The sequence below is a fragment of the Vidua macroura genome, chromosome 8, assembly GCF_024509145.1.
Source record: "Vidua macroura isolate BioBank_ID:100142 chromosome 8, ASM2450914v1, whole genome shotgun sequence".
NCBI lineage: Eukaryota > Metazoa > Chordata > Aves > Passeriformes > Viduidae > Vidua > Vidua macroura.
This window is the reverse complement of record NC_071578.1, coordinates 16,199,542-16,330,535: the sequence shown is the minus strand read 5'-3', so window position 1 is coordinate 16,330,535 and position 130,994 is coordinate 16,199,542. Positions and strand designations below refer to the sequence as shown.

The 130,994-nt window shown below is 38.2% G+C and overlaps 7 protein-coding genes across 11 annotated transcripts; 3 read left to right on the top strand and 4 right to left on the bottom strand.

Annotated features, from left to right (window-relative positions):
* Nucleotides 1-2,762: 2,762 nt before the first annotated feature.
* Nucleotides 2,763-14,141, bottom strand: SLC35G1 (solute carrier family 35 member G1). The gene is given in 4 exon segments (XM_053983700.1): nucleotides 2,763-9,369; nucleotides 9,859-10,039; nucleotides 13,864-14,105; nucleotides 14,107-14,141. Coding segments are annotated over 4 exon segments (1,218 nt in total). The 3' UTR covers nucleotides 2,763-8,609.
* Nucleotides 14,142-29,407: 15,266 nt separating this feature from the next.
* Nucleotides 29,408-58,253, bottom strand: LGI1 (leucine rich glioma inactivated 1). Of its 2 annotated transcripts, XM_053983458.1 has the most exons (9): nucleotides 58,214-58,253; nucleotides 41,263-41,711; nucleotides 40,804-40,875; nucleotides 36,969-37,040; nucleotides 36,795-36,866; nucleotides 32,634-32,705; nucleotides 31,234-31,403; nucleotides 30,658-30,822; nucleotides 29,408-30,573 (listed from the first exon to the last, which is right to left on the bottom strand). In XM_053983458.1, exons 2-9 carry the CDS (start codon nucleotides 41,451-41,453, stop codon nucleotides 29,756-29,758), a joined length of 1,632 nt encoding a protein of 543 aa, XP_053839433.1. In that variant the 5' UTR covers nucleotides 41,454-41,711; nucleotides 58,214-58,253; the 3' UTR covers nucleotides 29,408-29,755. The 2 variants fall into 2 exon arrangements, with proteins under 2 accessions (XP_053839433.1, XP_053839434.1); XM_053983459.1 differs by lacking the exon at nucleotides 58,214-58,253 and having other exon boundaries at nucleotides 41,254-41,271.
* Nucleotides 44,389-51,859, top strand: LOC128810861 (uncharacterized). Its single transcript, XM_053984003.1, has 2 exons — nucleotides 44,389-45,039; nucleotides 51,763-51,859. The coding sequence occupies exons 1-2, from the start codon at nucleotides 44,389-44,391 to the stop codon at nucleotides 51,784-51,786; spliced, it is 675 nt and encodes a 224-aa protein (XP_053839978.1). The 3' UTR covers nucleotides 51,787-51,859.
* On the top strand, nucleotides 51,857-78,099 carry LOC128810529 (protein FRA10AC1). 3 transcript variants are annotated; one of them, XM_053983461.1, is made up of 14 exons: nucleotides 51,857-51,895; nucleotides 62,669-62,745; nucleotides 64,732-64,824; nucleotides 64,908-64,953; nucleotides 65,755-65,831; nucleotides 66,510-66,593; nucleotides 67,074-67,158; nucleotides 70,363-70,408; nucleotides 73,100-73,213; nucleotides 74,200-74,242; nucleotides 74,680-74,804; nucleotides 75,408-75,446; nucleotides 76,723-76,807; nucleotides 77,236-78,099. In XM_053983461.1, the coding sequence occupies exons 1-14, from the start codon at nucleotides 51,872-51,874 to the stop codon at nucleotides 77,276-77,278; spliced, it is 981 nt and encodes a 326-aa protein (XP_053839436.1). In that variant the 5' UTR covers nucleotides 51,857-51,871; the 3' UTR covers nucleotides 77,279-78,099. The 3 variants fall into 3 exon arrangements, with proteins under 3 accessions (XP_053839436.1, XP_053839435.1, XP_053839437.1); XM_053983460.1 differs by lacking the exon at nucleotides 51,857-51,895 and adding an exon at nucleotides 58,363-58,553; XM_053983462.1 differs by lacking the exon at nucleotides 51,857-51,895 and adding an exon at nucleotides 58,856-58,905.
* A 1,941-nt stretch (nucleotides 78,100-80,040) lies between these two features.
* Nucleotides 80,041-106,083, bottom strand: PDE6C (phosphodiesterase 6C). 2 transcript variants are annotated; one of them, XM_053983722.1, is made up of 22 exons: nucleotides 105,604-106,083; nucleotides 97,209-97,361; nucleotides 97,011-97,100; nucleotides 96,630-96,770; nucleotides 96,061-96,135; nucleotides 95,908-95,972; nucleotides 95,735-95,801; nucleotides 94,976-95,023; nucleotides 94,626-94,775; nucleotides 93,803-93,946; nucleotides 93,650-93,718; nucleotides 91,350-91,496; nucleotides 90,860-90,967; nucleotides 90,644-90,753; nucleotides 88,551-88,638; nucleotides 87,100-87,200; nucleotides 85,873-85,980; nucleotides 85,264-85,327; nucleotides 84,404-84,478; nucleotides 84,123-84,206; nucleotides 83,108-83,261; nucleotides 80,041-80,386 (listed from the first exon to the last, which is right to left on the bottom strand). In XM_053983722.1, the coding sequence occupies exons 1-22, from the start codon at nucleotides 106,081-106,083 to the stop codon at nucleotides 80,319-80,321; spliced, it is 2,589 nt and encodes an 862-aa protein (XP_053839697.1). In that variant the 3' UTR covers nucleotides 80,041-80,318. The 2 variants fall into 2 exon arrangements, with proteins under 2 accessions (XP_053839697.1, XP_053839698.1); XM_053983723.1 differs by having other exon boundaries at nucleotides 80,041-80,362.
* An 8,299-nt stretch (nucleotides 106,084-114,382) lies between these two features.
* On the top strand, nucleotides 114,383-120,877 carry RBP4 (retinol binding protein 4). Its single transcript, XM_053984251.1, has 6 exons — nucleotides 114,383-114,540; nucleotides 114,653-114,791; nucleotides 115,421-115,557; nucleotides 115,690-115,796; nucleotides 117,158-117,370; nucleotides 120,675-120,877. Exons 1-6 carry the CDS (start codon nucleotides 114,383-114,385, stop codon nucleotides 120,686-120,688), a joined length of 768 nt encoding a protein of 255 aa, XP_053840226.1. The 3' UTR covers nucleotides 120,689-120,877.
* A 91-nt stretch (nucleotides 120,878-120,968) lies between these two features.
* On the bottom strand, nucleotides 120,969-124,691 carry FFAR4 (free fatty acid receptor 4). Its single transcript, XM_053984250.1, has 3 exons — nucleotides 124,158-124,691; nucleotides 123,289-123,417; nucleotides 120,969-122,150 (listed from the first exon to the last, which is right to left on the bottom strand). Exons 1-3 carry the CDS (start codon nucleotides 124,689-124,691, stop codon nucleotides 121,743-121,745), a joined length of 1,071 nt encoding a protein of 356 aa, XP_053840225.1. The 3' UTR covers nucleotides 120,969-121,742.
* Nucleotides 124,692-130,994: the final 6,303 nt, after the last annotated feature.

Below are 130,994 nucleotides of genomic sequence, written 5' to 3'. Positions count from 1 at the left end.
CCAAAAACTGTCTAGTACTTCCTATGAAGTAGAACAACACCTAACAGTGCCAGTTAAGACCAGCAAAAAAATACTCAGCCAATCTTCCAATGGAAAACATGTTGACAATTTTTTCTAGCTCACTGTAGTACTTAGCCATGTCACCTCCTCCCTTTCTAATATTTCTCTGCCTTAATTTAAGTTGGTACAACCTTTCCCAACTCTACCAGGCTTCAAGCACAGTATGGTGCATGCTGTATGCTCTATGCTCAAAAGCTTGCACAACTTCCTTATTTAATCAGCTGCTCTGCCTGAAGAGGCTCTTCCAGCACACCTGCTCCTGTCCATAGCCCTGTGCTGTGGTGACCAGAGCAACAGGGAAACCCTAGCACTGGAAACATTTGGCAGTAGGGCCTGGGGATGAGGTACTGGATGATGTAAAAGGCCTCCCTGCCTCAGCACCTGCACCAAGAACCTGCTCAAGAACTATGCAGGGGTCTCACCCCAGCCCCAAAATAAAAATTAAGAGTGGAACAGAAATATTTTTTAAATTCCCCAGCCAAACAGGAGAAAAACAGAGAGCAACAAGGTCAACTGCTCAGACAGCATATGTGCTCTGTATCTGTGCAACCTTAGTCAGCAGCCTAAATTCATCCTAGCCCACCACAACTTGCCACAAAGAATTTAGCAGTAAGAATGTACTTGTTATCCCTCCCTTTTTTTCAAAAATAATAATGCTTAGGACACATGCTACATATCCATACCCAGTACCATTACTCATAAGATGTCCAATTTCATTACAGGCTCCCTGCCAACTCACTGATGTTCACACAAAGGGAGCAGACCCTGTCTCCTTGCTCCCTAGAATTTTAGACAGAGCCTTGCCAAAGTTGTCCAGCACCATCTAGAATCTTTTGCTCTGGGTGGGGGGGGGGGGGGTGCAGGATACAGTTTAAAACATCAGAGAAAAGAGTTTAAGAGATTATTCAAGGGTCTGCTGAGCAGTATTCTGTGCAGTCAATAAAATGCTTCAAGTAGCATTTTGAATCCCACTTAAATGTAATATTTACACTGAGTATATCATTGTACTGAAACTTTTGTATGTCTAGATCTGTGGATTTGGATTTTTAAGAGGACTTAATCTTACACCCTAAGGAATAAATTAAGAAAGACAGCCCCACCTGCCGACAGAACAGTCACATTACCGAGGGAAAATGAACTTGCTGGCCAGAAAACACAAGTTTTCTTTCCACCTCTTTCAAACAGACCCCAAAACCACTTCATTCCAGCACTGCAAGAACTCAAATCTTTTTCCCATTGATCAACATGTAAAGTCAGCTGACAAATCCGTTTTTTATCCTTTCTAGAATTTACTGCTCCTTGACAGGGTAATGTACAAACTATATTCAGTAGTGTCAGAAAATACAGCTCCATAAAAGCTAATAGAAGAACAATCAACTGAAACCTATTTGAAGAGTTCATCTGCATATTTTATCTCATGTACTACTTCCTGTGCTCAGGACTGTAAGAACACTTTAGCAAATCAATAAAGTGCAGTGCTCATAAGTATTTTGCAACTTCAGTGAAGTTTGTTTTACAATAACGGGAATGCTTTTTAATTTGAAATCCTTTGATCTCTTTTCTTTTTTTTTTGTTTTTTTTTTTTTTTTTTGTTTTTTGTTTTTTTTGTTTGTTTTGTTGGTTTTTGTTGTTTTGTTTGTCTGGTTTTGGTTTTTGTGTGTGTGTGTGTGTGTGAATAGCATAATTGTATAATTTTGTTTCAAGAGTTTTATCATCTAGTAATAGCATTTGTCTCTTATGCTATGTCACTAATCATTTCTAAATAAAGATTTTAATAGTCACCGAAAAAGTTCTTTTCCCCCCAACTTCCCTCGAAGCTTAAATTTCTATTAGATTAGCTGTTCCAAAGAACACACAGAACTGCCAAGAGAAAGTGGCAAAGTTTCTTTCACAAGTAATCTTCCCTTGCCTATGCCTGGCACAGTTAGATCTCTTGGAAGTACCTTGCTTTTCCTTTACTTTAAAGCATGTGGAACTAATAGTGACAAGTTGTCCAACAGTGAGTTAATTTTGAGCATACAAACTGAAGAGGATGCTGGACATACAGGCCAATGCTGCCAGTAACTCCCCACGATGTAACTCATAGTCCCCTCATCTATTTTTCCCACTCTAAGTTACATCCAGAAAAAAACATCTGTCACCTCCTCTCAAAGCTCTCAAGGGCAAGCTTGAGAAGTCCACTTCTGATATCTTCTGCTCTTACAAGAACTGACAACACTGTAGGAAGCAGAACTGCTGTAAGGACAATAAAAATTAGTAATCTTTCTGTAATACTTAGCCAATACAAATTTTTTTCCTCTGGTGAAAATTAATTATTAACACACTAGATAATGGGAAGCACAAGGGTGAATTAAGTGTCACCTTGTGACAAGTGGGACAAGAGTTGAATTCCAATCATGATGTATAGTCATAAAACAGAACAAAGAAATCCACAGAAACAGACTGTCATTTGGACACAGGAAAATTTAACTTTACTGATCTGTCAATGCTACAGTGTTTCCAGTTAAGAAATTAATGTATGGAAGTTGATGAAGCTTCATTTTGTCACTAGCTTGTTGCAAGGCATAAAAAGTGATGCAGCATGATAATATTAGCAGAGTTTGGGGCCTGTGTTCATGTTTACTAGGGACTGTTTGATCAACAGCTCTTTCATTAAGTTTTACAATCAATGCATTAAGTTATAGTCCACTAATCAATGCAAAACCAGAGACTAATTCTTCAGAATCATTTTATTAGCAATGAGGAATATAAATCTCTTATGAAAATATTCTTAACATTTCAATATATAAGAATTGTCTATAAAAATATACTACTACATAACAAAGCCAGTAACTTCTACAAAACATATAATTCAACATATATTTAACAATATATAGGACATAGCAAAAATCCTTTAATTAATGGTGTGGGTATTTTACCCCCTTTTTATCAAACAATAATTCACATAACATAGGAAATTACTCATTCTGATATACAGAAGTTATCACCATAGAACTCTATGTGTGTTCCCCCCTGAAGTCACCTGCATCTGCAGGAACATAAAGCCACAACTTGTCTTTGGATGTACAGGCAGTTATGACCCCAAAAACATTCTGCTGGTAGCTGCAATGTCCTGCTGAAGTCAGTGATCACATCTGCTGTCAGCACTGCCAACACTGAATCCATGCAGGGACAGAGACAATGTTTTTATTACCCTTGTGGGGCTGATGCCACAGATGAGCCTGCCATGGTAATCATGGTTAGAGAACTAAAAAACCAGACTCTTCCTGGGTAACTACTGCTAGTCAGCAAGGAAATAACTTCAAAAGAGGCTGCCTCCCTAGAAATAATCCTCCAACAGACAGCTCTTAAACAAAAGCTCAAGGAAGAGAAAATACCATGGGAGTATAGTTGCTTTTTTAAATTATGATCAAGGGAAGTACGATCCATTTTGTCATTACTAATTCCAGGAAGCACCATCCTGGACCACTTTTTGGAATTGGGAATCTGTTTTCAGAATAAAAATTACAATTTTAACTAGTAATATCACCAATGCTGTTATGTTGAGGTTATTTCATGCCTGGTGTTAGATGCTGGAAATCCATTTTAATTATATAGACCACCCTTGTCCACACAATGAGCTTGTCAAATTCTTGGTGTAGACTTATTTAAAAGCCCTTCTTTAAAGGGCTTTTAAAGCATACTTTAAACAACCAACTGAACCTGAAAGAAAATGGCTGCTGCACAGTGACAGTACAAAGCCATCAGCTTTCTATAGCAGAGTTGGGTACATAAGGCATTAAGGCTACAAAGTCTTACTGAAGACCACCAGCAATAACAGTGTCTTGCATAGTAAAGAACATATGAACCAAATTTATGATGCATCAGTAACAACTAAATATTTTTATCCCTATGTTTCTGTGCAAAATTACCAGTAATTAATTATTACTCCTTCTATTCAGAATCCACTGAAATCAGAACACTGAATGAATATTGCAATGCAATTGCAAATGCAATGTAACAATATTCCATTATATTATATAGGAAGGAGTTGCTATTAGAATAGCATATTTATACAGATCACAGCAGGACACTACAGACAATGAACATCAATGTATTTCTGACTCAAAGCTCAGAAAAATAACTTTTGACCCTGAGAAACTTGCTGTATTAAAAAGCTAAAGATCAAAATCTAAAAGAATCAAAGCTCAGCCAGTTTCATTTCAGATTCTCAAACTGTTAATATTTGAAGATAAGTTTTACCATCCCAACAGAAATTTTAAGAAATATTTTCAATTAAAAAAACCCAGCATTTCATGGTATCCACACTTTTGTAGGTTAAGGCTTGCAAATAATATTTAGGTTTTCAGCCTATATTTGAGAGGAAGAAAAATTTTTAAATTGAGGTGGTTGAAGAACTTAAAGCTTAAATGTCTTTCATTCCCAACATCATCTAGAAAAACCAGTTACAGAAACTACCTTGTCATGCTTTATGGATAGAGAAGCCCTAGTCAAGTCCTTCATTCTCATTCCAGTTAAACAGTTCCCTAAAAGATCGATCAAAATCAAAACAATGTTCCAAAACATACATCCACCAACAGAGGATCTCATTTAGATTATTATTTTAACAACTTAAATATTTAGCAAGGTTTAAGAACAGCAAGAGGAAATAAGCAGATGAAGCCATAAGGAAACCCTGTATGTTTGAACAAAGAAAAAAAACAATCATCTGGGGGTTTTGGCACAAGAAATATATTGAAAGAGTTTCTGCTAGAACTTGAGACAAAAACTACAAGCCACTATACCTAGATGTTGATTTCTGGTCATGTAGCATATTTTCTATATTTACTTATGTGTTAAGGGCAAGAAAACAATCCTTTCTTCAGTAACCTGTTATTATCTACTAAGTGTAAACAAGATTCATTGAAATCACACGGACTAAAGATGTTTTTAATGAAAGCTTCCATATAATTTTTATTCTGTACTGACAAAGCAGCATTCATATGATGTAATTTAAACTACTACCGAATTCTATTTCCTAATGTTTTTATTCTGTCATCAAGTTTAGGCTACTCTGGTTTTGCTCTCTCCAACAACCTTACTAAGAAGATATGTACTGGATCAGCTCCCAGGGGTAGCTCATCACATAACCACATAAGCACTGAGCCAAGAGGAGAGAGCAGGTCTAGCTGACAATCCAAGTTCCCATCAATCTGAACAGCTTTGGAGCCACACCTTTATAAGTGGCAATTCAAACACATGCATATTACACATGAAGTGAAGCAGTAAAAAATGCAGTCTGTTTTCCTTTCCTCCCTTGAAAGCTGCTCTCAACCACAGTGATGGTTAAGCAGCAGAAAAACAATCCCAGTTCACAGTTTCAATGATTAAACAAAAAGGGTGCCAAACTGGAATTTTATTATTATGTGAGGTTTTTAAGAGATAATAAAGCAGTTTTTTACTGCTGACCTTGTCAGCAGTAGCTGAGCTTCAGTGCTCAGGAACAGCAGAGAACAGACAGCTATAAGCAGGAACTGATTCTACCACTCAAGTGGAATCTTCTCATATCCATAAACACATTCAGATTCAGAGTGCAGGTTTTACCTACAGAAACTTGGACAAAGACAGCTCCACATATCCAGATACATGGAAAAGGTTTGTCTGTGAGGTAATGAAAAACACCTGGAGGACAATTCAATCATTGGTCCCAGCCAGCACGGCTTCATGAATGGCAAGTCTTGATTGTCAAACCTGGTTTCTTTCTACTAAAGTGTAGCCCACCCAGTCAATCTAGGAAAGCCAGTACACATAATCTTTTTGGACTTCAGCAGAGCTTTTGATACTGTCACAGCATCCTTTTGGACAAAATGTCCAGCACACAGCTGGATAACTGTGTTACACGATGGGTGAGAACTGGCCCACAGGTCAGGCATAAAGTGTTACAGAGAATGGGGTGGCATCAGGCATCCTGTTTCTAATGGGCTCTAAACTCAGCCCAGTTCTCTTCAGCATCTTCATTAATGACTTGGATGCAGGACTCCAAGGAATATCAAGTTTGCTGATGACACTAAATTGGGAGGAGCTGTTGACTCCCTCAAATGCAGAGAGGCCCTGTAGATACCTCGATAAATCAAGAGGGCTGGGCAACCAAACATATGAAGTTTAGCAAGGTCAAGTGACAGATTCTGCACCTGGGGTGGGGCAACAGAGAGACTGGGGAATGAGAGGCTGGAGAGCAGCACCACAGAAAGGGATCAGGGGGCCCTGGCGGATGGCAAGGTGAGCGAGAGTCAGCAGTGCCCTGGCAGCCAGGAGGGCCAAGCGTGTCCTGGGGCACACTGGGCACAGCATGGCCAGCTGGGCAAGGGAGGGTACTGTCCCACTCTGCTCTGCACTGGGTGTTGCACTGAGTGCTGGGGGCAGTTTTGGGTGCCACAAAGTAAGAAAGACATTAAGGTCTTAGGGAGCTTAATGGAGGGCCACGAAGATGATGAAGGGTCTGCAGGGGAAGACTCACGAGGAGTTGCTAAGGTCACTTGGTCTGTTCACCCTGTTCAGAAGACACTGAGGGGATACCTCACTGAGGTCTTCAACATCCTCATAAGGGGAAGTGGAGGGGCAGGTGCTGATCTCTTTTCCCTGTAGTCAGTGACAGAACTCAAGTAAATGCCCTAAAGCTGAGTCAGAGGAGGTTTTAGCTGGGTATCAGGAAGAGGCTCTTCACCCAGAGAATACTTGGGGACTGGAACAAGTTCCCCAGGGAAGCAGTCACAGCACCAAGCCTGTCTCATTCAAGGAACATTTGGACAATGCTCTCAGGCACATGGTGTGACTCTCGGGGTGTCCTGTGCAAGGCCAGGAGTTGGACTCAATGATTCTGACAGGCCCTTTCTGACTCAGTATATTATGACACTCTGACCCTAAAGTACTATTTGCATCTGTGCCTTTGGGATTGAAGTCCCTGGATCTGCCCTGACAGGATGCAATGCTTACTGGCAAAGGAAGACATGTGACCAGACATCTATAACTCAAAGAAAACGTCCACCACCTTTACTGATTTAGAAAAAATACATCTATCAAGTGTACAGAACACAGCATTCTCTTTTAGAAAAACACTAGACTGAGTAAGTAACTGAAAACCTCCTCAAAAGACCAAATAAAGATTCCAATTAAAATTTTCTTTAAACTTTACTAAGACAAGACCCAAAAGTTTCAACTTGGGAAAATTCCACTTCCTGATACTAAACGTTTAGTTGTCCTCAAATGTGAAGGACACCAAGATTAGTAATAAAAGTATTTTTCTTTAGTATTTGTTGCATTCAAGATAAAGCCTTAATAAACAAAAGTGAGAAGATGTGCAAGAGAAGTGATAAATACAGACTTAAAAGGGCCAGCATGAGAAGTGGGATTGAAGTTGCCCACTAGGACTGATGCAGTGTGGATGCCTGAATGTGGTATGTATGCATAGTGTCACCCTTCCACCAAGCTTTCCTCAAACCTCTTCTCCAGAATTTCTGTATGACCTTGGCCAACCTGCATTTTCTGTGAAACTGCAATTACATTGCACTCTTGTACATTCTTAAAAAACAGGGAAAAGTTTTAATGTAAATCCTTCTAAGTTTATGAAGGCAAATGAGACTCAAACTTGGTCTCATAAAGAACTTCTGTATAGAAGAATCTAAAAAGGATCATAAGCAGCATTAAATATAACCTATATTAAATACCTAAAAAATATAATCTTTTGCATAGAATAAAGAAAAGTGCAGCTACAGCGCAGCAGTCCATACCAGAAGAAAGGGCTCATTTATGTGTGGTAAAGAAAATACTGCTGTCTCTCATCACTGAGACTGCAGCAACTAAAGACATGTTTACAGGGAAAATCACTTCTGAAAAAAAAGGTGATTAGGTTGTTTCACTATGTCTGTGAAGCAAGTGCAAACACTTAGAATAGTTTTTTAAAAAAAGCAAAGCTGATAGGTAATTTTCACAAGTTCATTTTCTCTTGATATTACTTGGAAAAATGAAATCGCTTTTGGGTTTTTTTTTTAGAATCCAAATTAAATCCACATTTGGCATCTGTTTTGTGCAAAATAATAATTAGAAAGCTTACAGAAGTACAAGCTTTACCTGTTCTATAAAGCTGGTTGTTTATGGATTATCAACTCTTCGTTCCCTTCTAACTTTTGTACTGCAATCCCTGTGGTAATCAAGCACAGAATAGTATTAAGTCTGGGAGACTTACTTCCACTGCTCTGAAAAATAGAGTCTAAGTGGAGAGTCAGGAACTTTAGGAAAATAAATATTGTACATTTTTGAAAGGAAGCAACATCTTTGAAGTATCTTTCTACTGCCCGTATCAGCATGCCTAAATATAAGAAAGGAAAGTATATACCTCATCAGTTGCTAAAACATCTTCAATTTTGGTTAAAAAAAAAAGTCAACTTATTTTACTGGATATAATTTGGTACTACAATTTGGTAAATGGGATATTTAAAATAAATAAAAATAAATATTGTATTTATATATCTTTCAAGACTGCTTGTTTCTGTAATGAATTGGTGACTATATAGTTAGATTTCCCTCTGTTTAGCTTTTTTCACACTGTGTCTCCACTTACGAATGGCGGTTCCGGAACTACTGGCTACTACACAAAGGGCACCACCCACAGTCCACCAAGTTGGTAGATGATTGAGAAAAAGAACTTGTAAAATAAAAGCAAAGACCACATCCATTGTTCTCATTATTGATACAGGTCCAGCTTTCTCTATCTGCAATGCTTTTGTGAGAAACACCTGACCCCCCAACCCTAACAAGCCTATTAATATTAGAAAAACCCTATCTCTACCACAATGTGGTAAACGCCATTCATTCAAAACAAACAATGCTATAACACATCCAATTAATCCAATGACTGCATAATACCAAATTGACAAAAAATAATGCACAGATTTTCCCACCTTCCTTAGTATAACAATAGTCGAAGCTGCGGATAACGTGCTTGCAATCGCTGCTATAGTTCCTTTAAGGTGATCTGAGTAACTTCCTTCAATCCCTGTAACATGTGAGCCAAACAGAAATGGTGGTCTGGCAATAAGAATCACTCCAGTGACTGCAAAGAGAGTAAACAGAAGATCCCAAAGGCTGTATTTCTCTTTGAGAAAGATCCATGCCAGCAATGATGTAAAAACAGGACTGGTAAAAGTTATAACAGTGGCATCAGCTAGTGGCATGACTTGGTAAGCGTAGTAGAGAAGAACCATTGCAGTAGAGCCAAGGAATCCTCGGAAGAAAAGAAAAATTCTTTTACCTTTTGGTCCCAAAAACCCTGTTCTGAAAAACAGAAATGTCACATTAATGTCACTGTCTTGCTTATTTCATGACTAACATCCAAATATATTTAAGTATGTTATAAACCTTTCTAGACAAGAGAGTTTAATACCCACATACTCTTAACTGTCTGATCACAGACCAGTTTATTTCCATCATGACCCCCAGAGTCCAGAACCTGCTCTTCTAGTGATTCATTTTTCACTGGCAAAATAACTCAACAGTATCTACAAATTGCCTTCTGTTTTTTTAAGATCACCCCTTTGTGGAGATCAAAGCAGTTGATACAATAATCCTAGTAGAAGCCTCTACCATTCAGGGAGTCAAAGATTTTCAGTTTTCTGAATTGTATTAAGAAACGAACAACTAATCTAAAATGATGCAGTTGTCCAAACTAAAATAACATTGCGTTGCAATCATATTTAAGGGAGTGGTAATTCCAGATACAGTTTTAAGAAATAACTTGAAATTTAAACACTTTTTTACACTTACTTGTAGTATATTAAACCAGGAAGAACAAATGCCATTTGGAAAACACATCGAAACGCACTCACTTCCACTGAATGTACATCTTCTATTTTTTTAAGAAATAAAGAGGCCACTGAGAAAAGGAAGGCAGACAGTATGGTATAAAACAGACCAAGTCCTGGGCATGCAGCTTTCTTCTTTGTCCCTGCAACAGATAAACTAGAGTTAATAAGGATCTCTTAGAAGACTTCTCTGATCAGGCATCTCTGTACACTGCAGTGCTCCACGTATCTCCACAGGGGAACCAAAGAAACAAACGCAAATTAGGTGTATTTACCAAACCTACCATGAAAATACTTTTCACTGACCGTCACGGGTCTTCTTTTTTTCTTAAAATAAGGTGTAAGACATGAACTCTAACACTTGGGATACAAAACATTGCAGTTCTACACGAGTTAGTAGACTTAACTTCTTGTAGGTATCAGACTAGTACGGGTGATTTACTATAGAGACTAGTCACAAATGTGCTCAGGAGTCAATAAATATAACTGACTACATAACAGTCCATGGTCAGATTCCGACACTATTATCTTGGGAATCAGCTGCTTAGTTAACTAAGGTTCCTAAGCAAAAATTTAATTTCCTTTCTCACAAATACACAATATAAAATCTATATATAGAACTTCATTTTTGTTATACCTCATGTTTATTTTGCAGCTAAATCACCCTAAATTTGACCTAGACCAGAAACATTTTATCTTGGTGTGAGAATCCAAATATTTTCTTCAAATAGGCATCAAATACAGATTTTTAAGCAGAATAAATTTAAGTAACTAATGTTAGAACATCAAAGGCCTGGTATCAATCAAAATTCCATGAAGACCTTAGTTTATGCTTATTTATCCGACTTCCCCTTCCTGAAAGTTTCCCAAGTCTAATGTTTCTATTCAAGTTTCCTCATTGCCTCAGGCTCTCTTCAACAACATACTCTTCCTCGTTCCACTCATTTTCTCCACACTGAACCATTAAAATAAATAAATAAATAAAGCAAGGAGAGGGAGAATTGTGAGACAGAGAACTGTGTTGAGGTCAGCAGCAGCAATCTCCAAAGAAATCAGCCTTTTTTGTTATTGCTTTGTTGCATAAAAGGAACAGTATTTCCACTGAACCTAGAAGTGAACGCCAAGGAAAATAGAGCCCATTTAAAAATTTGAGTGGGATGTCACCTCACTATCTCTTTCTTTTTCTTTACCTGCATAAAACATTGGGAGTTACCTTCTCTTCTGTGACTCCCTCTAAAGATAGGAGCAAGAACTCCATGTCCCAGAGGCAGTGTTTTGATAAGAGGGTGCCTCATCTCACATTAGTGTGGCAGCCTGTGAGCCTTATGGCTCCTCTAAAACATAATCAGCTGGGTACAGCTGCGAGTTGCTTAGCAACTAAGTATGGTTTTGAGAGAGGTTTTTTTTTAAATTAACAAAACTTGTCACAAACCATTTTGATCCTCCATGAGATCAGCACTCAAGGCTGGAAACTGCATCTTACTGCCTAGAAGGGGAGACTGCAGGCTGACAGTCGTAAGGACCCAGGCTTTACAACTGCAACCACAACCTGAAGTAGGCAAAAGGTTTGCTTCTCAAGGAATCCTGTCACATTGCAGCTGAGAGTTACAGCTTATACTTGAAATATTTCTGTTTAGCAACAGCCTCTTACATAAAACTGACTATAAAAACTACCACAAACCAACACTGGCCCAAGACATCTACCAACTATGAAACAAAGTGGATTTAAAAAATGTTCATGAACTACGTAATGCCTTAATCCACACAGTCACATAACAGAACTACAAAATTAACAGTCTCTAATACTGAAAGAAGAGGAATCAGACTGGCTTATAACTGAACTGGGAAATCCAAACCCAGGCTGGCTTATGGATAAACACAGCACAAACAGAACTACTAACTTTTATCTCAGGCATGATAGCTTCTCTGATTATTACAGAATTAAGCCAACCTAAATAAAGGAAGCGCTGAAATGGAAAACCAATCAAATTAAAGCAAAATACACTGAAAAGTATCTTATACCCAAAACTAATCTTTGGATTGTAAGGAACAAACAAAAATCAGGAAGAATTAATTTCTGTAAGCTACCCAATAGACCAAGCCCATCAGAAACAGAATCCTCAGAATCTTGTAATACTAGAATTTAAACCATCAACATCTTGAATTGCCAAACCATGTACTTAGTGCAATAAGAAAGTGTTTTATTTCCTTTTCAAAATATACCGGTCTAAGTTCTTCCACCAAAAACAAGAACTGCAGATCTGAAGAGTACTTATTTCAAAGTAAGTTTTAGGGAGAAGTTACGTTAAGATAACATTCCCACCCCACAAAATATTAGGCCTCGAAATACCAGCCTAACACCATTAAAACAGTCAAGCACTCATGCTTGTTTCAAAGAATGTAACAGCCTGAAAAATCAAAAGATTTCAAGCAGTACCCAAATCCTCTTTTGTGAGTGGCTACAGATTTAGTTTTCTAGTTTTATTTCCTGGCCATCTTCACATGTAATGCTTTCAAACAATCTTTCACTTCTGTTTTAAATCATAGGTAAATGCCTCCCAGTGCAACCTGTTTCAGCTGTAAATTCTAATTGAGTTTTTAATGCTGTACTTTGTTCCAAACAGTTTTTATACTTGCAAAATGCATGCAATGAAAAAAATCACACTTCTCACATACAAGCACCTCAAGAATAGTAGCAGAGGCAGAATCGTCCTGGCTATGGGAAAGATGGTCAATGAGAAGATGATTCTCCCAGACCTTCAGGAAAGGCAGAAGATTTTCCATGTTATAAAAACCAGAAGAGCTCACTTTGACTCTGTATAGTGCCAGGAGCACAACAGCCTGCGTTGGAACCAATCATGGTCATGCAGACAAGATCTAGGAGTGATTCATAGTCTTCAGTCATCAACTCAGTCAAAAATTTTGCAAGACAGACAACCCAAAACCGAAGTACTCTTTCTGGTTAAGTAATGAAAGTTTCTCAGAATTTCAAACACTGTTTTTTTTCCCCCAGGCTTTGCTTTAGAAGTGACATGAATGTGAATTTCACTGATGAAGGACTCTGGCCTCTCCACAGCTCACCAGCAAATCTATTTTCTGCTGGAAAGTCAATTACAGTCATTTTAATAACAAACACATTTTCAGTGAAGTTGTTTTAAAAAAAAGTACTCCAGATAACTTCAGAAATTATTTTAAGATGGCATTTATGTTTTAAGACAACTCCACTTTAAACCTACATGTTCCATATTTTCCAGTATGTTTGTGGCTTTATCAATTTGTGCCTTTATCAGGAAGTCACAGTCCCAAGTACACGGACTAAGTAAAGAGCACTTATAGTGCGCTTATAGTCAAACGCATTTATAGTGCCGGAAGCTCACACAGGCAGAAGGCACCTCTATTTACCCAAACCTGTCAAGTCTTTAAAACTTTAAAAACAGGAAGTACTGTTTTCCCGAGGAATAATCGCTCCCGAGGTTCTCACAAAGGCGGCAGAGCCGCCGGGCCCTGCGGTGAGCGGTGCCGGCGTTCTGCCCGCTCCCGGGGCGGGGGGCACCGGGCACCCGGCCCGAGCCGCGCCCGGCGCACAGGCACAGGGAGCAGGGGCACGGAGCAGGTCGTGCCTGCCGGCCCGCTGATTCCCCCACCGGGGCCGGGGAGCGGGAGGAACAGGGCGAGGCCGAACCCGCTCGCAGGTGACCCGCGGGCACCAGGTGCGAGCCGCCGCCGCCGCCGGGGACAGCTCGGAAGCGGCGAGGCGGCTCCTGCCGCCGGCGGGGCGGGCACCGATGCCGGGCGCCCTCTGCAGCCGCCCGAGCCAGCTCCCCGCCCCGCCGCCACGCGCGGACGGCCCGATGCCCTGGGGCTGCTTCTTCATCTCCCGCGGCCCGGCAATGTAACCCCGAGAGCCGGCAGCCCAGCCGGGACGACGCTGCCCCCCTGCCCCGCCTGCCGGACTCCCCCTCCTCACCGGGTGCCTCGCAGCAGAACGGCCAGGACATGCCCGAGCAGCAGCCACAAGCGCGGCGCTCCTCGGCACCCGCCGCCTCGACGCCGGGCGCCGGGCACGGGCACGGCTGCACCGCACTCGGCCCGTCCTCCCGGCCCGGCGGCACCTCCGGCTGCTGCCCGCCTGCTGCCGGAGCAGCGTCGCCCTCTCCACCCTGACACAGCACCATGAGGACGCGGAGCTGCCACGATGCTCCCGGCGGCTCCTCGGCTGCCGGCGACACCTGCCCTCCTGCGCATGCGGTGCGGCCGCCCGGCGCCGCCCGCCGCCTTCCCTCCGCCCGCCCGCGGCGCCGAGCACCCGCGGGGGAGGCTACACGGGGTCCCGGCTCCGCCACCCCCCGCCAGGCCCCGCCTGGAAGCGGCCGGGCGGCCCGTCCCTCCCGCGGCGGGTACCTGCCTGCGAGCCCGCGGCGGCGGAGCGCCCCTGCCGGGACAGGAGGCAGCGCCCCGCCGCTTCCTTCCTGGCGTCCCCCGGAGAGAGACCCGGCGAGGGCGGCGGGAGCGGTGCCGGGGAGCAGCGAGGCCGTGGTGCCTCGGGAGGGGGAGCTCTGACCCCGCCGGAGAGCGGTGGGGGCCGCGCAGGCCGCGGCTGTTTCCGAGCAGAAGCGATAAAACACTGGGAAAAGGTGACGCGAAGTTATTTTAGGGGCGTTGTCGCGTCATTTGCGCGCCCGAAGTCAAAGCACCGCTGTGTGTGCCCGCGGCGCTGACCGCTGTGAGCTCCGCCGGGGCGGCTCATCGGCCCGGGCACTGCCCCGAGGTCCTGCACCCGCCGCAGCCTCGCCTGGCCTGGCTGTCACGGTGGGAGCTCCCGCTGGACCGGGCTCCGCGCCCCTGGGAAGAGCCGGGATGGCCCCGGTGCGCCCGTCGCTGTTGCTGTGGCAGGGAGCAGGGGCAGCGCATCGCTCCCTGCGAGCGCTGCTCCCTGCTCCGGCTGCCTGCTCCGGTCAAAGGGGAGATGGGCAATTCAGTCAGGGTTGTTAGTAAGGTACAGAAATGTAGCCACCTCTTCTTATGTTTTCCCTAAGAAAACAATGCCGCCAATACCTTTGGGCAGGGGAATCGGAAAGGGTAGAGAGAAACAGGAGTAGCCCTTTTTCCTTACCCATGAAAAAGTGCGGAGTAAAAGAAGCAGAGTAAATTTAAAATGCTATTTTCCCCTTTGAGCAAGTTGAACTGTTATCAATAATTAAAATGGGAGGAATTTCTATTAAAAGGAAAGATTTATGCTCACATTAATTTCTTAGCTGCATAAATTAATCTTTGTTTATTTCTTTATTCTTAACAAAGGGAAATGTAATCTACAGCTTTAGCAAAACGAATGCCAAATGGTAGATAAAAGCTATTTCCTACAAACGATTTTAAGTTTTCCCTCAAGCTACCTCATAAAATCTATTTCAAGCTTTTGGTGTCTCTAATTTAGCACATTTTATAGTCCATGCTAACCCATCAGAGGCTGTAAGTATTTCATTATCTTGGAGCCAGCATTTGATTAATATGACCAGAATTGTTTTACAAATTGTTCTTAACTAAAAATTAGATGTGTTATATCAATCATTAAAATAAGATAAATCAATTAATAAGGTTGTGTTGAAATCACAGAATTATTTCTAAATATTTACATTATCTGAACTGCTGTTGCTATAAACGGAGAAAATAATTAAATATATGCTGCAATATTTATAAACTACTTGTGTTACAGTTGCTATCAACATAGCTCTCTACAAAAGTCTATACTTGAAAGCTTTACTAAATCTTTCCTCTGGAGATGCAAAATTTCCCAAATTTCTCTTAATTAAGAAGTTACTTTTTCTTAATGTACTTCTCTATTACTCAGAGTTTTGTTTAATTTAGAGAGAGAGGTGCAAATAAACCTGGCAGGCTGCTGCTTTCTGGAGAAACTTCTCTGCACTCCAAGGCAGCCTTCACAGGCCACTGTTCCATGGATTGCCAACACAAACTTCGAGCTGTCCTTCCCCAGACAAGTTTTGGTGGAAGGGCAGTGGGGATTCTCTCAGCAGCCATCCCAGGCTGGTGATCCCACAGGTGTCTCAGGGGAAGACGTGGCAGATCCCCTGGGCACTGGGGGTGCAGCAGAGCACACCCACCCCAATTTTTGTGGCTGTGTGCACAGTCACTTGGTGAGTTGCCTTTGGAGTCAGTAACAGCAGGAGCAGCTGGCTAACTCAGGGCTTCAGTGAACAAAACCAGAGCTCAAACATGGTCCACAGTACAGATACAGAACAAATTTTATTGAGTTCTTACAATTTCTGGCTATTTGTTAAAATATGCAGATTATATATTTATTTTATAACAGTATATTTTTTTAAGTGCCAAGTGCTGAGCTGTAGAGAGTTTCAAAGAAACTGCAACAACCCCCTCCATACCCCTCCATGTCTGGTTTTGAAAGGGAACATCTGAAGGCAGTGTTTGTTTATGCCAAGGTACATGAAGTATTCAGTTTGCTCCTGGTCAAACTGCCAGGTTTGTCTCAGCTTGAGAGCTTCCAAGTTCTCCTTGTAAAGTACAACCCTCTTCTCTGAACAAGGAAACAGAGCAGTTGTAGCTGCCCAAACTAACCAGCAGGCAAATGTAATTTGCAGTCATGCTGCCCTAGACTGGAAAATTAAGTACCTGCATAAATATGACAGGTCAATGTCTTACACAGCTTTTTCAAGTACAGATTGAGTCTCATCTATGTAATACTGGGCCCAGAATTAGCTGTTCCTTTCTCCAGCACATCACCTGTAATGTCTTTGCTGAGTGCAAACTCCATAAGAAAAGGCTTTAGTAAACATGGGCAATACGATCATTGAAATGAAACTGCAGCCCCAGCTAGAATGGCATTTATTTGGTTTCCATAATATTGTAAGTGCAGAAAGTGAGCCACCTCCTGCATAGTCACTCTCTACACACAGAGCTTTCTTAGGTGGCTCTTTCCAAAGGAAGAATATTATCATCCTCATCCAGAATTCAGGCACAGGTTTTGTCATTATAAATGCCAGGAACAATCCAGTACTTCACTGCAGGTTGAGGTACAGGCCTGACAGATACTTGAAAGTCCTGTAATGGAGTCACTGGTCTCAGTCTGTGTGCCTGCTAAGGGACCCTTTGGTTTCCATCTCCTCCCTGTAAATGCTGTTTCTGACTCCTCAGAGTGGCTTTTTAGAAAGCACTAACAAGTACAAATGACAAAGCAATTAAGTAAGTTGTGTGGAGAACCGTGGGACTTTTCTAAGAGATTATAAGAACTTTATCCACTCTCATATAACTTCTTTTATCAACTGCTGATATATTCTAATAAGCTTTTTGGAACACTGCTGCTCTTGGAGTTTTAGTGAGAACTAAATAATATAAACTGAGGGAGTCCTGGAACTGACCTGGCCCTCACCTCTCCTGAGGGCAGCACTAAGAGCTCTGCAGAGTTCCAGCAGGAAAGACATCTGGATTCCTGGTACATGGAATACCCTGGTGACATCTATCCCAGTTCCATCTGAACATAGCTGTGTCAGCACTGTTACATACTGCTTAAGCTATAAAAGTAGTAGATTTAAATCAAAACAGTAGTCCATATCAATGGCTTTTATTCTGTAAAAATGCCAGTTCTGTAAAACCAATTTTTTTAAGTTGTCGAGCGAAAAGTTCATCCAAAGAAATATAGACTAATGTGAAGTAACAAAATAAATAATAAACTTGGATGGTTTCCTTTCCTTCTGAAAAGGTTTAAGAAAAAATCAGATAAGAATTACTTCCTCAGCTTCTGAAATGGATCCAGCTCTTAAGTGCATTGTAATAACCATTTACCTCTGCACCCGAGTGCCATAAAACAGATGATTATTGCAGCACCAAGGAGTTTCATTGTCCTGGTCATTCATTCAAACTTCTGTCCAACCCAGAGTTGTTTGAGAATCAGAATAGCTGAGGTTGATGGGCACATCTGGTGCCCTGAGAGGTCATCTACTCCACCCTCCCCTGCTCAGAGCAGGGTCAGCTAGAGTTCAAGACTCTCTCTCTTGGGATTTTGAATATCTCCAAGGATGGAGACTGCACCACCTCCCTGGGCAACATACTCCTGTGTTCAACCACACATTAAAAGAAAATTAAAAACAAAAGTTATGTTTAAAATGAAGGAACACTTGTAGATTTGCAGCCCAGTGAAAATGTGGTCCATATGAGCTCTTGCCTCCCCATCAAAATTCCAGTCTGTCTTAGTGGGGTTTATGTCCACCTCAGGTGTTAGAAGAGACCTGTATTTTTCAGCTTCCCTGTTAAGGTGGATGGTGAATGATTCTCGGTTTTGCCATCACCACAAATTGCTTCTGCATGTATATGTAGGACTGTTGTACAAACGTGTTAATCTTGTGTCACATTATGTTCCAAGTATCACAGTTTTCTTCTTCCTGAGTTGGTGGTTGTAACGAATAGTATTATAAAACAGGAGATGGGGTGGAACATAGAAATAATAGGGAATCCTGCAATTATGGTCAATATAAGGGAGTTATCCTGAGGCTCTTTTTAACTGCATTTTCCAGATTGCACTATTAGCAGTTGCTCTTCAGGAAACTGAAAGTATTGAGATAGATAAAATCAGTAGAAGTAAGAAGTAACAAAAGTTCTGTGGTCTCCAGAATGAAAGATTTTATTTCCTTTACTTCTGAAGAATCGAAAAAGAATGGATAAGCAGGCAGGACAATATTAAAATTCTGCTTCTATATGTGTTAGGGTGCTTTCAATCCAGTATTAAAGGTATACTGCTTAGCTGATTTTGGTCACATAAAGGTCATGCTTCTGTCCTCAGATGGCTTAACTGCACTGCTTGCTAAGTAATCAAGTCTCTGTAGCTAGTATTCCTGGAAGGATAAATTAAAAATAATTTTCTACGTACTGCGAAGACCACAGTGTTTTCATTCTTGTATTTCACATAAATGTCTGGAGAGCTTATGTAAATTTAGATGGCGGTCCTTAAATTTAAAAAGTTATGTAATTTTTTTTTTCTCTTTAAGCATGTGAAAAAGGCTGTTATTCCAATACATCTAGGACAAAAGCATATTTTCTTTTCATGTCCTAATGAAAAATCTATCTGATTCTTCCTTTTTCTTTCTCTATCATGTTTTTTCCACCAAAGAACATAAACATCTAAGCAAACCAATAGAGTAACTTTAGTAACTCACTGTTAGAAAACCAAATGAACAGTAGTACTGGTTTTGTGGATCATTTATATTTGCCACAGGCCAAAACACTGCAAGTTTTGTAAAGCACAGTGGTGGTGGGTGGCATTCAGGCCTTGGCCTGGTACTCTGAGGAAGCAGCAGCACTTGCTGTCGTACTGCAGTGAAGTTTTATAGATTGTTAGGTAACAAGTATATCATGCTAATCTCAGTGAAAGGAGCTTTTAACAATAAATGTGTATTTACACAGCCTGTGTGCCTCTCTCTCAGGTGTAGCTCCATGTCAGGTGCATACACATACACAGGTATGTTCTTAGTTTATGCTGTGATACCGTGCAGGTGATGAACAGAATTCCTAATGTTTCAAACTGGCAGTGCTTGATAAAACATGTACAAGGCTATTATTTCTACTTCTTTAGGAGAATCTATATTTTTAATGTAAACTGGGCAAGGCAGCCAGTGTGAAAATCTGAATTTGGAAGAACAATTTCTGGCAGAACAATTGTGGGTGGGGTTTTATTCAGGCATATTGTCTCATTTGGAGGGTGGAAGGTATCTGAGTACTACTCACTATACATAACAAACTTCCAGGAAAGTGTTGGATATTTTTTTTCTTTAATGCTAGAGGAATATGGATTCACTGTTGCACAGGAACTCTTACAATTCCAGTTGTTTGTTGGAGCCATTTATGCAGTGAATGCAATCCTGGCATGTTCCCTTTCCCTCACTGCATTTCCTGATGTCTCAGTACTATTTTTAGTTATGAGTTATCAGATTTGCCATAAAACTGAGTAAAGCTCTGTTCCCTTTGAAAAAGTTGTTACTCATAAAGATTAAGATCAGTCAGTGTATACAGAGATGCACAGTGGGGAAAAAAAGAAGGAAAATACAAAAAACTTTAAAAGGAATCCAGAAAAAAAAATCAAAAATTGATGGCATGTGATTATGAAAAAGAAGAAATGAGCATGCTAGAAAGCACATTTGGTGTTTCAACAATATAAGTTCTGAACATGTTCTTCATTTAAAATTCTTTCCCAAATCTATCCCAATTTCTGGATCTTTCAAAAAAACATGTTTGGGAATTTTGGTAGCTCTTCTTTGGTTGCTCTTCTGTTTTCTACCTATCCCTTGGAGAGGTTCTTGGATATCTTGGAAATAATTTTTCCTGTTATTTAGTTGCCAGTATGTATAACTGAAATTACTATAAAAGCTTGTTCAACACAGCTACTAAAGCCAAAGGGCTTGAAAGAGGGAAGGGCAGATATTCTTTGAAACACAGAAAAAAACCAGGAGTAGGCAGAAGTTATCAGTTACCATTCTGCAACCTGCTTGAATAGAAATGATGTAATCATTAAATACATACTCCTTTTCAGTTATTCAGTTAGAGAATTAGTAGCAGACAAGAGGGAGTATTTCTTTCTTCTTCATACCATGAAGCACCATGGAGAGAAAAAAAAAAAGAGATTTAAAATATTATGTAACCTTAAAGTTTGTGGTGGTGACTTTCCAGAGATTTCTTTTCTGGCAGGTAGTACAGTACCAAAATCAGAAAACAGAAGTACAGCTTGAATGCCATTGAGGGTCAGAGCTCCCTAGGAGGAGTGGAAGTGGAAATTCCTCATAGTTGCCATTTTTGCTTGTCTTACTCTGTTCTGTTCTACAATGGTCCTTGTGACTGTGAAAAGAAGATAATTTGTTCAATTATATTTTGTCACTGTCACTTTAACTGACTTTTTACAGCAGTAGAAATAACTGAATGTATAGTTTCTCTTTGTGGAAAGGGAGAGAACTATTTCAATCAGCTGCATTTCTTGGCACTTACACAGTATGTTTCCTATTCTGTAAGCTATCTGACTGGGGCTGCTCTGCAGGGCAAGAAGGGGGATGCTTCCTTACTTGCAACTCCTATGAATTCTTAAGCAATTGTTTATATGCCTTACTTGAAGGAGATTATTCTTCATTAGCTTCTACTTTTCCCCAGAACAAAAATTACATAAAATGTAAATAACCTTGTCACAGGTGATGGATCAGTATTACTGTACTGGGACTCTAGAATACATTTATATATTTTATATATGTGAATTATTTGTTCTATTGGTACATTATTATATAAAGCATATTTATGTTGGTATTTATTTATAGCTATATGATAAACATATGAAACACTAACATCATTCAGCCTGTGCACCTCTCACCTTATTCCAACAAGCTGGTGCAATGCTCACTCCTGTCAGTTTGCTTGTACCCGTGTGTTCAAAGGGGAGCGATCTGAAATGCAACTCCAGCTTTTGTTAAGGAAAGAGAACCTTGCAACACAGATTTTAAAGCCCTGTCCTTTTGTCAGAATCACAGACATAAGTGGGGTCTTTTTTTTTTTTTTCATTATTTTTTAATTGAGTCAGTGCTCCTTCATTACCTCCAAGAGCCGCAATGCAGAAGAGCGTTCCTCATTAGAGCAAAAAACCCTGCTGCTGCCTTGCATGAGGGATATACCTATTCTGGGCATTTTGCTGTCCACAAGAACACCTCCTTAAGGAAAGAAGCAGGGTTTCTTTTCCTTTCTTGCAGGAGGCTGAGAGGGTATACTGGGAAATCATAGTGCTGTAATTCCATATTGTTGGGTTTTCTAATAAGCATCACTTCTGGCCATGCAGGCAGGATACTGGAGTACACAAGCCCAGGTCTAACTCCAATTGGTTATTTTTATGTCCCTGTAACCTCAGCTAGCTCAGATCCTGTGAACAGTGCCAGAGTGGCAGCCCCCTAGGAATGGGCTGACCAAGCCTTTGCGGCGTGTGCTGACCTCTGCAATCTGTTCCTGGCTCCCCAGCAAGTGGACGCTAAGTGAGCTCGGGTTTGATGACACACACAAGCTGATTACTCCCTCTGAAATACCAGCAAAACTGGGAATGTTCTGACATGCACGAGCTGGTGCCCTCAAGACCTTGCTGAGTTGTCCTTGTCACTGAGAGGAACGCCTCTGGTCTATGCCAGTACTTCATGGAAATTGTTTCTGTTGAGGCATGATTGGAGCTCGTTCTCTTCTTCCAAGGGCAGCTTCTGGGCTGCCTGCTCCGTGTGCAGGAACAAGGAGGGCTATAAGGTATTCTCAGAAAAGGAAGGACCTTTGCAATTTACTGGTTCAAGGGAGCTCTGGCTGTATAGAGTGATATTGCCACGGCATCATTTATTTGTAATAGTCTTGCCAGGTACACTTTGCAGTTCATATAATTCTTTAAGTGATTATTTTGCAATTGTACCTAATTATACAACTTTTGGATGAAGTCACAACCACACCCATAAGATTTTTTGATAAGCAGTAGAAATTAGTTTCATTTTTTCTTACTCTTAGATCCTCTGATAGCATCACTGCTCTCAAAATGATTTTACAGAAATTCTAAAATTAGTTGTAGATTTGGAACAAACATTCGTTTCCAATTCGGCTCAAGCTAATAAAATATGATTATCATAGTGCTGTTGCAGTTTGATATAGTCCAAAACCCTGTATAAAAAAGCAAAGCTTTTCTAGCAGCTGTTGTACCAGATATTTTTTTCTTGATCTCAGCCTTGAAGTAAGTTTAGTTTTAAGGACTCTTTGTTATCTTAAATAATGCTAAGAAAAAGTTAAAGATAAGATTTAAGACTGGACTTTTGTCAGTGCATATGAATTATTTAGAAGCAGTAAATTTTTATCTGTGTTTGCAATCTATAATCCAGTAGAAGGTAGCTAATGCCTTCAAGTATAAACATTAAAAGGATACTCTCTTTTTAGTAGTAATCTAGATAAATTTAGATATTCACATGTGCAATTAAACTTTCTGTTCCAGATTTATAATTTTTCTTGCTTTGTTTCACACTTTGGAGCAACATATGTACAGTGCTTTTCCTGAATGGGTAGCATCTTTATGTTATTGTATATGGGGGACAAAAGGGAGCAGGATAAGGGTTTCAAATTACACAGTTATTTGGAAACTGTGACAATGGGAATTGTTTGTTTGTTTGTTTGTTTTTCCAAAATTGTTGATCTGTTCCTGTGGTTTAGAAATTACTCCCTCACAGGACAATACCATTACCTGCTTAATCATAAGGTACTTTGCTACTAATATTCCTACAGCTCTAATATTCAAAGCTTAATAATAAGCTTATAAAAAGCTGAGTTCTGCTCTTCCCATGGGAATCTACTTCTGTCATGACTTACATAGTCATGGCAGACCAGCCTAAGTTGTGCAATTACATTCTCAAGTGCTTGCAAAGTGTTTGCCAAAATTTTTTAATTGTTGACATAATTTCAAGGGATTACGTTGCTGGTATTTTACAGATTTTTTCAATGTTCACATTCTCAGAATTATAATGCTTCTGAATGGCTGTGTCATATGTACATCTTATATATTTTGTTTTGTGGACTTCAGCAACAAAGTTGAGCTAATTTCTGAGCACTATGTCTCAAGAACTGAAAATAGGGAATGCAATACTGGAGCATATTCATTATCCAGCTGCTTGGCTTTTTATCTAAAATGGTTACAGCCAGATGTTTCTCACAGAAGTGCAAAGACTCTTCTCTTCCCTAATAAAGAGCAATTTTGTTCAGCACTAAAGTTATAGAATTAAAATTTTTATGTAACTTATCCATGTTTGACTTTCTGAATGCTGTATTATTGTCCCCTCTGTCACTGTCTATGAGAGTGAATGCCACAGTTTAATTTGTGGGGGAAGGTATTTTAGTTTATGTCTTGGGATTTGATAGTGTCAAGTGCCATCTTGTTCCACACCTTCAATAAATTTTCCCACATCTGTCTGAGTCCTTAATTACCTTGCAGAGTTTTTTGAGATGGCTGCATTAGAACTGCATGCAGTATCTCAAATAAGACAACAACAGTGATTTGCCATGACATGTAGTGTTGTATTCTCCCCATTATGCTGTACATGTGGTAGCATTATTTGTTCTTTCCTGTTGCTGTATATTGAGATCAGTATCCTTCTGAGTTGTTCACAACAATGTCAAGTTGACTATCTTTACTGCTAATTTTAAACTTTATGAGCATTTCTTTCCTATGTTTAGTATTTCGCATTTCTGGACTCTCAACTTCACTAGTCATCCCGTCCCACTTGTTTAGTTACCTAATTTCTCCTGAAATTTTACACTTCCATTTGCATTTATAATTTCAGATAAATGTGGATCTTACTGGCCTGAAATCCCACTGGTTATTTATCTCATTAACTTTAACTTCTTAGAAAAATAGGTATAATATTTGTTACTTCTAGTTCTTTTGCACATAAATGGTTTTTAATTAAGGACTATGTATTCTTAGCAGATCAGCCTGTTTATTCTGAAGCTCTTTCAGCATTTTTGGATGCTCACCATCTGGGCAGGTTGACAACTTGCTAACATACTGGTGTCACTATCCAGGCCTTCGAACAGGAAGGGAGAATGGGTCAGAAAGTCCTTTTTCAATTGAAATAATTCAGTAGGAAGAATAAAGTAAGGCTGAGTTGAAAACAACTTTTGAGAATTCAGAAATTGATTTGATGAATGGGAGATTGGGAACAGTAACGTAATTATTGCTATCATCCATTTCCGTTTATTTGGAGTATAAATAAACAATTATATGAATATAAATATGCATATTTAGGGGCAAATTGCTTTCTACTGTAACAAATTTGAAGACAGAAGTATTACACTACCATAACTAATTGGAGCGATTCAAAGTCTCAAAGCACAAATACAACACCACTTCTGTATAGCACACTGGAGGTCTTTGTAGTTACAGTTCAATTCAGGAAAATTCCTGAATAGAAATAGGGTTAGGTTTGCCTCTGAGCACTTTGTTTAAGTGAACTATAAACAGAGACATGCCTGTAACACCAGCCATTAGAATTCAGAGTCATCAGTAAGGAAGAAAAGTTGCCATTAGCAGTAAGTCAGGCAGTGTACCGCAGATCGGTCTGGAGGAGTTGAACTCCCCAAGACCTTGACATTTATCGGTGAGTTCCCAGCCACAAAAACACATTCAGCCCTTCTAATCAATAGGAGTCTAAATCACAGTTTTACTACCACACTTAGGTCTCTAGATCAGCAGGAATGAGAGGGGAAGGCTTGCAGGCATATGAAAGGTAGTGGGAACTGTTGGCAATATGTATAACAAATCAGAGAGAAAACCTGCTAGGCAGTGTGGGAGGCATTAACAGCTGAGTGAATTGAGTGTTTGGGTTTGCATTTTCCATCTGCTGAACCTGGCTTAACTTCTGTCTGGCCCTGGCAGGGCCCTGGCCCTTTCAGTGGGTGGTAGCGTGCTCACTGTCACCAGAGGACACAAGGAAAAATGATGCACCACAGCTTTGGTCACGATGAAGAGACTAATTTATTTTCTCTGACTCCAATCATTTATAGTTCTCAAAAGGTGCCAGTGGATTGGAGGGTGAACGTGCCACCTCTCCAACAACACTGGACAAACTACCAGTACATCAAATTTCTTCTCCTCTATGAAGGAATGCAAAACAAGAGGTTGTTTACAGAAAGTTGTGTGAAAGTTTTCTACAAGAATGTAAACTCAGAAGGTTTTAGATAACCTTAAAGAATCAGGGCGACAGCTCACCACTCCCTTTGTGCCACCACGGCTGAGGCTGATGTAGCAGAGAGGTGTCAAAAGCAAAAAAAATCCACATTATAGGATCATGGATGTAGTGCATTAAGTTTGTAAGCCTCTTACTGTATTTTGCAAGAATTGGGTGTTTATCTGGATTTTCAGATAATTTTCAGATTTTCCCCACTGCGGGGAAACACATTTCATGTTTTATGGAAATGAAAATACCTCCTTGAAAGGGAAAACTTCCACTCTCTTGAGACTTGCTGTGGGCTTATATTCTGTTCCTAGTTGTAATATTTTGGGCATGCTGACTTCTCTGCTTTCTCTTGGTGCTATTGTCAGTCTGAGGACTTTTTGTTACTTTTATAGTTTAAATATTCTTTATTTTCCATTGAATACTAACACAATATATTTTACTGCTTATATACATAACTACAGCTGTTACTGAGCTTCCCACTAGAACATATCCAAGAATATCATGTTATTAACTATGCTAATAATTGTTTCCTCAAGCATACTTCAAGTGGCTGTTACAACCCCTTCAAATAAAGTTTAAAAATTAAAATATTTAGGAGAAGTTATAATTAAAATTAAATACAAACCAATAATACATTTCTGTTTGTTCTGTTACCTTACACAATAAGATATTTCCTTACCGAATTTCTTAGTAGGAAGAGTGCATTTTGGAATATTTTTTCAAATAAGTAGAAACAAAAAAAACTGCAAGTCCTAGGCATTGCAATTGACAAAAAAAGCTACACATGGTATAGCATCAGGTATTCTGAATGTATTTTATATATCTCTTCCCAAGTAGAGAGGTGCATATTCTTTTGTATTTGTGCTCTATTAAAAATCTAATGAAGTAGTTGTAGGAATACAATACTATTCCATTAATGTTCTTTTTTTCTGTCTTAGACATTAACATGACTAAGCAGCATCAAGGATCATCAGTATCCATTAATAACCTTCAATACTGCCTTCTGTAATACATTTGGTACCTTACATACTCTGTCAGTCATAAACAAAACAATTAGGGAGTTTATAAAATCCGTTACAACTACAGAAGACAGCCAGTAAGCCACAAAGTAACACAGACTTTGCTGAAAGAAAAATATTTTTAAACAGCCTTTTAAAAAAGTATCAATGTATAAATGATAAAAGGTTCTGTTCTAGTTTTTTTTCTGACTCTATCAGAAGGAATACTGAGCAGAGAACCAGGATGGAATAGCCTTAGCTTTATGCTCAGATGAGCTGTTAAAATGCCCAGTCTCTGAAATCAGGAAGAAACAGCACAGGGAGCCACCTAATGAGCCTTTACGCTCTTCTACGTTAAGGATTAAGTTCTGTTCTAAAAATACCCCAGTTCCTTATGTGGTACAAAGAAATGCTATAGTCACACAAGAAGAAACTGGCTGTTGTCCCTGTGAGTCTCCACCTGACTAGAGAAAGGGATTTTCAAAAGAAAACAGGTTTAGATTCAGCATTTTATAGTAATTAGCTGACCTTCCAAAAATGGCATAGGCATTAAGAATTTCCCAAATCACTTGTACTTGACTACAGGAAAAAATTTTCTGAAGGAACAACCAAACTGATACTACCATTGCGTTCTTCAGCAGATTGATCCCTCCACTGTACCATGGCTAGTTTTATATGTATTGTGAAGGTAAAATTCTAGTGGCTCACACCCTTGCAGGCATTTAAATTCCTCCTTTAAACCCAGGAGTAACAGTGAATTCCTGTAAGTCTGTCACATAATTTCAGAATGAGGTAACTCAGGAGAACAATCATAGCACTATGATAGCATAAGCCTTAGCCAGCATAGCTGGCTGGTTCTGAAATACATTTCCATGAAATGTAACTTTTTCAAGGTACACTGTGAGGCAATATGTTGTTTGTAAATAAGTTTTGGTAGCAGATTAGCAAGTTTCTCCAACTCCACTTAAATTCAGCCAGATGTTTATAATATGTTCATAATGAGAAGGTTGCATAGCCACTATCTTTATAATTTGATAGAGAGTGCACATAGGCAAGTATAATGGGGAAAATCAGATCAAAACCAGTGCACATAATTCAATAGGACCTTAAGTAAAAGATTGAAACAGAAGACAAGAAGAAATAGAAAACACTTAATGGTTTGCTGGTAGATTGGAGATGAGTACATGACTTTGTATTTCATTCCTTTCCCATGAAAAGGGCACTGAAGAAGAAATGGACAAACTGAGTTGGCAATCACAGATGTGCAGCCAACATTGAGAAATAATAAAAAATAGTATTTGGGTTCATCTGGGGTTTGAAATCATGTTCATGTTACAGCTAAAACTATATAAAAAAAATATGGTTTGACATATAAAGGAAACTGCCAAACAAGAGATTATTTAATGATGATTTTTAGAAATGTATTTATTAATTAAAAATTTGGATGTTTCACCTGTGAAACATAGTTTAAAATCTTTCTACTCAAATTGTAAATACTTATGGAATAGGTAGTTATTAAGCCAAATGCTTAGCAGAGCATATGCAGCTGTGGATAAAAAGGCATCAGAAAAATTAACTTACTAGAGTAGTATCATTCGGGTGAGATTTTTTCTTTTTAAATAACATTAAATATAAAAAACTTCCATTCATTATTACAGAAGCATACTGTTTAGGACTGGCTTCCTAAATATACATTAATAAGTCATGTGATTAGCTGACATGCACAGTACGATTAGTTTTATTCACCAGTCAATATCTGTGAATGGTAGAAATGTCTAGAAATGAACACAGTATTCATGCATCTATTTTAAAGATGGCACTGAAGCACAATGCTTGATAACTTATCTGAATGCAAAGGTGTCTAAAATAAACTTGAGCTTTCTTCCTGAGCTGCACCAAACCATCAGTGTAGGTTTCTCTCACGTGGTGCACTAGATGAATGTAAACAAAAGACTATTTTAACTTTGAGCTTGTAATAGATTTTGATGCCACATTCAGATTTGGCACAATTTAAGATATACTTAGCTTCCCTTGAGTTGTATACACTATAGAAACTGACTTTATCCTGCCACATTCAAAGTTCCCGGAATTTGAGAAGTACCTGGTACTAAGATTCATTGCAGGGTAGTGGAAAAAAATTACTTCCCATTCGCCAGCTTCATTCAGAATAAGGAATAAATTCACTGAAGACTAAATAATTGCAATTCCAGTGGAAAGACTTGACAGAATTCATGCAAGTGATGTGTGACAGTTCAGCTATAGAAATAATGCTAGCTGAAAAATAAGCTTTGCTTCTAGCTTTCAGCACAGTAACAGTCTCAGTTCTGTACAAGAGATTTGTTTTGTGCTGCTTCAGCATCAGGTGAAGAAACACAGACCTTTACCTTGTCTTTTATTCTGCCAATCTGTTTGTAGATTTTTAGAAACAGCTATACACAGTGCAAAGGCCTATCCTAAAATGAGATGTGTATAACTGAACCCTTCATCCTACAAGCACATCTAGCTAAGTGAATTCTTTTTTCTGGTTAGAGTTCTATTTAAGTCAGTGAAGCTTTACATGACTGCAAGGATTGTCCAGGTGATAATTTATAGGCTTGTGTTTCAATGCAGTACTTTTATCAAGAACTTCTTGTTATTAGTAAAACCTACATGATCTTTCATGCATCTTCTATGCAGTACAACACTGCACTGGGCAATATGCCTTCTTGGCTTTATTTTATATGTGTATAATATATACACAAATAAAAAGTATCACCTGCAAATAATATTTGGAATGTGAAAGACACAAAATGTAAACATTTTATTTGGCAGTTGTTTCAAACAGGTGAATAAATAAATGGAAAAGTACATCTTAATATTCTTTATAGCAACAGATGCAGTTGCACATGTATTTACATATTGTGGATGCAAAGAACAGTTAATTTAATTTCTTTTTGTTAAAAAATGCAACTTCCAACACCACTAGACTTGACAATTAAAGATGAAGATACTAGTAATACTTTGTTCTAGCAATCTCAACTTTTAAAGGCATTCATTTGGAAGTAAGATAAGAGAGTCATCATGCATTTAGTTCATTTTGTCCGCTTACGGTAGAAAGTCTGATGTAATCTCAGAATTATGAGTGTCATGCGCTTAAGTCAACTATGACATGTTTATAAATCAATGTAGTTCCCTTAAAACTTGAAGCAAAGAGAAAATCTCGTTTATCGATGGAGACATGTATGAAAGATCTTGGTGCCTGCACGTTTAATTCTTGAAACTTCACAAATTTTGCCTTTTCCGCATCCCAATAATAGACTTGAGTGAAAGAATAATCACTTCCAAGAATGGCATATTGATAATTATTTATCTGAAGTGGTTGGAATACCATTGACCCTCGGGATGGCATCCTTTGTAAATCCAGAAATGCTGAACCACCCCATTTCATTACTTTAGAGTCCCCAATAAATCTTGTTAAGCAAATGTATACATCCTCTTTAACCTTGAAATGCTTCACTGCATATGCATCTTCCATATCTTGAATATCAAACCGCTTAACAAATTCATTTGTTCCTTTGTTCCATTGATATATTACAGGTCTTTGCGAACTACTTGACAGAATTAAATGTGGTTTGCCAGATATTTCAAGATACTCCACATCAGTATCTCTGTACCAGGCATGCAGAGACTGATGGGAATAAAATCCATTCCCATTCCACTTGTAAACCGTGGTGAAACCAGCCTTTGAACTGTCTGCAACAACAAAATACCAGTCTTCAGCAATCCTGAAAGTTTCAATGTCATTGGGTTTTCGGATTTTAAGGATTTCAATATCCTGAATTTTTATAAACTTATTAGCAAAAATATCTCTTTTATATATGTGGGAGCCTCCAAACAGCTGTGCGACAATGACATACAGCTGACTCTCAATAACTATAGGTTTACACACAACAGTTGAAGTACCTATAAAAAGAGAAGTAAGAGACAGGATTAGTACCAGTTTTTGGATAATTTGTTGTAATGTTATTTGTCAAGCAGTGTTCATACCTGTAATGTTGTCGTAATTCCTGAACATCACTTCCACATGGTCCCATTCAAGAAAGATGCATTTTCCAGTAAAAGGCTGAGCAATAACCACATGTTCATCATTCATATATGAGAAAGTATCTACTGACAGAGACTGGTATGGCAGGGACTGATAAACTTCAAATTCTGCAAATTGCAGACAACAGATGATAATTACAGAGATACTTGACATACTGTACTGAAAAAAACATCTGCTTATCAGATACCAATTTATTACAAATTACAGTATTTCATCGCTAGTCGAATTTTCCTGTTGATAAAGGAGTACTGCAATTTGCTTTTCAATCTTTTTCAATAAAAAGAGGTACTGTTTTATGTTCCAGTTTTCCAAAGCATTATGTAATGTCCTAAAGTTTGAGTAGATACTAAAATATAGGACCCTGCTCCCAAATGATTCCTATGTCACACTTAGACCAGCAGAGTTCATATTGATTTTAGTAGAAATTCCATCCAGGATGCAGTGTTCCTGAAAACTGGCTCTAGAATGAAAAACTACAGTTTGACTTTAACAAGATTAAATAATTTGAGGCACATTACCTGTAATAATGCAATCAAACTCTTTTGGAGAGAGGCTATTGATTTTGCGCTTCTTATATTCTGGCGGGCTTTCGCAGTAAATGTCTTCAACAGTTGCATTGGTGCTGCCCAGCCACTCCACTAACCACTTCAGTTTGCAGTCACAATTAAATGCATTGCCTCTAAGATCTCTACAACAAATAAATCATGCATCAAAAATAAGCAGTCAGCTAATGTATTTCTCCTTTAGAACAACAAAACAGGCTTTTGTTAAATATGTGCCCTCTTGCTTATTCTCACTTGAGGCCTTCCTGGCTTAATTTGTCCTGACCCACGGTTAAATCTACATACCAGAACCCACACAGATTTAATTATATTAAGGTGATCAAGGAGACCTTAACTTGGTGATCAGTCAGAAATTTGTATCGATTTCCCCAAGTTTACAGGTACACAAAAGCCTCCCAAACTAATGTTTCCTTTGGATTACCCTTTCTCAGCAGAAGCATTCTAGATAACAAAATAGGAATTAATGTAACCTGATGGTCAGCCAGTCAGTATTCACTATCTCCTTTAGATACACTCATTTAGGGCTTCAGGAGAGACAAGCAAAGGAGTCCTGTTTAAGGCTTTACAGCTGTCTTCAGTCAGATTTCTGATCGTATGTACAGGAACAGGCGAGCGCCAGGACCAGACTGTGTGACCACCTGGCCACGATCAGCCTTGCCAAGTAATGCTCCAGATATGCTGCCCATGGCCACATCTCACTACTGCAGCTCTGCTCTAGGGATTCAGCCTCCCAATACTGGGAGCAGGCAAAGGATTTTCTGAGCTTATTATCCCAGATCAGATGGAACAGGATTTGGTATATTGTAAACAGGATCTATTTCACTAAAGCAAATATAAGATTTATCTGTTTATCTATACTTTGTATTTTTACTGATATATTTTTATTATATATATATATATTTATTTAAGCTGATGTTTTGATCTGGTTGCAATTAGATTTAGTATGGGATACTTATTTAGACATATGCTTTTTGATAAAAGTTAGCTTTCCAGGAATTGCTTGCACATTAAAATATTACTCCATTAAATATCTTCCACCTTCCCTGCATGCCTTGCTCTCTCATGCATCCCTAAGGATCCTCCCTTCTTATTCACGAAATCTTAATGAACATGCAGCTTTATTACATAACTAGTAACAATATGACTTATCTTCATAACTGGTGGAATATTCAAAACCATCACAAATTCTCAACAACAGTAGACAAAAAAAACCAAGCCTACTCATACTGTGTAGTCTCTACCCAGTAACAAGATCCATTACTGGCTACTAGTTTGAATGGTTTCTCAGAAGGTCCTCTAAAATAATCTCTTTATACTTCTATTATAATTAAAAAATTAATTAATTGCTTTCTTACACATTTGTTAAAGAATCCAAGCCTTTAAATATGTCTTTTGGAAGTGACTGGAGATTATTATTTGCAAGACTCCTGTAAAAGAAAACACTTCAGTATTAGTGCTAGTTGTTCATGAAACTACACATTTTTGCAAATTGTGATATACTGTGTGGGGTTTTTTACTTACAGCAAAGAGCACTGGTATTCTCCAGCACTTAGTTCTAAAAGATTGCTTTTAAGAATAGCTCATTTACTTTGGGACTTTTCCTTCCACTAAAATGCCATGCCTTCTTCTGTTTCCTCACTCTTCAGCAGCCTTGCAGCATTTGCAATACTTCACTTAGCAGAGTAAAAAGTGCTATCACCTTTGGTGTTTTGCCAACACCATTTAAAGTTTTAAAATAATTAGTCATGATTGGATCTACTGATGTTTTCCCTATGAGATCCCAATACATGGTGCTCATATCACTGCAATTTCCCCACTTTCTTGTACCTCTTTTGGAGGGAAAATCTTACTAATATGGGCTGATGGGCTTAGGTTTAGCTCATAGTTTTTGAAAATATGTAGCAATAGGCAATAAATTGCTGATTGGCATAAATTGCTTTCCTGGCATATGCATGTGTGTGTATAAAAGTGTATTAGACCAGCAAAAAAATGTTATTAATTCCCAGTTTTCAATGTTGGGAAAGCTTGTTTAAATTCAGTGAGCATTCCAGCTAGCAAGAGTGACAAGGAAATGTGAGCAGGCTTTGAACAAACAGTATATTACATTTCAGTCCGACTGTCTCTGTGAGTCTGCCAAAGGTCTCAGATGTCATAGAGGGCATGACAGAAAAATAATAATGTTGTAGGGTATAGTCTATGCCTCTTCCAATTAACAGAATTATTTATTACTTATGAGAAGAAAGAAAAATGGAAAGAAATCATTCTTGATTAAGATCCCAGTTAGAATCTGTAGCTAATAAGATTTAGAATCTCTTCTGTTTTAACTTGAAAACATAGATGTTATTTATTAACCACAATTTCTCTAGCCAAGCAAAGACACTTAGGCACATACTTAAGTACAAGAACAGGCCCACATGTACTAGGTCTGCTGCCTCATTTCAAAATAAGTGTTTGTCTGATCAGTAATAGTAAATATGGGATGCTTCCATTAGTACATTCTGACTCCTCCACTTTCAAAGTACATCTGATTGTAACACTGTATGTGAATGTATCATGTGCTTCACTTATGTGTAATTTTATGCTCCAGAGCAATTCTTTAAAAGTCAGATAACTCACATGGAGAAAGCTGTGTGGACTTGCAAGCTGAGACAAGTTGAATGCCCTGTATTGTTTTTATATGCTATTATATAGCAAACGAAAGGGAGGGTGTACTTGGAAGTAGGAGTGGTTCACTGCTGCCATGGGTACATGACTGACAGACTTTAAGCAAGGCTTATGCATTTGCCGATTTTTGAATGAAAATTATGCATTTTATAGTCCACTGTTAAACAGCATATTTACATATTAGAAAACCCTGTCTTGCCTAGATGGTGTTGTACGTGGTATTTGGATTATAATAAGAGAGTAAAGGTTGGCTCAAACATGCAGTTAAATTAATGGTGACAGTTCTGAGAGAAACACAATCAAAATTATGTATTGTGCATAGAAATTATTATCCAATGCTAACTGTAAGATTCTGACGTTAAATTAGTAAATTAGTAAAAAAATGCAATATTTTAAAAATTTTTCTGTTTTCAAATGTACTCTGACCAGAAAATAAATCCTTTTGCACAATAATAAATTCTAGATGACTCTCTTTTACAATAAGGACACACTATAATTATTGAAGTTAATTGCATTATAGAAGTAAAAATGTTTGGATAGCTTACTGCATTCCAAAATTTATGTTGCAAAAAGGAAGCAAAGAGAATAAATGGAACAAAGTTTATCTTGTCTAACTTCATAGAACTTATTTGCATGCTCATTTACTATGATTCTTTTTAATATATTTTATGTACACAAATACTCTCTTGTTTCTTAAATGAAAAGTGCCTCAGGGTGCCAAATGATCATCCTTAATGTGTATATGCAATTTTCCTCAAAAGATGGGGAGTGGTTCTTCAAGCAGATTAAACTAGTGGTGCCTTTGCAGTTATTCTCCACAAATTTCTCATTGTCTTTGTGAATTGCACTCCATGGACAATAGCAGCATGATGCACAAATCTGTGTCCCAAAAATGTGCATGCAAATGGCAGTTGCTCCTCAAATGTGGATCTGTCTTTTGCATATATTTTCTCTTGTGAATCTCCTGAAGTGTCCCCAGAAACCAATGCAACAGCAAGACAAGATGTTAGCCTTGGACTATATGCTCTGTGGAGAAGAATCTGTGCCTTCCTCAGTTTTAGAAAAGCAATTTGTTCACTGGCAGCAGCAGCTACTAAATAAGCAAATAAATATAATAAATAATGTACTGGACCCATTTATGAATATAAAGTTATTCATGTGCATAAATATTTTGAAGATAGGTTCCCAGTTACCAGCCTTATCCAGCTATCTTTTTTTTCTAACAGCATAATTCTGCCTGTACCTCTAATACGGATTGTTATGGGATGTGCACAGCCTTTTTATGTACCTCTTTCCCTCTCCTCTCTTGTTCCTCTTCCTCAGACCTACAGCCATTCCATAAGTAACTTTATCTACATGAGTAGTCACAGTAGGCTTGGTTCCAGCCAGCTGTAAATCTTGTCCTGACCAAAAGGGAAAGCATAAAGTGTTTTATGGTACATTTACTACATGGTGAAGATGTGGTGAATTGCAATTCAACTGTTATATTTATGCATTAACTGTTTAAAATGGAACCTTTGCTTTCTCTCCTCTGTCAAAATATATGAAAGAAAAAGTTAAACAGCCCTGTTTCAAAACCCTCTTGGAGCTTATCATGTTAAGGCCAAAAGGTCAGGATCCCCTCCCCTGCCTATGACACGCACCACATGACATGCTTCAGAATGCAGATGCTCAGACTAGGTATAAACCCATGTCAGGCACACTACAGACTTTTTTCCTTTTCTTATTTTGTATTTTTTTCTGTTTTCTTATAGTGTGTATTTTGTTTTTAAAAAATTTATTCCTCATTAAATTAAATTATTGCTAAAAGATAAACTTGCTGTAAGGTAAGAGACAAAAGCCTGTATAAAAACTGTCTTCCTAACTCAGAGACAAGGAAGCTACTCTTGTTTGCAGTGAAATGCTGCAGGTATTTGTTGCCAATGTGTGTCTCACCTACTGAGCACAGTGTGAGAAATGCTCCTGCTGGTGAGGGCATGGGGAGCATTGCTCCTATAGCACATTGGCATCCAGAGTGCCTTGGAGTAACTTCCCCTCTCAGCTAATGCAGCAAGGGGCTGCAGCAGGTCAGAGGGCAAGAAGTAGCCATGTTTCCAAAACAGCCAAAGAGCTGAGCAGCACACAAGGAATGGTAAGCAGATCCCAGTGTCAGTGTGTGACAAGTCCTGATTGTGGGATGCTCCTGCTCCCGCGCAGGAGAGGACAGGGTGCAGAGCAGGGTAGGTGCAGAATGTAAGAAGTAGATCAGTAAGCCAGAACAAATACACCTTGTTGCAAGTCTTCTATTTAAAACTGCTCTGGGTGGGAATTTTCAAGTTTGATTTAATCAAATTCTTCTGTATACTATTACTGTCTTAAGAGGACACGGGCACAGTGATGGCCTGTCCCAAGAATGGCTGTAATATTCTCCTGGATCCATGTCAGACTGGAGTACCTGGGAAGAGGTGTGGGTCCATTCCTCAGCCTCTCACATTCCTATCCACAGCTCCCACCTTCCTCCTTTCCAAGTCCCAAACTGAGACTCACCTCATCCAGTGCCAAGATTCCCAATTCATACTCCTCCCTGCTCCTACTTGCTCAGCTGGAAATCCCCTGTGCTCCAAGCAGAGAAAGTCAGGGAACTACTGCCAAACATGTAGTACCTGGAAGCTGTTTGTGTCTTTGCCTTCTACACATATCACAGTTTGGAAGTCTTTGTGTGGAAACACAAACATTAACATTCTAATCAAATTACTATTAATGCCACTTAAACAACTATAAACAGTTATATATGAAAATGAGAAATTAAACAACACAGTGGTTCAGTTACTATATTAAATATACAAAGTAATATATTTAATCACTTTACTTACAGGTGAATTAAAGATTTCAGTCCTCTGAAAGTATTTCTTGAAATGGACTTAATGTTGTTGTTCTCTATGAACCTGTAATGGGTCATAAAGTGATTCTGGTCAAGCAATGCCTGGAAATTGGAAGCCCACCCACTCTATTCAATAATGACAGGAAATATACTTTTGTCCACTCACAAATATTCTAGATGAGGAAGGCCCATGAAAGCATCATCACTAATAACATCAAAAGTGTTGGACGTAAACAACCTGCATAAAGAAATGCAAAACAAAAGACCATTAGGTTATCAGCAGCTCTAGAAAATGGTTCAGCAAGGCCAAATTTCCATTGCCTGGTTTCACCTTTTTTCTGTGCAAGCACTGTAGGACTGTAAGGCTGATATATTGCACCACAGTGTGGTGCAAAGGGAAGGGTCCAACAATTGTCTACTGGGGCCATCTGATAAAATTTCTTTGACTTCTTGTGGGATGTAAACGTGGGTTTATGATGCCAGTAAAACAATGGGATTGTACAAGTGCCTCTGGAGATATATTAGGACAACAATGAAATCTTCAAGTATTACAGAGGTTTAAATTATCCTGGTTTAAATTGCTGGTTAGCCTGACATCAGGTTGAATTTGCAACACTGGCAGGAAGGAAAATACTTTAACTTTTAAGTTAAACTTCTGCGTGTATTTAACCCGAGGTTACTGAAAGTTACTGGGGAAAAAAAAGAAAAATCTCTTAAATTCAGTCAGTGTTCAAGTCAGAATTATTTTTAAGACCTCATTACACCTCTTGGAGATACCCTTATCGTATACATCTAACAGTAAAAATACCAGCAGCACATTTAATTTTATGTAATTTTGTAAGCATTAAAAGTGGTCTAGCATTGATTTTTCCAGCTTTATTTTTGCTTATCAGCCATGTTAGCATTTGTCCATTGTAATTTAGCCCTGGACTGCTACCCTTTTAATCTGGTGGGACATAATAAAGTACGATGAACTTTACCCTGGTGGAATACTACATGCACATCTATATTTTAATCAATTGACCTGATGGATAAATAGATTCATACTATGGCATCCTTAGACATTCAGGAATGCAAGATTTCCAAGTACTAATTAATTCACTTAATGAGTTAATCTCTTATGTTGATGTTTACATTCAGAATAAATTGCAGGTAATTTATTTTCTCAGTTGGCTGTTGCAGATTGTGTTTTTTCCAGTTTCAGTATATTCCTATATGAAATGCATGAAAAAAATACAAGCAGGAAATTCTTCCTTTTTGTCAAAATCAAGAAATAATTCCGTTTTAGAGAAAACAAGTAATTTTATAGAATTCTTGAACCAGAAGACCAATTTATTAAATCCTGCAACTAATTTTACTTTTCTGATATGATTTTACTGGATAATTTCTCCTTTTCTGCACTCTAATCAATAATTTACAGAACAGGGTGGTATGTCTTTAAATAGTATTGCTATTTTAGAGATTGCCAGGCTAACAGCATAGGTCTTGCAGTTGGTGAGCTCATTTGCCTTCCATCTCATACCTCTCCTCAATGGCTACATCAGATGTATTTGATGCACAAAGCATTTTTCCCCCCAATTTGTCCTCAAACACCATAATTGCTGCTTGTGGGATAGAGGCTGAAGGTATGGCGCTGTAGCTAGGGACTGTATCACTTGGCAGGAACAGTACAGTGCTAGCAGGTACAAATCCTGATGCCATGATTACGTCCCTTCTTTCTGCAGGCTTTCATGTCATCAGTTTATAAGGGCACCCTCAGCATGTTGCTGATACACTGAGATAAAAGTGCTGAAGATGAGAGCTGGGAGGTTTTCTCTACATTTACATACATTCTCTACATAAAATACTCCTGCTGGTACTTCACCATAGCTGTGTAGGTTCTTTGTATTTTTGTTGTCACATGAAAAGCACAGAGCATACCATCCATACTACACAAGAAGAAAAGCTCCCCTGGACTGGGAGTTACAAGTAGTGTTTAGCTCAAGACCATGATTTTTCCAGAGACCACTTGTGCCACTACATTAAAAATAGTAGTAAATAATAATAGCAGCAGAATTACACCATATTTAGACATCTGTGGCTGCTGTATTGGAGATATCCAATTATATTTGGACTTCAAAAATGTAATGCTGAAGACTATTTCCATATGTATTTCTATTATTATAGAAATACATATAAGCTGCTAAATCTTGCTGTTGGCTAAATTAAACCTACCAATACAGCTATAATCATGCAAAGCTAAAACTTCCGGAAATGTTTAATTAACGGAAGTTTTCCATATTCTTATTTCCCTTACTATCTTCTGCCAAAGATGAAAATTTTTCTTTCCCACGTACAAACTGGAGTGTTGTCCCCACAGATACAATCCTGCTTCTATGGTCTGTGTTTAAGGAGTCATTTGCCTTAGATCAGCAGCCTGACATTCCAAGGATGGCAAGCAGCTCAACTACCATGTTAAAAATATATCTGGAAAACACATCACTCATCCAAGCCCACAGTGGAACAGACCCTGCTTTTCTGGGGTCATAGTTTTTGTTGCAGCATTTATGAACAGCAGCGTAGAACATGCATTTCATTGTACAGTAGAAATGAAAATTATTATCATTACCAAAATGCCATAAGATGTTGCCCAAGCCCACTGTGCCAGGCACTATAATAACTCAAAATAAGATGTGTCTGTCCTACTCTACCATGCCCAAATCTGCCTGCTTTGCAGTGGGATTGCTAAGTGTAGGTGGTGTATCGTAGCCAAGAGAGATGATGTCCTACTCACTCTCTTCAGATACAGCAGCACCAGTGCTGCTGCTTTTTTTTTCCTCTCCTTTGAAAGGCTCATTGCAGCAATTATGTGAAATGTGTCTCTTTTGTGATCTGTGACCACCTGAAAAAAGCTTCTCTGGATAAAGCACCATGGAAAAGCATTTAGGTTTCCATAGTAACTGCATTTACCTATTTACCCTGTATCCAAAATTGTACAGCATGTCTGCACCTCCTTATCAGCTCCACTTGAGGTAGCAGAGTACAGCCAGGGTCAGGGCTTCAGCTATCGGTATGCCACCAGTTTAATTTAACAGCCAGAGAGCTCCAGTACATCAGCATTACACCTCTGACCACATCCAGAGCACACGGAAGGCGGTTTGGGACAGACATCCGATTTTGGTTTTGATCACACTGGGGAGTCTGCCTTGCCGGATTTCTGAGACAAATCTGGGTGTGTGTCAGGCTGGCAGCACATCCACTATAAACAGTTCAGGTTACACCCCCTCTACCTCTGTATAGCTCACAATTATATAATCGCATGCCCACATTTCTAGGAAAGCCTGTGAGCCTGTAAAAATCCTATGTTGAAATACAGCTAAACATCCCAAAATATTCACTTTCCGTGTATACCTCATCACAGTATTTGATTTTGAAATAACCACTTCAGTCTTTAATTAGAAGAAAATTGTCATTAGTTTTAAGGCCATGAAATAACAAACAGGGTCAAATCCAGGTACTATGAAGGAAAACTCCCACTGAAGTGACTAAACTTCCACAGAAGTCAATACCAATTTTACATGGAAAAGGACTTGAGGACCTGTCCCACTGCAATGACGGGCCTGATCTGAGGGGTTCTGAGCTCACAGTCGATGGGAGTTGCAAATGGACAGCTTTATACTGGGATCAGGTCCCAGAAATGCAGAAAATAAACAAGAATAGTTGCTGCAATACTTGAGTCCTTACTGTAATGTTAATTAAAGTATAATTAAGATAACATGCATTCTGTCACCAAAAGCTTCAGCATGTAAGCATTCAAAGTAGTACTGACAACAGACAGCCTTGCAAAATTCTAAGTAAAAATTAAACATGCACTATCAAATTGCTCAAAAGTCATGTATTTTATGATCTAATAAATCTTCTGCTGCTGTTTCTTATACAATTAATACTAAGACCCTTTCTGAAATATTTATGAATACGTATACACTTCATAACAAAAATTGTATCATATAAATATTTCTCACAGAAGCTGCAGAGATGGTGTGAGCAAAAAACTCCCTTCTGGGATTTTAGTAAAAGCAGATCTCACAAAGGATCTGTAAAGAAGAAAAAAACAACCGTACATTAATGTAGCCTCATATATCCATAGTTATAATACTGATCTAGTCATCACAGAGAGATTTATTTATATAAGTAAAAAAAATTACCTTCCCCCCCCAAATATAATGTGACAGGTTTCATGTACTACACAAGGTATAAAATGAGATATGTGCACATACATAGACAGACAGACAGACAGATAGATGAAAGAGATATAAAAATCAGGATTCAAGCATGCAGCACAATTTTAACACATTAGCTGATGATTCTGAATGCTGGAGGTACTCCCTGCAGCAAGCATCCTTCTGTATGCACTGAGAACACCACACATCCTAGTTCATTTTAAATCATAAATTAAATAACCAAATGCTTACAGCCCTTACAGTGAGATAACATCAGGCGGAACGCTGCGAGGAATAGATCTGGCATTTTCACATAAAGCATTATCTTTGGTACAAGTACACCAGGCAGGACATTTTGGCTTCACTGGTTTCTTCCCTTCAGTCAGCAAAAGCACAGATAAAAGGCATAAGAAATAAGCAATTCTTCTAAAGGGTCTGCTGGCATTTCCCATTCTTTTGATCCGCTCTCGTTCCAGCCAGTTGAAAGAATATCCCAAAACATGAACAGGGTTCTTTATTCAGCCATTGGATGTCTTTCTCTAAGTCCAGGTCAATATTTGTCTCTGCTTTCCCAACCCTTTTCTTTCTCTTTCACTCTGTTTTTGTAGATAGAAACCTGCAGCTGATCTGTATGTTTCCACTCACTCAGGCAACGTACTGCTCAGAGAAGAGACCTGCGAGGTGCTGTAAGATGGGGAAAATCCAACCGGCTGAAGGAAAAAAAAAAAAAAAAAAAAAAAAAAAAAAAGGAAAGAAAAAAAAGACTTGCATCACCACAAAAACACTGAGCACAACACAGCATTAGATTGCAAAGTGATGTAACTGAGAAATACACTGCTTTCTGTTTTCACAGGGAGGCCCTTTCCCTGTTTCCAAAAATAGTACAGCATTATGTTTTGCTGGTGGGTGGGTGAGCGGGTGTGGGGTGGAGTATATGTGTGTGGGGGAGAAATCAGTCATCTCTTACTGGATCCCTACAACCTCATGAACCTTTCAAAATTATGCTTCACATATTGCAAGCAACAGAACTAATGGCAGTATCAACATAAATCAAATAAAAATTGCTGCAAAAACTGTTAGATTCATTTTTATCCTCGGCCTTTATTACACATATTTGTACCACTGAAAAACAAGCTGCCACACATGGAAAATATTACAATGTATGAGAAAATGCCTTTGACTGTCACTCCTAAACAAAATATTTTCTCATGCAAAATAGACCCCAAATACAGCTTTTTTTTTTTTTTTTTCCTTTTTTTTTTTTCTTTTCTTTTTTTTTTTTCCTCAGAAAAAGAATACTTCTTATTTGTTGCCTGTTTTCTGAGCCGGTTAAATGAAGGCATAGGTGGATCAAGCACAGTTCTATATGAACAACATTAATTTAAAAACGTATTTTCTTGGAACTGGTTTGATTCTTTTAGATGGAAAAAAAGAAAATTGTCATTTAAATACCAGCTGTGTTAAACCTGTAGTTAAGAATGGACCTTCTTTGAAGAGTGACAGGATAAGGACAGATCCTGCTAGTAATAATGAACCTTTACAATACTGCCTGGAGGCTGCAATCGAAATGAGTGCTAGGTGTGGTATGAGTGCTCTGGCAGATACAGTCCTCAGCCTGAAGACTTTACTGCAAATTACATTAAATATTTTATAGGAAACTTAAGCAGCACCTAAGTATTTATTAAGAATGGTAAGACAAAGCTAACAAATGCCAAATGGCTGGGAAGCCACACAGGATGGATTTTGTTCAATGTAGTATTGCTATTAGACAAGTTTTGCAAACTTTAACAGGTCTTTACACTTCCCCGTTGGACTGTTTACATTAGACAGCTTACAAACACTACTGGGGTCAACCCAGTGGTACAAACATTTATTACAGTCAGGCTCACTATTAGCTCCTTCACATGGATGCTGTCTCCTCACCAGGGGACACCAGACCTCCTGATGAGGAGATCTCTTTTGACTTCTGGTTACCCTTCCTTTGATTTCACAAGGCCACCTGGCTGTAGCCCATTGCTCCTGCTCTACAAGTCACAAAATCACAAGATCAACATCAGGCCATGTATGTCTTCCTCAGGAACCATCCCAGCAAGGCCTTAGTGAATATCCAGGTGCCCACCTGGGATTTGATAGGCTATGGGCAGAACAACAGCCTGCAAAACTGCAAGAAATTCAGCCTATGGATACAAGGCAGGACTCCAGCACTGCTGAATCCTTGACTGGGTGGTGGCTGAGGTCCATCTCCCAGGGATGAGGGCAGACACCCAAAGCTCACACCAGGTGGTGGGACTGCGTCCTCTGAGGGACTGGGTGCAGCCAGGAATGTCCAGAAAGCTTTTGCTCCTAAGAAAACCTCCCCTGCCAGCAGTCCCTCCCTGAAGCAGCATCAGCTAAGAGTGGCAGAAACCTGGGTTATTTCTGAGCCCATCCACCTTCTGTAAGAAAATGGAAAGTAATTACAGTAGCCAAGGCACTGAAATCATTATTAAGCAAATGATGATGCCTTCCCATCCCCCAGTATGAAGGTGACTTCTTGCTCTGGAAATGATCTAATTGTACCTACTGAGAGGGAAGCTGGATTTGAGAGGGAACCTACTTGCGTAAGTAGGCTACACTATCTTCTCCCCTCCAAGATGTCCAATGGCACAGACATGGTGAGGTGAGAACAGAAAATTCTCTAACTCTTTTTTCCTGAAAGAGGCCCGTTGTTGTTTGTTTGTTTATTCCTGGCAAAGCCACCCATTGCCATGGCAATATTTTGCCATTGATGGTGAAACCCGGTGTTTCATTTCCTTTGGCTCATTCACTGAAATCCGCCATCAATTACCTAGGCATTTCTCTTTAATTAATACTCCAACCACATTGTGAACCTCCTGAAAACTTTGCAGTGTAGTGTTTTCTTCGGTAACAAAAGCACATTCTGCAGCAGAGCAGTAACCTGACTCCAGTTTTGTCCATGCAGAGAACCGCCTGGAAGTTAGTTTTCTATTCCAAACCACATGCCAAAACAACCGCTTTTCCAAAATTGCAATATTATGAATATTTATAACAGCCCCATCAAAAGAGAGGCATAATCACATTTTCTAGGGTCCTTTTCTGCCAAGCTCAGCATCTCATTTCCTGCCATGCAGCAGTGTAAAACCAAAGTGGTTCATGGATTTTTAGTGGCATAGCTTCTGTCCAGCCCGGCGACCCTTGCCTCACCCTTTGCCGATGCCATCGCTGTTTGTTTGCGGGCCAGTGGAGCAGGCAGCGGCCTGCTGCGCCCACGGACCAGCGCCTGCCTCTCGGTCCCTGCTTGTTTTCCCGGGTGTTTCAGGTACTGAGTAGGCACAATGGGATTCAGAATTCATTTATTTTTCTTTCTGCAAGGTTCCAGCAGGGGGGATGAGGGAGTTGTGGATGCGTTCCTCGGTCTGCTTCCCATCACTTGACGTTCTAGCCGAAAACCCCGCACCTTGCCGCGCTGCGGCGGGGGCCAGCGGTCCGGCGCGTTCCGGCCCGGGCAGGGGGACACTGCAGGGGGACACCGCATGGGGTCACCGGCTGAGGGACACCGCTCGGGGCCGGCGCGGGCCCCGCGCCACCGCCTCGCCGCGGCCCCGTATCCCGGCAACGCGGCGGCCGCGGGCGGCGCCCGCGCTGAGCGGCCGAGGCCGGGCGGGGGCGAGGCCGGGCGGGGGCGAGGCCGGGCCCGAGGGAGCGCCAGGGCCGCCCGTCGCCTGCCGCGGCCCCGCGGCCCCTGCGGAGCCAGCCCGCGCTGCGGCGGCGGAGAGGAGCTCCCGGGCCCACGCCGAGCGGCCGCAGTGTGTCCTGCACGAATGCGCCGTCATGTTTCACCTCTCCGGGGTTGAGCAGAGCCAAGTACGCCTTAGGGACCGATGGTTTCCCACGCTCTGCGTCCTAAGAAACAAACTGTTTCTTCCAATGCATCCAAATTGTCTCGTAACGACAATTTTTGATGATATTAACCACCTAGTAAAAATCTCGGTGCAAGTATATGACAATCAAATCTACTTTCGCCTGCTGCCACTAGAGGTATTCACCACCCATCACTGTTTGTGTTCTTTGGTCAGACTTGGCACAACTTCCATGGCTTCGTTTCTAGAGCAAACATATGCATCATCGTCATCATCATCATCATCATCATTATTGTTATTGTTATATACGCATATATTTTAGCACATATTCTCCAATATCTGGTTAAAATAGTAATACTTATACAAGTAAACCTGTTTGCTAAAATATTCGAGGACAGCAAACATAAATGGTCAGAACATAGAACAAAAAATATTTTAAAAAACATTTAATGTTTTTCGAGGTATTAACTCCATGCCAATAACTGTATTTATATTTGCATTAGACTAGAATGTTTTCATTACCAACATATGACAAAATTTGAATAAGCTTTCTGTGGCTTCATGCTCAGTACAGTTCCCTTTGCAGATCCATATCCTGTTAAAGTTACTTTTGATTTCATCCTGCTATTAGGAAACTGTGTTGCCTTTTCTCTGTTCAGAATGAGCTGCCTGCACATACGCAGCCTAATCCAAAATCCACCGATGGTGATGATGAGACTTTACTGTGCTTGGTATTAAGCCCATAATATTACACCACACAGATGGGCAACAGCCCAAATCACACCCGGTATTCACCAGTCTCCTAAAGAACAAAACATTGTCATTGCTATGTTACCACTGTGTTTGGAGCAGAAGGATTTTGAGATCAAAGACTCCTACAAATACCTCATGAATCCGAGTTTTTGCTCTCTTGGCTCCACCCTTTTAAGAAATTCTGCAGCAAATGGCAAATTTAAAGCAGCTGAGAATGAGGCTGTACTTTCAATAAACAAAACTAAGTCTTGTGAATTCTAAACAGTTCTGAAAAGACTATGCTTCCTGGTGGATCTGGCACCAAGAGTCATTGCCAGGAAGAGGCCTTCTGCAGGTTAGGCATAATAAAACTTGAGATGCCTTTACAACAGCTCATAACACAGACAAGCTTTAGAATGATCACAAGACTGCCCAAACCTTTTTATTTGGAAAGTTCTGCTGACTTTGCCCTATCCTGTCTATACAGGTTTGTATTATGGGTATCCTTCTTTATTATACCAGTTTCATTAAAAGCAGAACAACCAGGCAAGTCCCTGTGTCAAAAAGCCAAGGAAATGGGTGCTTAACTGCTGCCAGCTTTGGAGGAAAGAAAGACTTGGAGGGTGGTCTTCTTTCCCTTACGTAAAGTAGCCAGTTCACAGTTCACTGTGGGCTTAAAAGCGATCACCTCTGAAGTGAGCTCTCATGGCCAAAATTTCAGAGTGATGTACAACACCTGCTCCACTGAGCATGTCCTGGTGAATGTGCAGGTGTCTCTGGAACTGCTTGCTGGTTTAAGTACACCAGAATTTGACCAATGACAAAAAATATGTCAGGAGAGATGTACTGATATCTGAATGATCTCTCTTTAAGAAAAATAGATGCACAGTGTATTTCTTTCAAAGGGAAGCTAAGCAAAATTAATCTACTTCTAGGTCTTATTTTGTTGCAACTAAGAACTTTCAACACCCTTATGATTCTTGATGCTTCGTTTGCTTCTAAGGTCTATTATAAACCAGTGTGCTTTGCAGCACCCAACCCAGCAGCATCACATTAACTGCTCTCCTGATAACCAGCCACTTTTCTCCAGACCTATACAAATAGTTATTGCTTTGCTTCTATTGTCTATGTTTTGCCTTGAAAATGCTAACAATGGATATTTAAAGTTGGAGGGGAAATGAAAGGGCAAACATACAAGGTCAAGAGCAAACCAAAGCCCAATTCAAAGATGTATGAAGCTGTGCTACTTCATGGTTCACAGCAGGAACTGATACCACACCTCATATAGGGGGAAGTGTAAGAAAGGAAACAGTATAAAAGAACATGAGATTTCCACCTGCTGCAGAAATCTGGATTTTTTTTTTTTTCAATCTTTCAAGACAACTCTCATGAAAATTTGCCTGTAATTTACGCAGGGAAAATCAACTTCTCCCGTGTTGGAAATGGGAACACTTTTGAGACAGTCAACATGCCCATCCATTTCAGTGGAACTGGCATCACACCACCTAGCATACATCCTACTGTAAGATTAAGTGCCCTCTATATGAACCTCTCAGCAAGGAGAATTCTTGTTCAAATATGCAAGTTACTTTTTGCCCTTTTTCCCTCTACATAGCTCTATCAGACATTAGAACCATGATACTAGTGAGAGAATCTATGCTTAATTTGTAATTGCCAGCTTTTTCAGAACTGGCATGGTGATTTTAAGAACACATTTCTGCGCAACACTTTCCTTAATAGGATGGTTTCTCTCTTCCCAACTCTTGCAAGTACTATTGATTCTGCTCTCTTCCACAGATCACTGCTGGTGTTTCTGTTCTAATGCTATTCTCTAAACTGGATTAAATAAATTAGCTGGTAAAAGAACCAGAAAACAAGCAAAACAAGCCCAAATCTTTCAAACCCCCCTCCCTCCCCCCCAAACCCCTCCAAAATTGCCAGAGCCAGAACAAGCAGTTGAGGACAGGAGTGGGCAGAGAGCATTGGTTTCACTGTAAGAGAAAATGCATAGGGAGCTGCACACTTGAGGGGCAGTTTCATGTTACAAACGCTCATATTTAAATGAATCATAGGACAGAACTGGTGACAAATTACATCAGTCCCTACCAAACAGGACAAAATATGAACCTCATAAAACACCCCAGTATTTAGCTACCATTGTTTAAAAATTATCATTTAACTGGAGGACAGACTGTCAACAGGTGTATACAAACTGACATTTCATAATTATCTTCCCCACTCTGCCACCTCCTTGTACTCTTAATTTGGTATTTATTCATAGAAGGTATCCTTCATGCCTACATTCAAAATAGGATGGATAGAAAAGTCAGTCCAGTAAGAACCCCGTATACAAAACAAAATGTCCCAGATTTTCTAGCATGAGCAAGCGCTTTCTGCAGACCCAAAACAACATACTACTGTCAGTGTAGCTAAATGCCATTTAATTGGCAGCTAGAAAAGTCTATAATACATTTCTTCATGGAAAAATGTCTGAGCTCTTCCAGTGTGCCAAGATGCTAATTAAAAACAGAGTGTTACAAAATCCTTTCCTTGACCTGTGCTATCTTACATGCCCTTCTGTACTTTTTCATGGCATTGGCTCCGTGAAGAATTATTCTAATCTTTATAAACTTGTCTTTAATTTTCCTTGTCATTTTGCAGGCAGAAAAGAAGTAACAAAATATTATTTATTTAAATGGACATAGAAAATGTATTTGTTACATGGCAGAGACAACAGGCTTTCTTTACTTGTTAAAAACAGGTTTCTATGTCCTGAATAATTTACAATGAAATAAATCTCAGCAGCACTGAAGTCACTGAAATACTTCAAGTAGAAGCCTTGCTGGAGTGCCATGGACATAATGAACTGCACAATAGGAAGGATGTGACTCATCAAATGCATATTATTGTTTCATCATTGCTAATCGACACGCTTCACAAAGCAAAGATTTGGATCAGCACTGAAACATTTTAAGGGGTTGGTGGTGATAGCTCTGCAAGTGTATTTTACTGATGTTTTTATTGCTCTCAACAACTCAAGAAATTTGGAAAAATACTTTATTTCAGTAAGAGTTAATCCTTTTCACCTTAAGTAAATACCAAATCTGCCACCCTACATTATGGCTGGCACGCTACTACTGCACAAGCCTAGCACAGATTCTCCATCAAGTACTGCACCAAGCTGAACTCCAAGGTCCCTTTTTCTTATAAACCACATTTGCCCTGCAGAGGAGACTTCAGAGGGCTGAAAATTTCATTACATCTGTTTGCTCATATGCCAATATGCTACATATTTAGTACAGCCTTAAGAAAAGATTTGCTCTTTTGGCTGCTGGCCCTTTCCCTCTGCAGTGGGAGAACAAAACCAACACATCTTTATCTAAGAACTGACAGTAGTTTTAAATATAACTTTCATAGCAACAGAGAAATACACATTTTAGTTATGACTGCTCAGAAGCTAAAGGATTTTCCCTACCTTGAACATGGTAACATTCACATTTTAAGTTCAAAATTATTCCTAATTATTCCTTTTCTAAAACAATAATCCAAATACTATCCAAATACAGCTGACTTTCTTTTTGACAGCAATCACTTGTAGGCATCTGTAAGTTTCCACTGTTGCTGCCCTTGTGATTTAGGCAAAGAGTCATTAAAACTGGAGGGCCTAATTCCCAGCCTCAATATAACACATCAGTAAGAAGTAATAAGCTCCTTCATGAAGCAATATAGCTCCCCAGCTAAATAAATGGCACACAGTACTGATTAAACAAAGGCACACGTGGCCTTTTTTCCCAAGATTTTTTTTAAGAAGCAAATGGATGAATATATAAGAGTAAAAGACAAGGAAAAAAAAAAACAAAAAAACACAAACAAGAAACCCCAAAACAAAAAAAAAAAAAAAAAAAAAAAAAAAAACCAAAAAAAACCAAAACAAAACAAACAAAAAAACCCACCAGGTTTGGGAACTCAAGAGAACAGTTAAAATCACAGAAACTGAGATGTTGGCTCCTGAGATGTTGGCTCCTAGGCATGGAAAGGGAGACCTGAGAAATTCACTAGAGAATTTCTTGGAGCAAGTAATGGCTGAAAAGAGCTTGGAACTGCAAATAGTCTCCCGCTGTTCAATTTTCTCTTCACTCAGGGAAATGAAGGCTATACATTCATTGCAAATAAAGACTGGATCAAAGATACCCAATTCCATTAACAATTTATTTTCTGAAACAGAACAATTGGAAATAATGACTTTAGATAGCAGCTCAGGTCACAAATAGTAATAATGCTCTACTCTGTGTTTCTGACACCCCTGCTTCCCCCTCAGGGAGGCAGATATCCCTTCATATGCACATGATATATATACATATATATTAAGATTTCTCTCAAGAGCTATATATAGCTTCTATTCAGAGGCGAGCACCACAACCACTTATTCATTCTTTTCATGCTTTACCTGCTGCTTTCAAGGCTGCCCTGATGCTAAAAATAGCTTTGCATATTAGAGGAGGGTTGCTATAGATTCAGAATGGGTGATGTTCCAAAGACAGCTAAATCCCTCCTTGCTGAGGATGCCTGGGGATGCATGTGATGGGCATCTGTGACCAGGGCTGTGATACCCTTTCAAAAAGACACTTAGGCTCCAAGGATGGGGTACAACAATTTGTGTTGTTCTTAAGGCTGGACTGAACTGGAAATTCAATACAAGTAATGAATGTCATCGTAAGTTTAAGGCTTTGTTTTTCATACTGTAGTGGTAGATCACAGTACAACAGTACCTTCATATATTAATGAAGCTAATATTCATATACTAACTTCATTTTAACTGGGAGAAAAATTTAGTATTCTGTTGTATGGGCATATTTTTCTACAGGTATTGATGTCTTCAAGTAAGAAAATATCAAAATGTTTCACTGTCTTCTTACTTTGTCTAGTTCTTAACATTTGTGACTGGATTATGACCATATCTAAGATAAATGAGGTAGTCAGAATAGTATTTTCCTTTTGTTGACAGACTCATATTATAGAAACCTGCCAAATACTCTGTTAAGGCTGAGGTTCAAATAAAAGTTTTACAGGGAAAGAGTGGCATGGATTTACTAAACCAAGATTGATAAAAAGTATAAAACCAGATCCTAATATAAATCTAAATAACACAATCCATCTTTTATGAGCAGTATATTTAAGGACAGTGTAATGCAAACTTAACAGAATGTTTTATGAAATGCTAAAGGAAATGTTTTTCATTCAAATCTCACTTCACTTCCTGACCCTTATCTTCCATGTGGTTTTGTTTCCATTCAAGAAAGGCAGTCATCTAGATATGTAACTGTTAACATTTTGACTTACACTTGCAAATTGAATGTGGTTTCAGCAAGTAGCAAGATCTCCCCCAGGGAACAAGCTGCGATATTTCTTTTTACTTGCAGTAGATGACTTTTTTTGTGGTTTTTTGAGTCTGACATTTTTACTTCTAGAGTTGTGGATATTGCCCAGCTCAGTGTTGCTGGCTATAAATATCATAACTTGATATTTGTAACAAAGTTAGACTAATGGTTGCCATTTAGGATAGTTATCTTTCCCATTCCATTTAGATGCCATGGAATGAATAGTGTCCTGGAAATACTTTCAATAGAAAGGTTGATAGTATTTCTGTACTTCATGTCTTAATGATATTGGTGATTAAATAACATTAAATTGTATTTAATTTGAAATATAATCCCTATTATTTCCAAACCCTGGAGATCAGTAGTATACTTTTACTAATAAAAGCTCAGTTCTAGCAGAATGGCTCATGGTATTATTAATGAAATGAGGTCTCACAGCCGTACTCTATAAGCATGTTCATTAAAAACTGTGAAATAGGAACTTTAACTGATTCATCCTGCTTCAGTGCTCAGAACAGCTTTTTTATATCCCTGTATCCTTCAGTTTTCATTGAAGGATCAGTTACTGATCACCTCAACTGGGTACTAACAGCCTCTACATGCAGCTACTGTACTACTTTACTCTGTAATCCCACTGAAATAGTAAGATAAAGTGAGGGTTGATTCTGTTATCATTGCATTACATTGTGCTCTTATACCTTAGTTTTTTAAAACCTGCCTGTGAGATTCCAAACAACTGACTGCAGCACTGTATATTGCAAATAAGCTCTGATTTATTTTTGTTGCTTAAGGACAACCAGTGGAAAACACTGTGATGAACTCATCTTAGCAGCTCCACAGTACAGTTTTCATGACTGGCCTTCTGGATTCCTGGGTTAAGAGATCAACTTCTAAGTAAAGATGAAACACATCTCTAAAAAACAGGTATTTTCTGAACATGTTTGCAGGAATGAGACTGTACATCTCTATTAACATTACATCTTCAACTTCCAGGCACCTTTCTTTTCCAGGTTACATAGAATGCTGAGTACACAAATAGTGCTTAACTGCTTGCATTATTCAGATGACAGTGACTTGTCTGTCACCTTTTTATGCAGAAGACTTCAGATTCCAAACATTCCCTGTCAATGATTTGTACCTTTCCTCAGTTCTCATAAGTGAATATTATCAATACATATACATGGTAGACATTATGCACAAAAATGCAACTCAGGAAAAGAGGGAACACATATCTTTTCCACTATGGTTTAAAAATGCAATGGATTTCAACTTTGCTCACGTATTCTTTTTTCCCCCTTCCAAAAAATCCAGTGGGAAACAATGTAATTTAAAGAAAATAAGTACATTGCTTGTCAGTTGTTTTCTTTTATTTATTTCCACATTACTAGATTTTCCTTCTCTTATTATTTTTCTATTATTTTTTCATCTTATATAATAACTCTGATATCAAACTGGAAAAACAAATTTGCCTTTCTCTTTTATTTATGTAATTGGATGCCATCAGTCACTCTCCACCAAAGCAGATCTAGCCATAAAAGATTAGGCATTCTTTGCTCTCTTAGGAAATAGTTCATACTTCAGGGAATTTAAGCATAATGAACTTCTAAAATCTCTTCAAATGAAAACTGGAACATGGTGGAGGAGTCAGTTTCTGTATTCCACTTACTTAAGAGCAGGTTGATAAAACTAAGTAGTAGTATTTTGTACATACTGATAATTACTTTTAAATTAAATTCCTGATAGGCTCTAGTCACTACTCAAGTTTATGCATGCCTACATGCATGTTTAATCTTGTAGTGAGCTTTGTTCTGAGCAGAGTTGCCAGACTAAGCTCTGGAGACAAAAATCACTAGCCACAAAACAAATGTGGAAATAGCAGCGACGATTAAAGACACTAGACAAGAGTCTACATAATATATCTCTAGGGGATTTATTTAGTAAAATTCTGTACATTTTGCAAAAATAAGCCTAAACTTTAAAGATAATACTGGGAATTGATTCTAAGAATTACTGTTTTATTAAAGTCTGATTTATTATTTCCATAACTGAATTGTTAGTTTTTACATGATCATAATGCTATTATTTACACTATACATCTTATCAAGGACGTGCAGAAAACTTTATTTTCATGAAATTTTTTGAAGTACACAGAAGTTTTAGCAACAAGGTTGATGCTTTGAGTGTTCCCTTAATTACAACAAAATGAATTAATGAAGCAATCTCGTTTTCAAGATAGCATTATAAGATTCTTACATAACTGTAGTCGTAGGCAATAAAACTAAAATAGATATTAGGAATTAAAACAGTTATAGTTCCTCTATAATGTATCTGTGATTCTTTAGATTGTTAAGAGTGAAAGTAATGCTACCATCAAATAAACTGTGGTGCAGGACTTCAACTACTTCAGTCCATGATAATGAAGACTAAGGCTGCTCTTCTGTCAACAGTAATAAAAAAAATCTTGTGAATTGTGTATGAAGTTGAGAGGCCTTATATGCATCATAGGAGGTGGAGTTAAGGGAATAAATCAGGTTATTTAGGCTGTATTTTCTAACATTTTGGCCTAAACTGGGATTCTGTTTACCAAATTGATCAGCTGAGAATAGGGATGCAATTTCCACATTTTTGACTTCTTGGGAGAAGAAAATTCAACAGGAACTTTCAACTTTATTTTTAATAAGAGCCTTTGATATTTGTTTTTATCCTAACAGCAGAACAAGCTTGATCTGAATTCAAGATGTGTACTGTTATCTTCTTCAGCTTTCCATGACCATTTATTAAACCAATTTCCAAACTTCAGTCTCAAAATAAATGCTCTGTAGACACAGACAATAGAACAGCACCTTCAGTGCACTAGACAGTAAGTGGTTGTGGAGACTGGCAGTGATTTGTTCACCCTAGAGGTAGAGGAGCCAGGAATAACAAAGGTCCATGGGTCAAATTCTACCTTGTATATCCTTCTAAAATGCCATCATCTGTTGGATCTGCCTTTAGATATACACGTTTTCAAAATTTCTGTTTTCCAAATGCTTATCATATTAGAAGTCTTCATGTTCTAGAAATTCTGTCTCCACACAATGTATCTGACATTGATATCCAATGGTGTTAAACAGAAATAATTAAGAGGAAAATGTCCACAGATAACTGGAATTTAGGAAATTCAGTACTCATATAATAGGATTAGATACTGTATTATTAGCTCTATTTTATCTTGTTAACCAGTGAAATCAATACAATGATTGTGGCTACTTATACAAAGGTCTGGGATTTTAGAACAAGGAAGGAAACTGATAATCAGTCAGATACTGTTTTTTCAAAGGCACTTTTCTAACAATGATTATGATTTTCTAACAATGAAATGCTAATTGCAACTTCAAAATATCATAAAACTACACAGCTGCTCTTCAAATAATGGACATAGCATGGGCTTGTCTATGATTATTTTTTGTAACTAACCCTATACTGGAAATAACTTTAAATACAGAAGTTCTTTTCTTGAGAAAATTACTTTATCAGCCAAACAAATAAACTGCATTTGCCTTTTAGCACAGCAACATTGACATCTAGTGGCTAGTTAAGATTCATGTTTAATATTCCCCATATGACAAAAAAATGTGGAATGCACCATTTATTGAATTTGACAAACCAGGTATGCACTGCCTGCTATCTCCACATAGCCTCTAGATTATCACAGAATATCATTAATGACTAGTTTGGAGTTACCAGTACCTGTGATGGGAACTGGTGAGTGTGAGGCACTGCCCCTCATGTGCAGCCCCACTGGTTTTCCCTGACTGTCAGGAAGTCTTAAGCTTGGGAATCAGCTGCCTGATTTTAGTGTATACCTTCCTCAGGGCTTGTTGGGAGGCACAGTACATCCCTGAAATTGTAAACTGGTACAGCTATATGAAAAAGAGCTACAGTTACTGAATGTGATGTTACTGGCATATGTGAACGTCCATTTTTAGCTTTTCTTGCTTTTTCTACAAATTACTAGGGGGTTTCAAATAGGAGGAGATAAAAATCAGGAACATGACAGATGCCAAAGTACTGTTCGTACAATGAAGACACAAAAATAAATTCTTTGGCAACTTACTTCATAGACATGTAGGACATAGGAAGGTGCCAATATCAAATAGCATTAGAAAGTAATTTCTTCATTTGTCAACAAAAGAACTGACTTAATGAAGAAAGAGGAAAGATTAAACAGGACAAATATCAGTTTTACTAGCATTCTTGTCATTACTGTCTCATAATCAAACTCAAATGTAGTCTGCAGCAACAGCTCACAATGGATGTAGTTATCAGTGACTGCCCTGCCCGTGCTCTCCATACCAGTGGTAGCTGCCTGTTCAAGCCTGCTGGCAAAGCCGTCTTATTTGCTTCATTAAAAATTGGAACAATGTTTTAATTGGCTAACCAAAATAATTTTGATTCATCAGATCCAAGGCTGTTGAGTTTACAACTTTACCAGAAGATCTTAGGAGGCAATCATCTTATGCAGAAAGGCTGATGTGTTTCTTCCTGGCTAAATACTGTTAAGGAGTAAACACCTACACTTTGTATTTCTTAAAAATACACAGAGAAATCTGAAAAAGAGCAATAAAATGTAAGAGTTCTCCAATATGTAACCTCTATAGAAAGGTTGAAGTACCTTCTCAGGCTGCAAAAAGGGAAAACTGTGGGGATATATGTCTTCCAGGATTAAAATACGTTATTCAAATGATGATCACTTCTTGCTTGCTGTACAAACTAGTGCAGGACACTAAGAAATTAACTCAAGTAGCAACAAAGAAGACTTTTCCTTAGATAGTAGGAAAAACTCCTTATACCTAAGAGGTTAATAGATTAAGGTATTAAGCTGCAAAATCTCCTATACTAGAACATTTTAGGAACAGCTCAATAAGTATGTCAGGTATACTTTGAATTCTGCATCTCTATGATGTATGTACCATGTCTGACTTAAACTTTTTTGATACACCAGGTCTCATACTTTATTTAGCCCATTCTAGATTTAGGGCAGAATTAAAGTTAAAGCTACAGTGATGTTTTCTCCTTTGTGGACCACAAAGTTCAGGGCTACTGTAATTTAAGACTATTGTTTCACATTACTGCTGACCTGATCTAAAAGAGAGCTGCTGCTGAAAGGGCAGCCCCTGTTTCTCATTTCCCACTTCCCTCCTGTCCCATCCCTAACCTTTTTTTGTCCCACCAGGGTTATTCATCCAGATAGCACATCAGGACAGTCACAGGAGCTAGAGTGGCAGAAAATTAAATTCTGCAGTTCAGCAGGAGTGGTCAGATGAGCGTTGGGGCCAGTTCAAGAAGAATGCCCTCTTCAGTGGCAGCCTGACTTACTTGTAAAGATTGGCATTGATTGACTTACTTGCAAAGGAAAGCTGTACTCCAAAGGTTTGGCTGTACAGTCATCAAAATCCCACTTAAAACCTCCTGCCCTGTAAAGAGTTATGCCTATCTCGTCTGTTCTTTTTCCTGTATCTTCCAGTCCTGTGGGACTCATATGACAGCAGTACCTTTTTGGTGTCAAAACATACTGTTGCTGGAATTAAACTACGGAGATACTCCCACTGGACCAACGTGTAATCCATATACCAATGGCTAAGGGCACGTTCAGTTTCAACTTCCAGTTTATTTAGAAGGCCATTTCTGAACCCATTCCCCAGCTGTAGCATACTGTAGCCACATATGAAATGCAGTCAGGTGATGTTCTAAAGCAACACAGTTAGACATCAGAAAAGCATAGCATAGCAAGATGAAATTATCTAGCTGCTATTCTCAGAAAAGCTGTTTATAACATAACTTCAGCATCTACAGCAGCTGCTATAGCTGGACTCACTGCAGAATTTTCCTGTCCCAGAAACTGTATTTTTTGTATATGCAGGCTTTGTGGCCACAGCACAATGCCAAGAGATTCAAGAATTGTAAATCTTTTCTCTACCTTTCCCACTCTTCTTCAAAGTGCATAATCAATGATATGTTGGCCCAGTTTCCAGAATCATATCAGGATTCATTCACACTAAAGCAGTCTGTCATTTCCATAAGACAGGAACAACAAAAAGATGCCTGCTATTACAGCTTTGAGGGTATACATTATTTATTTTGATATATTTAAATTATTAATTAGGATAATTCCATTTTTGCAACAGAGTCTCTGCCCTTTAGAGGAAATGGGCCACATTCAGTAGGACTTCAGCAGAACACTGCATACTCTCAAATATGCACAGTGCCACTCAGTTCCTTTCCATGGGATGCTTTAGCATCATCTTTGCATACATTCACAGCAATAATGGCATAACAAGTAACACAAACACTAGGTCAGGAGAAAAAAAAATCTGAAACCAGAGATTTACTAGCCAAGGTAAGCCACTGTCAGCTATGGTGTGTGATTGTCTTACTGCAAAAAAGCAGCTACCTACAACTTATATTTTACAATTTGCACATTACAAGGGGAGCAGCAGTATTTAAATTTTTAATATTTCCCGGTATTAAGTGTGTCTGTGGTTTAACTATCCAGGAATCAATAACACAACTGGAAACACAGTCCAGAAGAGAGTACCTGTGATGGACTACAGCATTTCAGACCTCAGCAGTTCAGGTTGCATTTGATGGGAAACTATCAATTCATTGACAGCTAATTGCTGTATCTGATGACTTAATGCCGAAGACTGGTGCTTCCCAGCTACTTTATCAGCAAATACTTCTGGCTTATAAAGCTCCTTTTTATGATGCAACCCACAGGCTCCCAAACTCTTATCGCCCAGTTGCCGTCGGTCCTCACAGGGAAACTGAGTCACATACTGCCTTTCGTTCTTCTAACTGCGAGATGCGACTGAAAAGAAGAGAACCCGCTGGCACAGGCAGAAATCAGTGTTACAGATCGCCGTGCCGAGGCCACGATCGCGGTCTGCGCCGCGCCGAGGGCAGCGCGCACGTCCCGGGCACGCCTGGCAGCTGCTGCCCACCGCAGAGCGCCTCCCGGGGCCTCCGCCCGGAGGGGTCCCCTTCTCCGCGAGCGGTGCCCGCCCGAACAACGACCCCCGCCTCCCCGATCCCTCCCCAGGGACCCTTTCCGCCGAGCCCCGGCACCGCAGCGGAGTCTAAGCCCGTGCCCCCACCACAGGGACTGCCCTGCCCGAAAGCGCCGGGGATGGTGCAGGGGCGAGCCGGGCCGGGGAGAGGGGCGCACTCAGGCCTCTCTGAGCCCCTGCGGCTGAGTCCTACCTTCCCAGAGGCGGAGACCGCGGCAGCCGGGGCCGCTGACCGGGTTCCCGGGCAGGGAGACTCCCCTCGCCCCTAAACATGATGAGCGGCTTTCCCCTCCCCTCCCCTCCCGCGCCGGCTCGCCCTCCCCCGCGCCCCGCTGCCCCGCGCCGCCCGCCCGCGGCGGAGGGAGGGACGGAGGGAGGAAGGGAGCCCCCGGTGCGGCCCTGCTCCGCCTCTACCCTGCTTTCCGGGAGCGGCCCGCACAGCAGCGCCGGGGCCGGGAGCAGGGCCGGGCGGCGGAGGCGGCCCTCGCCGCGCCGCGGCCATGGAGCCCAACCAGCTGCGCCTTTCCGCGGCCGTGAGTGGAGCCGGGAGCGAGGGATGGAGGGGACCCGGCAGAGGCGGGCGGGGACGGGCCCGGCGGAGGCCGCGGCCTCCACGGCGGCGGGGCCGGGGCGGGCGGAGAGGCCCGGCGGTGCCCGTGGGGGGAAGGGCCGAGCCACCCTCCCCGGGTGGCGGACGGGCCGGCGGGGGCCGTGCCTGTGCCCCACTGCGGCGGCGGAGGAAGGGTCAGGCGGGCGGGGACAGCGCTGGGCCACTGCGGGGCAGCAAGCGAGAAAGAACGGCTTGGGAAGCTGCGTCCGACTGGCTGGTGTTCGGTTCCTCCGTGGAGCTCCACGGAGCTCTAATCCTCGATGTCGTCGTGTGCTGTTACCTACCTTTTGCTCCTATTTTTTCTTTCATAGCTGTAATAAAGGGGCAGTATCTTGCGAGTGCCTTTTCTCTTTGTTAGGGCCGTTCACTGTACAGTATACGCAGGCACTCCTTGTGATAGGTTTTACAGGGAAGCTAGTTGCTTATTCTCACTTTTTTTTCCCCAAGTGGGGCTGGCAGAGCTTCATAGACAACATCAAGGTGGGAAGAGCATGTTGCAGTGAAGCACTCTGACCTTCCACACAGCATCCTTTATCCATCAAGGACGGCTCCTCAAGTCCTCTTATAGGTCCTGTGCTTCCTTCATACCCTCCCCAAATAGTTTGTACTATAATGAGTACTCGGGCCTGTTCCTGGTCGCATCTGGGCTGCAAGCAGACACGGCCACACACCTGCGTGTTGGGGCAGTGGCAAGACTGGGCCCGAGGTCAGGAGCCACGAGTTGGGAATATTTTATAGGATTGTTATGCCTTTTTTCTTCTTCTTGACTGTTGTTTCATGTTCAGTCACATGTTGTGGTGAGGAGTGGACGCATTTCGCCAGTGTGTGTTTACCCCATTGGAGAGGCTTAAAGAAGGTGCCTTCTCTGGATGCAAATACCTGCTGTAAATGCAGCGCTGGGCAGTTTGTAGTGTCCTGGATTGAAGTCAAGAGTTGGTATCTCAGTCTGACATCAGTTGTGTACAACGTTCATGCATTTACTGTGTTTTGTGTGGGTTTTAGGAGCCGAGAGTTTAGTGGACTCTGTTCTGTCTTCAGTTGTTTCATCATTAAATAATCCAAGAGGTTTGGATTACTTAAGTGTGAGCTAAATGTACCCCAAAGCATATTTGTGCTTGTTTTAATTTTGTGGTTTCAGTTTGTTTTATTGTTTGAGAATAAAAAATTCGAAGTTGGTGCAACAGCAAAATACACTGTACCATTTAAGTTAGCTTTCCAGTTTGTGTTTTGAGAAAAGACTTAGTATTTGTATTAGTAATTAACTAGAAGCATTCCATCAAAGGGAAGTTTATATTGAAGGGTTTACTAAATAGTGAAAGTAGTTATTTTAAATTCTGTTGATGATTATGCATGTCCATGCCTATATCTGATAGGTTAGGCACAATGCTTTGGTATTTGCTCGTGTATTTCTACAGTTAAATATTAAACATATTTTCCTTATCTGGGGTTGTAGGTGTCTGTTTACATTGTCCTTCCAAAATGGCAAGGTTCATTTATAGATGAGGTTCTTTGACGGGGTTCATGAAATGAAGTAGGTATGTTTTACCAAGAGTCAGGTCATCTTGGAATCATCCTAAGGTGTCAGGTTAGAAAACATTCGGTCCCAGTGTCCGCGAGCGTCGTGCAGCACTGCTGGAGCTGCTGCTGTCAAACCCAGCACCAGTGCAGGGCCTGTCCGTCCTGCTGTTGCCTCAACAGAGGAGTGATCCACAAGTGTCAGGACATCAGTCATGGGTTGTGTCCTTTTTCACTCTGAATAATGAGGTATTACAGTGATTCAGAGGAATGTCTGAAGCTGTGAAGAGCTTTCCTGTTGGAAAAGCAGCCTGGTGCTTAGCCATACCTGCCCTTACATTCACAGTCAGCTTTACAAAAGGCAGTCAGCTTCTGAGAGCCGTACAGTATGACTCTGTTGGAGTAGCTTTTCTTGCGTCTTTTTTTCTTTTATTTTAATCATTCCTGGAATCACTTGAGAACTGGTTAGTGGGGATGTCTGTTCCTTTCCTGGGGTACATCATCCAAAGGCAACTGCTTTGTGAGAATCTCCTTTCATTTGAGCTTTCTTTCCTGCTTCAGTACTTCATCTGTCTAGGGCTTTCATGCTCATGGTGTTGGCTGGGACTTACTTCCCTTTTTGAGTGTGAAGGAAGCTCTTGATGTTCATTTGGGAAGCATTACTAATGCCATTTAAAACATTACCAGATTAGCATGATATTTTTTAAATTTAGAGGCCAAGTATAAATATATTTGCTGTATACTCATAGAGTGTTCAGACTTTAGTTCTAAACACCTTATAAGCTTCCTAAAAGTAGTGACGGGCTGGCTACTAGAACCACCTAGCTATGAGGCTACATTGTTGCTGTTTTTTTGCCAGTGCATGAGGATGGTTTACAGCAGACATCTGCACTTGTTTATTTGGTTTGGGGTTTTGTTTGGGGGGGTTGTTTGCTTTTTTGGTTTGTTTCTGTTTTGTTTGGTAATGGACAATTTTTATGTCTCATGGGAAATAGAAAATAATTCAGAAGAAGTTCTGATTTGCTTTTATTGAAATGTATATATGTAGGAGAGTTATGTGTTCTTCAGAAGCATCCAGAAGAGTGGGAGGAACATTATGATAATTGTTTATTATTATTATTAATAATAATAGTAAAGGTTTTTAAAAAAAACTTTAAAAAGAGTCCTTCACTGTCAGTTTGAGAAGATAGTTTTACTTATTGTGCACGATACAAACCAGTTGTAGATGTCAGTAGAGGATACAGCTGACTCTTCAGCATGGCATTTCTGCAAGGCATTTGCATCAAGAGAAGGCACCTCATCAAAATCATCCTGTGGAGTTGTATCTTTTTTTCAGATTTTGTTTTTCTCAGCTTTTTGGCTGAGCAGGAGAATAACTGTAGGTAACATAAGAATCAGCTGAATCAAGCGCGCTTGCTTTCTAACCCATTGTCTTCTCTTATCCACAGTCTCACCAAGACACTTTGGTAGTGTGTGTGGAACCTTCCCATGTGCAGCTATATTAATAACCATCCCTCTTGTTTTTACCTCAGTTGTGTAAAAGCTTGTTTGGAGTTGGTGCTGGTTTATGTGCTGGCCAGCTCTGGCTGCTCTCTCCCTGTGCTGCCCCTTCATCTGGCTGGTATAGGTTGTGGGGGCTCAGATGAACTGTAAGGAAACTTATCTGGGTTAAAATAATCTTTTTTTACATAGGTTCCTTTGTAACTTGGGTGAGTTGTTTGGTCTGGTTCATGTGTACTTTCACAACTGTAACTGGAAGGAAGGGTACTGAGAGTAGGAGTGAGGGAGAGGAGATGAGATCTACTTAAGCCGTTGCATGTCCTGAAGGAATTGAACATGGAACTGTGCCTTGAAAAATGGAGGCGATACATCTGGGCTTGGTCATTTGAAAGCATTATGATATGGATATTTTGGTTTTCTTATATGCATTAGTTTAACATTGTAGTCCCAAAGTGTGTGGAACAGAAGGTTTCATTTTCTGGTAGGAATGTTGTGCTGATGAGGTGATACACTTTTGCAGGCATATTGGCTTTTTGTATTTTATTTATTGTTTCAATCAGATTTCCAGCTACCAGTGTAAGATCTAATGATCTAAAATGCTGCATCACAGCCCAAGAAACTTTTATTCCCATTTTCCTTCATTTTTAATGTGGACATATCACTTGCTGTCCTCAAGCCCCTGGAGGGGGCTTCACCTTTGTCTTACATAAGGAAGGTGGTTTAGAAAATAAAAACCTATGGTATTTATCATACTTTTAGTTTGCTGCATCTATGTGAACATTAAATGTGAGGACATATGCATGTAAATTATTTATAAAGTGATCTTTCTTGGCCCTGTATTATCTGGAATATACTCTGCATTGTCTGTGGAATTTTGTTGGGTTCAGACATGTGAGAATGTGCACTAGTTCACTTGCTCTCTGCCTTTCTGTCTTTATTTATGCATGATGGACAGTACTGATTTGTAATTATACCATATCCATATTACATTAGCAGATATATTGACTGGTCTATTATTTTCAGGCACGTGGCCATGGAGGCTATGATTCTGATTTTAGTGATGAGGAGAGTGGAGAGAAGTCTCTGCAAAAAGCTAAAAGGTAATGTAGTACAGAATTAACACTTTGCATTATGTATTTTGTACAAATGGCCTCTTAGTGTGCATAGAAGATGATGCTGTTGCGCGTAAGGTCTGGTGTTGAAATAGTTTTTGAAAAAATCAATCTCTTTGATTTCTGCCTCTCCTCATCTCAAGCTTGCCAAAGCTTGTCATCTCCAGGGGCAGCTGATTAAAGAGCTGTTCTGCCATCTCCATCTGGTGTATATTTGCCCCTCAGTTCTTGGACCAGAGTGTTTTGTTTTTCCAAGCATTATTATCCACTGCTGGGTTTTGGCAGCGCTGTTCACAGCACTGTGATCCATCAGGACAAATGGAACTGCTAGGAGAGCAAGGCAAAAAAAGCCAAGCAGGCTTTGTAGATATAAAACACATAGAGATATAAAGTGAAGAACTGACGCTACTTCTTTATTATTTAGTTTGTGAAGAGACCTGGGAATTGGTAAATTGTGTTGTGATCAATCCTTGAAACGTACGTGCACATCTCTTATTTGAGATGACCTTGGCCAATACTTTCAGTGGTTTGGACAGTTAGTGACTTGGAATTTTGTAGTCTGATCTGACTGTATTGTAAAGATTTTTATTTGTTTATGTATTTATTTTGCTTCTGTACTGTAGTTCCTTGACACTTTCTGCACCATACTGAATATTTGGCCTACATTTTGCATATACTTTTCTTACTTTTTCTGTCTCTCCCTTGCTCTTTTATTGGACTTTATTTTAGAAGACTTTCTGGAAACTTTCCTAGGACTCTTGCATATTTTTCCTTTATAAAAGAATTGAAAGAATGGATTCTTTAGTGTCTGATTGCATTCTGGGGGCAAAAAAATAATGTTTTAATATTTGGAATAATAGCATGCATTGAGACATTTCATTTATTTTATAAATATAGCTGTTTTCTATTAAAATAGGGACTGGTTTTATTCAGATTTCATTTTCTTTAGGTGCCATTGCACATCCTACCATTCCATTTTCTAGGTGCAATATTAAGTAACCATCAGGAGTCTTTCAAAAATACCATCATTATCCTTGTTCTGGCACACAACTGCTGATTCCCAGTAGGGATCTTATGTGGGTTCCTTTTCTTGCTCTATCATTGTATTTATTTTCACTTTAAGGAAAATAGTAGTCTTAAATTCTCTCTAAATTACTGTTTTATAGACCCTTCTTATGGGAATTTTATGCTTACAGATCCTTTCAAGTAAATGATACTTTTAAGTTTCTATAGTCCTATATTCTGTAGCTAGAAACAAATTCCCTGGCTTGCTTTCTTCAGGTTTCTGATTACCATGCTTTCTGCCACTGAAAATTATGGGAAAAAAATCTTTTCTTCACCTCAGTTTATGAATGAAATTAAATAAATATACCTTTTACTAGCTAAAATGTATATCTTTAACTTTTTATTACTTTGTTGAACTCTAAAAGTAATTTTAGCTGCCTACTGTCAAGTACGGTTCATTACATCGTAATTGACTTTTAAATTTGTGATTCTCGTGATTGCACTACAAGAGGCAGAGCTGTTTAATGAGGTGTTGAGACATTCGCATGAAAGGGTGGAATAGGGTTACTGCCAGTCACTCTCTTTCAGTGAATGCACTGTCCTTTCTGTTCCTACTTTCCTGTGTAGCTGAGATTTGTAAAGGACCTTAAATGTCAGAGTGAAACAGGAATCTTCCAGGTTTTATCATTGTGGTTCTACAGTGATAATATTAATAAAAACAAATATTACAAATTGCTGTTTTAAGCAATTGCCTTTAAATGCCAGCTGGAAGCAAATGCCTTTCTGATTTTGTTCTGCAAATGAGGTAAAGTCCAAGCTGATGTTGGTTCTGAAGTTTCATTTTATTCTTGTAGAAAGTAGCAATATAACAATTTTTGTTACTCAAGATAGTGCAAGGTTTAGTATATGAAAATTTTATTGCTTATGAAAACTTCTTGACTAACTTTTCTTCCTTTTTCCCACCTTTAGAATACAGGAAGATGCCCTTCTGATAAAGCCATTCCAAAAAGCAAAACAAGGCAGTGTGGTTCACAGACAATTTGCAGCTGAAGAATGTGATAGGTATCTTTTATATATTGCTTTTGTGAGACATTTTCCTCTTAATAGAAAGATAGTTTTCACTGGAACATGTTTGTTATTAACAGGGAAGAAGCAAGAAAAAGAAGATTTCATTTGATATCAATGGATGCTGTATCCTTCTGTTTCATTTTTCAAGTTTGAAGATGGGGCACAGGTTATCCATTATGGTAAAATACTGGGATTTCTAAGTCATCACAATCGGAGTTACTCTTCAGAGGAGCTTCTTTGTGCTTTTGAGATAAAAGTTAATTGAAAATCTTTCAAGAAGCCATATATAAAGTTTTTCTTTTTGAAGACACTTATTTTCTGAATACGTAATTACATATTTTGCTCAAATTGTGCTACAAAATGTGTTTCAAATTATGTTTCTGTTTTGGCCTCACACTGAGGCCAAAGTGTTCTAAGAAGCATTACATATTTTTCCATTATTTTAATTTCCAAACTAAAGCATACAACTTTTATTTGTATGTTGGTGGTAAAAATGTAACAAATTATTCCATTTTAGTAGCCAGACTGTTTTTGTAATAGAAAAGTACAAACCTGTTTTAAACCAAAACTGGAGTACAAAGAAGCTGTTGTCTAAATCACAGCTAAAAAGTGAACCATGTTTCTGTGTATATGCATACAGAGCATCTTTGATAACAGAAGACACTTTTATAAATGAAGAATGGGGTTTTAAAGATGAAATTGCCTAGAATTCCTGTACTTGGAAATTAGCTTCTATGAGAGGTTATTAAGTAAAAGTTCCTAATTAATTCCATTCTTTTTTTTTTTTTTTAATTACTGAACTGTTTGTGAGGAGAAAAGTCTTTCTCTTAAATATATAAAACTATTCTGGTTGGGTTTTTTTTTAATTTTAAACTGTGGTAAAAGGAAATAAGTTCTGAAACAATCCTTAATTACTTTATTCAGTATGAAAGACATAAGAAGTTTGTGCATGACTACATTTTATACTATGGTGGCAAAATAGAAGATTTCCGAAGATCTGGGTAAGAACCATTAGCAACCTTTCCCCTCCTGACCTCAAAGCTCCCTGTTTTGTGAAGCTGTTAAATATATATTATAGGTTTGGGGGCAGAGATGGATGTAGCTGTGTATCAAATCACTAGTTATTTTGGTCACAATTTGGTAACTACAGTAATTGGAAATACCCAAACACAAAATTGCCTTGTTTCATTTTGGTTTCATATTTTTAGGTAAGAGCTTACCATGAGCTGAATTATTCTTGTTTTGTTATGTAAAAGGAAGGATGACAGGTGATCATTAATGGAGGGTACATTGAGAAATATCTGTCAGAATCTTCAAAATAACAGTCTGAAATACTTCTGAATGTGCAGAATTGCTATCCATTGTCCAGAATAATAACTTCTGTAGAGCTATCTAACTGCCTTTTAACATCACTGTCTTCAATAAGGAGTATAAAAAGTGTTTTCAGACAGGATCGAGTCATCCGCCATTTCAGTGGCCATTTTCAACCATGAGTTTTTTATTTGGGAACAAGTATGTCAGGGAATACATTTTTGATAGCTTTATTTCATAGAAATGTATTCCTTTATGCTGTGAGGTAGAGATCAGAACTGTAAAATATTGATGCTTACTAAATTATTATTTGATGGATTTTCATTTTAATGTTACATTGTACTAAAAAAATATGTGTCCTTTTATAGAGCAAATGACAAGACGGATCTTGATGTTATTAGAGAAAACCATAGATTCCTGTGGAATGAAGAAGATGAAGCAGACATGAATTGGTACCTGAAACTGTTATAGGATATGCTATTTTTAGATCACTTGTACTAAATTTGTGGTTTCTCTTACTAATTAAGAATTACTGTGCAGACTTGATCATCCTTTGATGCATTTGAAAATGAAAGACCATTAGAAGGTCTTTCATATTGTAATATTGCTCAAATGCCAACATGAATTGATTACAGAGAGATCTAATAAATAATAGTGATTCTCTGAGATCCAAATGACTGTTCAAAAACTCTGAAGAAAGCAGAGTTTGAAAAAGTACAGTTTAGTATGTACTGTGGATTTATTTTATATTTATTTTTCCAGTTTTATGGAAATTACTCTTTAGTTTAATGACTGTGTATCTGTTGCATTTCTAGGTCTACAACTTGTATTCTTTCAATGAAACAACATGTCTTTGTCTTGGTAATGTCATTACATTGTAAAGTGAATTATGTTGTCTTCTATATTTAATTTAAAAATACTTCTTGTTTTAGGGAGAAGAGGCTTGCAAAGAAGTATTATGACAAATTGTTCAAAGAATACTGTATAGCAGATCTCAGCAGATACAAAGAGAATAAGGTATTTTTCCTTACTGTAAATCATGTTGGGTTTTGAAGTATAACCTTTTTAAAAAATTGCCTTATGATTGTGGATATGTTGTAAAACCAGAATGTTAGTACCCCTTCCATAGAAAGGCAGCTGTGAGAATTTGTCAAGTTACTTACAAACAGCAGTTTGAATCCAAGCATTGTCACTGCCTCAAAAATATGCTTCTGTGGGAATAGGAACATTTCTGTCAGATGATGTTTTATGAAGAGGTACATTGTGTGTGAAAGGCAGAAAATGCAAAGGGGTTAAAGAAAGAAGGCTGGAGAGGTTGTTTGGAGAGGAGCAGTAGATGAAGCCTAAAAACTCATGGAATGTTACTGTTAAAAAAAAAGTCTAAAAAGAGTTTTGTACTTGAATGCTGGCAGAAACAATTTTGGAAAAGTCTATTCTAAAGCAGCATCTTTTGCTGGTTGTTCTTTTCTGTTTATGGAAACAGGATTTGTATGTGCCTTGTAAATAAATAGAATTTCTTAAGAGGAACAGCCCAATTCCAGCACCAGGTTTTCTTCTTAACTGGAGCAGCCTTTGTTTTTTCCAAGTTTTTGGCTGACTAACTTCTTAGTCAGAGAGTATACATGAATTTTCTATTGTGTTTTTCCAAAGACTGGTGCTGAACTCAGATGTTACTGTGTTTCTAGCACACAGTAACCCAGTCTATATAGTTCTTTTATAGTTCTTTTCAACTATTTATAGTATTGAAAATTACATTCACTGGTAAATATTTGCAAGGACTGGGCTTAGCTGTATTAGGAAGAAAAGATGACAGTCATCTAAAGACAATTGGGACAGTAAAATGCAAAAATTCAATTAAAATCAACAAAAACTAAAATGCTGAAGATGCCTTCCCTTCTTTTTTGACTAAATTTGATTTTATTTTCCTGTAGCTATTTCATATCCCCCAATGTCCGCTCCATCCCCCATCCCCCCAGCTGATTTCCCTTGAGCATGCTTACAGATTCTGTTTCTCTCACTATTGTGCCAAGTTTCCATATGTTTGCTGTCTTTTGTGGGAAACTGTTCTGTCCCAGATTTTTTTTTTTTTTTGTGTGTGTGTGTGTGTGTGTGTTTTCTTGTGTTGTGTGAACAGTATTTCCCTGTCAGACTTCAAGTGTGTCTATCCTAACTTTGAGGTCACTCTCTGTTCCCATTTATGCTCCTAAGTCATTACCTCTATTTTTGGAATTGCCATGTCAGCATAAGTGCTGTGCCATGCAATTTGTAAAATATATCTGCTTTCTTTTCTCAAATACACTCTGATCACATGAAAGTCCTTTCTTAGAAATTCTTAGAAAAATAGAAAAAAGTATGAGATTTTTCTCAGTGACTGATTTATCTATGCCCATGTTTGGTACAGAAGGATTTCAAAGCAGACTTTTTTCTTGGAAGTCTTAAATAAGCTGCTCATCCCATTCACACCGATGGAATACAATCTGTGCTTTCAGATTTTTCCTGCCTTAATTTTTTTTTCTGCATCTCCAGAAACTGGAAGCTGGATATCTTTAGGCCCCTGTGCCTTTTGCTTTGCAGTGCTGGTGCTATGAGAAGTGCAGGGTAGATGATAGCTTCTCAGCTAGTTGGCCTTTTGCATGATAGTTGTTGATGCTTTACATGTTGATGCTTCATCTTGATATAAGAAAGAAATTCTTTTATAGTGAGAACATTCAGTCACTGGAACAACCTCACCAGTGGCACAGTGGAATCCTCACTGCTGGAGGTTTTTCAGATGCAGTTGACCAGGGTGATAGATAATCTCCCTTCCCCATGGAAGGCTGAAGCTGGTGGTCTGTTGAGGTGCCTTCCAACCTGAGCTGTTCTTTGATTCTATGATTCTATTTCACGCTACTTGGTGTGAAAGCAAAAGTTGGAGCTCAGTTTTCTGTCATGTTTTAAATACATATATTGCACAGATTGAGACTTGCACATATGTGCTCATCTGTCTTTTCACAGCTGTAATTGTTCTGCTCCTGGCCAAAATCTTCTACTCAGATAATTTTTCTAAAGATTTCTGATAGAGATTGTAGCTCAGATCTCTTTAGGAACTTTTCTTCTAAGTTAAACCACTGTTTTATGAAGGACTGGATAATGGTCGGGGCTGGTTTCATGGCAGCATCTCCTTTGAGAATCTGAAAAATAAGCAGAACCACCTACTCAAAGACAGAAGCTCAGAAGAAAACAGTAAGAAGCCCCAAGACATTTGAGCCCCTGAAGGCACAGGCACGTTCCATTTGCTGGTCCAGACTGTTTTGCTCATTCACACATACACACATGTGGCTGGGACTCCCGTGCTCCCATCCCCAGAGATTCACAGATGCTCTCACAGCCAGAGTTGGAGACCCACTCACCCTTCTTGCTCCCAGGCTGCTTCACCTGCTGATGACCAGTCTGGCCTGGTCTTCACTGGTGTTTCCTTTTAATCAGAAATGCCAACGTGAACCTCTGGTGTGAGGCTACGTAGAGACAGTGGAAGGGTGTTCTGACAGCTCTTGCTTGTGCTGGGTCTGTTACTCCTGACATTTTCCCTAGGTAAGAATTTTCTAGGTCAAGGTTGTCTTTGAACCTTCAGTGCATCTTGTCTGCAAACTTTGAGGCTGATAAATGACCGTCTGTATTGTCAGATAGTTCAGTTCTGTTGTCAGCTTTGCAGTTCAGCACAGGAGGGTGTTCTGCATTTAAGTTTTACTTTGATATGCACTGGACTGGAAATGTTCCCTTTGTTGTCTTATTTTCCTAGACAATTCCTTATTTGCTGTCTCTGTACTTTGTTTTGTAGCTTAACAGATTGGAAGCGTCTCCTATTTGCTAAGAAATGAAATCTGTTTGACACCTGGTCATTACATAAAATGCATTTTATTATTTTGTTTTCATTTTCCAGATTTCTAGGCCGACTTATCTTCTACTTGGAAATATTAATATGTTTACTTTTATAATTGTTTTTCAATGGAGGACTTCCTGTCAAAATAAAAATATAAATATTTAAAGTATTTTTATTAAAAAAATAATATTCTGGAGAGCAGAGGCAGAGAGATACTTTTAATTAAAAGAGAAAAAATTAAATTTTCATGACCAGAATTAAAAGGATGAGCCACATGAAGGACATCAATCAACTGAAATTAGTCTTTACAGTGCTTAATATGTTGACTATTCACAACTCAATTTTGGTTCTTATCTTAACAGTTTGGATTTAGATGGCGACATGAGAAAGAAGTAATTTCAGGAAAAGGTAATGCTGTCTTTCATTTTATGTTCCATTTCTTCTTGATACTCCTCTTGCTGCTTTTGGACATAATTTTGTTAGATGATATTTGATGGTACTGGTAAGTTTACCAGATAATAATGTAAAATAAATTGACTTGTCTTCTATTTTTCCTGTTTTATGCTACATATGTTTAGATTTCACACTGATCTGCACATATTACAATTAAGAGAGCATATTATTTATTTTCACAAGGTCAGTTTTGTAATGAGCACCACCTTAACATGTTTGATAATGTAGAATTTAATGTGTGGGCTTTTTAGCTGCTTTTCTCCAGTAGTTCTGTTACCTCATTAGCCTTTGATACCTGGAATTGAAGTCTCTCAGTAGTTTTCTTCAGGAAATCATTTGTTGATTAACAGTTTCTCCAGTGCTGTTCTGCAAAATGTTGACTTTTAAATTAAAGTTTCTTGTGTGAGACCTATTTTAGGCTAAACTGGTTTTGAAAGCTTCTGTGGGAATGATTATCACGTCTCCCAGTCCTGCCTCTAAATCAGTACCTTAACTCTGGGTGAGAACTCTTACCAGTGTGTTGCTGGGACTTTGCACAGTGGTCCTTGTTCCATGGCTGAGGTGCTTGGGCTTTTTCAACATGCTGAACAAGCAGGAAAGTGAGAGGAATGAGGTATTGCTGTTCCTGGGGTGGATTCTCTTACACATGTGGGTTTCAGAAGTCATGGATGCACATGCCAGAATATTGCATGAAGTTGTCCTGCTGATCAGTTTCACTCAGTTGCAGTTCTTTAAACAGCTGTATTCTGTAAACATCTGTATTGTAATATATTTCAAAAAGTTAGAAATGCATTTATGATTAAAAAAAAATAAGTATTTCAGAGTAGAAAGCATGAACATGAATGGTGGGGATTTTTAAACTGTAAATATTAAAGCCCCTAAAGGTAGTTGTAGTCATATGTTGCATTCAGCGCTACACATTATATTAATGGATAGTTATATTTGATAATAATTACATGCTTTATTGAATACTTTAACAAGATAATGAAAATTAAATGAGAAGTAAATTATTTTTATGTATTCGTGGGGGAAGATTGTAGCTTTGTACGTTTAATATGTGGTACTTCATATTTTAAAATGTGGGAGAAAGTGCAGAATTATGTATTTCAAGCTTTTTCATGGAATCCTAATGAAAAGCGAGCAATTGGAATGTAAGAGTGGATAAATCCTCTCTTTCACCACAGGGGGGCGCGAGAAGCCAACCCTCTCGCGGGGGTCGGACGCGCTCTCCAAGTGCGGTCCCAAGCAATCCTTAAAAAAAACGTGGGTCTTTTATGCTATTTTAAAATATAAATCAGCCACATCAATTGCTTAATTAAATGTAATAGCACATCTACACCTACCTGTCTGATAATTAGCATTAGCATTGTATGTACTTACTGTATGTACTGATGTAGCTGTGTCAGTACAGTGGTGATGAGAACCACTGCTGGGTGCACTTTCACTAAGGTTTGGGGTGGTAACAAGGGCATGCAGGAATGGAGTGCTCACATTTGCTTGCTTTGCATTTGGTGCCTATCTTTGCATGGTTACAAAGAAGAAGGGCTAGGATAAGTGAAAGAAGAGGTGACACTTGTATTACTGATTGTAAATGTCAAATTATTTCTTTGGCATCTTTCCAGTCTTTGCCATAAGTTCTGAAAGGAGATCGTATTGGAGATTGCTATGACACAGGCTACTGATAGCCATACCTTACATAGGGTCAAACATACTTAATGTATATTAATTTGAAACTTGCTTTTTTAATGAGAGTTCTGGGGTTTTTTTTACTTCAAATGTTTGCATTGCAAGTGGTGTTTCATTACAGAACTGAAGTATTTGAGGACACTGCCAATCCATTAGTTAGCTGCTTAAGCAGAATTTTCTGAGGTTAATCGTTCACCAACAGTCCTGCTTGTGAGCCTGATAATACACATCCTTTCTGCTGCTCTGCATACAAATCAGTCTTCTGCAAAGGGAATGCATGTATCTTTATTACTCCAATATTGGGACTTCGGTGGTGCAAACAAAATTGATTATATACAGATTTGTTTTAAAATCAGTGTTGCTTTCACATAATGAACCAAAGGAAGCTTTTAAAGCTGACATAGCATTTCTCACAAAGTTGAATTTCCCTTTCTTGAAAGAAAGGTATTTATGGATAGTCACTAGAATACAAATTTTATGTTCAGTATGTCAGGTACACTAGTTACATAGAAAGCATATGAGCATTTTCATATTATACAAATGTGATACTTTGAATAGTTTGATGTCATTAAAGATGCATGTCTGAATCACAAATTCTGATCCATCATCCTCTGCTAAGTAAGTAATCATTTGGGGTATAGGATGTATCCTGGTGATATTCATTTTTTCAGAGTTCATATTAGGCTTATTATTTCATAATGTACACCTTTATGCATACATTTCAAAACACAGTTATGTTTTTTTCTTTTGCAAATAGGCAATATTGGACAAATATGATTGCTTTGTTGTTCCCTGTTATTATTTCCTTAATCTAGATGTTATTTTTAGATTTGTGGGGTTTTTTAATTTGAAAGAAATGGAAAAATGGAAAGCAAAAACCAAGCAGGACTGGAAATAACAACCCCATATCTATCAATGTTAATCATTGAACCACAGTTTGCTGGGTTTGACTCTTTGCAGGTCAGTTTTCCTGTGGAAATAAACACTGTGATGAGAATGAAGGCCTGAAGAGCTGGGAGGTGAATTTTGGTTATGTTGAACATGGTGAAAAGAGGAATGCACTCGTGAAATTGAGTAAGTCAGCCCTTCTAGGATATGTACTCTTAAAAGAAGAAAAGTGTCTTGTACTTTGAATGGTATTAAGTGAGACCCAGTGAAAAGAGTCCATGACAAATGCAGAATAGGAGATCATTTTGTTGAATTAATCACAGGTGGTAGTATGGTGCTCTTGATTTAGAGAGAACAGCTGTTATCATTATATATGACAAAGTTGTTACATATTAAGAACTTTATTCTGTATAATTAGCATGTCATAAAATTAGAATAATTTGCTATAAGCTGTTTTGTATAGAAACATTTCTAATTTAATGGACAATACTGCATTGCAAGGAGAATTTCAGCATTGTCGTTGCTCATTCAGTTACTTGGCTTTGAACCAGACAACTTCTTGCACATCTTTAACTCTACTGATTTTATTTTAAATATTTGCATTTTCTTCTAAAATAACTTCTAAAAGTTCTATCGTTAAGCAATTTTCCATCCTTACATCTTGACTGTGATTTTCTAATTCAGAATTGTGTATGTGATGATACATTTATCAGATAATTAAACTTAGTACAGTTTAAACAGTTACTTTGTGTAAAATGAGTGAGTAGTGGGGCTTTTTCCTTTTGTGCACAAGACACTCCATGTGGGAGCACTTGGTCTCTGACAAAGCTCTAAGAGACTTAAATGTCTTCAGTATAATTGCAGAAGAATTTCATCTGTCCACAAGGATCCATAAATGGGATGTCTGTACATGTGAAGCACTGATACTTCTTTAATGAATCGCTGCCAGTGCTAAACTTGTGATCGTCCTTCACATTTAGTAAAATCTGGGTTTGTACTGGAGACTCTCATCATGTATTTTTTCAATCCTGACTGCAATTGCATTGTAACTAGTGATACTAGTGAAGGAAAAGCTACTGATGTTGAAAGATTTAGTTCTAACTAGTTTTGTAGCTTTGTTAATTATGCTTGTCAGATTCTTGGCTGCAATGTTCTCATTTTCTCTTTTTCAGGACTATGTCCAGAATGTTCCCACAAACTAAACTTCCATCACCGGTAATGAAATATTTTGAAAATAATGGGGACTAAATTATTGATAAGTTACAATTATGATGAACAGCACATAGGGACAAAACTTCAGAGAAATGATTAGGAACTTCATTTATCTGGAAATAGCATAAATATTCTGGAGTTCTTATAAAGCCACTGACTTGTCACCGTTGAGGGTTAAGATACTCTGCTAATGACAGCACAGAACCCTTCAGACTGGAAGAATTCCATCCCGACCACCACAGAAATTTCATTTGCTTAATTTCAGCCCAGTGATTATTTTTTTCTGTTTCTAATAGCACTTTTTCTTTAACTGGATCAGTTTTTTAACTACTGATAGGTGTCTGAAAAAATGACACGTTTGACTGAATTCAATACTTCAGATTTACTGTTGCATAAGAAGTACATATAACAGAGGAGGTGTACATTCATCTTTTTTAAAGGAGGAAAGAAATCAAAACATGCAAGAAAAGAGGCACAGCTGAACAGAACTCTAAGGAGCCCAAAAATAAGAAGACAAAATTGTCTCGTTCAGCAAAAAAGAAGTCCAAAAAAAAGACCCGTAAAGGTAAATTTAAACTTTAAAACTTCAGTTGTTAAAATACTCAGATAGGTTAATTGAACCTTAGTTTTGCTGCAAATGCATAGATGGAGACATATATTTATGTATAAATACATTTAGTTATACATACAGATACGTAACATTCTTGCCTGTAACACAGGTAGTCAAAAAGGTACATTTCTTAGGGAACTTTAGATGCAGAAAATGATAAATTTGTTATATTTAACAGAGAGGGACAGCCTTTTGAAAAGTGTGCACTGCAAGGGAAATTCATGCAAGCATTGAATGTTGCATACTAGAAAGGGTTGTGAAGTTTTCCAATCCATCAGGCTTTGGGGTTGAAAGCCTTTTGGAAATATTAGATAACCTTTTTACACCAGAGATCTTTGGTTGATAAAATTAGGCTCAAACTGATGACCTTTGCACTCATGAAAAAAAATCCTTTTATTTCAGTGTTTGCTCTCTTACTTTGAATGTGCTGTGTGCATGCATGTGCACATGTTTAGTGTAATAAATTGTCATAGAAATATCTTTGTAAACAATATAAGGTAACAGATAAAACCAAAAGCAGTTTACTGGGTTTCTTTCTATTTTGATGTTTCTTTACAGATCAGGTTTCTTCAGACGATTCAGATAATTCTGATAAAGGTAATATCCTTTATGGTTTTGTAATAAGTTGTATAACATCATAGACAGTTGTTATTGATCTTAGTTTTATTAGCTGTCTGTTTTAATATTTTATATGATAAGAATGCTGACTGAAACAAGCAGAAATACAAAGGTTTGAATGAATGACTTACACATCTTGGAGGAAAAGTGTAGGGAATTTTAAGAAGGAAATTGTTTAATCAAAAAATAAAAATGTGGGCAGATAACAGAATGAAAATAACCAGAAAAATGAGAGGTCAGGTTGTTCCAAAAAAAGAGCAGAGAATACAAAAATAGGTACATTGTTAATAATTTCATGCTATGTAGTCTGTACTGTGTAAAGATAGTATTTTTCTCCTATAATAACTGCTACATTTTCCTTCAGGGAGTTATACTGATACGTACTCTGCTCAAAAAAAAAATATTTTAAATAAATCTTAGGCTTTAATGAATGTCTTTTTCAACTACCTGTAGTACCTCAGAGACCTACTTGTTGCAGGTGGATGCATTCAGTCAGTGCTTAGTCACTGCTTGTATCTCAGTGATTGCAGTCTCCAGTTTCTTTTTTCATGAGGCAGGCCCCGTCTCCTGGTCATGCCAGTTCTTGTTGCAGACTGTCTAGAAGTGATTGACTGTGTGCACTGATTGCTCTGCTCTGCTATACATTTTTAAGAATGTCCTCACCCCCTAGGTTTTCCCAGTTAGATACAGGAAGACCTGAAGCAGTTTTCTTATGATTTGGACCATGCAACAAGTATTTGTTTTGTCAGGAAACTTATTGGAAGATTCAGAGGTGGGGGGTGGGGGGAGGGGAGGGTGGAGTGTCTTATATGAAATTCCTGTGTAGTAATATGAAATAGTTATGAAATAATCCATATTTTCTTATAATTTCATTGATAAGTTACAATTGATAAGAACTATCAATTAAGTAAGGTAATTAATAATCTAATATCATAAATTAAAACTGTATTGTAAATCTGGATTTGTAATTATTTAGTTTTGGGGAAAAAAATGCTATGTTTCTGTTGTGTCAAGATTATTATTTTGACATGGCTGTTGTTATGTTTGACCAAAACATTGCTTTGTGATACCTAAGAATCTTTTTGATACTACACTAATTAACACTGCAAAACATTTTCATTTTCACTTTATGCAAAGTGTTCTGTTTATTCTCATGGCTGCAATTAAACATTGTTTCTAGCAATAGACCATCTAATTTAAAAAATGATAAATGATTTTAAAATTTATTTAATAAACATATTAAATTTTTTACCAGATTCAGGTAACAGCAATGCTGAAGATGGTCCTTCAGACACTGACTTTTGGAAAGGTCCTCTACGAGAAGCAGATGAAAAATCACGGTTAGTTTGATGGAGTGAACTTGTGGCTACTGAAACCTACAGGGTCCATTCAGAATTGCAAGACAGAGGTGTCCCAAGTGTTTCAATTAGTATTGACACATAAACGGTTATGTCAAATCTCTTTCCATGTAGTGAACCTAAAAATGTGTTTTTAAAGAGGAGACATACACAACTCTTGAGGAAAACCTTCGTTAAGCCACTACCATACCACTGCTGCCTTACCCCCTCTATACCATTATTCTCGTAGCACTAAGGGTCAGCTCACACAGGGCAATGTGAAGGGTATTGGAATGTAGTGTGTAAGTCAAAATTATCTATACCTTCTACAATTCTAATCAGAAGTTTGCTAAAACTTTTTTATTCAAATATTATCTCCTAGGTACAAATCCAAAGCAGAACTTTCTGACTTTTATTTTTTGTTATTACAGGGAAGAGGAGTTTCATGAGTATTTTCAAGATTTATTTCTCTAAAACTTGCAATTGATGTAGGCTGATTTTCTTCATGAGTTGTCGAGATGGAAGTCTGGAAATCCAGTCATAATTTTCCAGAGACCCCTATCTGCCAGCATACCTTTTCTACAGTCACTCATATGGACCATTTGGGTGGATTTTCTTTGTAGAAGGCTTCAAATCTAAAAACTTTCTGTTTATTGTAGTAGGCTGCATACTCTTGAAACAAGAGAAATAATTTTTCCAGGTCAGTGCAAAATATATATGGCACCCAAACTTAAACAAACAAGAATATAATTTATTAACATTACAACAAGGAAGTTCACTGCTTTTATTTTATCCCAAACTTCAGTTATTGCCAGATTTTTGTAAAGGAGCATTTTGTAAGATTCTGTGAGTAGTTTAAAGCCATACACTTTAATATATTTATAATTTATTCAACAAGAATTAATAACCTTAAATTTATTGGTTACTTGGACTTTAATATTTGGGTATTAATCTCTGCAAATATTTTCAAATGCTATTGGAGAAGCTCAAATTTTGTCAAATATGTGTTCTACTTGAGTTAAGTAAACCATGTCTGAAATCTTTCCTACTCCTTTAAAATTTTCTTTTAAATTTTAGTTGTAAAGTGATGTGTCTTACAATTCCACCTATAAAAATATGGTTGGTTGGTGAAATTTTTGGTGTAAAAAATAACATGTGGCTTTCTACTGGAGATGTACGTGACTTTTATGTTACCTGTGTCTTCTGATTTCCTTCCCATTGATTGAATGTTAATCCTTCTTTCATGTGTAATCCTAAATATACAAATAAAGCATGTATATTGCTTGAGAAACTTACTGGATTCATCTTATTCTTTGAATTGCAACACATCTTTAAACATTCATTCAGTCATGTTTCTAAAGAGATAGACTGCACATGAAAAGGTACCATGCCAATATTTTTTCTGTCTGGTGAAAATTACTTTGGATACGAAGGTCAGATTTTTTAAATTAAGTTTTCATATTAATGTGAGGAAGTTAATGTTGTATGAAATATATTTTTGATAACTACTTCTCACTGTAGGTACAGAAAGCATTTCTAGTAAGTATTTGATGCAGACACTGTAACAGCAGAGATGGTTGTAGTGTATTTATGAACATTTCACGTGCACTCATATGAATAAGTTGAGAACTCTATTTACAAGTATTACTTAACATAATTACATTTTAAACATTTTGTACTTACATAATAGATGACAGTACAAGGACATATTTAGGGCGTCCTTGAGTGAGAAATAAACATATCCTTGCACGAAGGCTTCTTTAGGTAAGAAGGGGGATTTAAAGGTTAATTCTCTGTCATCTTGCAAGCTTGGCTGATAGTCAAATCCAATCTGCAGCAATCTGCTTAAACGTGTGCAACTGGCCCAAAGGGGCTTTTGTCGACTGCGTTGCTATATTTGTTGCTTCAAGTATTGTATATTAAGTATATGTTCTGAATGACTAGCTTCTCTTTAGGTCTTTAAAATACAGTTATAAAAAGTTACACTATACATATTAAATACATAATTTAATACAGTTTAAATAAAATTACATTATCAGACAACCTTGAAATGGTTTTCTTTAGCAGTGGTATTTAATACAGAAACTAACGTAATATCCAGTTTTATGTCATAACTGTTTGCGTAAAATATTTGGTTCACTTACAAGTCAGAATGTTGTAAGTGTTTGGAGTTTTTTTGTGGATTCCTTTAATTTCAAGTGATAAACGTACACAATATCTCTGTTCATAGAGCATTCTTAGAAAGGTTTATAAAGAGCATATTGCTCATTCTTCCTTCCATATGGATATGGAAGGTCCTTCAGAGGAAAAAAAAGCATAGGTCTGCTTTGTTCAAAGGAGCAGGAAAAGTGGCAGGATTGAGTCTGAATGTTGAATTTCTCTATTGCAGTAGTTGCATTTGACATCCATCTCCTTAGATTTGAAACTGGTTCCAGTGAATACTCAGGCCTGTGTCTAATATGGTGGCCACTTGCCTTCCTCCATCCACAGGAGGAGCTGGCTTCCCAAGTGGCAGGTATGGAGTGGACTTGTTCCGAAGGCTTGGGGGGAAGATCAGTGTTTGTGAAGAGCTAATTTGTGTGCAGTCTGTCTTCTTGGTTGTAGAAACACAGGTAATGGGAATTTTGATGTGCTTTACTTCTGCTTTGCTCTCCCTCAGATTAAATTGATGCCAATTAATTAGTTTTCAAATAATTTATTGCATTTTGAAAGAGATCCACTGGGAGTACATGAGCCTTTTAAAATGCCCTTGAAGGCAGATCCTGCTGTAGATATGCTGGTGCATCTTAGTAAACTTTTACTTGTATGTGAAGTATGATGTTTGTGGTCTGCTATTTTAGATTTTTACAAGAAAAGCTTGTCAGTTTAGGAACTGTGGGAGAGCCATTTGCATATGATCAAAAGGCTACAATGGCTATAATTTACAGATTTATCATTGGTAATTTTGGAAAAAATTCAGTGTACCATGGGCCTGCTTTTTATAGATAAGAGCTAGGGAATTGTGTTGTGCATTCCTAAAGTGAAAGAAATGTTTTACTCTAGGACTTTATACAGTATTGAGAATGAAGGAAAATGACAGAATTACAGATGAAGGAAATACACATAATATAAAAATCTAAATATCCAAGTTACAAATATTGCAATTTTTGGTTTGAATTTTACATCTTAGGTTTCATTTAGTAATTTCATATAACATCTGTCAAAATTTTATATATTTTTTCTGGACAGTATGTAGAAGTTATATATTTTAATAAAAGTACTGTATGTAAATTGATTGACATGAAAAAATACCTAGAGCACACAGTTAATTCATATTGCACCATTATTTTTTCCAGTTTTTAATTGTAATCATTTTTTTAATCCATTAAAAATTATTTCCAACCAATGGCATATGTTTAAGAGGATTAAGAGATTGATCTATACTATTCTATGCAAAGCAGAAATCCACTGGGGCTCATTGAAGTTCTTTCTAGATGTCTTTTCTTGTAGCAGGAACAGTGTCTGAGACACAGAATTACAAAACTACACATGTTTTGGATTTTCCTTCTTCACCACCACCTCCACCACCTGCAGCAGCACTTTCTGTTAAAAAACAAGGAAGGAAAGTAAAATGAGTATTTTCTGTTAATTTTAGCTGCTCTAATTCCTTACTATGGTGTGCTGCTTTTATTTTATGCATATCATGTATGTTTGGCTGTCTGAAATTTCACTTCTTGTCTGGGATATTGGAATAAGAAACAATGACACGTTATATATACATATGTGTATATAGTGTAGGAGTTGATACCAACATTGCTCAAGGGACCAAACACACACTGAACCACTCTTACTGGAAAGTTTCAGTATTTAAATATATGACTGTCCCACACATACAAAACTGAGGTATGCAAGCCATGCAAAAGAAAGAAACTCTTGAATTAATATAATCTGTGAATCTATTTTTGAAGCAGATGATACAAAAACTTTAATTTGACCTAACTGCATAAACCTTTTTCCAACCCTGCATGAATCCCTTTGTAAATACTAATTAAGAGAGAGAGAGACACTTCTCATGTTTTTATTTATAGCTACTGATTCTGTTACTCTCTCTCAAATGATGCCACAGATGTTCATTGGTCATAGTTAAGATTCTTTCAATGTAATAAACTGCATTTCCAGATTCACTTAAGGTAAGATACCAATATTAGAATTAAAACTTACATTTGAAAGCTGTGGATCACCATGTTACTAGGTCATTTTCGACCCTTTCCACCTGCATTGAAACATGTCACATGATCAGTGTCCTACTCTCTGTAATTTGTGGATATAATCAACACTAACTATGTAATTGATTTTCTCAGTTTAATACTGTATTTTGCTTTACTTCAGTTCTGAACTTTCCACTGTAGTGGTTCAGCAAACATGTTTATTTTGTGTCTACTGAATGGCTAAGAATAGCCAGGTCAGTGTGTTCTAGAGAAACCACCATGGTTCAGCATGTATCAAATCTTTGTTTGTATGAACTGACTTAACAAACCCATATATTTACATGGCCTTGGTTTGACAGTGTCAGGTCTGTTCTTCACAAATGTCCATGGCCTCATTCCAGTGCATATTTTTAGAGGATGCAGAATAATTCCCTTTTGTTTTGTGTATTATATGCAAAGGCCAGATCTTTAGCTTCTGTAAACCAGTCTGTCCATGCTTGTCTCTGTATGGTTTCCTATTTTCCTATAAGGAAAACATTTCTTAGTTCAATGACTTAAGTCATTGAATACCAATGATGTAGAATGGTCCTAACTTACAAGCGAGAGTAGAAATAACTGACTCTTCCTAAATTGATAATTTAATTTCTATTTAAGAAGTTTATACTTAGGAGCATTGGATCTGACTTTGGTAACTTTTTTTGGTAGTATTCTTTGCTGAGAAAGCAAGTGTAAGGAGGTCCCAGGTTTTGTTTTGTTTTGCTTTGCTGGTATTTCTGTAAAGTTCAGATGGTTATGTTCCAGTGTAAGGAAAAATTACTTTTTTCATACTGACAACCAGCTAGTTCTCAGCAATAAATGAATCTTAAATAAAATTATATGATTTCAAAGAAATGAAAGTGTAATTGAAAATAAATTTGGGAGCAAGTAGGAGGGTGGAATTTCAGTGAAAACGTGTGTAAGCAGTATCACAGTGTGAACAGACCAAAATATTTGACTCATTCTATTAAATTCTATTAAACCCTTTCAAAAATCTGCATTGATTAAATAATGTAACTCACAGTAGTTCTTAAACCATTTTGCAACAACTTTTTTTTTACATTTACTTTTAATGTAACCTAGTATCAATTTTGTAGGCGCCTATACTATTTCACACACTGACAGTAACTTGATGGGTGGCCTTGAATAGCTTCTTTTGTGTAAAATGTGAAGAATACTCACCTATTTCCCACAGATACTGATTAACAAATAAATTATTCAGTACTGTTTTATATTTTAAAGATGTGTGAAACACAAAGTAAACTAACTTTTCTTCTTCCAACTAGCTGACCATATATCACTGTTTTAATCACACATAGATTTTTTTCATCTTTGAACCTTTTCAGTCATCTCAATGGACTGGCAGAGCTGTAGACCTGCTGTTCCACAGGTAATAAAAGAATAAAAGTAACTGACTAATTTCACTCTTAAACTTGAGTGACAATTTTCAAGTTTCTATAAAATCAGATTCTCTTCTAGGTTATGCTATGCAGAACCATGCTTCCAGTTTTAGGACTTGGTCTGTCTTTGGAAGATCAATGTTGAATTTGTTACACGAGAGAGTAACAAGAAACTTCTTTCAGCCAAGAAACTGGTGGTGGGGAACTAGAGCCAAAAGCTTTATCTTAAACTTGGAAGAGAAGTGGGGATTGTCACTGGTTTTTTATGTTCAGAATGCATACTCTGCTTCCTTATGTTTTTCATTTTTAACTGAAAACAAACATTTGGGGCTGATGCCACACAGAATTTTGATACATGTCTTGTATTTCAGATAAGCAAGGGTTTAATTACATTCAGTTTTAAGTTTAGATAAAAGAAATGTAACTTTTGTGGTTACAAAAAGATGCTAATTCCACAGTTCAGAAAATGAGGTCACTGTACTGGATTTGTGTAGTCTTTAAAGGTTACTTCTCTTTCAAGCAAAGATAAACCTAACTTGGCTAATTTAGAACTTGCATACAATTAGCATAAAGTTTAATATTGCACAACTGTACTGCATGTGTGAATTTGAGAGAGAGAGAGTGATTATGTTAGCTGCCATAAAAATATATGTAAATGAAAACCTAAGAAGTTACTTAACCTTTTTGGGCAGCTGCTTCTTCTTCCTTTTTCTTTTGTTCCTCAATAGCTTTCATCTTCTCTTCATATTCATCAGCTCGTGTTTTCCATTCAACCCTATTGTTTTGAAGACCATCAAACATAGGTGTAATTTCCTTGTGAAACCTCGAGAATTCCTGTACAATCAAATGAAATTAGTAAATTAGAAATTTGTAAGCACTGATTAATTGTTAAATCTGAAATTGGGGAAGTACTGTTGAGAAAACATTTAATTTTTCTATTACATCTAATTCCAAGGCATATTGTTGGAAATACTGTGCTGGGATAATAATGCCCTATTGTGCACATAGTCTGTTAGGAAAATATTGTAATTATATGCTGCACATTTTAATATCTTCCCTAATCCCACATATGACAGCATGACTCATATAATACAACTGTGATACATTATATTTTATCATATGATTATCAGTATCAGTATACAATTAAAAAGTCTGGTATCCTGTAATATATTCCAAACAGATGATATTTCTGAAGCTGTTAAAAAATCACCTCACTTTTTTGCCTGGCATTTTTGGATAATATTAAAATCTAGACATGGATTAAGAATGTAGGCATTTCAGTACCTTACAAAAGAAACAGCATATTTACATGCCCCAAATATTGCATATTCATATTCCCTTTGCTGTGTTATTAATTGCTTTCTGTAACTATCCACATTGCTTGCGTATATTAAATGGGACTAGGAAGAATCAAGCTGGACTTTGTAATTCAGTCTTTCCAGGCAATAACAAATCCTCAGCACTCTGAAGTTTCACTGAGGTATTCCTCTTTTATGAATTTGTTTTACATCTCTTGAATTTATTCTATGGGAACAATTCTTTGATGTAACAAAATACTGAAAAATTATGGCGGTTGTGATAGTGACCCTATGATCAAGAGTACTGCTGCTGTCTAGAATTCTTTACTGCAATGTCTTATCACTAATTGTGCCATCAGAACTGCTGGAACAGGAAAACAAAATCAGTTATTCTTACCTTGTACACAAATGTACACACAAAGTCTATGAAACCAACTTGGAGCTTAGGTAGTTCATCTCCTTTGTTTCTGTCCATCATAGGCTAGAACAAAACAGCAGTAATTTAGAATATGTAGGTATTATGTTTTTTGGTATAGTGATTTCATAAGCATCATTGTTCATTATTTATTCAATGTTTTAATAACAGTTAATATTGCTTAACACAGTGAAATTATTTAATTTTAATTATTATTCATTATTTAATTTAACCCTAACACTGTGAAATTATTTAGTACTTACAATAGGTTGTTGCTGCAGCACAGTTCGTTCCAGGTCGCCTTGCTCCCAGAATTCATTTGCAACCATGAGGGCAACCTGAAGAGGTACAATTCAGTGGAATTGTCAGCAGAAAATAGTACATTTAAATAAATAAAACAAGGCTTTCCAGAAAACATGAAAAAACATACAGACACTGTCTGCTGTACTTAAGGCTTTTCCCAGCAAATTATCACTGGCAATATTTTGTTGCATGCTGAGTAAATAACAGATTATTGCCAACGGAAACAAGGCAGTATTAGCAACATAAGAGTCTTTTAGTACCAGAAAAGTGTATAACTTAGAAGAACAAGTATTTGCAGTTGTATTTTCATTATGCTTTGCTAAAACATATTCCTGTAAGGCTAAGTGATGAGCTTCAGCAGGATGTTCAGTAAATACTGGAGTACTTGAAGTACTTATGTACAACTCTGTATTACAGAATTTTAGTGTGTTTAAGCTGCTTTGCAGTGGCACCAAGATCTTCAGAATAGACACAATTCAAACCATACTGTTGTTAAATCTGTGCCTTAAAAATAGCTGGAAAGTAGCAAAAGTTGTCTAGCAAAGAAAAAATTGAGTGATATTTAAGGGTAGCTAGTTTTAGTGGAAGGACAAGTAGAGAAGGGTTGACAACGGTAGAGTGATTGAGACATCATTGACCACCTACACTCACAGTGACAGAAAGGTAGAGGTTCTTTTCTGGAAGCAACAGGTACTTAAATATGCATCAAGTAATAATAAGTTTTTTTGGTTTTTGTTTTTTTTTTTTTTCAATTGATCATGCACCAAATGGGCAATGAAACAGAGAGTAAGGCAGCATTGTCTACTTCAAAAATACCTACCTTACTCTGCACTTCCCAGGGCTTGGTTATTGCAGACAGGTCACATCCAGTCATCATCATAGCCCTTTGAAAACAAAAACCAAAACAAGAGTATAGTTTTGGGTGTCAGGAAGATGGCACCAGACTCTTTCCAGTGCTGCCCAACAACAAGGTGAGGAGCAATGGCAATAAACTAAACCACAAGAACTTCCACCTCCACGTGAGGAAGAACAAATATCCATTAAGGGTAGAAGAGCACTGGAACAGACTACCCAGGGATGTTGTGGCATCTGTCTGGAGACATTCAAAACCTGCCTGGATCAGTTCCTGTGTAATCTGCTCTAGGTCACCCTGCCTTGAGAGAGCAGTTGGACAGGATGATCTCCAGAGACCCCTACCAACCCCATCAAATAAAAGGTCTACATTTTAAGGAATTTAAGATGCCAAATTAATTAATATTTTGCACATTTTAAGAAGATTATAGGCATCAGTTTCTAAATTAAAATCATGGTTGTTCTCATCATTGGACAATAGCACTAAGTCCAAATTTGCATGTTAAGGGGCCCAAATTCTTTTAAAATCTAGTCCTAGATAATCGATTGAATAAGGAGTAAAATATTAACCACCTACATGATGACTTCTTTTTTCGTTGGGTCAATAGATATATACTTAATTGCCTGCTCTTCTGTTTCCATTTTTTCAATTGCATCCACAATCTTTTGAAACATAGTTCTTTTCCTGTTAAAACAAACCAATAAAGCATATATTATCGAATGTGAGTTCCTGCATTAAAAATAAAATATAAAATCATATTTATTATATTTGTGCTTTTCTCAAGTGCCATCCTAGTCATAGTAGTATCAAAGTAATACTTCTTTGCTGTTGCATGCAAACTTTTTAGGTAACCTAGACACTTCAGTTTTACTGCATACCACTGGCATGTGAAATAATATGTCAGAGTTCCTGACAAAGAAACAACCAATTTCCTACCTCTTCAGGTTAAACTCTTTGGGGTGACATTCTCATTTTTTAGCATTACATGTTCATTACTTTCTGTAACATACTGAATTGGGAAAAGTGAAGCAAACACTAATAGATGCCCTGCCACTCCCTCCCATCAAGAATCCCAAGAGTTACTAAGACCTGACTGAAAAGAACTATCAAAAACATAAGCCTGTCTTGCTATTGCTTTATAAATCTTCTAGTTTGTGCTTTGAATGAATGAAATAATGGAATTACTCTTCTCTAAATCTTAATAACTGCTATTAGACAATTTCATGAATTTTTACCTGTCTCTGACTTTAAATTGTCTCCGTCATAAAACAAAAGTCTCCACATATCTTTAAGGAAAATACCCATTATTAAAGCACACTAATTCACTAACTTAAGAACAGAATTGATAGTTTGAAATTTGGAGTCTTTGACATATTTAGCACTGGGATCAGTGGATGTCTGCCAGGTTTTTTTCATTTTCAGCATGCTCCTGCTTATGCTGAGTATCTGTTGTATGGTATGTTAAATGTCACACATGCATACAACCTTACTTTTAGGCTACTGAATCTACACTTCTGGTATACAGTACTTGCTGTAGCTAAAAGTATATTGGAATGACCTACTAAATGTATTGCCCACTAAGTATTATGTACATTCATGCATTCTCTAATTTGTAAGCTTATAGTCAAACTAAGAATGTCTTGGTTTTTTCAAGAATTAGATTCAACAACAATGTTAAATAGAGCTCTGTTGTCTGCATATAAACATCTTGGTATGCTGCAAATAAACAACTAAAAACTACAGTTCTACATTTGATAGGATTGATTTTTTTCAGTAGGAAGTTATACAGAATTTAGTACTTACTTGAAATACAAAGCCAAGTCAGTTGCTATTATTGCAACTTCAAATAAGTGTAGAACGGTTTCATACTGGCGCTTATTTAGGTTCTGGAAGATGTTTAAACTCTGCAAGGTGGAAAGTTTAGGATTTCAATTCCTTTTATAACACTGTCTTTGGTTTGTACTATACAGATTGTCTCACAGAATAGGGTAACAAAATTGGCCAACTGCAGTCCTTAAATTAAAATAATGATAAAAATAAAAAATTCACATTCCATTAACCTAATTTTCCTGACTTTTAAGGCTTCCCACTTCCCCTTTTCTTCCTGTTAAACTGGGTTGGCACAATTGCCTACAGCAGTGTGTGGGACCTGCCATGGTATGTGCAGTGTCCTTTTCCTCGGGCAAAGGGAATGGGACCATCATACAGCCTTTTTCTAAGTGTCTTGGTTTTATTTCCTTCTTTAACAGAGATACAAGGTCTGCGTGCCATGGCACGGTGGTGCTGCTGGTGAGAGCCTGCAGAGGTCCTGCCAACTGCTGTGCCTGAGAGCAGGAGTCAGTCCCTGGCATCTCACATTTGAAAAAGTACATCGCCATCAATAGAGGGAAAGGTTTGTTTGTTTTCATATCATAAACCTTCTAGGTTTTTTATTAACATAGTGCTGCTGCTTAGCGTAAGGATTTATTTCATGGCCTCATGAGGTCAGGCAACAGCATCACCACAGGGATTAGAAGTGGAAAATGAGGGTGAAATGGGTGCCTGCCCTTCTGCTGCAAACAAGGGGTGGAAGGGGTGCATATGTACACGCCCTGCTGTTAAACCATCCTCCAAACTACACGGCAGAGAGTGTAAATAGTGTGTTTTGCACTAGCCAGGCCAGAGCCTGACGCCGCTGAGGGCGGGGTGGCCGGTGCCCAGGGGAGGAGCAGGGCCCCGAGGGGCAGCTGAGCCTGGGCAAGCGGCGGGAGCTGCTGGGAAGGGCAGCTGGGCACGGCTGCCCCATGCAGGAGCACCCTGTTAACCAGGCAGGGTGTGGGCCGGGTCTCGGCCTCAGGGCGAGGGCCCTCTCCATGTACATCTTCTGTTCCTCAGCTGCCAGAGCCTGCAGCTGAATTCAGACCTCATAAACCAGGCACAGCTGCTTAATGACAAGATTTTGTGTGTGTATATATATATATAACATTTTCTGCTCTGGTTTCAATATCAGCTGTTCAGTGCAAACAGAAAAAACCTGAAGAGTGTGAGCGAGGCCCAGAGGAGAAGCTTTTCTATCTGAGGTGACTCTGTTCCAGACAGAATCACTAATGTTTCTATAAAAGTGGAAAATGCATAAGAATTTGTCTTAAACTTCTGAATTTTAGCATTTCTTATGTGGACCTAGAGATATGCATGAGACCCAGTGATATTTGGAACATTGTAACTTAATTGGATCTTCAGTGTTTATTTGTGTGAGCAGAAGGTCCATGACATACCTCATCTTGCAGCAGGGTTTTACTGTACTCTAGGTGATGCCTTTCCAAAATGGAAGAGCCATGAAGTTTTGCCAGGGGAGCAGCTGATCTGTGGAAAAATAAGCAATTATTTAGATTTATATATATATATATAATTTGAAGGCAATAGTTTTTATTCAGCTTTCATATTATTGGTATGATAGCATAATCTGTGTAAATTAGCTATTGATATGATGCAGAGAAAAAAACCCAACTTGCTTCCCTTTGTTTTTGTGACTGACTAATGACGGAACTTGGAGATGCCTTAAAACTCAAAAACTTTGGTATTTAAAATATGGCTTAATTTTGTCCTGCATGTTCAGTTTTGCTGTTTGTTTAATCTATGCTCCTTTTATGTACCTTAAAAGTAGTCTTTATCCATCTTTTAGTGTTTATTCTGTGGCATGGCTTTTGAACTCTTGTACATCTGTAATGACTGGGCTGTGTGCCCTGAGATTCTAGTTAACTGTAACTTAAATCTGAAGTAACAGAATGTGCTGGTTTTGCACCGCACAGTATCATGGAATTTAATTCCTCTAATGCTCTTGAGCTACTTCACTCACTCAAAATTACATTTTTATGGACAGCAAAAGTCCTGATAGCTCAGGTTTGTTCTGTTTTACCACAGGTCTTAAAGTGTTCCCCTGACATTGGACTAAGTGTCAAGAAGAGGAAATTCTGTATCAGATGATGGTTGTGAGATGAAGGGAGAAGCATCCTGCTTACATGGGCTCAAGGTAGTTCTACATGTTTGGAAGTGTATTTTCCTCCTCTTTCCCTTGGTTTACAGCTCTGTTTCGCAGACAGCCCAAGGTGGATTGCTACATGGCACCCGTATTTTCTGATGTGATTAGGACTGTCGTGCTAAAGCCTGAGGAGTTCTATAAATAGCTTTACTGCATATGACCTCATGTGGAGGGCTTTCATCTAGAGAAGACCGCAGTGGAAGATTTAAACCCAACCCGCTACAACCCCGCTTAAACTTGTTTGGATGAGAGGCAGTCCATTGAATAAGAATCAGCATCTGTCATTCTCTTTCCTACGTCACCTGGAGAATCCCTGGGAATAATCAGAAAATCCCTTTGCGTCACTGCTCTAGCACACAGGCTGAAAAGGCTGAAATGTGAGCAGTGGATTCAGGGTCAGAGGGGTAGGATCAATCACTCTGGAGATATAGCTGGTGGAAACTAGCCAGAAAATTGTATTCTTCTGGTACACTTGACATTCTGAGAAATGTGTTCTCTGGCTAGCACATGGAAACAAGCCCACACAGATCACATAAAACACTAAATGGCAGGATGTTCACTCCTTAGGGGAAAAGTGGGTCTCACCATGATACATAATGTTTTAATACAAGGGAAAATTTAAATGAATTAATATTGTTTCATAACAAACAAGGTAAAAATCTCAAAGAAATCCTTTAGACTATTTTCTCAGAACATATTACAGCATGAATTGCCAATCTTGAACCTCATGATGTGTAACTTCTGGGCCTGTGGACCCAGCAGTGGAATTCAAGCTTATTGACTCAGACTTTTGTATAGCATAGAAGATTACACCTCAGGAAAGGATCTATATCAGGAAACTGAGTGTGGAGAAGAACAACTGAACTAGTCAAATTAGGTAGTGGAAAACAGAGCAAAAAATTCTGTCTCCCTCTAAACTGGCCCTTGTCTATAGCACATCTTGAATTACTTTCCAGAAAAGTGCTTGTGCCCTGACTTAAAAAAGTAATCCAATTATGGATTTTATTTTACTTGACTAATTATTTTGTGTCCTCATGCACATGAGGCTCTGTCTCCTACAATCCAAGCATTGCTAGAGTTTTAAAAAGCTAGAGTCTTAAAAATGGATTGCAGCTTCAGGAGATCCTTCTAAGAGTCTGCCTTTGCATTCTGTCTTTGTGTTTCAGCTGCCTGAAGTCCTCTGGGGCAGAAATCTTCTGTAGCATAATTATTTATTCATGCCAGATGAGTATGGAATAGATACCTTATGTTCTTACAAGTTTTTTCTTTTTTCTATTTATTTTCCACTAAAAGGAGTACATTTCCATATATTTGATCACTTATACTTACTTCATTTGATACAAGTTATTGGTCCCTCTGTGATCAATGTCATGGCAGAAAGCAGCAGCAACCATGGCAAAGGCTTCTAAGTCAGTGTAGTATTTCTTTATTTTTCCTGTCTGTAAAAGAAAACAGGTAATTCTGAGCATATGTCTTCCTGAATTTTCCATCTGGAGTTGAAAGAATACTAGTTACTGAATTTGGGGTTAATATTAGCAACATTACCATCAGCAGAGTAAACATTGTTTGTCCCACATTGAATCCATGTCTCCAGTTATGGTAAGTGATATCCCGATAACCTTTCCTGACTGTGTACATCCATCTTGTCAGGACCTATTGGGAACAAAAGGGAACAGACAGCTGTTAATTGAAGCAGAACAAAGGAATTACCATTAAATAACTAGAATAGACTATGAAATTACTTAATTTTGCAAGTTCTTTGAAAACAAATGCTTTTCATTGAATTAAACATGAAAACAGCAATTTTTTCTTACATAGATTCATGTGGATTTAATTCCTTACCTATCTTACACAATTTAGGATTGTGTAAGATTAATTTGATGTTTTTCTGACAAATGTGTGTTTCCTTGAGAATGGAAGATTGTTAACCATACCATTAATATTTCAGTATTGTCTACTTCTAGATTAAAGCATGTAAAACCAGCTATTTTTCTTCTATTTAAAAATAAATATAAAGAAGAAAAATAAACCAGACCTCAGCTGGGACTTTGAATTTTTCAACAACATTTATCTCAAAGAACAGTCGTATTCCACAAGTTATCAGGCCATGCTCTGTAACAGGGAAGTCACTGAAGCGGAATTCATACAGTTCTAAATCTTTTGGATCAGGTAATTCTTCTTTCTGTTAGGAAATATCAAAAACAAGGGATTTTCTGTCAAGAACAAAGTTGGAAAAGCTTTTTAAATTTTCTTCAGTAGAAATACTGCTCAAGGACAGTATGCTTTCTATGTCTTCAAAGGTGTCAGGTGTCAGTATGAACTAATGTGTATTAAATTATGAAATACAATCATGACACTGCTGTCTTTCTTCCCAAAATTAGTAGATAAAAGCCTTGGGCAATTCCTACTCTGAATTCCAACAAAATGCGTTGTAACCATTTCAACATTTGCTTAGTTTAGAAATATTGGTCCTAGGAAATTCTCTTCCCTGGTATAAAAGCCCATGATTCTTCCACTTTTAGCCTGATCTCAAGGCTACATTCATCTTTTTCTCAACCAAATTAAATTGCCTATTTTGTATATATAGATCCAGATACAGATTCACACTGAATAGCCTAACTGGTATTAGTGCTGTTGGTGAACTGTTGTCTAACACTCTTCATCTCTCTCAAAGCCTAGGGAGAACAGCATCTTATATTAAAGAATGTGTGCCAATCCAAACAAAAATTCTTCAAGGAAGTCTGATGCAACACAATAAATAGCTTCTATTATCACAATTACTCCCATCCTCCTCAGAAGTTAAAAAGGATCTTCACTTTATAGAGAAAGAAAAAAGACAACTGAATGTATACATATATTTCAACAAAGAAGGCTGACCATCCCTTTCCTTCTCCCTGGGTTTTTCCTTTATATCTATGCAGATCTGAGATCAAGGACAAAGAAACCTAGACCAGTGTTGTTTTAAGACCCATTACTTGGTGAATCATCAGATCTAGGAACACTTGCTTTATCCTCTTAGTTATCTGGGATTCCAGGTCTTATAATAGGATAAAGCATTTGCATGTAGCCTTGGCAGTGCAGAAGATATTAGACCTTTGAATTTGTGACTCCACAATCTTGAAAGAACAAATTTGTTTTTGTAGATTTAAAAATTCATACCAGTATTATGTTTTTAAATTTAGAGCCTGTATCAGAATAATCAGATTTTGCTCTACCCATGGAGAAATTTTATAATGTCTATTATTTTTTGAAGATTTTCATGCTGCTAAATTAAATTTCCTTTTAAAGGCACGTGAAGCTACACACTGTCTGTTATGTTTTTTTATTTCATCACTTGCAAGCTGTGTGAGCATCTGTCATTTGGAAGCCAGTAAAACATTAACACCAATGCATTCCAACATGCACTAAAAAGAGTTTAATGAGATCTTTTCCCTATGGCTACGTGTACATTGGCAAATGTGGTGTAATAGGAGGAGATATGTGAAGTGGTTAGTACTGGAAGTCAACAGATTTCTGTATATTTTGACCTTTTTTTCTTTAGCCTAGCTCTGTTTTGATCCATTAACAGTGGAAGTTCATCTAGTGTTTTCATTCAGAGCATGTCTTTGCTCTGAATTTGAGGTTTTTTTCAGATAAAGTAGGCCAATTCATGTGCTCCAGGGCTGTTGAAATGCACTAAATGGGCAAAAATAGGAGCTTTCTTCCAAAGACAATGCCTTTCTAGACTGAAATACTAAGGCAGCCAGAGGACTGCAGTACAAACTCATTTTTGTTTTAGTAGTAGCAGAGTAGTAGAGCAGAGAACTCATTAGGTCAAATCTGTTTTGCCACTGTGGAGTCACAGGTCACTTTCTTTAGATTTCTCTGCCTACGGAAATGCAGGAAAAAATAATCTCAAAGTTTTTTCCACTGGACACTCCTACATGTGTTCTCTTACCTACAATGAAAGTGGCCTCACCACAATATCCCTTTCTTTTATTTTCAGAAATAAATAAATTAAATTCCATTATAGATATAGCATTTTCCCTATGAATATTGTAAGAAATGTAACACTAAATGTTAATTGATATAAAAATGTCTATGTAACTCTGACTGTCCAAGTGTCTTGATGTACATTTGGGACAGAATGCTTCCCCGTGGCTAGCAGTGGGGTCTGCATAAAGGAGAGAAGAGGTTGAGGATGTGTTACTAAATCAACTCCACTAGCCTGTGGAACTGATAGCTAACATTGATTGTGTTTAATCTGTACTTCACCATACACAACCTTTTCTATGATGAGGACACATTACTCTCTGATATAAATACACCACCTGAATTTTCAGTTTAATGACTTACCAAAATCCTGATGAGATCCTTTTGATCACATTCATCTAAACTTTTTGCATTCAATTTCTCCTTGTATTTCTAAAAGTGAAAAAGAGTAAGAAAATTCAGGTTTTGTGTAGTAAGTTTCCTATTTTAATTTTGTGGCTGTGGACAGAAACTTACCAGGATAGATTCAACTTCAGCAGGGGTGGCCTTTGTCTGGTACATGAGCATTTCTTGAGCAATGTCTTTCCTGTTTTCAAGTTTGTTCATTTTGTCATAAGTGTCAGTATTTAAAACAGACCACCCCAGGAACTGTGTGAGAGTCTGCAACAAAATCAAGTAAAGCAGAGATGGTGCCATGACAAGAGAATGAACCTGAAATTTTGAACTTAGTTTTCTTAAAGTCCCATTTCTGTTAGTGCCCCTTGAAAAGCAAGGTGCCAGTCTATTGTTAGACGCCTTTATCTTCCTTCAGGCAGTTCTGTTAGCACTCACAGCTTCTAAGGACATTTGGCTCATTAAGTAATTAATATTCCCATTTTATATACAGGACTTTGAGGCTTATGAAGTTTAAGTCAGGTGGCTGGACTTGGGTACACTGTGTAGCATCTTATCTTGCCTGAGTGCATATGATTATGAATGCTCTGTGAACTCCCATGGGCACAGGCTTGGCATCTGTTGGCAAACAGCACACCATACCTGCTTACCCACTGCTACTTAGGAGATGCTGACCATCATTAAAAAGTCAAAGGATTAAAAGTAAAATTATAAGCAACTTTTGTTTATCACTGGAATGTAAATGATCACTCAAAATTTTTCAGTTTTATAAAGCGAGATAAAATCTCAGATTCTTAAGAAACTGTGTTGTGAAGAAGATAGACACTTGGCTAGATGTTAATATGGCCTATTTGAAATTTTTTTGACATATAAAAATGACTTTTTACTGCACTATATTTTTTAACATCATGTAGCTCTTCAAACCATCTAATCCTATTAAGCTTACTTCAGTGATCTGTTCATCGTATTCGTCAAAAGGTTTTCCATCTTTCCTATTGTAAAATGTTGCAACTCCCACAATTTCTTCTTTTTTGTTGACAATAGGCAATGACAAGACATTTTTGATAACCCATCCAGATTCATCCACTGGTCCTTTCTGTAGGGAAACCAAAAACCAGGAACTGTATTTCTTGAAAGTAATAATACAGCTGTGGACATAAGCAGTGTAACAAATTTTTTTTTGTGCATCACAATCAAATGCAAAATTATTTATACAATCAACTGTATAACCAATTAATGGCAAGAACTAGAATATTTTTCTACAAAATTTATAATTATTAACATTACTGAATTTACCTGAAATGTGAAGTATTCATCTGCTGGTGCATTCATCATGTTACAAATCTGCAGCATAAAGAAAATGACACATTGTTGAAATGGAATATAATGTGCATCAAAACTTGGTCTAATATTTTTAAAGGAATATTTATTTTCTAAGCTAATAATAGTGAGCATCCTAGCTAGCTACAGAAACTAAAACTTTCTCTTAAATTAGATGTGGTTATTCTAACAGACATCATTTTGGAATGTTTGTAGCAAAGTCCCTCAGTGTCTCCCAGTGCAAAAGCATAATGCTTAAGAAAATCACTTCCAGTTCAAAATGGCATGGGGGTTTCCAGAAAGAAATAATTGAGTACTAAGGTGTCTACTAAAAATGCTACAAGGTTACTCATAGCTGTCATGCATGACTTTGAATTATGTATGTCTATGCAAGAAGATATAGGAAATTAAGAAAAATTTAAAACCTTCCATGTGATAATTTTCTTACTTTGACATTTTTGTGACATTTAGCACACCTGGAAAGTGACATCAGGCACACATGTTATTCCTTTGATATCACCACAATCTGAGGGAAATTATCCTGCTGTTTTCACCGTTTGTGCTGAGGCCATCCAAATACTGATTCAAATGATTTCACTGGGAACCAAAGGCACTGGAAGCATCATGGTGTTTTTGTAGAGGATTTTGGTCATGGGGAGGTTTGGGAGTTTTTTTGTTCAATCAGAACAGCTGCATGATTTAAAATGCTAGTTTTTAGTTTTGCTATGAACTTACAAGACCATTTTCAGCCACATATGTTGGCAATCCACTGACAAGACACCAGTGATCTGCTGGAGGTGACCTTTTGAGAGACAATGAAATTAATTTATTTCTACAATGTAGACATGCTATTCTATCCCAGCAATGTCTAATTACTACACTTTCACCATCTGCTACTGAATACTCACGGAATGACTTTGATTTCTTCTTGTCCATGTAACAGATAGTCAATAATCTTATAAAAGTTGACTTCCTAAATAAAAACATAAAAACATCTAGGTGACTTGTAGAACTTCAATGTCAAACTTAAGATTCATAAAAAGAAAAATGAATATCCTCACTCGTCCATCAGGTGTCTTGGGGCCTTTGTAAGGCTCTGCCTCCCCCAGCCGGATTGGCCACTCGTCATAGAACTCCTGAGAAAATGATACACAGGGAAAAAGGAAAAAACAAATCAGTTCTGTGTTCATAGATAATATTACATCTGTGAATTGCAGTTTAATTTTTATTTCTACTTAGTTCACTATGGTCATATTTCAGATAGTATTGAGAAAACATTGGTAATTATATTCCAGACAAGAAATGTTTTCCAGCAAATTGCAGGCTAATTTTATCCCTAAATAGTTGTAGAGCTTAATTGTTCTTTTAGCAGGTAGATATTTCTAAGCAATAATCAGACCTGCACCTCTACCCTTTCTTACATGGAATTATGAATATGAAAAATTATTTCAAAATAAGCCCTTATGTTTATTTTGGTTGTATCCTTTGCCACATTTACATTTTGCATGTAATGATTGTAACATTGTTAGATTTTAAATAAATTATCCCAAAGAGTTAGAAAGCATGGCAACTTTGTGTCTTGGAGCCTTCACATTAGGAGTTTCTAGCAAGTAGGAAAAATAGTTTTTACCTTCTCTTTAGTCATGTCCAGCAGACCAACAGAGTATCTTTCACAATTCAAATACATTCGAATAGTATACAGTGCTTTATGAAACTGTCGTTCTATATCTGTTAGCTCTTCAAATACTTTGTTGGCAGACCACAAAAGCATCTATTTACAACAAAAGAGAAAGAGGATAATGTTCAGAACAATAAGAAAACATAAACATATGAATCCTAGGCATTCCAGAATGAAATCATAAGGTGCATCACTGTTAACAAATTAAAAATTGAATAAATAGATAGTATCCTTGCTTCAATAAGATTGCAAAAAATTTAAAATAGTGGGAATGATAATTGTTTGTACATAGAGAGAAAAATTAAGTCTTTTTATTAAAAAATGCTTCTATACCTGGCTTTTTCGTGATTCGATACTGTGGAGATACGACGTATGATTATTTCTTATCATCAAAGATATAAAGTTGAGGTATTTTTTAAATACCTAAAAATGACAAAGATCAAAAATAAAACAAAAGTATTAAATTGAGATATAGAGTCAAACTCAAACTACTTGTTGAACTAAAAGCTGTATTATTGTGTGACATTTTACCTCTTCATCCTCTTTTGAGAACTCAGGGGCATTTAATTTGTTGAGTGCCATCACAACGGCAAGCACCTCTTTACCCTGTGTAATTGCAGTTGCCAACATATTGACTGTTTTATAACCAGTTTTTTTGTCCATGAAGTCAGAAAAATGGTTGTTCTGAAAGAAAAGGGGAAAAAATCGTAAGTTAAATGCACAATTACCATGCCAAGAGCAAATGATCATTTTATTTGGTAACTGATGTTTGCAATGCTGTGAGCACTGTTTCACAGTGCAGTAGGTTTTATACTTGAAAAAAACTCACTCCCGCTACTTAAGTCGATCTTGCAGAGTTATATGTACAAGCTTAACCGAGGTGTTGGTTATGAAGATAGCTTCTGAAACCAAGTTTTGTGCAGGTCTTTATTATAATGTTGAGGAATTAAAAATATGGGAAATATATGATCTTGTGATCATATCTACCTGGGAATCTAATATATATGGTTTACATTTTAGAGAATTACTTCATAGCTATGTTAATATTTATTATTATTTAATTATTTCAGTAAATTCATTATGCATTTCCCTCATACAATATTTAAAAGTACTTCCTGTCCTGTATAAAATACTTATAAAGAGTATGGGGATGCAGAGAAGCATCCCCAGCAAGTATTCACCTAGCTGACCTGTTTCTCATTCCTTCCCATCTGACACACTCCCATCCCTGTTGGTCCCAGCTCTACAGGCTCTTCTGGTGAAAGGAGAGGTTATAGGTATAGGATATAGGACCAGAGCTGCTTTTGTTGAGTGTGTGATCCTGTAGGAATAAGGCCATGTAACTAATGAATTAGCCACAACTCAATACTCCATATTTACATTTTTACCCTCAAAACCGAATGCTGAGGAGGGTTTAGGAAAAGCTATTATTTTTTTTTTTTTAATGTAAAAATATTGTGAAGCTAGTTCATGTTTCAAGAATAACTGTTTTATTTCCTCATATCCAAGAAGTTCTTGGTGTTTCCTTCAAAGGCTTTAGTGTTCTCTTTAATTTAATAAAAAAGGGATTTAAACATTTTCAGGGAAATCTGTTTGTCAAGGGTTGTTATGTTATTAAGAAAATACATCTGAATGAGGTGAGTTATGAGTTGGAGATTTGAAATCTGTTGATGCATGCATACTGAGAAATGCCATGGTTCTACTAAGCAGCTAAAACACCCAGACATGGTCTTCAGAGAGCCTTTTCCATCCCCTCACATTTCACTGCTAACATGTCAGTACTCAAAATTCTTCAGAGATGAGCACTCAGCTCACTTATACTGCCTGTCTATCCCCAGAGGTGGCAGACACTGCTGCTATTCATTACTGCCTTAGCTGTATGACATCTGCATGGTGCATCCCAAGGTGTCTTCCTTGCTGATAGGCTGAAGAATGTTGCCACATAATGGAACTTCAGCTTTCATAGATTATGCATAAAGCTGCTTAAAGAAAACCCCAAACAAATAAGCATTTTCTAGGTTATAAAATCAAGCATGACAATGCTTGGAAATGGCAGAACTAAAATTGTTTGTCTATTATTTAGATTTTTCCTCTTAATTTCCTTTTGCCCCTCTTCCCTCTAGCAATTGTTTCTAGTATAGGTTGAATTTATAGTGTATACAACTCTAACAAGAAAGATCAAATTTTATTATGTCATCTATTAGAGTGTGGGCTTTTCCCTTGTTTTTCATAGCCTTTAGGCAGTCCATCTTTTATGTTTGCATTTTATATTTCCTTCTAGGGCTGTATTTCAGTGAAACAAGTTAAATGTCTGGAAGTAACTCTTAAATATTGTATTTATGCCCTGGGCTCTCTTGCAGAAAATTGATTCCTTTAAGGACTGTGTCATCCCCATGAATCTCATTCAACGTATCAGGCTCTATTTAGGTCCCTGGAAAATGTAGCCACTTTTGAATGTATTGTCCATGTGAAAATGGGATGCTTTCTCTGTTTCCAACAAACTCCCTGAGTTTTTATTTTCTGTTTTTCTCAGAAAAAGGCACAGGAGCATCTCCTGTAATAGACAGCCAGAGAAAATACCAGGCAATCTATTTCTTCTGTGTGAGAATCAAATACAGTTCTGTAGCCTGCTAAACAAGTATGTTATGACATGGAAATACTCGGTTTTCTGTGGGACGTATTATCTACCGACACAACCATTCTGGACTTGGGTGTGGTTTTGAGCTTCAGGTTTTGCACTTCTGATTGTTTAGCCATTGAAACCCAGTAAATTAGACAGGTAACTTGATCCTGTTTTCTAGTCCCTCTGTGTCACTAAGAGCATCCAGCGTTCCTGGTGAGGCCCAGGTTCCTGGGTTTAGGGTACTGTATTCTGCTGTGAAGGAATAAATAAACATTTCACACACACCTGGATTTCTGAACACTTAAAAGGGTTCTGTAGACACCAAATAAGCTGAATCAGCAGGATTCAGCTGCTGTGTCTTACTTTGTTTAATAACACCAGAATGAAGGTACAAGCAGCGGTGATCAGAAGTGTTCAGAAGAAGCACTTTGGTCATGCAATTTTTGCAAAGGATAAAACATTTTAATACAAGTCTCTGTTAATAAACAGGAAGTTTAGTAACCACAAGCCATCCTGTGCCTAGATAGTGTGAAGCAGAAAGATAAAAATACTTTCTAATGAATTGGCAGCATTCCTACAGCACATACAAAGACTCCTGTCTCCCATGATTTGCATATACAAGCAAAATATTGTGCTTAGATTTAGACTTTTCATTATTGGATATTTTATAAATTCCTAGGAGTTTTGAACATTTCCAACAGAGTTGTAAAAATATTTTCTCTTGGGAGCATAAGCGCTTTCTTTTTTCCAAAGAAAATCACTTTTCACAATATCTAAGAAATCATGTTCATAGACAAATAAGCAAGAAATGTGGTCTGCAGTACCAGAGCCAGAAGAACATCTTGGTGCTTCCATGACTACATGAATGTGGACATAGTCTACTTGAGCCTGATCTTTTGAATCAAACTATCTTTTAGAACAATGTTTTGAACTTCCAGCTCTCAGTTAAATCACAAAATAGGCTTTAAAAGAGAAATTATGGAAAAGAAATCTGCTGCTAATTCCCAAAACTATAGTACAAGTGCAGACATTTCCTACTAGCTCCATTTAATGTTGAGATTCCAAGCTATTTACTATACAATGATCAGTTCTTTAAACAGGCCCTGAGATATGCAACATATCCTGGATTTGCAGGAAGCCAGCACCAGAGCCTAGCTAGCACGACCAGCTAGCACAACCTTTTTGAATGGAGGAATGTTTCCTAATATCCAATCTGAACATCTCCTGGCACAACTTGAGGCCACTTCCTGTTATCCTATTATTTGTTAGTTGGGAGAAGAGGCTGACCCCCACCTTTCAGGGATTTATAGACATTGATAAGGCCCCTCTAAGCCTTCTTTTCTCCAGGCTCAACACCCCCAGCTATTTCAGCCACTCCTCATAGGGCTTGTGTTTCAGATTCTTCTTCAGCTTTGTCACCCTGCTCTGGAGATGCTCAATATTTTTCTTATAGTGAGGGGCCCACAACTGGGCACAAGATTTGACATGTAGCCTCACCAGTGCTTGGTAGAGGGCAGCAATCTCTGCCCCAGCCCTGCTGGCCACACCGTTTCTGATCCAAGCCAGGATGCCCTTGGCCTTCTTGCCTACCTGGGCACTGCTGGCTCATGTTTAGCTGCTGTTGATCAGCACTCCCAGGTCCTTTTCTGCCAGGCAGCTTTCCAGCCACTCCTCCCTGCATTGCTGCCTGCGGTTCAAGTGACCCAACACACAAGGGATAAGAATTAATCCTGCAGGTGAGGTGATAGAGCCAAGACAGCAGATGCCTGTTTTCCTCCACCTCTTTCCCCTCGTAAAGCACAGAGGAAGAAGGGGTTACTGTGACCCCTTGCAGTTATGACTATTTTGCTCCTGTTGGGTGGGAGGTTCTGTGTTGGATAGATGAGCTCAGACTGCACATATTTTTTTACATAATCTCCACATGGTTTCTGGTTTTCTTTCTAGTAGTTCTACAGTATTTTCTTCTCTTCCTGATCCTTTCTTCTTCCACTGATTGTCTTGCATTGGCTCAAATTTCTCAAAATTTTAACCACTTGATAGATGTTATTAAAGTGCTATAATGCTTCATCTCTTACTTTTACTTAGCCTAATTTCAACTCACTTTTTTTTTTTTGTTTCATAATGATATAATTAAGTGTGAATAGAAAATAAAAAGCACATACTAACCATCTACCTGCCCCTTTCTTAGGCTACACTCCAAAAATTACATATTGTCAGGGATGTAAATTTCTTTTTAAGAGTAACTTACTAGCATTACAGAACAAATTGACTTTGTTATTGTCAACATGACTAGGGTTCTGAAACTGAATCAAGGAGACATTAATATATATTTAACAGTACTTGGGGGTTGAATTTTCAATTATGTCACTGAAATGCGTGTTGGCATTTGCCATATATAGTGACTATTTTCCAACTTCTTGAAATTTGATTTGTATATTAAGTGTGTTTTCACATGAAAAAAGAAAATTAGATAAAAGGGAGCTTTTAATTTTAATTTTTAATGTACTTTTTTCTTCAGTTTTGGAAACTTTCCTGTTAGAATAGTAACAAAAAGAAATAATTGGTTGGGGTTTTCTTCTTGAAGGCACAATGAATAGAAATTTGTTCCTGTATTAAAATATTTTCTGGTAAATTGATTAAATCTTTGCCATTATAGAACATTGGAATGTGTTTCCATTTTTCCAGTTAATATTTGTTGAGTATGAGTTTCTGACAATCTGGTGTTTAATATCAAGATAAGATAAAATGGAGGAGCAGGCATTAACATTTACAGTGCGTATTTTTCCCATGCTAAAAGCTACCTCGGACAGCCTGGAGTCTGGAGACCAGAACATCCACATTAATCTGAAACTCCTGTCAGTTTAGACAGGCCTGGAATTAAAGTCTCTCCCACCCCTAGGTTAAAGTGTAGAGCTGCTGTTCTGAAGCTGGATCAGCTTACAAAGGGATGATACCAATGCTTGCAACTTGAAGCTGTGTTTAAGTTGATTTGTACCATAGGTTTCCAGTGGTTAAATTAGGTGCCACAACAATCACTCTTCTGGCTGCTTAATCTGACTTGGAATCTCCCGTGGTCTCTTGTTTCTTCATTTTACTGGAGGTTGTGAATTCCAGTGCAAGACCTCTAAAAATGAGGGCTAGTTATTTCAGCATCAAAATATTTCAGCCCTTTATAGATCTAATCCAAAAGCCTTCACTTCTTTTGAAGCATTTTCCCACCATTTTTATAATTTTATATTCAACTAAAACAAATAATATTATTTCTTGAGTTTCCAGTCCTTAATGAAATCCTTGTTTTCAAATACCTTTGAATTGAAAGGAGCAGTGCTTTAATTTAAATAGGTTATGGATTAAAGCAATATATAAAGTCTGTATTATTGATTCTTACAAGCTGATAATGTGACATTTTGATTCCCCAAAAAAGACATACACCTTATAGAAGTATTTTTTAGTTCTTAGTTTTATTTGGAAATAATGCCTTGGAGAAAAATGTAAGGTAATTGTACTCTCCTGTATAATGTTGTCTGTGTTATCAGTTACTGTTAAAAGAATATTAATGGACATATCAATTTTTTTTGTAGCCTATTATTTTACTTTGTCATATTTGAGGCACATAATCTGCTATACCCTGTGAATAATTTGAGACAAATTATTAGGATAATGGTCCTGCCTGGCCTCCTGTTTCTCACAACTATTAAATCCTGGATTAAATACTATTAGCTCTCACAGTCAACAGGTCCATAATCTTGTGGGGAGGAGACTGACTACTAAGTTAATTATCAAAGGTCTGTATCTTTTCCTCGCTTTTCTTTTCTGGAGCATTAGTCAGGATGAGGAGCTTCCTCACGTTTATTGGTACCTTTCCAGTGAGAAGGAGATAATCCCTAAAGAACTGGTTACCAGGCACTAAAAATTGAGTAATTTATTTTTCAATTATTTATTGCTGTTGTGATTTTTTATTGCATTTACTTTTGTTATGAAGGGATAATGATTGAAGCATGAAAATGTCACACCATGCGTTTGTCTTAAAAAACACTATGCTGTTTGGATATGGACTGTGTCAACAGTAAAAAGTGGATAGAAATAACATTTTTAAAGTACTATAGCCAACTAGAAATAATCATTGTGCATTTTGTATTCTGACAAGGCACTAGCGGAAAAATTTTTCTCTGACTTAACTTTTCCTGTCATTTTTTGTTCATAATTTGGGTAGCAGACAATCTTGTTTGACTGAAGCGTATATGTCGTGAACTGAAAAATAATTATCCTTTCTAAAATGTGATAAAGACTTCAGTGGCAGCGTATTTCTGCTGCCATGGACTAATTATATGCTTTAAACATTAGTGACTCAAGCTGCAGTTCTGGGTTTGCTATGGAGATAAAGATTCTGGTGACATAATTGAGAGCTCTGCTTGTGTGAAGAATGTGAACTTGGATATCAACTTTTTGTACACAAAGAATGAAAATTCTGACGTTTTTGAGATCTTTAGGGTTGTTTTTAAATATCAAACTTTGATTCCAGAGAAGTCTCTGTGAGTTTTGCAATTATGTAATAAACATCAATATTCCAATGATATTCAGTTACCAAATTTAGATTATTGGAATCCTAGTTGAATTGCATTTTTAATGTGCACCTAATGGCATAGACCTCAGTAATCCTAAGAGAGTAAATGGGTTCCTAAGTAAAGATTACCTTAGAATGATTGACGAATAACAGATACTCAGTTGACATAAATTAATTTATGAGCACAAAACCCCTACAGGATCAGATGGACAGAAAAGTTCTCTTACTAAAGCATATATAAATAAGGCTTGTCACAAAATTTTGAACAAATCCTATTGCAAACACAGAAATATTTGGTTAGCACTGCTCTGGGCACCTCTAGCATAATGATATTAAGAAGCAGTGCAGTGTCTGATAGGAGGCACATCTTTCCTGATCCTCCTGATCTTTTCTCATGTAATCAGTCTTATGAACTTGGACAGATTATCCTCCAATCTCCCCATGTGGTGGTAAGAGGCAATAAATCAGACACTTCTTGTCAGAACAGCAGCCACTGAAGAAAGGATATTAGTGGTCAGTTGAAAATGAACTGATGATTTTCTCAAATCAGTCAGTCTTCTGTTTGCCCCTTTGATTCCTGCTTACATCTGAGGCAGTTTACTGTATATTGGAATGTTATTTTCCTATATATAAATATTAATTTGTTTCTGAGCTTTTAAAGTAGTCCTTTATAACTTTTAGCGGGATAAAAGATATTAATTTTTGTTTACCTCCTGCAAAACATAGTTAATTGCTGTGTAAATATTTTGATTATTTACATGGGGCATAGGACACTGTAGTGGCTTCCATCTCTAAAATATGCTGGAAGTTTAAATTGACTGTATAGGAAATACTGAGAATCCAGACTGTCATCTTGATAATTATCTTAGCACCATTTGATTATATTCAGATTTTCAACAGAGGACTAAAAAGAAACGAAGATGCCAGCATTTGCATGATGCAAGGTTAGTTATTTTTCAGGAAATCTTAAAATTCAAAGCATGTTTACATTTCCCCATGTATTTCAGAGCAGTTTCTAAAGTAGACCTCACACATGCGGTCTACTCACCATTTTAATTGTTCGTAATAAATAATAATAAATATTTAAATAAAATGAATAAATAATATAATAAATAAACTCTTATCACACCTTAAAGAAAGAAGGCGATTCAGCGCAGATTCAATAGGAACTTCAAAAATGTCAGAACAGCTCTGACTCAATAATTTTCTTCTACAGATCGTTTTGAACAAAAGCTCTGGATCCAGATATACTCAAAATCAAACCCATTTTAAATCAAACACTGACATAAAGCTGAACATGTATGTTGACATCATCATCCTCTGTCCTCATTCACTTACTAATAAGGATACATCTTCATTACAAAAGCTGCAAATTTAACGATTCAGAGATGCATTCATGGCAGCATGAAATGATATCAGAGAACACTTGCAAGCCCATACTGGCAAACAGGATACAAGCCTGTCTTGTTCAGCAGAAACTCAGGTATTTAATGGTCTCTATTAATCTAATATTCTCCTCCATTATTATAGTCATTGACATTACAACTACTACAAGGACACTGAAAACACCTAACTGATGTGGTTCTATTGGATTTTAAGCCATCTCTGCTGATGCTTTTCTCATGTTGTTGGTCTGGATTTCTGTCTCTGACAGTTTTCTGAAGAACAATTTTTACCTCAAACCCTGGGCAGGAAGAAGTGAATGCACAGAACCCCATTCCCCAAGAGAAGTCACTTACCTTTGTCACATCAGGTATATTAAAAAACTTCTTGGTATGAGCAACCCATCCCACTATCCCGATGTCCAGAGGAAAAACAGTCTCATTTTCTGGTTTCACCAAATTCTGCTCATAGTTGGAAGTTGGAGTGATATCAAGAATCCTGGAGGCTACCTCTGGAGTACCATTTCGGGAACGACAAACGAACAGACTACACCGATCAGCTGCCAGCAGCTGTGCCAGCCTCTGCAGGGCCTTGTGCACCATCTTTTCCATAACACATGCCTCATCCTGAATTTCTGTTACCAACTCAAAAATTATGTTACATTCCTCCAGACGGGACATGTCTTTGAAGCTGACTCCTTCCTTCACATCTCCAGGGTTCACGTTAAAGATACTTCCCACCACTTCAGGTCTCATTTTTCGGTCGAAATACTCCTTGGCAAATTGAGGATTGTTCTCCAAGTATTTTTCAACAGCATCTTTATTTACCTCACCCATTTTTGCTGGATTTTTCTTAGGATTTCTTTTAGAGCTGCATCACCATCAAAGCAGGAATGGTAGCAAGAAGTCCTAACCTGTTACTAGTAAGAAAAATGTACTTTGTACATACTGTATAGCTCACAGACATAATACATTCATCTTCCTCTGTGGCTTCCAAGCCTTCTGATTCTCTTGAGATATGACAGAAGGCACTGGCTTAGCATCTTCTTAGTGTGAGATCTTGGAGACCGCTAATTAAAGAGATGTCAGGACACTAAACCCCTGAGCATTCTTAGCTCATAAATCCTCAGGGAGTCATTTTAGCATTTTAAACTAACAAATTAATTTTTATAAAGCTGTCTGATGTGTAGATATGTGTACCTGTATGTTATCTCCTTCATTCACCATATATATACACTGTACTGTGCACACAGAAGTTCCTATTAAAACTTCATATGAGAAATTCCACCCAGATCCTCACCCCACATTATACACGTGCACAGATGTACACACGTGTATTTGTGAGAGGCACTTAAGGGCAGGAAAACAGAATGTTATGGAGAAATCTTTTAAATGGTAGAACTTAGCTTTCCTTGAAATAGTCAGGAGATTATAGAAATTGGATTACTAAAAGTAAATAATTTTGAAGCTATACATGAATAAAATGGGTGAAAACCTTAAGACCCTACAAAAGTCTGAGCGTGCTCAAGTGCTCAAGCTTCATAGGTGAAGATGGAATAAAAGAATCAGAATGTGACTTAGCACAGCCAGATATGGCTTACTCTTTTTTTTCCTTCAAAAAGAGAGAGCCAAAATAAAGAATAAAATCGAAAAATTGATTAAATTCAAACTGAGGAAACAGTAAAATTTTTATTCTATAAGCATAAATATTCAGTCAGTGTCTACACTTTCTTCAGAAAAAGTTGGAGATGTCTGTTCTATTGAATAGCAAAAAAAGGATAATAACTGACAAACATTAGGCAAAGAGGGAATCTTGAGTCTGGTCACAGACATACCATAGATAACCACATATCTGTATAGATACAGATATATGGTTATGCATGTTTAAAGTTTCCTGCCATTAGAAGTTCAACATTACATGCATGAATGGAAAAGGAATGGTGGAAAATGTGTTGAATTTGAGAAGCAAACATTCCAAAGCTACACAAGTGAGAAGGCTGGATTTAAGTGCCAACTATGACAGTAATGATCTGTGTTCATTGAAAAAGGTCTGAATTCCAGCACAGTAGGAGTAGGTCTGAATTCCAGTAATTAATCTTATTTCTGTTTATGGCATTCACATAGGTCAAAAGCAATGAGAGATTCTTGGTGTAACAAAATAAAACATACACCCTTTGGCCATTCTTAATTTGAAAAGAGTATTGCCAAAGTACACCCGTCTGTCAGAAGCCACAGTGTGTCAACATTAGTTTTTATCAACAGATCTTAAAAGAATCAACATGTGCAACTGACACAGATACTCTCAAGCACAAGGAACAGGTCACTGATAGATGCTCAATGACACCTAACATTACTTTTCCCTCTGATCATGATATGAAACACTATGTATGACACTAATTTTTTGCCAGACTGCAGATACTCTACAGATTTCAAAAGGTATATGAAAATCAGCACATTACAAGCACAATTTGGCCTGGCTCCTTTTCTCTGACTGAGTTGCTGCCCCCAGCAGCCTGGGGTACAGGGCCCTCCCTGGTGGGTGTGTGAGTTTGCAGCATCTTCTTGACAGGTGACCCAGTGATAGGAACTTGTGGCAACACAGCAGAGTGTTCTCACCATTGTACACACACAGAGTTTACAAGAAAACAGAAGAAAGGCACGTTTATTCTTACTCAAATTCAATATTTGTAGTTTCAATATCTGATCAATACATATAAAAGCAGTAGAGACTTGAAAATAATTTTATTTGTAACTATATAGAGTTAAATAATTGCTTGTCATCTTCCTAATTTCTAGCTCATTACTTTTCATTCTGTGCTTTAAAAGAAGAGGATGTTGAAGAGCCTCAGTGAAGGAATAGTAACATTTTTTTGCATTATATGTTCAGTCATATTTTTTTTACTGACTTTGGAACATTCCACATAGTAGTTTCTTTGAAGTAGAAGGCACCTATTGAGGATCTGTCTCATGCCCAGCAAAAACATTCTAAAAAATTAACTTCTATGTAAGACTTACACATTCATCTTTATGAAATCATTCATATTTATAAATATTCATATTTATAAATCACATTCATATTTATAAATCAGCACATGTGAGGGGTGATGCAGTGATTTAAACATCAATTCTTTATATTGTGATCACATTAATTCAGAGAAATAGAGTGGCATGTCACTCTCTGGAGGAAGAATAATTGAATACAGGCAAACTGACCAAGTGATATCATTTTCTTTGGGGCCTGGGAGGTTGGGGGTTTACATTTTTGTAAACGAACAAATTTACTATCATTTTATTGTCATTTTTTTCTATGTGCAAGATCACCTGAAATGCTTATCGTGCTTTCACTAAATCTCCCTCATGCTCATCTCTTTTTACAAAGGATAAAAACTATTTGACACTATTTGTACGTCAAGATAACAAATAAAGATAATTTTTTAATTAGGTACTACTGTAAGGTGATACATTTTCTTTATAATAAAATATTTCAGATGTAGCTGGGCTGTCCCATAATCATTCTTATATCATAAGGAAATTCTTATTTTACTTTCCTTAATTTAGATACACTCTTAAAATTGCACTCTTGTGCTGTCAAGTGTGAAATGAAATGGAAAGAAATATCAGAAACCAACAGAGGTTCATTTTGAAATGTCATTAATTTTAAATTTTCTCTGCTGGAATATGACATTTCTTTGCTGTTCTCTTTTACTCTCCTTTTTTTTTTTCCACAGTACTGAACATTTTCTCTTTATTAAAGCTAATTCACATTTGTATTTAAACTTAATTTAATTTCAGAGACTCCCAGAAGTATCTGTGCTTTGTGATTTTAATACATATGATGTCATTTGCCTTTGACGTTCATAGTACCTACAGAAATCGAACTATTTCTGGAGGAGTTCTTAGTAGTAGACCATTCCTGAGCCCTTGTGATACATGGAAACTCCTAAGAAGGATAACTGACAGACATGGTTATTTAAATAGATTCAAGCAGCACGTAAATGTCAAAGGCATTTATAAGGTTTCCCAGTTCAGCTCAGTGTTTGTATCTGAATGTCTCTGCCCATCCTATAGCAGTTAATGTGGTTTATTCAGTTAAGATTTTCTGAAAAAACAGAGATCAAACATGCTTATTTCAATTGCACAACTTTTGATGTGGTTAGTATCTTGGTTGCTATCTGGACATTGGAGATTCATATGCATAATCCAAGAAATTAATATTCAGAGTTGTTTGGGTTTTTTTCTAAATGGACAGGTTGTGAGAATGGATTCTGTAGGTTTTTACAACAGGTACTGTGTGAACCTAACACAGCCAGGTTTTGGCACTAAAATATTTTGGTGTCACTGATTTGGTATCTTCTGGGAACCTTCATAAACATCCTTAATTTCAAGTTTCTTTTAAAATAATTCACTATCCCTTTTCTTACAAAAATAATCTTAAAAACATAAACACTGAAGATAGTAAGTTAACTGCTTTTTCCGTAGAGATGCAAATGTTTATGTTCTCTTAAAACTACCAATTATTAGCTCTGGGAGATCATGAAATTAGTAATCAACAGAGATTATAGACTCTGGGGGAGATTTCCTGAAGTGAATGGCCGGTCTAGTGTGAAGGCGTGCCAGATGCACTCCAACTTTGACCAAAAGTATGGATTTCTTCATAGCTTGGTATGAATTTTAGTATACAGACTAAAGCAAAATGGCAGCAAATATCAGCCATTCTCACATTTACTCCCTGGAGATCTCAGGTTACTTGACAAGTTTTTACTATTGAGAATGTTATTCAGCACTGCTGAGAAGGGTCTGACTCTCTTCTTCATGCCCTCCTGTCAGATATGTATGTTGCTAAGATCCCCTCAAACCTTTTTGGGCTGAAGAGCCTCAGCTCGCTCAGCTCTCTCAGCCTCGCAGATTCTCCTATTGCTTTGTGATCTTTGTGGTCCATTGCTGGACTCAGTACATCAGGTCTGTGTCTTCCATCATTTATAATTTAGAGATCTTCTCACCTGGCTGGCCAGCCTGTTGGTGAACTTTAGATCATTGTTTCAAATTGTTTCCATTTTACTATTATGCCCAGAAAAAGTTCCAATTCAGAATCACAGTCCTCAAAAAGACTTGCTAAAGAAAATAGAGGTACCATTTTAAACTAGTTCTGTTAGTAAATACTGTTTGTAAAGAGTTCAGTGTAAATTTACTCCCTAAACAAAATGTTACGTCATTAAATTACAAAAACAGGTAGTACACAGGCTGGCATGGAGCAAAGGGCAATCTCTTCTATTCTGTTCTGTCCTTGACCTCTGTACTCAGACTGCCACCAAGAGGAGCAGTTGTGATGGTGACAGTGTACACTGGTGTCCCTTACAAAGTACACCGAGCTCCTTGGCGCAGCTCGTGCCATTTGTTATTGATGAGTCTGGTTTCACAGGGCAGTGGCCACACTTGCATCCCCTGCTCTGTGCACACAGTGGTCATTCATTTGTCTGCAAATCTGCCTCTGAGACTTCAATGGATACCCATGTTTATGAATGGCATTCTATAAATAAACAATCAAGAGAACACAGCAAAAAGTCTTTCCATCTGTGTGTAGTCTGGCGGAAATGGATGATCCATTTCCTACTAGCAGTTTTTGAGTCAACTTTCTCCTAAGAGCTTGACTAATTCTTCTGAATAAAAATAAAATTTTAGTTATTTTAATATGTAGAGCTTGAAAGTTGCAGAGTTGAAAACAGTTAAATAGTAATTTGACTAGTTTCTTCTTTTTTTTTTAAGTCATAAAGATAAAATAATTCTTACAATGAAAGTTTTTTTCCAGCCATTTCCTTCCATATTTTTTCCTTGCTATACCTAATTGAGAATATTGCAGAATTTTACATGCTATTAATGTAGAAAATAATCCAGTCACAGAATCACTGCCAGAAATTAGCCACTTTTCTGTCCTCTTGGCAAAATGCAAAGGTAGAAGACCTTCTTTACCTTTTGCTAAATATAGTTCCAAAAAATATATAGTGACTTAAGAAAAATTTCTGTAATATTCATAATATGTTGCCAGCTTCATGTATCAGAAATCATGTATGAAATGTATCAATATTTAAATCATTTGTCAAATTTTAATAATTCTCTTAAATATAATTGTCTGAGCTTTACCAGAACCTAGAAATCCTTGGATATCAGTGACTTGATCTATGCATAGTCCTCTCAGATTCAAAATCCTGGCCCAAGTTCCTTTCCGTTTGCATGAGAAGTATAAATCTGTGAGGTGAATATCTAGGTCTGCATGAGGATCACTTGCTGACATCATTTCTCAAGCACACTCAGAGCCCAATCAATCCAAATGATGTTTAACTGAGGCAAAGTTTACACTGTTTATAAGTTTACACTGTTCTGCTGGCATCTCTTAGGACTGAGGAGGAATTCACCCTTGAATTGCCATAGCGATGCTCGTCTGCCAGAAACCTTCCATTCCTCGCCCAGCACACCCTGACCTAGACTTAACCAACAATGGAGCAACCTTTTTGCCTAAAAACCCTGTCCCACTGAACCAAGGGAGTTCTTCATCTGTAACCCTGAAAGGACTTCATCAATGTAAGCTGTGTCTCTGGTAGGCAGTATTGGAGTAGAGCTAAAGCAGAGGAGGCTGAGAGCCCAGCTCCCTGTGCAACCTCCATGTCATTCTGACTTGCCCAGCTTCTCTTCTGCACTTGTCGAAATCTGACTGGGAAATACTGGTGTGATTTCACTGGAGCTGGACTGCCTTAAATTCACAATGATAACACATCAGAAGAAGATTTTACTTGGACATTGTCTAGAGTTTGTAGAGATCCCAAACTTGAGGACGTGAATGAGTGGAAGTTATAATTATTAAATGTGTCAGGCACTTCCACCAGATATAAGTTGCCAAATACTGCAGAGATCAGTAGAGGTACACAATTAAAGAGGTGCTGTGCCATGGCTTATACAAAATTACATGTTTCTGATTCAGATTTATTACATCAGATTAATTTAGGAGACTGTAATATCACTTGCACACATTTAGAACTGATTTTATTAAAACTTATTAACAGAAGTAAATTTTTGTTTCATTGACACCTGGTTTCATTTCCTGTCTGTAAATCTTCTGACAACAGCAGTATGTATAACAGGAACACTGACCTAGATTTTCAGAGGTGGTCAAATCTCAGCATGTTTTGACATACGTGGATGAGTGACTGTGGGCTCCTTTGAAAACTTCATAGACAATTATGCTATTGAAAAAAATGTATAGGAATAGATTTGATCCTGCAAGAACCTCTCTGGTAATATAAAGTGATATGCAGATTTTTGAACAGGACAGACTTAGGAGAAATGATAATATTTCACAAATTGGCAGAGACTAAAGAAATAATTGTTTTCTTTGGTATTAAATACATTTGTTCAAAACTTATGAATTAAGCTATAATCCATCTTATTGCTATCAGTCATGTGAGACACTGAACAAAGAAAATCCATGTTGATTTTGGTCTTGTTTCTATGATGAATTCATATATTAACACCAGTGAGTGTTTTGTAAACGTTTTATAAAAATGTATATGTATCACTGGTATCACCATTGCCAGACTAGAGCAAGATTCTGAAAGTCACCAGAAGAAGAGAGTTGACTTTTTCTCGTCAGTCTTTGTAGGAATAAGCAAATTTGAAAATCTCAGCTTAAAAATGGAAATGCTGACTTATTGCAAAGCTACCATTGAAAGTTTCAGGATAATTAATATTCATAGACCCTTCTAATTCCCTGTGTTAAATATTTTCTTTACTATGAATATAAGCTTAATATTAAATATAGTGGAAGTTTTTTGTGGCTGATGTTATCCAGGAAATCAAAGGCAGACATGGAACAGCTCTTAGCAATAGATGCTTAAGAAAGTGAAAAAACCATATTCACTGTGCAAAAAGCCTCCAACATAAAGCAAAAAAGGAAGATAAATCAATCAGATTATTTGCATTGTATATGAGAAGAGATTGTAAAGGACAGCAACAGTAAGAAGTCCAATATTTTTATGAATGTATGAAAAGAATATTAAGTAAACTTCTGTGAAAGGCCATGCTGAATAAATTGGTTAAAGCTGTACATCAGCTACTATTGAGGTATTTTTATACTACATTGGTATCTCCATATTTAAACTATATTTTACTTGACTTTTAAGTAATGAATACCAGCCTTTCAAATAACAGGTTTCTGCCTTAATTCTTTAAAAAATGGGAGGTGAAAAAAATAGGTGAATTAGTTCTCTTGGTAACAATCATTCCTATCCTGCTCTGGTTACATGCCTAGAAAATAATTAACAGATTTTCTCTAATGCTTCCTAAAGATGTTGAAACTAGAGAACAAATATTGACTGAGAGGCAGCAAAACTTGCCTGGACAGGAGAAAATACTGGTTTATATAAATGAAAACAGTTTGCCAAAAACAGAACAGAAATTATGGAATATCTGATTTAAAATTAATCAGACGTCAAAATGGCTAGATGTGATGTGTACATGCACTTGGATATTTGCAGGCCACACTTAAGTTCTGCTACCACATAAAAGAGCTCTTTCACCATCCTGAGGATCTGCAGGACCCCCGTTCCTGTTGCTGGGAGCTGCTCAGGAGATGATTAAGTGAAGAGAGCCTTTTGGAAGCAAGAGGGAGCCAGTCATGAGGACCTGAAGAGGTTTTGGCATGATCAGGCTTTCAGAAACATGAGCAGAAACTTACAAGTATTATGTTTGCCACTGTTTATCAGGGTAAAAGAGGAAAGGACTTTGGGGAGGAGGTGGAGGAAACAAGTCTGCACCTTGTAACTGTGTCGAGTATATTGGGTAAGATGGATTTTGGACTGCAGTGTGTGAAATCACAGAGGAGTTGGAGGCAGTTCACTCTCCCCCATGCAAAGGTGGGATGCCTCTCATTGCATTTGTTCTCCCCGCACATGTGCACACCCCTTCCCCCAGGTGTGAGCTCCGCTTTCAGGTTGGGAAAAGCAAAGAGAGGCATTTGTTCCTAGCGCCTGCTTGGCTGCAGATCAGGGTCAAAGACCACCTGAGCCCATGGGTGTTACGCAAGAGGCTGTTATGAAGGGGCCCCAGCGTGCAGCATCCACCAACCCGCCTCCCGCCGCCCTCTCCAATGCTGGCCCTGTGGCTCAGCGCGTTGCGAAAGCCCCAGGAGTACATAAAGCATTCCCTGCCTGGGCACTGCCACCACCATCAACACTTGGGCTCTCAAGAGGCTCCAGGGACCGGCACTGTCTGTAAGGGACCCTGCTGTTGTGGGCTGGGGACAGCCTGGGGCTTTGCCTGCACATGCATCAGGGGAAGCTGCATGACACCCTGGCGACCTATCAGGGCAGCCACTTGTGTGACAGAGCCTGTTTCTGATGCTATTCTCTGTTTGCTGCAGGGACAGGATGGCCCACACAGAGAGAGCTCTGCCCTGGCTGCTGCTGCTGTCACTGGCCTTGATGGGCAGCAGCACTGCAGAGCGGGACTGCCGAGTAAGCAGCTTCAAAGTCAAGGAGAACTTCGACAAGACCAGGGTAAATCTTCTTTACTCTCCTGGATCTGGGATGTCTTGCATAGCTCTTTCCAGGCTACAAAATTTGGCATTCAGTAGCACCGGTGTGGTCACATTTCAAAGTCACAGACTGTGATACTGAGAAACAGCTAAAGTGTGTGATATCCACACCTCCACAGATGCTGGATCCTGATGCACCTGCCAGAGGAATACTGCAGAAACTGAGTTTTAACAGACTGGTCTCAAACTGTAGGGTATAAGCAGAAGGAGTGTATTGACTTGGTTGTTTCTATGAAAAATAAATACTCTGGTGTTTTCAGACATCATTGCAAGAAAAAAAATGTACATCGATCTGGCAAGACCTGCCAGTTGTTATTCCTTTTTCTGCTAAATTTTGTATCATTGTACTAGACAGCTGCAGATATAGGTAAGATTACAAAAAAAAAGTCAGTATTTCCACAAATTATGACTGCACTAGGATGTATTGATGGGTTTATGCTGTTGAAATAGCTAGATTTGTTTCTTAGGTACACCTTTGAGGCATGGTGTCAGAGATCTGCATGCTCTTCCCTCTGTCATCTCCTCTATTCTGTACTGTCTGGTTGTAATGTTTCCATTGTTCTAACTGCAGCCTGTCTTATTTCCTTGCAGTACAGTGGCACCTGGTATGCTATGGCAAAAAAAGATCCCGAGGGGCTGTTTCTGCAGGACAATGTGGTAGCCCAGTTCACCGTAGATGAGAATGGACAAATGACTGCCACTGCAAAGGGCAGAGTCAGACTCTTCAAGTAAGCTGTTTGCCATTCTCCTCTTGTCTTAGCTTTCACTAAGCTAGTGCTCCAATCCTACCTGCTATCCCTGTGCTAGTCGCACCGAACCTGTGCTCTTACACTGGAATGTGGTATTTTCTTTGGCTACAGTAACTGGGATGTCTGTGCTGACATGATTGGCTCATTCACTGACACAGAGGACCCTGCCAAGTTCAAGATGAAGTACTGGGGTGTCGCCTCTTTTCTGCAGAAAGGAAGTGAGTACTTAACTATAGAAGATGCAGAACTACTTGGAAGACTAGATATGTTTTATGTCCATGCTGGGGAAGGAAAAAGTACTGTTGAATTTCTTAAACACACTTAAAAGACCTAATAGCTATCATACTGCAAAGCTTAATATGAACAAGGTAATCACTACTTTTTATATGGGACAGCTGGTTGGCTTTCTTTAAACAAGTGAAGACCTGGCCTTTGTATATCTTTGTATTTCTTTTGTTTGTTACTCAACAATATAATTGAAGGCCGCTGTTTGGAAAGAAATGAAAGGCAGGTGAAATATTTTAAGACCTGTTTTAGTTCAGAAGTCAGTTACCAGATGCTAGTGTTCTCTCTGAAGCCTGATGTCAGAGTTGGCCAAGCAGGGAAGAGGATTTATAAAATGTTATTTTGTTTGGTCTTGTGTCTGCAAATGTAGAGATTTATCTGTTTTAAGAGACAAATATGATCATATCTATATATTGATATATTTGTAATTTTATGTCATCTCGCACACCCTATGCAAAATCAGTTCCTTGAGTCAAGTAGAGATTTGGACACTTTGTAGCTCAAGACATTTCCTTGGATTGTTTCCAAGAGAAGCAGATAGAGTATGGGATTTATAGGAGCTCCATTCCATCCCAAGACAGTTACAAAGCATGTTTTGGACGCCAATTTGTCTTAAACAGTTCCCAGGTCTCCTCACAATATGCTGCTGAATCATGGGTTCTTCAGATTGCTGTCTGACCCCAAACTCTGCCCTTCTGAAAAGTCTGGTGTCCCCGCACAGGAGAGAAGGGGAAGACAACAGAGTGTTGCCTTCATCAGTGCAGATGTATTGCAAGGGAGAATTTTTTACTCCAGGAGAGGAAGGTGCAGATATGTCAGGTTTTACTGCAAACACTGAAACAGCCTCACTTCTGTTAGCATAGAGTGTCTGCGTGACCAGGTTTTTGTCAGGTTACAAAACGAAATAGTTTACAATTCTCTGAAGAATTGTGTAACTGTGTTTTAAGGAGAGGGTTTATGCAGAACTTGTAGCAAATACTTCTAATACACAAGCAAACTGCATTATTATCTTTTTCCTTAAAAATGCAGTCTAAGTAACATCCCGGGTAGGAAAATATACATAGGTTTGAGTCACCTTGAGCAGGCCTAGCATGTCCATCTTTATTTTCTTTTTAAAAATAAACATGGAATTAAATACTGGACACAGGAATAAATGAAAACCCGATCTGCTATAACTTGTACCTATTTTCATCTTAGTATTTTCTTTACAGAGTTATGGCAGCAATCTTTTCTGATTTCCTAGATTTCACTGGTGTCTCTAACACTTTTTCTTCTTTGCTGTGGTTTCTTCCAGATGATGATCACTGGGTAGTGGACACAGATTACGATACATATGCTCTTCATTACTCCTGCCGCCAGCTAAATGCAGATGGCACTTGTGCTGATAGCTACTCCTTTGTGTTCTCCCGTGACCCCAAGGGATTGCCTCCAGATGCACTGAAAATTGTCAGACAAAGGCAGATAGACCTCTGTTTGGACAGAAAATACAGAGTTATCGCTCATAATGGTGAGAACATTTTTTTCTGAAGAATTTTATTTCGGGGTTTAATGACTAAAGTACTGGGATTCTTTTGCTCGTTAGATATCAAATGCATAAAACCTTTTTACTTAGTGGCTGTAGCATTGTCTTTTGAAAACTGGAGCTTGTAGTAAGTTATTTCCAACTTTTACTTCCCTTATCTGAAGGAGAGCTGAGGTGCATAGTTTTTCATGCAGTATATCAGGTCAGCTGAAACAGTAATTAGAGGAAGTTGTAAAACAATTAAATCAATGTAGTGTGAGTAAACATAGTAAGGATAAACTTCATAGCTATGGTAAAAAGTAATTGGGCAGCTTTTGTCAGATCGCTTTGCCTTTGTTCAAATACTTTTTTGAGAGATTCTTTAGAAAGGCTTTTAAGGAAAATAGAAGTCTTGGGAAGGATACCTTATAGAAGACCCTTTCTCACAAGTCCTCATGCTAACTGTTTCACAAAGAGCTCTGGAAGAGGGACATAGCCCTCATACTGGGAGCATGACACTATCTTGAGTCATTTAGTCAGGCTGAGCTTACAACACAGGGAATTAGCTCACTTATGCTCAAGTATATTACAAAAGGCCAAATGGTAATAATCTAGAAGAAACCATAATGTTTCTTATTATAAGAATTACACACAGAGTGGGGAAAGTGTGAAGGAGAAAAATCAAAATATTTAGAACAAGTAAAATAGTAGTACCTCTCTCTACTCCCTCCCCACCCCTCACATCCTGGAAGACATGCTATTTATGAAAGACTTGACTAGTGAATCAGCTGAATGGGAATTTCCCATGTAATGATGTGAGCAAAAGAATTAATATGATTCTTGGATGTGTAAACCAAGACTCACATGAGATTGTTGTGCTTGGCATAGGTCTAATTGCTATGTCACATTTGGTGACAAGCATAACTGGAAAAAGTACTGAGGATGAGTTAGAAGTTTCGAAGAAAAGCAGAGATAATGATTGAAAGTTTGTAAAATGTGTCCTCTCGTGAGTGCTTTAAAGATCATCATCTTTTCCTATTAGAAAGAGGTTAAAGGCTGACCTGAGCAAAGTCTGTCCTTGTCCACACAAGCAATAGGAATTGGATAGAAAAGGACTTGTAAACACAGAAATAATGAATTTAAATGGATGGAACTTTAAACTGGACACATTCAGAGCAGAAATAAACAGCCATTTGTTTAACTCCAAAGGTCATTAACCTTTGGAACAGTTTACCAAGCGCTGTTGTATGTTCTTCACCACTGAAATCTGTAAATCAAGATTAAAGGCTTTTCTTAATGACATGCTAGAACAAACTGGGATTGACTGAAGGAACTTTCGTGTCTTATAAGGAAAGTCAGAACAGATGAGCAAAGTCAGCTGTTGTGGCTCTATTATCTGTTCGTCCGATCCATAAACACAGAGTAATACATTGCTGCGTTGTAAAGTAGTATGCTGATAACAGGGTGCCTTGAAGAACAGGGTGTCACCTACTCTGCTGAAGTAGGTGGTGTTTACAGTATTGATCAGTGACCTGGGAAAAGTGCCGGACAACAATGAAAAAAAAATTATCTTGAATGAGAATTTGGAGACAACATAAGTCAGTTGAAACTTAGAACAGACAAGAATAAGAAACATCATAAATGCAAATAGAATCAACTTCTGTGAATGATTTGTATGAGTGCATAAGTGGTAGGATAGAAAAGAAACAATGTCATTATATAAATTTATGATACTTTTCTGTTTTGAATCCTGCATTCCCTGCTTTTCAAGTAAAGTCCAACAAGAATAAAAATTTCTGAAAATGAGAAAGCCAAATAATCAGATGTTTAGGGCTATTCTATTAAATCTAAGATAATTTAAAAGTTGATCATGCTTCTTCTTGTTTGTTATGGATATCAAATATCTAATCTACCAAGTCACAGTGTTCTTTCTTTGCTACCCTAATTTATACTCAGATGTTAGATGTTGAGTGCAGTGTCTGACATGACTGTGTGAGTTCCGTAGTTTGCAAATGAAAAATAGGAGCCTGGGTACCTTTTTATTAAGGATTATGCCAGAGTTTACAAGCCCAGCACCAAAGTATAAATTAAACTTAAAGCTAGCAATTTGCATTTTTCCCATTATTGATTGGGACCCTATTATTAGTTGATTCTGAATTCTCCAGTATCATCAAGCCAAAATTCCTGCAAAGCAAGCACATTTGGAACTGAGGGAATGATTGTGAGGTAAACTGAAAAAAAAAAAAAAAAAAAAATCTTGGAAGCTTCAGATCAGAAATTCTTACAAAATTTGCTTAATTCCTTATGTGTGGATTGGAAGCCTACTGCTTTCATTTTAACTCTGCTATTAAGAGCTACAGAATTATTACCAAAACAAGCCAACTTCAATCATCTGCACTGACCTGCATTCCATTGGTACTGTGATAAAATTCTGACTGATGTTTGTAAAGCTGCAAGAACAGGCTGGTATCTGTTGCTAATTGTGCACACTCTGCCTATGTCTTGAAGCTAATCAAGAGTGTGTATGTGTGCGTGCATGTGTGTGTGCCTGCTCAACTAATAGACATACAAAGCTTACTTGATTAAAAAAAAAAATAAAATATCTGTACTGGCTGTTCAAGACAAAAGAGAAGCCTAAGTTTTTTGTTCTATCTTACACTGCATTTATGATGGTAGCTCCTTCTCAAATATAGTTCAAGCTATGATACACTTAGTCTCTTAGAGTAATAGCTCAAGTAACTTTAAGCTGTGTAATGTCAGTGTCAATATTAAGTGAGAGTACTTGTATATACAGTGTCATGTCAGTAAAGTTGAAAGCTGCATCTGCTGTTAGCATTTGCTAGAAGCAGCAATTGTGAAATAAAGAGTGGTATATTCCTTCTGCTAATTTACTATCGCCATTAAAAGTTTTGGGGGTCAGGAGATTCTTACTTTGTTGAAAGACATTCCTAAATTAATTCTTTTTAGGTAAATAACTAGAAGCTTGTTAAAGTACAGACTCTTTAAAATCCAGTATTACTGAAAGATAGTCTATCATTGATCTGCCCAGTTTTCTGCAAAAGTATTAAAATTCTCAGGAGAAGTGTAATGGATTGGATGACTTCCTGTTTTGTTCCAAGTTGAAAATTCCATAGAATTATAAACTGCAGAGTAAGGTAATGGCATTATTATTACAAGTAGCAGACTGCTGGACTCAAGAGCATTTTAAAGAAATTAGATATGTATGGATTTTAAATTTGGTGAAAGTTTGTGTAATTAAATTTTGTCTGGAGTGTTTGACAAACACAACTGTGGTTTTTGTGTGTTTCAGGATTTTGCTCTTAAGGAGATCCAGCCCTATGGAAAGAAACCATGTAACAGCACCACGGATGTAAAGTTAACACATTGATCATGTGTTCTCTGGAAAATGCTTTAAATGGGTCCATTTAGATTTTCAATATATTTATCTGAGCTGTGTAGCTCATCTTGTTAATAAACCAATGAAACATTTTAATAAACTTGGATTACAAGGGATGCAAATTGTATGCAAATCTGTACATATGTACACATTGGTTTCATTACTAGCCTGTTATCTTGGTGCATTGTTTTGAACTAATGACTGGTGATAATTAAGATTTTAATCTTGCTTTTTTTAGTGGTATCAATTTCTGACTAAAAGAGTATTTATCATAAACCTCCAAGTATATGTATTTTCTTTTCAACTAGAACATTATATTTTCCCTACAAAATACTAGAAATCATTTAGAAAAGAGAAAGGAATTTCAGTGACCCTATATATCACTAATGAACTTTATTATATGACTAGTGAAGACATTAAAAATATGCATCTTTTTAAAAGAACTATTTTACACATGACAATTAACCATTTATTTATTTATTCTTTACTTGTTAATTCACATGTATTAAGTCCGTATTTTTAATTTCAGACAGAACCAAACTGGTCATTTACTTGATGATAACACATGTTCATTACCTGGTTTCAGTTAGTCTGCTCAAACTTACATTCAGGCAGACAGTTATTGAAGTGTTTAATCACGTTCCCTTTAAAACCTGGATTAAAAAAAAGCAGATACTTTCTGAGGATGAACATTTTCACTAGAAACTTTAAAGTACTTAATTCAGAGATTTTACATTCACCAAGTTCACTGCCATATTTCTATTTATTTGAGCGTAAGAGGAGACTTCAATCCCTGAAATTAAATTGTCCAAATCTTACTGAGGCAAAGCAATGAAGAGAATTTTACCTGCAGGAATTAAAAATACATATTTAGCTTTTTTCCCCTCCTCCTCTGGCATGCAATTCTATAACATAATGACCTATGTGACCTGGGATAGCACAGGCAAAATCCAAGGTGTGGCACAGCTCAGACTTTAAAAATTATCTGGTAATGAAGGACAAATGTGGCTGTTCGTGGTTACTTCTTCTTGCAGTGGTGTCTGTACCTGGTCCATGCCTTTCAGGGTTCCCTGTACAACAGAGAAGAATTTCCTGACATTTACGTCTGAAATGGGCAACATTATACAGAATTGGATTGACAGCAGAGTTGGCAAAAGTGAATAATGCTATCCAGAAGAAAACTGATGGCAAAATATTTAAATCTTTTTTGAAGTTCTGAACTAAAATTAAAAAAATAATTACTATTACTGGAGTCCACATAATGAAGAAAGAGATCATCAACAGAAAAAGGGCTCGGAATAGTTTGTAGTCTTGCTGGGAAACACGAATCTGATGATATTCTGGGTAGGCTAAACCAGCATTTAAACTTCTTCTTGAAGCTTTTGTAATCTGCAGTAAAAGAGAAGAAAACAACTTTCACTGAAACACATTTCTACAAGTGAAAACGTAAATCTTGGTACATGATTTTTTCTTTTGAAAAGTGACTACAAAAAAACACATTTGAGAATTCATTTGTACTTTTTGTCCATGGTTCCATTTCAAATGTTCTCACTTCACTAGCAATTCTCTTTCCTCTCAGCTGTGAATTCATCTCAATATCAGGCAAAGTGGTTGTTCTTTTCATGGCTCTCTACCAGTCATAAATGCTTTTCAGCATAAAACAGTCTTAATTACTCATGAAATCCCATTAAATTCAAATTACGACCTCATTTGTTCTATCTAAAGAAACCCATTGATTTTTTTCACAAATGCAAACTGGAACATAGTTAACAACCCTGTTGATGTGCAAGAAGGAAGGCGATCCAATTCTCTTACAGCCATGCTAATATTATAAGGTAGGTATTAGAAGGAGCGTGAATTTATTATAAATTATTTTAATAATTTAATAATTATTTATATAATAAATTATTTTAAATGTGAATGACATTGTGCATTGTTTTGTGTCACACTTAGCTTTTTAGACAGTAATCACAATTGCTTTCTATGAAATCTTACAGATCCTTACAGTCACTATAAAAATCTGTGTCTTGTAAAAGTACTCTCTGATGTAATGAACTAGACTATGGATAGCTTGGAAACCTACCTTGGATCAAAAAGTGGATGGGTTTTTTCCTAGTCCTGCCTTTCTCTGCTTTCTTACAAATCCCTTATGACGACTTTAGGCTCAAGGAAAGCAAAATCTAGTTTTTAGTTATTTCAAATGCTTGACTCTTTCAGCATTTAGGAGATTGACAGTCTTTAAATATGAACAGCATATAAATGAAGAAGTGTATTTAATACTACACATAAGAAGACAAACCATGTGTTGGGCCTCTGGTTATGTGCTGTTGAACCATGTTCTTAATTGAAATATATAGGCTGTTAAGTGTAGGTTGAAATGCTCCATTTCATATCACATACTTATAATTTATTGAACAAATGTTTGTTCCCTTTACATGTATTTGTATTCAGTGACATTATGCTGATGCCTAGTGTGTTACTGTTTACTTCCCTCTGTTTTACAACAAAATTTAAAGGGAAAACATACCTGTAAGATTTTGGAGTAACTGATGACAATGATGAATCCTGGTATCAGAAAGAAAACAATGGCAAAGGTTGTATCCCAGACTGTTTCTCCTGCAGTGCTGGGCCAATCCAGGGTGCAAATCTGAATGTCCTATTTACAAAAAATGAAGAGGAAGAGTAATATTGTACCATTATTTTCAGTACAGCATTGTTCTTATCTCCCTCTATGCTTACGGGAAAAAATGGCTAAACCAAGACTAAACCAAGACTGTGAAAACTTAGACAAAGTGGTCAAGTAATATATTACTTGATGGTTTTAAAAGCCCATACAATCACAAATAGATATGTCCACAACTGGAATACTTTCATTAATTTCTTATCAAATGGTAATGGCAACTTTAAAATTGAAACTTACAGACCCTAAACTTAAAAATTTATTCAAGTGTCATGTGGGGTGCACTTTTGTATGCATTTCAAAATATTAGGCAGGAAAATCTGTGTTTGGCCATTTTGTACAGAGGGGGCTGCGGGTGCAGGGCAACTCTCCCAGGATGCTGATCCCTCGGTAAGGGGAAGTGAGCTGAAAAGGAGGTCTCTGAGCCGCACTGAGGAACGCAAGAAGAATCTCAGCCGATGCGCGTTTCCCACCTAACGGGACTGTCCGCCGGGAGAGCGGGCCGGTGGGGGCGGCCGGGAGGAGCTCCGGCCGCTCCTCCGGGCACAGCCTCGCACTGCCCGGCACACAGAGCGCCGCCCGCCCTGCAGGCGAGCTCCTCGCTGGCCGCTGTCCCGCCGTGGCAGAGGCGGACGAGCCTCCACCGCCGTCGGTCCCGGCGCCCCCCGGCCCGGCCCGGCCCGGCCGCCGCGGGCGCTTCCGGCGCTCGCCCTCACCTGGCCGGCGGGGTCGGGCAGCCGCACCACGGTGAAGAAGCAGCAGAGCGGGAGGGTGGCGAGGGCGGCGAAGCCCCAGATGAGGAGCAAGGCGGCGGCCAGCACCTTGCGGCGGCGGAAGGTGGCGTGGCGCAGCCGGGCGATGCTGACGACGCGCTCCAGGCTGACGGCCGACAGGGAGAGGAGGATGACGGTGCCGCTCAGGCTCACCACGTAGAAGAGCAGGTGGCAAACGAAGTTGCCCAGCACCCAGGATTCGGTCCAGCGCACGACGGCGATGAAGGGCATGGCGGTGATGAAGAGCAGGTCGGCGCAGAAGAGGTTGAGGACGAGGCAGTTGGCGGCGCAGAGCCGGCGGTGCCGCCTCACCAGCAGGCAGATGCCCCAGATGTTTCCCGCCAACGACAGCAGGAAGATGAAGGCCAGGGCGGATGACTCGCCGATGCGCAGGGCCGTCACATTGCAGCCCCTGAAGTCCGAGAAAAAGGGGAAATAGGTCTTGTTCCCTCCTGGTGTGCCCCTGGACACGGGCATGAGGGTGGCCAGTGGGCATGAGAGACCCACCGTGGATGGCGGCACCAGCCCTAGGGGAAGGGCTGCGCTCCCAACCACCACGGCGGCACCTGGGGTGCCCTCCCAGCACAAAGCCAGGGGATGACCGCCATCCCCCTCCCTCCTCTTCCTCCTGCCCCTGCTACCAAGGGCTCAGCCGTGCCAGCTGGGCGGTTTATGGCCCTCGCACTGGAGTGGAACACGGAAGTGGGAGAGTAAACACGGTGGAGCTCACACAAAGGCGAGGCCGCAGTGCGTGGGGCGGCAGTGAGGGGCTGCCCCACACCTCCCTGGGCAGGGCGTGGGTCAGCACGCTGCCATCTCCATGCCCGGGTGCCCAGACCCAGCCACCTCATCGAGTGCCAGCCCTGGTCTGCTTGGCTCTCCAGGCAGGCCCCTGGGGTGCCAGTGACCCTGGGAGGCCACTCAGCCTGCTCCCATCCAATGGGGTATGCATGGCTTAGAAACATGGATGGTTGCCACGCCACTCTGAGAGCCCTCCTCAGGAGCCTAGGATGACCAGAATAATCTAGGGTAGGAAAAAAAAAGAGGAATTTACCTATCGCTTCCTGTATTGACAGTGGCATTTGGAAACAGCAGACCTGTGCACTGCTTGTCCCAGCTGTGGAGAAGTGTCACTGATGTGATTTTGAGGATCTCATTACGAAATTAATCTAGAATCTCGCCTGTGTTATGAGTTCGTGCTGGAGAAGCCTGTTAAAGTAAGACAAACCTAGAAAATACCTTATTTTCTCTGAACTTCAATTACTAGAAGCAGTTGCTCAGATTGTAAATGAAAGTAGGGCTTCCCACTTAGGCTCTTCACTTCAGATGATTTAGAAATGGGCTGGGAACGAAGCACGTAAATTGTCACAGACAGGCGGATAATTTATCATAAAAGAAGATAAAATGCTTTCATAAAGTACGTAAACAGTTGTATAACTTTAGGCTGGGTGAATTCATTTGGCTGAGTGCCAGTGCAGGCACTCAGGGGTTCACTTACAGGCTCAGCGTGTGGACCTACACCATTTGCTGAGGTGAGAGTTATTCCACGTGTGTGGAATACAAAACTGGTGTGCCACGGGGAGCAGGTGATGGGCAGCACTTCTGCAGTACCCTGGGTGTGACCCTGCCATCAACCATTTACGCAACAGCATTAGCGGGGATTCCAGATTAGTGGGGATTCCAGAAACTTGGTCCTTTGAAGGGGCAATCTCCTAATGAGGGATGACAAGAGTGATACCTTTCCTGGACTGCTTCCCACGTCTTTGCCTGTGCAGAATTTGCATTTATTTCAATTAGCAATTATTTCAATTAGTGGTTCTAACCATCTATGCCATCTCATCAAACAAGGAGTTTGCCTAACAAGGGCAAACAAGGGCAGCCTAAACAGGTGTATGAAATGCTCCTGCTGGCTCCTGCTGATGGATGACTGTATGAAATGTGGGCACAATTGCTGTTAAGGGGATGGGCTATGAACTCAAGTGAAGACAATAAGAAAACTTGCAAAGATTGGGTCTTTTTTTTCAGCAAGCAACACAAGTGACTGGCAAGTGTCTCAATATTGATACTTTATTCTACATCATTTGACGGGAGAAAAAATCTGCATCCATATTACAAAAAAAATTCAGTAAATTTAATAGATCTACTTATTTTTTTATTAGCATTTATTATCAATGCTTGGCATATCTAGCCACAATTTATGTTGGCTCTGCTATGAACTGATTCTTTAAAATTATTAGTGAATCTTGAAATACAGCAACACCTTCTAGTTGCCACAACCTTACAGGCCTGGGACTTTGTACAAGCTGACAGACTAGCCCCAAAGTTCTGGGCAGCTGGCAGTAGCAGTGGTGTGGTCAGCTTTAAATAATGGCAGGGATTTGGGAAAGAGCTATTGTTAATAGCCTTGTTGTACCTGTGTGAAAACTTGGGAGGCATTAACAGGACAGGGGGAGTGGAGGTGAGGCAGCTGGCAATGGTAGCACAGATAAATGCAAATTTTATTATTAATAAAATCTTTAGCCCCTTTGACACTAGTGGAAAGTTAAATGAGAAACTGGCCCTGTCAGTTTCAGAGTAAAAGTAAACATATTTGAAACAATATAGGGGAAAGGAAACAAGGAGTGAAACATACAAAGCTGCATTACTGAAGAAGTTAAGATACTTTTAGTCAGGGAGGAAAGGAATGCCAGAAGAGAAGGTTTGAAAATGAGATGACATGAGGAAGTGTCTGGGTAGATCTTTGATCTTCTTTAGAAAGGACCACCTTTAGCTTTGGTTCTTAGGTGTGAGTGAGAGCCTTACTTGGCATAAGCCTGTTGTTTGCTCAGGAGAACCAAAGTAAGGTGCTGCTTTTAGTATGCTGTTATTGAGTGAACTTCACACTGACCTGTGTACAAAATCCTGTGCCTGGGGACAGCAGAGCTGTGAAGAAACATGCTGGTTTCCATCAGATTTGATCAAATGAGTGGGGGCTCCTTGCAGGAGCAAAACCAATCTGATTATTCATGGGTCTAATGGATCCATTATCTGAAAGAGTAACTTTCTTTTCCCTCCAACGAGGTACAAAAGTTGTATTTGCTGTTGGATAGGTCTAATCATAGCAACCATCACAACGTGAAATGTGAGGAAGAGAGGAGTCGTCACCCCACAGAGCTCCTCTGGCTTTACTGTGATAGGTGGATGCTGCGTGTGGTATGCACACCACGTGCTTATGACAAGGAAGTGATTACCAGAATGCCTGGAAACCTGTTATGATTGCTTAACCTATATAATTTTTTTAACCTATGTTTGCTTTTATGCTCAAACATGGAGTCAGCTCAGATTTCATTGCTCTAAGTTAAATGAAAGCTGCAGAGACCTTTGTGGAGGTGGTTTGCCTAGCCTAACAGGGAAAAATCTTGTTTCTTTTTTTGTGGGTGTTTTCTTCATCCCTAATGAAAGCCCAAGGTTTGGCCTTCTCTGTTTCAGATAAGGGCTGTGTTACCTGATACCATTAGTCAAGCTCTGCTTTTCAGATTGTTCCCCTGGCAACCATGAACTGTCGTGACAGATGGGGATCGATCAGCTTATTTATATCTTGAGCATTAAGAAATATTTCCAGAGAAAGGGACCACTTAGTAGGTGACTCTGGGAGATGGGAGTTCTTGTTCCATTTGGGCATGGTTTAGTAAAAGTTTTTGCCTTATTTATGCATCTTCTTGCATGTAGATTGGTGTTTTAAGCCTTTGGGTGTATTTTTGTGCACCTGTATCACACTAGGTAAATAGCACTGACTTCTGTAACAGTTGTATTGCACATTTAATGTTTGCTAAGTGATGTAAATTCATTTCATTACAAAGGTTGTCTCTTTGTCTTCACAAGAGAGGTTGCAAGCTTGTAGATGACTCATGTGTCTGCACAATAAGATTTTATCATAAATTTCAACCAAGGTTAGCTTTCTATTTTCATTTTTCCTCTTACATATCACACTGCAGCTGTTCTGCTTCTAGATACTATGAATCCTGTGCTTAGAAGATGTTATACCATTGTAAGGTACGTTTCAAATACAAGTCTGTTTTGATTTAATTTGTTTTTGAGGAAGTTTTCTAGCTGCTCACCCATTTTATACTTCCATATCAGTGAGCCGAAGCACTTACACCAATGTGTGAGGGACAATTTTAAACTTTTAGTGCAAATATAAATGCCTCTGTTTGTTTACATATAGTAGCAAGCTCACACATTCCTGTGTCCACTGAAAATAAGTAGATACTTCACTTATCATGTCAAAAACTAATCCCTGTTTCTTCTGGGACATGAGCAAGTCACTTTTTCTTCTGGGAAGTCTCATTTTGCTGTGGTCAGTACCCATTAGAAGCTGGCATGCTTCCTGGGGTAAGTGCCAGTGGCGCTGTAGTTTCAAGCTGTAGCAGCAGCATTACTGACCAAGGCCTCAGCCAAAAGCAGAGCTGCCAATAATACTGTCAGATGTGCTTTCTAATAAAAGCTGTGTCAGCTTCTAGTCTTCCAGACCACCAGAAGTTTTGCCAACATCAGCATTGTGGCTTGCAGTGAGGAAGGGATTTCTCTCTGAACAAGTGCAAATTAAGAACATAATCCATGTAACAGACTTCCCCCAAGATGATCACGTTTTCTGTTTTGCTGCATACTAACCAAGCTTCACCAGAGTGACTCAGCTCCAGCTAAACTCTTGTAACTAAATGAGGTTGTTTCTTAACAGTTTTAGAAACTCTATTACACTTACACATCTAGCCCATGGATTTAGGGAATTTAGTGAATACAGAGTATCAGACTGGTTTGTTTGGACCTTACAGGATCCGGTAGAACACTCTTACCAAGGAACTGAGATCCTGTGTGAGTTTTTTGCAGAGTTGGATGTTAAAGTGCCACTGGATCTTTGCTTAACTTTCAGGTGTGCATAAAGTTACTTACATTCCTGCTAATGAGCTTTGATGCAAAGACATCAAAACAAAAGCTGTGGTGAACGTCTGAAGGATTTACAAACTAAACTTGGCACCAGCCTTTCATGCTCAGGAGATGTACTCAGACATTCCCTGAACACATTGGTCTCCTGGGTTGTACACTGTGCAGAGATCACAGACACCATTGTTTCCTCTCATTGTCAAGAACTCAGTGATTAGAGAATGTTCTTATTTGTGAAGTTTAAGGAGAATCGGCCCTTTTCTTTCCCTGATGTCTCATCTTAGAGGAGTAACATGTTGGGAGCAACAGGGGTTCTTCAGCTCCACATTGGGATAGCAGCTTTACTTTTAAAAGCCACATATTTCTGAAGGAAGGTCTACAGTGCCTGTCTGCTGCAAAGATTGTCTATATTGTCAGACAATATTGTCTATAGCTTATATTGTCTATAGCTTAATGCTAGCTTCTCCTTAGCTAGCATTAAGTTAGGGCTGGAGAAACAGAAAAATCAATCTTGCAAAAGCAATGAAAGTTCAAGTAATGCTTTAAATTCTGCTGTAAACCCTTCTGCCTTCCCTAATGTAATGGTAATCATGGTTATTTCCCACACTGTTTATGGTTTTCATTATCAGTGGCCATTGAGATGACTGATAAGATGTGACTTGGAGCTTCCCATAAACTGAGTCTGGAAAGCATCTATGCCTTAATTAGGCTGTAGAGTTTTCTGTCTAGCTGCATGAGATAACACCGACCCTATCAAGCTTGTTACATGAATAAAACTATCACTTTCACTGGCACAGTGTGCACATTCACCAGTTTTGAATTTATGAGGGAAATTAAACCTGGTTGCACTTCCATCAAGAAGCCAGCTGGATATCATCATTATAAGGTCCCAGGCTTCTTTCTTACAGAATATTTTGAAGCACCTTACCTTGGTCTATCTTTTTGGAGCTATTAATTTAGTATAAAATACTGAAAATTTTGGTTGGTCATAGAGACCACCAAATGAGTATCTGTCCCTAAATGCTGGTGGGGAGCTCTGTGCCAGGTCTGAAGGGGGTCTGGGTGTGAGGGGAGTCTCACTTCGTGGATACACATCCTATTTGAAGTCTGCTTTTTTTTACAAGAGACACATTTGACATTGACAATGTTAGAAGAGAATTGTAAATTCTCTTCTAAGAGAATTGTAAATTCTGTGACTCCTCTAGAGCAGTTTCTCACTGGCTGGCTTGGCCAGCTCCCATTCAGAACACCAGCTTTCTGCATCTTCTACCTGGAACACATTATGGAGGGGAGCCTAAACACCCCAAATACCAAAGAACCAGACACCATGGTGCTCTTTGTTAAAACAATGTGGGAATGATGCACTTCTCAATAATCAGGAATTAAGTGACATCAAGTTGTACCTGTGACATTTGTCTTGTTTTTCAGCAGAATAGTGATGCATGAGTGCAAGTATTGTTTTGAAGTAGTATTTTATAATCTATGTCTGCTTAGACTAGAAGTTCATATAGACATATTACTGGAATACCAGTAATTTTCCAGTTGAGAAACATGAGATTAAACTGTTTTAATGACTTCTGGTACAGTAGCTACTAATTTAGCATATAGTGAAATAACACTACATGCTAAAGAAGATGAAGAATCAGTGCAGAACCATTGTGGCTTTTTAACTAAAATCTTATCGTGTCTTTTTTTCTTGCAGGTTTTTATGTGCCATTAAAAACGGGGCTTCAAGGCCCTGTGAGAAATCAGCGGCTGATGTCCCTGAGCCAAGGCAGCCTCACCTGTCAGGGAGGGTTTAGGTAGTTACATAAGTGTCCCCATAAATCTCCAGTGGTGGAGACTTTACAGCCTCTGTAA

Excerpts from the sequence above, each read along its gene's own strand:
- PDE6C (XM_053983722.1), bottom strand. The coding sequence starts at position 106,083 with ATGGGTGAGGTAAATAAAGATGCTGTTGAAAAATACTTGGAGAACAAT. Across the intron at positions 90,754-90,859 it reads CAATGTTTACTCTGCTGATG|ACAGGAAAAATAAAGAAATA; the intron begins GTAATGTTGCTA and ends TTTCTTTTACAG. Across the intron at positions 88,639-90,643 it reads AATAACTTGTATCAAATGAA|ATCAGCTGCTCCCCTGGCAA; the intron begins GTAAGTATAAGT and ends ATTTTTCCACAG.
- LOC128810861 (XM_053984003.1), top strand. The coding sequence starts at position 44,389 with ATGAGGGAGTTGTGGATGCGTTCCTCGGTCTGCTTCCCATCACTTGAC. Across the intron at positions 45,040-51,762 it reads TTCGCCTGCTGCCACTAGAG|GACAACCAGTGGAAAACACT; the intron begins GTATTCACCACC and ends TTGTTGCTTAAG.
- LGI1 (XM_053983458.1), bottom strand. The coding sequence starts at position 41,453 with ATGGGAAATGCCAGCAGACCCTTTAGAAGAATTGCTTATTTCTTATGC. Across the intron at positions 40,876-41,262 it reads CCGCCTGATGTTATCTCACT|ATCCTTTGTGAGATCTGCTT; the intron begins GTAAGGGCTGTA and ends TCTTCTTTACAG. Across the intron at positions 30,823-31,233 it reads GTTTGATTGCATTATTACAG|AATTTGAAGTTTATCAGTCC; the intron begins GTAATGTGCCTC and ends TGCAATTTGCAG.
- FFAR4 (XM_053984250.1), bottom strand. The coding sequence starts at position 124,691 with ATGCCCGTGTCCAGGGGCACACCAGGAGGGAACAAGACCTATTTCCCC. Across the intron at positions 123,418-124,157 it reads TGCCCGACCCCGCCGGCCAG|GACATTCAGATTTGCACCCT; the intron begins GTGAGGGCGAGC and ends TTTTGTAAATAG. Across the intron at positions 122,151-123,288 it reads GTTACTCCAAAATCTTACAG|ATTACAAAAGCTTCAAGAAG; the intron begins GTATGTTTTCCC and ends CTTTTACTGCAG.
- RBP4 (XM_053984251.1), top strand. The coding sequence starts at position 114,383 with ATGCTGGCCCTGTGGCTCAGCGCGTTGCGAAAGCCCCAGGAGTACATA. Across the intron at positions 114,541-114,652 it reads TGTTGTGGGCTGGGGACAGC|CAGGGACAGGATGGCCCACA; the intron begins CTGGGGCTTTGC and ends CTCTGTTTGCTG. Across the intron at positions 115,797-117,157 it reads CTCTTTTCTGCAGAAAGGAA|ATGATGATCACTGGGTAGTG; the intron begins GTGAGTACTTAA and ends GGTTTCTTCCAG.
- LOC128810529 (XM_053983460.1), top strand. The coding sequence starts at position 58,521 with ATGGAGCCCAACCAGCTGCGCCTTTCCGCGGCC. Across the intron at positions 64,825-64,907 it reads GCAGCTGAAGAATGTGATAG|GGAAGAAGCAAGAAAAAGAA; the intron begins GTATCTTTTATA and ends TGTTATTAACAG. Across the intron at positions 74,243-74,679 it reads AAACTAAACTTCCATCACCG|GAGGAAAGAAATCAAAACAT; the intron begins GTAATGAAATAT and ends TCTTTTTTAAAG.